Source organism: Denticeps clupeoides, chromosome 11 (assembly GCF_900700375.1).
Source record: "Denticeps clupeoides chromosome 11, fDenClu1.1, whole genome shotgun sequence".
In the NCBI taxonomy this organism is placed as follows: domain Eukaryota; kingdom Metazoa; phylum Chordata; class Actinopteri; order Clupeiformes; family Denticipitidae; genus Denticeps; species Denticeps clupeoides.
The window spans coordinates 19,795,135-19,939,313 of NC_041717.1; the positions used below are offsets into that span (position 1 = coordinate 19,795,135).

The 144,179-nt window shown below is 45.9% G+C and overlaps 1 protein-coding gene across 2 annotated transcripts; it reads left to right on the forward strand.

Annotated features, from left to right (window-relative positions):
* Positions 1-32,953: 32,953 nt before the first annotated feature.
* Positions 32,954-115,355, forward strand: efna5b (ephrin-A5b). 2 transcript variants are annotated; one of them, XM_028996805.1, is made up of 5 exons: positions 32,954-33,710; positions 99,644-99,936; positions 111,135-111,200; positions 111,509-111,589; positions 112,838-115,355. In XM_028996805.1, exons 1-5 carry the CDS (start codon positions 33,586-33,588, stop codon positions 112,960-112,962), a joined length of 690 nt encoding a protein of 229 aa, XP_028852638.1. In that variant the 5' UTR covers positions 32,954-33,585; the 3' UTR covers positions 112,963-115,355. The 2 variants fall into 2 exon arrangements, with proteins under 2 accessions (XP_028852638.1, XP_028852639.1); XM_028996806.1 differs by lacking the exon at positions 111,509-111,589.
* Positions 115,356-144,179: the final 28,824 nt, after the last annotated feature.

A 144,179-nucleotide genomic window follows, 5' to 3' on the forward strand; every position in this document is an offset into this window, starting at 1 on the left:
ATGATGCTATAAAGGAGATCAGCCTGTAATAAAACTGGCTGCACTTTAATATAACATTAATAACGGCCTTCATCACAGTCAAGTAAAGCCGGGAATGTTTAGCCGTTACACCCAGTATGGTGACTGATGAAAAAAATTACATTGGATATACTTACTTTTAAGATAATTACTCATTATGTCCATCATTTCCAGCACAAATTGGTGTATTGATGTGAGCGCTGGCTTCTCATGAATGAAGATGTGGAGATTTTTTTATGTGGAATAATGTGGACATCTGAGGATTTTATAAATGTTCTTTTAATGCTCTTCATCTTCTGGCTTTCTCTGTCTGTCTAGGCAGAATAAAGGTTTTTGTGATTTTTGTGTTTTTTGTGAGTTGTCAATAGAGTGAACCTGACCTTCAAGTTGGCTTTTCTTATATATAAAAAAAAAAACAACAACATACATGTATGTGTGTGTGTGTGTGTGTGTGTGTGTGTGTGTGTGTGTGTGTATATATATATATATATATATATATATATATATAGGGATCACTGTATAAAGTGCACAGTGCCTGTAGACATACAGTAACTTACAAATATGAGTATAGATGATAGGTCAGATTAACTCTTTGAAGTGTCAAGGTCAATTAAAAAAAGAGAGAGAGAGAGAGAGGGGGACACCCTGCCTCTTCCTCCATACTGTGAGATGATCCATAAAAACAGCGCCAGCGCGAAAAACATCTGGACACAAGAATAATACAGGGGAAAAATTCACCTCATTTAAGCCTAACAATTAACTGCACATACTTATTATAATTGTACATTTAAGGTGTGTAAAATATAATAATCTGTATATTCAGATAAATTAGGCCTCCTTCGAATTATGCATAAATAGGTAAAAAAAAAAAAAACACTTGTACCTTGAAGAAAATTAATTAACGGTTCTATTTGTTGGTCTGTATAACATTTCTTTCACCCAGAAACCCCCAGACAGCTCTCACACACCCTACTTCCTCATTCTGGAAGGCTGAAAGCTGCTCTCATCAACACATCACGTGCAGAAACACCGTAAACGCATCGAAACATTCTGTTTCAATAAATCTCAGTAAATCCAGGGGACGGCCTTGACTTGCAGTAGTGAACGAGCTTCGTGCTTAGTCCAGGTTTGAAAATAGTGCCCATCACTGTAGTCCAAATCCCATTTTGTCACAGGTTTTATGTAAACCGGCCGGGTGAAGATCTCATCTGGGTTCTTGTAGAGAGATGGAGGGTCCTGGCTCATCTGCTGAGCTGCCATCCTCCGTCCCCTTTGGACTTGTGTCCATCGCCGTTTCATCTCCTGCCAGAAAGGCTCACACAGCTTTACCGTACACATCCTCTCTTCCTTGCTAAATTCCTCACCGACAGGCTGCCACAGAACAGCTGGCATCATGTGACTGGCCGACGCTGCCAGTTTCACGCTGTTACTTCTATTTTCCTCTCTCCTTTTCTCGGTCACTAGCAGAGCTCCTCCTCCTGTCATTCCAGCTGCTGCTTCTGTATGAAGAGTGGCCTAGCGGTTGAGGAAGCGGCCCGTAATCAGAAGGTTACTGGTTCGAATCCCGATCAGACCAAGGTGCCACTGAGGCGCCACAGAGCAAAGCACCGTCCCCACACACTGCTCCCCGGGTGATGGTTAACTGCAGATAACACATTTTGCTGTGTGCACCGTGTGCTGTGCTGCAGTGTTTCGCAATGGCAGTCACTTTCACTCAATACTTTTTCTAGACCCTGAAAGTGAGACATCCCCCTTTCAGAAGAAAACCTTATCTTTCAATCAATATAGTAATTTACACTCATACGTATGCACTGAAGGTGTCAACAAGACCACATTCCCAGCTTCATGACGTCATGCGCCTCCAAACTGAATGCATTGTTATGCATTGTTCAATCAGTCTGGCTTATTTTGTGGGTTAAGCAGGCGAGAAACAGCATTGACCGACACCCAATGGTGTCCCATTTTTTAAAATGTATTTATTCATTTATTTATTTATTTTGAGAGCCCCATGTGGAGGATGTTAGCGCATAATTCATGTTCACCGAAGCCACTTCCCGTGTACTGCTCTTGCTTACCTTATTTCATGCCTTCAGGACCATTGGATTTTAGGGCGTTTTCTATTGCTTGTATTCCTCCCACCCGGTAAAGTCCACAAGAGTGTTTTGCGAGGCCTTTGAACAGAATTAAGTGAATTAGGTCTCAATATTAAATGACAACAGAGCTCATGTGTTCTTGGGATGAAAGAGATTAAAAGAAATTAAGCCTTAAGCCTCTATGTTAAGACAAACTGCGGCGGCCTCTGAATGTGAAAGAAACACCAAATGAAATGTTAACATTGCGTGAGCGGAACACGAGCCGGCTGCTTTATCTAACGCTCGGCCGGCTTTTGTAAATGAAATATTCCCCAGTGTGCTTTGCTGTTTCAAGGCTAAGAGTCTGTGTTCGAAATCATTCAACATGACGTCCCAAAGGTTCGCAAACTGTAAATGATTCCATTGCCGGGCCCCTCCAGATTCTCTATGTTGCAGACAGTTTGAGCATTTAGGAACTCTCATCTTTCGGCATTCTGCATTTGGCCAAGACCATCATGAAGCCAAGACGACCATGCGCAATCTTCATTATGATCGCAGTTTATCATCATATATCACGCAATATATTGACTTGCAGTCCAGGGGTTTTATGTCCGCCCATCCCCCGGTGTCTCAATGACAAAATAACTTCTGTCCGTGTGTCAGTATGTCAAGTTGAAGCGATTTGAGAGCGTGTGGAGATGGACAGAAGCACTGGTTTATTTACACGATATTTCATATTTTAATCATACAGTACAGGTCAAAAGTTTGGACACCTTCTCATTTAATGTGTTTTCTTTATCTTCATGACCATTTACGTTGGTAGATTCTCAAGAAGGCATCAAAACTATGAATGAACACATGTGTAGTTATGTACTTAACAAAAAGTGAAGACGTGGCCTCCACAGTCACCGGAGCTGGACGAACAAGACTGTTGGAGAAGCATTTCAGGTGAGGACCTCTTGAAGCTCATCGAGAGAATGCCAAGAGTGTGCAAAGCAGTAATCAGAGCAAAGAAACTAGAATATAAAACATGTTTTCACTTATTTCACCTACATAACTCCACGTGTGTTCATTCATAGTTTTGATGCCTTCAGTGAGAATCTACCAACGTAAACGGTAGAAAACACATTGAATGAGAAGGTGTGTCCAAACTTTTGGCCTGTACTGTACATGAACAAAACTCATCCATCTTTCTTCAGGGTAAAAGGAAGTTTGAATACAGACCGCTGTTTTAACAACCAGCGACAATGTGTCTACTGGTGGAATTTCAAACTTATCTTCAAAAGTCCACTCTTCATGCCGGTGGCAGTGATTAAACGCGAACTGGAAGTTCGTCGACGTTTGGGCCAAGCACAACATGCTAATATGCTGCGGTATTAGCCAGAGCAAATGTGTGAAGGGTGTGAGAGTTAGTCTCTCCGGAATCAAAATGTTTAATTCATTCACATCTGCTGCCCTGAAATCCTGGGTTTGGCTGAGATTTAGTGAAAGGGGAACAGACACGGTTGTTATTGTTCAAAGTTTCCATTTTTTAAAACAGAAGAGTGACCATTACATCAAAAATCGGCATGGTAACGAGAAACGCAGACATGACTTAAATAGGGACCACGACAGGAGGGGATGTGACTGCTGCGCTTCGTCTTGTTCGCATAATTTTAAAATTGAATGCCCCCCTCCCTCATTGACATAAAATATTTTCTTCCTTGCTTGCACCTTATCTCTTTATTCTTGATTTTGACGTGTTGCTGACACCTATAAACTGTGCCGCTATCAGTGTTGCCAGATAAAGCCCAATATCATCCAAAACCAAAACCACCAAAGCACTCAAAAAAGAAGGAACCAGGTGACTGGTGGGGTTGGAATGTACGTCACATGACTAACAGTGCAGTCGGCCTGCAGTGTGCCTTAGATCTACAAGGGCCCCGGCCCGACGTTCTCCCGGTGTTCCGTCGGCTCCGTCGCCTCCGAGAGGGAGGAATGAGGTCGTTGACGACACCCAGCACCCCCGGGCCTCTCCAGACCTCGGCGAGGGCCGCCGGCTAATGGAACGTGAGAGAGCATCTGCTTTTCCTCTCTCGCCCTCCGTCTCCACGTCGCACTCTCCTTCGCCCCACGGACCTCTTTATTCCCTTTCCCCGTCTTTCCCCAGACTCGCTAATTATTTCCCTCCCTGTTTGGCCACATATCTCCCTCGCTCTTGTCCGTCTCTCTCGTGCTTTGAAAGCAGAGGGCTGTTCTCTAGCAGGCGTCATCGTGCTCCTCTGTCAGAGCTCCAGAGATCCAGACTCCTGGCCTGCAGACGAGCACTTTGTTTACTGAACGCTTTCCCGCGACCTCGCCAATGTCACGAGGATGAGAAAAGGAGCCCAGGACACTTACACTGTAATAAACATTTATAGACAGCCACGTACAATAGCTATGTAGACGATATATAGTCGCCATAAAGCGCAGATATGAAGAAACGTACAGATCTTGTGACGTCCTGCTCAGCTTCGTCCACCAGGTCACCGTCACCTGCCTACTAATACACAAGTCCATATATAGCTCTCATTCACGTACCCACGTCAGAGCGCTGTTCCTCTGGACACTTTATTCGCTTCGGATTTCCTTCGGTTAAATAAATCTCCAGTTGCTTGCACTTGAGTGCTCGCCTTGCCCGCGTCCTCGTGGCGTTACAGTTATAAACTGTGTAAATGGTATATAGGATAATGCAGTTATAGGTGTATGAGGGAAAATGTACAACATTTACTAAAATGAATCTAGTGCATTTCTGTGTGACTGGAATGTGAAATAATGCTCATTTATTTATCAATGCAACGCTTTTTTACTTTTTTACAGTACATCATAGAAAATTAATAAACCAGCACAGTTGGTAGCAGGAACAAAATACTGTTCTACTGTGGGAAATATTGTGAGGAAAACTGAATTTTAATTGCTTTTTGAAGGGAAGTATAGCATGCATCATGTAGAAGTGAACTTTCCGGATATTAAAGGTCCTATTATATATATATAATTGTTTTTTTTTTTTGCTTTTTTTATATAAAAGAGACCAGCCGTTATTTCCTCTCGTTTAATCACGTTATTATTTTTATGCAGTATTTCTGTTCGCACAGATGATGTCACTTCATCAATATGCATTTGCACCATTAACTTGGTTTCAGGACACTTGTGGTGGGTTGGCAGGTGGCTGGGAACAAAAGACTTTCTTAACAAAAGAAAAGAAAAGTACTATAATTATAAACAAGTAATATTACACATGATTACTTCAAATAATGTTTCAAATAGCATTCTATACTCTTCTTCTTAACTTAAAATATTGTTGGAAATAATAAAAAAACATCATGCTGGTTGTAGTCAGATTTTGAACCATCATATCTCCTGAATGCATGAATCCTGAATTTGTCTTTACTTTACTCGTTTTATATAAATTACTTATCTGCATGTTTACAATTTTGCACCACGATTCCAGTGTCCGGTTGGTGAAATGTAGTAAGCTGAATAAATGAATATATAATACAAATTTAATTATGCATTGTGCTGCACCCTCATCCATCCAAAGTTGTTTATGGCACTTGTACAATGCGACTGTAAGATTCTTTTGGGTGAAATGTTAATTTTAGAGAGTTTTGATGAACTGCGACGAGAGATGGAGCAATTTTTATTTTCCCGGTTTTAAAATAATTCTAACCAGATAGAACCACGTATTATTTCAGGAGCCTGAATAGAACGCTGCAGAGGCTGGAACAACAACAAAATGAGTGAAAAGACACTTTTCTGGTTTCTGGCCACATTTTTAATACTTTGTGTCTCCTGTTGCACCATTGCTGTAAAAAGGAACTGGCCTGCAATCCCACAATGCCTCTGCACAACTTCACTCTGCTCCAGCGTTCTGCATTCAAGGGCGCGGCCTACAGAACACAATGACTAATCAGAGCGAAATGCGGCGGGCCGGCGTCGCCATTGTTCCGGCTACCGTGCTGCGCCGCTGCCCGCTGTGCAGAATGCCATTAGACGAGAAGCGAGCCGCCTTGAATAATGCACTGAAGGCAAAGCGGCGTTTTACTCCCGACTTCCCGCTCCTTAAGTACTGATTGAATTTCATCGGCCCCGGCGCGGCGAAATGAGGAGGCGCCCCCGCTCCGGGCCCGGTCCACGGCGAGAAGGTGATGACACCCTGCGTGGCTTCAGATGCCCTCTCAGCACGGGTCCTGTCTGGGGGCATTTTCCATCCTTAAATATTTAGCCTGCGGGAATAAATCAGTTTTACACATAATGACCAAATCGGCGCGGTTGATGTGCAGAATATGGACAAAGACAGGTGGGCATGATGGGAGGAATCCATGACGACGAGGCGAGCGGGTTCAAAGGTCACTGTGAAATGAGTTGTTTAGCATTCATTTAAACATAGAAGTGTGCATGTGTGACCTTTTCCATATTCATCCGAGTTTATTTGTGTGTTGGCAAACGAAAGGAGACTAAAAATTCCTTCTTCACGGGGTCTCCGATTCCAATCATGTCTGTTCTCCGTTGTTGTCCCTGGCTGGTGGAACAACCTACCCTCCTCCACACGACTAGCCGAGACTATCACCACTTTTAAGAAGAAGGTGAAAACCCTCTTATTCCAAAAATATTACAGACAAATTTAACACATACACATGCATACACATTTAACAAACAAATACAAAATGTATAAATACATTATAATTTTTCTTAGTCTAGCACCCAACACTCTCCGAGCATGTTCTTCAATGACAAGTCTAAGCCTTATCAGGGCTCTTAGTTTGTATACTTGATATTCTATAGAAATCGAACGAGAATTGCTGGTGTCTTCCCATTGTAAGTCGCTTTGGATAAAAGCGTCTGCCAAATAAAGTAAAGTAAAGTAAAGTAAAGTAAAGTGTGTTGTTTTGCTTTGTATTTTAGTAAAATGCTGCTCAGTGTGAGAGTGAGCAATACAGTAGCTCTGGGCCCAGATGCAGGTCCAGAAAAGGCACAAGACACGGGACAATGTCCGTAACACGTCTCTAAATATTACTAAATATTGGTCAACATGGGAAAATGTATATATATTTTTTATTATTTTGAAATATAATAGATTTTTTGCAAAAGTTGGAGTAGCAAAGACGATTAGAGGAATCCATGATGACAGGGCAGGCTACAGGGGACCTCAGGGGTTCAAAAGGTCACGGGTCAGGAGTGTCACTGCAGTCACACCTCCAAGATGCAAATATCTGTGTGTAAAATGGCGCTTTTGACAGCGATCTCATTTGGAGCCGTTAAGTGATAAGAACGTCAGCACTGCTCGGGTTCGAAGGATGATTTTCCGACACCGTTTTCTGGATAGACAGGAGCTTTCGGTACATATAATCCTTGTTTGTTGAACTTGTCACCGCTGAGTGTCACAGATCGGGGCGCCGCCTGCGTAAATAGCCACGAGCTTAAACTCACACAGGAAGCAGTTCTGATCGAACCTGCCATCCGATCATTTCTAATGCATCTGTTCCATGTACAATATTAGCTCAATTTAAACACTCGCCATGAGATTAGGCGCTAAGGGGCGTTTACGAATTCAAATTCAATTCAAATTCAATTTTTACGGTATGATATGCAGTGAAATGCTTTACAGGCTCTAGTGCGCCTGAATCGAACTCAACTTGGTTTCCCTCCTTCGTGCGGTTCGTTTCGTCCAGTGTGAACATCAAAACCACGAATCGAATCGCGAACTCCGGTGCGGCCCGCCTGGCGAGAGCGCATGCAACCCAACCAAAACAGGACCAGATGTCATCACATGACTTGGGAGCAGTGAATTGTGGGTAAAAGTCATTTCCAAAAAACAGCTAATTAGGGCCAACGCAAATGTACTACGGTTACGTAGTTATAAGGCTTTTTAGTTTGATTTTTACACTCGTTTTAGCATTTTTACATTAATAGACGATCATATTTTTCCTTCTTGAATCTGTCCCTGTTAGTGGGCTAATTAATGGACTTGCATAATTAACAACCCCAACAGTAATACCAGCGTAAACACTCCAACGGGGCTGCGTTCGTTTCCATCCGCTTCTCTTGGAAGTGTGTGTGTGTGTGTGTGTGTGTGTGTGTGTGTGTGTTTTTTTTAATTTTGATTATTTTGATGTGTCATTAGTGCGGAGGGTAGATTCCACTGCGACTTAATTAATGGCGCTGCCTCGGCTAATTAACGGAGTGGCCGGCGTGGGCCAGGTCTGAGGCCTCCTCTGATGTTCCGGAGAGCTCGATAAACAAACGCGCTTAGTTTTGCTGATGTAATTAATGACGGACAATTACTGGCGTTCCTATTAGAACAGTCCAGTCTGAGGCCTCGGCGTCCGCGCTCACGTCCATATTAATTTGGGAAGGAATGCGGCGCGAGCTTTTATTTCCGCCGGGGCGCCTGACTCCGCGTCCGTCACTCGTCCGCTCGCACCATTTAAAAGTTATTTATTACGGGTTAGTCCTCGTCTAACAGCTTATAATGCTTTCAGCGCGCGTGGCATGAAATCGATGGCGTCTAAATAAACTTTGTCGCTGGCGGAGTGCTAACAGCCCCGCCGCTCGGTCGAGAATCACTCACGCCGACGTTGAAACGCGTTTCAGTGCGAAACGGCGTCCGACGCGAACACGTCATTAATCACCCGCGAGTCCTGACGTTCATTTAAGATCTCAGGCGCGGTGAAAGCCTTTGATTTTGGGCCAGAGTAAGTGCAGAGTGCTGCGGTAAAAGCGACAGGGTTAACTTGCTTTGGACGGGAAGGCGCTCTCGCACTTACTAAAAAAGCAGGCCCGAACAATGCTGTCAGCGTTATCAGCAGATCTCGGGGGCTCTGGACACCGTGTGCTGCTTTTGAAGATAGAAGGCTAGAAGTTCACCAAATTAATGTTGTTATCTTGAACTTAACGTCTGGGGTATTTGGTTGGCCGGCGCTGGAGATCTGTTGGGTTTCATAGTGGAGTGTTAGCATCAGGTTCCCCGATGTCGGTCATTATGTGGAAGAAGGTAGCATGTCACTGACAGCAAAGTAAGTTTGAATCGTAATGCAGGATTAAATGGAATCGGAGCATAAAGAATCAATAACAGCGCGACCATTTGTCCCCTGGTTTTTTTATTTTTTAAATATTACAATGCAACTTTTTCTGATTTGATGATTTCCATCCATTATATCAGTTGAGTGTTGGAAGTTCAGAGCAGTGTTGCCAGATTGGGTAGAATAGTTTTTTTTCCTTTACAGGTAAAAAATGCTCTGGCCATCCTGGAGAAGAAAAATGACCCACAATTAAGATGAAAAACCAGAGAATACACTTTTAAAATGGCAACTCAGACAATTCTGAAGAAAATCTATATCATGCCTTGATATAACAAAAACCTTTAACAAATCTACTTCTGGGGGTTTAAAATTTTATCTTCTGTAATGAAAATATATTAATTTCTGTATATGACCAATCACCTGCAATGCCATCCATTCCTAATTCTTTAATAAGCCAAATCATGTTCATAGCATAAATATGAATAAATAATTCAACTTCTCTTTTACCAAATAACCATTTTTACAGTTTTGTCTGTGCTATGTTGCCATGTTTTTGTCACACAACTTAAATTCTGCACGTTGGGACTAGGAACCTTAGTCCGGACGGCAGAGTCATTTGGTTAGTTCTGTGCAGACGGCGTTAAACGTGGTTGAGATCCTCGAGGCAGAAAGCCGAATCGCACCATTTTTTAAGACGATGCTAATGGCTTCTGGCTGTTGCCAGGCCTCCTGCTGGTTTAAGCTGCTTTCCTCGCTGGTGCTTCACAGGAGGACGAGCTCCAGGAACCTGACAAATCAACTTTTTAATCCCACCCCTCTCCTCTCCACAACCGCCTCCAACCCCAAAACAAACCCCGTCAACTTTTTGTGTTTTCAGATGTGACCCGACTCTCATTAGGCTGACCTCCGATGATCACCTTGTGCGCCCCCATGAAAAATAAATTAGTCACCCACTTACAGACACAAATGCATTCGAGAGGTTAAGGTCAAGGTGAAGCACCCGGCGCTCTTGTGCTTTCATGGGCGAGATCTTCTCTGTTGTGAAGCATCTGGCAGCAGCTGTGGTTTGCGGACGTCTGGGGCTAAAGTGCAACCGTGCAGGGTTTTAATGAAAAGGGATGAAGGGCTTCTGCATTCCCCTGACCTCAGTCGTTACGGGATTATTAGTGATGTGAGAGACTGATGGACACATTGAGGGATATTTTCCTCGCACTGTGTAAGATGTGATGCATTGAGGACGTTCACAATTGTATATATATATATATATATATATAAAACCAGGAGAGAGGAAGTAAGATGAAGCAAAGTGATTGTCATTGTGATACACAGCAGCACAGCACACGGTGCACACAGTGAAATTTGTCCTCTGCATTTAACCCATCACCCTTGGAGAGCAGTGGGCATCCATGACTGGCGCCCGGGGAGCAGTGTGTGGGGACGGTGCTTTGCTCAGTGGCACCTCAGTGACTCCTTGGAAGATCGGGATTCGAACCAGCAACCCTCTGATTACAGGGCCGCTTCCTTAAGCCACCACAATGCAGTATGTCTGTCAATCATTACTATGGTCTCTGTTCACTTTAAAGTTAATCGTCAGGAATAATTACACACTGCTCTCCAAGATTCGTATATTATTAACATTTACAGCATTCATCAGACGCCCTTATCCAGAGCGACTTGTAATCAGTAGTTACAGGGACAGTCCCCCCCTGGAGACACTCAGGGTTAAGTGTCTTGCTCAGGGACACAATGGTAGTCAGTGGGGTTTGAACCTGGGACTTTGTGGTCTTCTGGTTCATAGGCGAGTGAGCTACTAACGCCCCCCTAAATATTTGTTGGTGTAACATTAGTTCTTATTTTAGCCCTTTGAAAGTCAAGCTCATTCATTTTCAGAAGCTTTTGCTCTCGCCATCAAGTTTATGTGCTTCTCCCCACACGATCCATCGGACTTGAATTAAAGCTGGAGGTGATTTAATGTGACCGTAAAAAGAACGTCGGCCCTTAAAACCTGGATTTCCGGCGTTCCAGCCTCCCGGCTCCACGCGAAGTGGTTCTGAGCCCAAGCAGCGGTCCGGGTGACAAGCTTGGTCAGCGCTGTGCTGAAATATTTAAGGCTCCAGGAGAAGTCTCAGCCGCACTGTTATACATTTACAACGTTCAGAACACCACAGCAATATTAAGGCCTCTTTACTGGGTGACAGACTTCAGACAGAAATGAGAGTTCTGGCGGAGTTTGGGAATTTCTCCTTCAGGACGAAACTCGCGCTGCCGGCAATATAACATGGCGAGGTCTACCGCATTACATTTACATTTACAGCATTTATCAGACACCCTTATGCAGAGTGACTTACAATTAGTAGTTACAGGGACAGTCCCCCCCTGGAGACACTCAGGGTTAAGAGTCTTGCTCAAGGACCCACTGTGTTACCCACTAGGCTCCTACCACCCCATAAAATCTGTAGCAGCCTCGACAAGTGAGTCAGGTTTCTTTTACTTACTTCCAAGTTTTAGCATCATCTGTTTCTACGCCATGTACCTGTATCAAAACATACAAGCGATAGACATTAATATGCACTGTGTACACAGAAATATGAGTTACGGATGCAAAATGTATGACACGATAATCAAGCCTTCTGTCATTAAGACAAGTGTCAAAGTTTAAGTGAGTGTTGTTGGGGATAAAAAAAATTGTACACCCAATGGTGATGGTGCAATGACTGAAATATGAACCAGAAGACCCAGGCTCGAATCCCACTTACTACCATTGTGTCCCTGAGCAAGACACTTAACCCTGAGTGTCTCCAGGGGGGGACTGTCCCTGTAACTACTGATTGTAAGTTTCATTGTTTTCTATTGGACCGTTAATGTAAATTAACTTTTTAATGAGCAGGATTACCGTCCCAATAAGGAAAATCGTACGAGACGGTCTTCACCTCTCATAGCTTCACCACGAGGCCGTGTTCATCTAAACATCTACTGAAGCTCCAAAACCGGCTTTCTGATACGCAGACATGACACCGAAACTCAGGCAAAGTTTACAAAACTGGTGTAAAGAAAGCGTAAAAAAGACCCAGTTTTCCCCCTTTAACCTTTCTAGAAGTTTTAAATGTGAAGCGACAATAAAATGTTGGAAATGTGTTAGATAAGTGTGGTGGTAGCCTAGCGGGTAACACACTCGCCTATAAACCAGAAGACCCAGGTTCAAACCCCACCTACTACCATCGTGTCCCTGAGCAAGACACTTAACCCTGAGTGTCTCCAGGGGGGACTGTCCCCGTAACTACTGACTGTAAGTCGCTCTGGATAAGGGCGTCTGGTAAATGCCGCATGTGTAAATGAAATGGTTCAGGCGTGAGCGTGTTGACGAGGTACAAGCTCATCAGTGGTTGAAGGATATTCTCGACTGCGCTGCTCCTATCTTGTCTGCAGACCTTATCTGGCGGCACGTTGCAGACGCCTGCATCATTCTCAGAGCCTTTGTTCCAATTAGGCTGTACAGCAACGCACGCCAGAATCCCGGTGGAATGAGCCGAAGGACCGAGGAGCCAGGAAGGACAAAGCCAGTCCGGGGCAGTAGTGTTTCTGCGGGAGGCTAATGCTATCAAACGCAATTGTCGACCAGTTGTGATTAATAAGATCCTAATCAGTCCGTCAGATAAAGGCCCTGCCTTATGAAGTTTAATACCAGAGCTGCCACCGCCTTATGAAGGAGGTGGGCGAGATGACAACAGCACTTGATGAATGGCCAAGAGCGTGATGTAATCTTCGTCTTTATTAGGACGATGAAAGCTCGGTGGCGTTCAAGTAGAAAAAAAAAATCAAAGAGTGACCACACGGGAACATGGAGGAACAGGCCGAGAGGGGACGGAAGAAAGAGGAGTGGCGTTCGATAAATGATCAGCAAATGGGCTGCAGATGGTTTACGTTGAGGACTACGCGACTTTGAAAGTTGTTGTATTGCTGTACAATTCACACTACACAATTCACGACTTGTGATTGCGTGACCCCACCAGTCATGTAGTACAAACCCCATTACGACCCAGACGTTCATCCCTGTCTGCCCTGTTGGGTCTACAAAAGATACATGAGAAGTAACACTGGAAATAACGGAACATTTAAAAAATGATGCTAAAAAGGGGGTGGTAGTAGCCACACTAGTGGTTAACACACTCGCATATGAACCAGAAAACCCAGATTCAAATCCCACTTACTACCATCATGTCCCTGAGCAAGACACTTATCCCTGAGTGTCTCCAGGGGGGACTGTCCCCGTAACTACTGATTGTAAGTCGCTCTGGATAAGGGGCGTCTGGTAAATACTGTAAATGTAATGTAAAAACACTGCCTGGACCTTCAACTGACCAAACAAATGTATGTTCACCAGTTTACTTGGTCTTTCGGTTCTGCATCGGACCATGCAGAAGTGACCAGAATTGGCCAGGATCAATTGAGATATTTTTCTGGTCATTTGTGGATGTTCTGTGAGGTCATCACGTCTGCGTAGCCTCTTCAATGTGCAGCTTAGCTGACTAATGACTGCTGTTAACCATGTAATTAAACACGATTAGGATGCTCATGCTATTTAAAATGTGCTATTATGAAAATGTGACTTTGTGAGATTATTTAACATTAATATGAGTCCCCCAGCCTGTCTATGGTCCTGCAGTGGCTCGAAATGGCGATAGGTGTAAAGATTTTTTGGTTATTTTGCTTCTACTTTCAGAGAGCAGAAGCTCAGATGGTCGGCTCTGTAATTTGTCCCCTTATGACGTCATAAGGGGAAAGGTTACCTCCCATTTCTCATGCTTTGCCCACTCAGAGAATTTCGACCAGGTGATTGGATGCAAAAAAATGACCACAAATTGGATCTTTTTAGTTCCGTTAAATCTGAAGAAACAGTGGGTTAATTTTTCTGGAAAAAACGGCTACACCACTTCCTGTTTGCGCCATTTATACGAATGCCCGCTCATCATCTATAGGCCTCTCTCCTCCTCATGTAAAGCTAGAGACACCGAAACAACTTACCGACTCAAATAGAAAACAGTGCCTAAAAGACAGAAAGGATTTTAGTGAAGTGGGTTTTTGTGGAGTTGGCATAATGTCGTTCATGCGGGGTTTAGTTAGGGTTAGATCAATGCATCAGTTGCTCCCTGATTCAACGACTTGTGAAGACTGGAAGAGTGATGGCGTGGCTGCGGCAATATTGACAGAAGTTAAAGTGAAAAACATAAAGAACGGATTAGAGAAAAGTCCCGTGATTGTGCCACGTCAGCTTCAATTAAAAAGATCAATTCCCGCGCTTGGTAAAGCGTTTCCTTCCCATGTGTTGCTCATTTGGACACCTCCTGCAACACGTGCAACATTGGCGTTTCAAGGAAGTCTATCGATTCATGTTCACATGACACGTTCCTGATGGCGCACGAGAGGACAGACTTTGAAAAAGCGAAACACAATCCTGAAATGCCTGAAATGGGGCCCGTTTAACGTCAACCGCAGGGGCACCATTTAAATCAGGCCTTTAACCACCGTACCGCCGTTCGTCTGACAACGTGGCGGAATTAGAGCTTTCCCCCTCCCCGGCGCGCTGCTCGGGCAATTCTTCCCGAGCGTCGCGAGACAGCCCGGCAATTTGGCTTAATCCGCATCGACTGGGCCTGGATGACCTCAGCCCAAACGGCCCGACTTGGGATTTTCCTGCAGACGGCCAACTTAAACAAGCCATTCCGCTTTTCTCTTCCTGTATTTACTCACTTTTTAAATGTGCAGGGGCCTGAAAGCAATCCCCCGGCGCTTCAGAAAGTTTGGCCTTTCAGCGGGTTTGCTTTCTGCAAAAGTTTAATTAGCTCGCCGCTCTTATCACTTGTTAATGAGTTAATCGTTTGGTTTTTGTTTTGTTTGGTTTTTGTTTTTTTTCCTGCTAAATTATGCATAAAGTCCCTGTGAACCTGTGGCTACGGAACGCCGGCACGCGCACGTGAATCATTAAGAGTTTTCCCAGCGCACCGAGAAATGAAGCGTTTGAGCGCCTTAATTAACGCGGCGAGCTTCGGAGCCGGGCTCTGGCGGAGTCTCATCGCCTCGCCCATCCTGGCTTCTGCACGGATAAGCCGGCGCGTGGACCATCTTCTCCGAACCCAGCGGCCCGTAGCTTCACTCTCACTCACTTTCAGCACTTGTGTAATGCGCACCATGAAGGTTTAAGACCACGGTGCTCCCCGCCATGCCACCATGTGGCCCAGACACATATTATCCTAGTTTGCAAATGGCCCATTCACTAGTTTACCAGTCCAGGGCCGTTGTAGGGTGGTAGCATCCTGGCGGGATAAGCAACTCGCCTATGAACTAGAAAACCAGAAAATCACAGGTTCAACCATCGTGTCCCAGAGAAAGACACTTAGCCCTGAGTGTCTCCAGGGGGACTGTCCCCGTCACTACTGATTGTAAGCACATCTGATAAATGCCATAAGTGTAAATTTAGGCGGACCCGCCTTGAAGTGGCCCTGCACCAATTAAAATGCTTGAATTAAGCCATCCATATTTCTTGATCCAATACTTTTTCTATGTAAAGAAATGTTTTAATGTTACTCAAGACTGAGATAAAATGCTAATGCATTCGTTGACATTTTAAGACAAACGTCAGTCTGTCCGACCCCCACCCATCCATATCGCCACACACAGCATCACTGTGGCCCATTAATGAGGCATTACTTCGACTCTAACCTTTCAACGTAGTTTGTAAACCTGCCACCATTGTGACCTTTGTTATACAGGCTCCCATGGTACTATTGTATTTTTTATCATTTTTTAAATAATTTTCCCCCCTTATTAATGTGAATAAATGGCATAATTACTTTTCGATAAAAATATGAAATCCAGACTGCTTCATTGATAAATTGACATGGATTAACATTTTTCAAAAAGAAATAAACAGACGTAAATATGTTTTTTTTTCTTCTTTGTACTCCTTTGCCCTTCCACAAATGACAAAACATGCTATGGCATTAAAAAAGATCATGCCAGACTTTGTAAAATGCATGGTGACATGAATGAGCTGGAAAGCATATCCCACATTTCAGTCAAATGTTGTCCAATTTAAACATCTTGATGCCACCATTTCTGTAGCACTTTGCGTTCGTTCACAGAATCGGGAGAATCTGTTGTGCAGACTTTCCGGACATGAACACCAAATCCCATCTGATTCCCTTTAGGTCACAAAAGAAATGTTGGCTGGGCTTCTGGCTGGTGGTCTTGCATTGTTTTACAGAAACCACAGTGTTTCAGCAGCGCAGCCTCCCCGTTGCCCTTTTATTAAAGTAAGACATGATGAATTGGTGAAACCAGCCATGGATCCTGAACTCCTAAACAAACTCCCTCCCCTCGGTCAGGACCATGAATATCTGGTGTATATCAATCCCCAGCATCTCTCACACGTAGAGAGGGATCTAAAGTATCCGTACTCAGTCCATATTGCATATTTCAAGGTAGAGTACGTTTATTAATCTGTGTTGATTTAAAAAAAAAAATGCTGAAAAATGCAGATAAATTCAATGAAATGTGGATAATCAAACAAACAATCAAATAAATTAATAAATACATGCTGTTTGCCTTGATGTTTTATTTGTGTTGGTAATGCAGATACACCAGCAATAAAAAAAAAAATAATAATAATAATACATTTTATTTATAGTGCCCTTTTCATCGCATGGCTAATGGCTGCAGGTCAAAAAGAGAAGACATTTCAAAAATAGAAAGGACAATATAAATAGAGAGATTTAATTACTTAAGGTTTGGTACTCAAGGTTGCGGCTGCCAGAGCCTATACTGGGACAATGGGCACACACACACACCTACGGTCAATTAAGAGTTGGAGTTTCATCTGGTGTACATGCCTTTGAATGGTGGTAGGAAACCGGAGGACCTGGAGGAAATCCATGCAACAGGGGAGAGCTGATAAACACAAAAAAAGGTAATTTTTAAAGTCTTAAAGTATTACACTTAATACTGAATACTGAATACAATTATTACAATGTGTTTAGTATTCAACATATTTTGCCTAAACACGAATGTTCTTAAGTGTTCTAAAGACATGTGTTTCTTGCTAGAAACTGGGTTTCTTTTGAAATTTCTTTTCTTAAAAGTTCATTCATATTCTGGCCTCCCACCATGTCATCGGCTCGTTTATCCTGCTGTATGTCCCTCTCACACAAGGTCTGGTGGAAAACAATTCTCTTTTTGTAATAAAAAGGAGAAATTTTGAAAGTTCTGTATTTAATTATAGTCTTGTATTTTACGGGTAACAAAGGCCTTTGACTATTTGTATTTATTTATTTACTATGTCTTCCTTTCTGTCATTTTCAGCAGGGTTTGCGTGGAAAGCCGGATCTCCAACCTTCAGACACAATTCCAGACCTTTGTCTAGAAGACACACAAATGCAGACGACTGGGTGCAACATAGAACCTCTAGTTCATCTATCCTGGCTCTACGTGCAGCAGGAGAAAACAGGCGGCCTTGGAGGAAGAACCTTAAGAATGTGCAGGAAGTCACTGTGTTTCGTTCAAATGCAAAAAATTCTTATTGATTTCTGCATCAAAATGGAAAGGAATAGAAACTGTTCTTTTTTGATTGATCAGTGGCGTTGCAGTAAAGTCCCATGTTCCTCAGTTTGGACTATCTGGACTATGAGAGATGGCCTAATTCAAACATCCGCTGGTGTGTTTTGGCCAAAGCCGTTGTTGTGCTACAAAACCTAAAGCCTGAGCGCTGATTTATTCTCCAAAATGTACTTCCAAAACAAGCATTCAAACAAAGAGCCGAACCCTCTGCGAAATACTAGAACGAGGGATGAGATGCATCGGCCAGGCCAAAGCACTTCTCAGAATATCTACACCATTTTGGCCTAAATACCATTACTAATCATTATAATAATAATGATTATTATTTCTGTTTAGTTGATATGTATCTTGGGGTAACTGTGTCCTCAGTCTGCGACCTCTGTCCTTTTTCCCCATGAAAGGGGTTAACCTCCCACTCGTGCTCAGAGGAGCGCCGCGTGCTCCGTGTATTGGAAAGCTGTCGGCACCTCCAGTGCTCATATATTTCCAGTAGCAGGTGGTCCCACGTCTGCAGGTTCCCTGCTTTATGCTTTGTTCAGGAGAGAGCATGTGACCGCATGAAGGACGTGGCGTTCGGGAATTTTTTTTATCTTTCTTTCTCACTCTGAATGGACACAAAATTGCATTTACATTTACAACATTTACCAGGCGCCCCTATCCAGAGCGACTTACATTCAGTAGTTTCAGGGACAGTCCCCCCCTGGAGCAACTTAGGGTTAAGTGTCTTGCTCAGGGACACAATGGTAGTAAGTGGGATTTGAACCTGGGTCTTCTGGGTCTTCTGGCTCATAGGCGAGTGTGTTACCCACTAGGCTACCAGCACCCTACCAACTCCTGCATCAATAAACATGTACATGCAGTGTAAACTATGGCTGCAATTAGTAAAAATTTTGTTTTTCCGTACATTAGCTTGAACTGCTTAACCCCCAGTAAACCTGACTGATTGGTCAACGTGTGGGTTTGGCAATTAATCATGATTTTTATTTTTAGCCAAATGTGTGATTAATTTGATATTTACCGATTGAAAGCCCTGTTGTATACACACACATAGGCCAATTGACCATAACATTAGCAATACTGAAATATGGGGGCAATTAGAGGACCTACTCAACGTTATATGTAGGTTATGGATCAACTACAATATAATACTGATTAGGTGACCAAATCAGCCATGACTGTAGAGGCATGGACTCAGCTAGAACCTCTGAAAGTGTCTGCTGTGGTATCTGGTACAAGCTGTCAGTAGTAGATACTTTAAGTGCAGTAAGTTCTGAGGTTTTCCTTTTATGGGCTTGTTTTTCCAGCACATACTATACTTGCTGGAATAGATTAAAAACTGGAGAATGTAGAGGACAAGTCGACACCTCAAACGTGTTCCTTCATTCTTCTAGAAGAGGGCAATGACATCAGAGAACACAGTTTCCAGGAAGGGGTGCACCTGGCCAGCAACAACGTTAATGTAGGTGGTACGGGCGTCTGATAAATGACGGAAATGTAAATGGTACGTGTCAAAGTAAAATCCATGTGGGTGGCAGGACTCAGGTTACGTAAACGTCTCAAGATGTAAAAGAAAAAACATGATTTGCCAGACCAGGCCAGCTTCTGGGGCAGTGGTGGCCTAGCGGTTAAGGAAGCTGAAGGATGCCGGTTCGAATCCCACTGAGCAAAGCACCGTCCCCACACACTGCTCCCCGGGCGCCTGTCATGGCTGCCCACTGCTCACTCAGGGTGATGGGATAAATGCAGAGGACAAATTTCACTGTCTGTACCGCGTGCTGTGCTGCTGTGTAGTGACAATCACTTCACTTTCATTGGTTAAAAGCAGAGGACACATTTCACCGTGTCACCGTGTGCTTTCACTTTTCACACTTCCATTGTTGTGTGGTCCAGTTCTGACGCTCACATTCCTGCTGAAGGCTTTTTTTGTGGTGGACATGGGTCAGCATGGGCAACAAAGCGCGTCTTGTCAGAGGTATAACCTTTTTTTTGCTCTTTAACTATAGTCCCCGTTCAGCACAAGCCCACCTGAACACTCCAAGGTTTCTTTCCTTGGACCACCGCAGATCAGGAGGCATCAAGTCCAAGGACTATCTATAATGAATATCATGATGGTCATAATGTTTTGGCTGATCAGCGCATTATGGATGTTCTGTGCCCAGTGTGCATAGGTGCTTAGAACATTTATTTTTTAACTTTGTATAGGATCATGAACATTATATGTAAATATCTGATAAAACATTTTTTGGTTTGTGAGCTTATCTCCCTGTAGTTCACCAGGAACTCCACACTGCAGAATGCGAGTGGGCCAATCAGCCCACCGCCAGGCCGGTATGGCTCGGCCCGGTCTTCAGAAGGAGGAGACGGGTCGCTTCGCGGCCGAGTTGGTTGGTAGAGCTTCACCCGCAGAGCTGGCAGGCTTTCATCCTGACAGAGGGATGTCAGGGACTAAAGAAACGGGCAGGAGCCTCACTGTGCCGGGAGCCAGATTCTCCGGGGGCGGGCAATTAGCACTTACTGCTTTCCACGGCGACCGTTTGTGCCGATCACTCTCTGCCAGCCCGCCGATGGGACACTTGAATTGTCTTATTTTTTTATTTTTTTAATCGCCAAAATTACACATTGCTTCAAAGATGGGGGAGAGAAACTGGGGGGTCGTGTCAAGAGCAAATAAAGCAAATTGTGGCCGACACCAGGAAAGGCTCTGACTTCGTAATTTGATATATCATTCACTCTATAGTTGCATTCCCATTAAACCTTCAAAAGGTGGCAAATTGAAATGCAAACTGAACTGGGCACCGCACTCACTCACACTCACACGCACCATCCACTCACACCTATGGCCAATTCAGAGTCATTAATTCACCCAGTGTACATGCATTTAGACGTTGGGGGGGAAACCGGAGGACCCGGAGGAAGCCCACACTAACACGGGGAGAGCATGCAAACTCCGCCCACACAGGGATCCGCCCACACAACTGGCAACCTTGGAAGTGTGAAGCCATGTCACAAACCCCAATTTAAAACCGACCATTAAAAACCAAGACAAACCAAATTCATTCTGGTCACGGCGTGATAAGGAATCAGTGAGCAATGAGACTTGCCGACCGTTTTTGCGGCGCCGTTTTACAGCTGCTCTGAAGCCCTGAACACATGTCTGCAGTGGCGTCCGACTGGCCGTATCACGGCCCCATCAGCGTATCTGCTAGATCTGTAATAACTTGCGGGGGCACGCCCACCGCACTCGCCCCGTCAGCACGTGTCACCGAAAATTCAATTAACAACCACGTAGCTGTGCACGCTTGAACAGAACCTCCTTCCTGGGGAGATTCGTTAGGTCCTTGCTTTTTAAATTTTTTTTTTACTGTCCACGTTGTTCACATGTGTGTCATACGTGTAAAGACGGTACAGTTCGCACCATGTGCGGTGGAGCAATGGTTACTGCTGCTGCGTCACTGTGAATTTTGGGGCCTGGGGTCTCTGTAGAGGTTCTCGCTGGAGATCAGGTTTCCTCCCAGGACAAATGGTCAACTGGTGATGCTTGTCTGTGTGTGTGTGTGTGTGTGTGTGTGTGTGTGTGTGTTTAGAAGTTATATTTTAGTTGGAACTTAATATCCTTGCACAGATATAACAATTATCAAATTTAAAAAGCTGATTTAAAAAAATTGCTAATATATAAAAATAAGAAAAAGAAAAACCTTTACATAAAAGTAGATGCACATTTATAAAGCATTTCTTTGAAATTGTGTTTCTGTGTGTGTTTTTGTATTTGTAGCATGGTTGGCACTAATTATGAATGTATAAATAATATATAGTATGAGTATATTAATATATAATACATTATATATTTATTAATATTTTACATATTTAAATGTATGTTAATAAAAAATAAAATGAATTGGGTTGGGTTAATGCTTGTTACATACACGGTGTAGTTATAAATATAGTTCTATTTGATTCTTTAAAAAGTGTGTGTGTGTGTGTGATGTTTGGTCTCCTATTCTTGGCCTGCAAGGTTCTTTCAGGCTCTTTTTAGATGCCTTGACATGGATGATGGATGGAAAATGGATATATGGATCTTCATTCTAGGCCACTGTCTGTACTGTATAGAAATCATTTCTTTGTGTGATCTAGACTGCATTGTGAAATGCTTTTGTTTCTGTGTTGTCTATATAAATATAATATGCAGTTCATATCTGCTTTGGATTTATATAAAGTCTGTGCTGGAACAACAGGACCTCTTTGTGCGCCGGGCTGTGGGTTCATATCCTGCTGTGCCGACTTGAGGCGTGGTGAGACACGAAGGACAAGACGTCCAGAGCTGGGGTCTCCAGTGCTGGTCTTCGGGGGTCCTGAAGGTGCTTCCTGACCATGCTAAACTCAGCTAATTAACTCTGGTTTTCAGACCAAGGCAGACGATTAACCCGCCCCTGGTTAATAAAGGAAATTCATTACACTGTCACATTATGCCTGACGCTGCTAACAACGTCTGTTTAATATGGATCCGGCAAACACATGCTGCAAAATATGAATAACAACGTACTGTTGCTCCGGGCAACAAACACAGGAACCAGGAACTGCAGGAAGTTAATTCAATATCGACAAAAATAACAAATGTTCCAAATCTGCATCTGTGTAATATCACGATATTCATCACTGACTCCTTGCCACTTCTTGCCGGTCGAGGTCAGAGTCAGAACAACTGGAACACGCTGTCCTGCTTCCGGAGGGGCAGACATTGTCATAATGTCCCATGCTGCCAGAGTGGAGAAATGACAGAAGGTAGGCAATTATGAGTCAGTGCACTGCTTAATAAAAACTAAAAAAAAGTGACATTATCATTTTTTTGTTGTTACTGAGTGGCGCTGATGAGAAACTCTTGAGGTACACATTTTTCGTATTTGAAAACCTTTTGTTATTTATATTTATGTAATTGCATGCTTTTTTTCCTGAATACAATTTCAAATAGCAGCCATTCTCATCAATGTATACAATATTTCTCTTATAAAGTGTATTTAGAAAAAAACATTTAAAAAAAAGACTCTATTCAATAGACTGTATGCAGTATGCACATGCAATCATACTCATGTTCGTCAAGTCAAATCATCTAACCAAACACAAGCTGCACAATCAAACATGACTGTGCAATAAAAAAAAATGCAAGAATTATTTCAGTATTCCCTTTATCCCACCACTATTTATTCTTTGTCAGTGTCTATGTGTGATTGCTGCTATTTATATTAATTTTATTTATCGTATGTCTCATATTTATATTTATATGTTTTGTGAAACTGAATTTCAATGAGGAACCTCCTTGGAAGATAAAAAAAAGTTCTATTACTTCCTTTATCATTAAAGTAAATGAAGACACCACATTCTGGGTAACGCCTCTGGCCGCCTCTCCACGCCGCCGCGGGCCACTGATGACGACGTAAGGGTGTCGGCATGGGCAGGGTGCAGGTGTTGGGTGTCGGCGCTGTTCCTTCGTTGGTGACCTGATGACATTGGGGTGTGCAACTTCTGTGCTTGTCATTGCACTGTCCCCATGTGTGTGCTTTTTCCCAACTCTCTGGCTTGTGGTCATTACTTTCCACACTCAGCCGAACTCCACAACAAGGCCTGGCAATGAAAGAATCTGCCGCGAGGAAGTCGGCTAGCGTGTGATGCCTGTGAGGGGGCAACTTTTTCATGTATTTATTTCCGCTTTAAATGAGGACTGGCGCATTGCGGAGCCATAAATCGAATTAGCAGCAACCCAAAAAATGCCAGACTCGTTTCAAAAGAGAGCGGCTTTTACACGTGTTAGTGCTGGGCATGCTTCACTTTGTCCCGGAAATATCATTTCTTTAAAGAAAGGAGCCGCCCGTCTGCATAATACTCATCCTATTGACTTCTGAGCCTCGGACGTTAGGTGCTATTCCTTTTTTCTCCCCTTTTTTGACGTTATTTAATTGTGAATGGGATTATTAATAGCCTCTGACAGTTTTATTAAGAGCCTGAGAAAAGACGAGCGCATTTGCATGCGGCCCCTCAGAAAAAAAACTCTTGTTGTGCTTTGATGGACGATGTGCGGCCTGAGCTCCTCTGCAGGCTTCGACACTTTATCACAGGATACAGTTGGGGAAGAATGAACTTGTATTAATTACGGATTAATCTTGTTTGAGGGGAGCTAACACGCCGTTTATTTGCACGCCATCGACTGGAGTCCTAATTAGTTGTCACGAGTCGAGCGGCAGAATATTTTCCCTGTAAACTAGAGACGGTTCTGTCGAGAAACAACGTCCGTTTAATATCTCCTTTCAAAGATGAGGCTCAGAAGGTAGCCATTTATTTGAGTAATTAGAGACCACAGAATGCAATTTACCTGTCTGGGGTTTTAACGCTGTGCCTGGAGACCAGAAGACCATTTATTCTGCTCTGTGATGTGGTCGGAGCTTCCACGTTACCTGCTCGGCTTCCTGTCACGGAAATACTAAAACGTGCTGGGTACTGGTGGTGTTCGTCACTACCAGTGACAGGGACGCGACCTACGACCGCTCATTGGTATTGCCTTCCTGTCGTATCATACTAGAACGTGATTGGTCAAACATTTCCATTCGATTATGTGCTTAATTTTAAAAATAATTGTGATACACGATGAAATTTGTCCTCTGCATTTAACCCACCACCCTTGGTGAGCAGTGGGCAGCCATGACAGGCGCCCGGGGAGCAGTGTGTGGGGACGGTACCTTCATCAAGGGCACCTCAGTGGCAGCTCGGCGGATCTGGATTCGAACCGGCAACCTTCTGATTACGGGGCCACTTCCTTGACCGCTAGGCCTCCACTGCCCTCTTAAACAACATTCTCTTATCAAGTCTGCTTAATTAAAAGGTCATACATCAACGTAATAGCTGGACGTCTGTCTTCGATGACAGTCAAACAATACAATTGTTGTCTCAAGACCAATCTTATTTAAAAAAAAATTGCCAAAAAATGTATTTGTTCGGAGTGGTTGTCATTACTTAAGAAGACAACTTCATCGTTTAGCAGTTCAATGTGTGATCAGTTGTCATTTTCTGACAACCACTTGAAGGCAACATAACTAGTTTTGTCTGCCGATCTGTGTAAATGTGGTTCAGGGCGTCCAGCTGCAGTTCCTCCCATTATCACGTCTGAAATAATACAGAAAAAGAGACATCACACCGTAACATGTAGAAATAAACCACTTTAATTGGGGCTGAATAGAAATTTGTCCTGAAGAAGACTTTGGATGCACTCTCGGCCCATCTGGGAGGCTAGTCTACACATAGAGAAGCCCGAAACGAGAGCGGTGCTCGTTGGCGCACTACTTTTACGGTTTCCAGCTGTTTTATAACACTGGGCCCATTTCCAGTCATCAGGCCCCTGAACTCACCTCCTTACCTCCTGCTCCGGGGCCGTGCCATTTCTTCGTCTATTTTTCTTGTTTTAATGGACTTGAAGAGCCCGACTTGTGCCTTCAAAGGATCCCTCAAAGCTCTTTACTGTAATTTCATCACCTATTAATCAGTGGAGGATACGCAGGCTGCTTAAGACTTTAATCTGAGGAATCGGGGTTCTTTTTTTTTTTTTTTTCGGGAACCATCTGCAGCGGTGTGACAACTGGCAGCCGCAGGACTCTCCGCATACCAGGAGCATATGGGGACGACCGAGGACGCCAACTTGTACGTGGAAAAGAGATAAAACATTTTTGAGTCAGATTCAGAGCTGCTTCATACTTGCAGACGGCTTGGGATCTTTCTCTCTTTTCTCTTTCTCTTTTTTTCCAGAGAGGGGCTGCTAATAGCTTCGTCCGGCCGGCACCCTTTCCATCACCATCAACGCTCAGCGCGGTCGCGGGCCAAAGGAAATACATCCAATTAGCTCATCGCATCGATTCCGGACTTACTCGGCCCAAGGTGTCTTTCCGGCGACACGAGGCTCACAAGTGACTGGGTCTGTAATGGCGTCAGGTTCGCGGATCCATTATCTGGTCTGGAGTTTCCCATTTTGACCGCTGTGTGGACCTTTTTTTTTTCTTTTATATTAATAATATAGTTTTTTTTTTGGGGGGGGGGGTCAGGTGTCTTCTTTATGGGTATGAAAATAAAACCAAATGTTTAACCAAATGTAACCAACGAGAACCAAACCAAATGTAATACAAGATGTGCTTATTTGTCTCCCTTGTATTGATTTAAAAGAAATACCTCAGGACATCCTAGAATAAAACATAAGGGGATGACTGCCTGAAACAGACTCCAAACGAAAAAAGAAAAAAAAAATTGGTCCCAACAGACGAGTGAATTTGCTGAGAAATTGGCAGTAGTGTCTCATGCGTTCGCCGACGCTTATATTTGATGAGACGACAGTGGCCTTGTGCTATTGGAGGCAACATCGATCACTGTCCACTGGAGTATTGCTGGGTCGCACTTATGCAAATCGCACAGAAGACTTTTGATTTTTGTAATGACAGCGTCTTCAGTGGGTGGAATAAAAACTGCTTCGTGCAAAGTTTTGCAGTCGCCGGCTGGGAAGTTCAGGACGCTGCCAAGTGCCCAAGGCCCAGAATATTTTCTGAATATTTCAAGAGACGCAACATATAAGCCTGCGTACCAGTGATCCCCAATATCACTCTTCCTGACACTCCAGAAAGGCTGGAGTAAGAAAGGCTGTCAGCAGGTCTACCTCCGATATTGACCAATTACATTTAGAGATTTATTCAAGGCATATTGTGTTTCTTTTACATTGTCATCATGTTGTGAATAATAAAAAATAGGTAGGATTAACTAAAAAGAATAATGTTCCCAAATGTTTTTGAAGCAGGTCTACACTCTATATTCAGTTTTCAATGGTAAGCGGTGGGAAACAGCGCCACAACCATCGCCAGTGGCCAAACGTCGTATTACATTTATTCTAATAAGAGTCACAGTGCAGGACAAATGGAAGAATTTAAGCGGGTTAGAACTGAACGCTGTCCGGCTCCCAGAAGGACTGTGATTTGGGCTCCAATGCTGTATGCTGGCAATAAGATGGCATTTTTCATAACACTCAATGCTTTTGGCTACACTTGTCTTTACTATACCTGGAATAAATGCTGTTTTTCCATATTGGCAATTTTGTGCCTTAGTCCTAGAGGCATATAATTTCTTGCCCTCGGGGTGACACAAAGCAGCAAATATATAGATGAAAGCAAGTAAGGAATTTCGCTGTTTTACATCATATTATTTTTATATAAATTGCATTGTGTTGTTTTAGAGACATCATTAATACAGGGAGTGCAGAATTATTAGGCAAATGAGTATTTTGTCCACATCATCCTCTTCATGCATGTTGTCTTACTCCAAGCTGTATAGGCTCGAAAGCCTACTACCAATTAAGCATATTAGGTGATGTGCATCTCTGTAATGAGAAGGGGTGTGGTCTAATGACATCAACACCCTATATCAGGTGTGCATAATTATTAGGCAACTTCCTTTCCTTTGGCAAAATGGGTCAAAAGAAGGACTTGACAGGCTCAGAAAAGTCAAAAATAGTGAGATATCTTGCAGAGGGATGCAGCACTCTTAAAATTGCAAAGCTTCTGAAGCGTAATCTTCGAACAATCAAGCGTTTCATTCAAAATAGTCAACAGGGTCGCTAGAAGTGTGTGGAAAAACAAAGGCGCAAAATAACTGGCCATGAACTGAGAAAAGTCAAGCGTGCAGCTGCCAAGATGCCATTTGCCACCAGTTTGGCCATATTTCAGAGCTGCAACATCACTGGAGTGCCCAAAAGCACAAGGTGTGCAATACTCGGAGACATGGCCAAGGTAAGAAAGGCTGAAAGATGACCACCACTGAACAAGACACACAAGCTGAAACGTCAAGACTGGGCCAAGAAATATCTCAAGACTGATTTTTCTAAGGTTTTATGGACTGATGAAATGAGAGTGAGTCTTGATGGGCCAGATGGATGGGCTCATGGCTGGATTGGTAAAGGGCAGAGAGCTCCAGTCCGACTCAGACGCCAGCAAGGTGGAGGTGGAGTACTGGTTTGGGCTGGTATCATCAAAGATGAGCTTGTGGGGCCTTTTCGGGTTGAGGATGGAGTCAAGCTCAACTCCCAGTCCTACTGCCAGTTTCTGGAAGACACCTTCTTCAAGCAGTGGTACAGGAAGAAGTCTGCATCCTTCAAGAAAAACATGATTTTCATGCAGGACAATGCTCCATCACACGCGTCCAAGTACTCCACATCGTGGCTGGCAAGAAAGGGTATAAAAGAAGAAAAACTAATGACATGGCCTCCTTGTTCACCTGATCTGAACCCCATTGAGAACCTGTGGTCCATCATCAAATGTGAGATTTACAAGGAGGGAAAACAGTACACCTCTCTGAACAGTGTCTGGGAGGCTGTGGTTGCTGCTGCACGCAATGTTGATGGTGAACAGATCAAAACACTGACAGAATTCATGGATGGCAGGCTTTTGAGTGTTCTTGCAAAGAAAGGTGGCTATATTGGTCACTGATTTGTTTTTGTTTTGTTTTTGAATGTCAGAAATGTATATTTGTGAATGTGGAGATGTTATATTGGTTTCACTGGTAAAAATAAATAATTGAAATGGGTATATATTTGTTTTTTGTTAAGTTGCCTAATAATCATGCACAGTAATAGTCACCTGCACACACAGATATCCCCCTAAAATAACTAAAAATAAAAACAAACTAAAAACTACTTCCAAAAACATTCAGCTTTGATATTAATGAGTTTTTGGGGTTCATTGAGAACATGGTTGTTGTTCAATAATAAAATTATTCCTCAAAAATACAACTTGCCTAATAATTCTGCACTCCCTGTACGCTTGACTCAGTGGGCGCCTCTGCAGCTCCGTTGTCATGTGACAGATTTAGGGAATCACCATTAGCCACTTTTTGGGAAGAAGTTAATACACGGTGGGATTGAGTTTCTATGCTGATTCGATCTATTTAACTTGTAATTGACTGCTGCTGCTAACTGAGCTGAATATCTGCAACAAAAAAAAGCCCAGCGCTGAATAAACTCAGCTCAGCTCTTATCCGGGAAATCAAACCCTCAGCGCCAGGGCCTCTGCAGCGTCTCGGGTGTAATTGATGAAAATATTTGAAAAGGGTTCTCCCGTCCTGTTTTCAGATTATTTTTCTATGCATTATGTATAATTTTTAAGCCTCTGCCCGGCTTTCAGCCCCTCGCCCTCACTACATAACGCTCTCCCCTCTTTTTGTACGGTGGGGTGGCTGGTGCAAAAAGAGCAGCAGCGGTGGCGCTGGGGACCATGGTGGCTGTGCAGGGCCCTGGGGACCAGGGGAGAGTGCACTTCACCGGAGCTCACTGCTGCTCGGTGGACCTTGCGCCGCGGCTCCACAAAGAGCCGGCCTAAAAACGGCGAAAGACCACGAGGAATAATGTGCGAGGCATTAGCCCTCCCGCCGCACATTTATACTCTCCCTAAAGGCGAGTGTTTTGCCTGGTCCGACTAACAGAGTATATTATTCTCAACGTTGAATGGTGTTAGTAGCCTAGTGGGTAACACACTCGCCTATGAACCAGAAGACCCGGGTTCAAACCCCACTTACTACCATCGTGTCCCTGAGCAAGACACTTAACCCTGAGTGTCTCCAGGGGGGGACTGTCCCTGTAACTACTGATTGTAAGTCGCTCTGGATAAGGGCGTCTGGTAAAAGCTGTAAATGCAAATGTAAAAAAGACAAATTAAGCCTCCTTACGACAAAAAAAAACTAATATATGGGACTAGAAATGTAATCAGGATACCCACCTAGTTTCTCATTGGCTGCATGTCAGAATCGGATGCTGCAGGGCTCAGTCGGCACCAGCAGGGTTCCACAGTTGCAAAGTGGGTGCAAATACGCCCCCCGACGTCCCCGTCCCCTTCCTGCGGCTGTCTGGGGGCCCCGCAGACCCACACATTTTCACAGTTAATTTATATTCATAGGCCGATAACAAGGGAATTGGCCAAGAGACGCGGAGCAATTAACTGTGGCCTGCATAAATAGCCGACTGACCACCGAGGTATACGAACAAATATCGCAGAAAATGACGTGTCTTTAAATGCATATGGCCTTTTCCCCCTCATACCAGACTGCAAGTTCTTGTTCTTTGCCAGAAGCACCTGTGGAGTGACATGAATGTCATCAAAGCCCAAAACCACTCAAGTGCACCACTTGAATTCGACTAAAATGTAGCATGCTGCCTGACCAAAAAAAAAAACAGTCTGGATAAGGTTTTACGGCAGCTTACCTTTCGCTTGTTGCATCTGGAGAAGCCTTTTTGTTCTTTTGATCTTTTGGAAAATTAAGTGAAATGTGATATTGTTAGGTCTATCAGAAGCATGACAGCTTTTCTTCGTAAAAAAAAAACCAAGTGTAACATCGCGGTAACCATACGTTACAAGAGCTGCAGGAAATCCATCACTGTAAATGTGATACAGCTGGGACCCAAAAAACAGTGTCACCTGTGGTCGCCCCCATCCCGTGTTGCCGTCCTATTTCTGTCCCCCTTCTGGACCGCTGCGATGGCAGCTCACAAATTACGCTGCTCCGGCTGAGGTAATGACAGGTTGCAAGTGGAACATTTCAAGATTCGATGACTGGTGGCCGAGCGCGGCTCCTTTTTTCACCTCCGCTTGAAAGGCCGGCTTGGGTGCGTCGGCGTGCTTTCGTTGCAGATGACCAAATCATCTGTCATATTTTTGTTAATGTACATGCATTCTTCTGCCAGATGAACGCACCACTGTACTTGGGGGAATGTGCGGTGTTGCACTGACACTGACTGTGTGGGCAATCGGGGTTAAACCTTGAATTCTCTCTCACTCTCTCACTCACTTTCCGTAGGCACCGAAGTCCGGAGCCCATCCTTGGACACACACTCATACACACACACCTACAGACATGCCAATGGATGGAGACCCCGCGCCAACCTAGGGCCTGGGGCAAACCCGCATTTACCCGCATTTTCAATCAGCCAAAATACACCCATGTTACACCTCTTCTTACCTCCCTCCACCGGCTCCTGGTAGCTGCTCGCATTGAGTTCAAATCCTTGATGCTGCCTACAGGGCTGTAAATGGAACTGCGCCCTCCTACATCAACACACTACTACCTAGCTACACTCCTGCACGCTCTCTCAGATCAGCAAACGAAAGGAGACTAAAAATTCCTTCTTCACGGGGTCTCCGATTCCAATCATGTCTGTTCTCCGTTGTTGTCCCCGGCTGGTGGAACAACCTGCCCTCCTCCACACGACTAGCCGAGACTATCACCACTTTTAAGAAGAAGGTGAAAACCCTCTTATTCCAAAAATATTACAGACAAATCTAACACTTACACACGCACATGCGTACACATTGCACAAACAAATACAAAATGTATAAATACATTATAATTTTTCTTCGTCTAGCACCTAACAATCTCTGAGCATGCTCTTCACTGACAAGTTTAAGCCTTATCAGGGCTCTTAGTTTGTAAACTCAATATTCTTTAGAAATTGAACGAGAATTGCTGGTGTCTTCCTCTTGTAAGTCGCTTTGGATAAAAGCGTCTGCTAAATAAAGTAAAGTAAAGTAAACCCACTGGTTCAAAAGCAGGGACTTTTTTTCACAATTTTGACCAAAACACACTTCTATATCGTCAGCAAAAAGTCCAACTTTATTATCTGTACAGGTAACAAGTGCTGCTTTGCCAGATTTGACCAGCAAATTCATGGTCTGTCTATTTACGGTTTCCTCAGTTCGTGGCTGAGGAAACATGAAGAGCCCACATTTCTCTTATCGTCCAGGAAGGCCGCAAGCAATTCAGCCGCTGTGGTTGGTAGTTACATTAATACTTACATTACGATTAGAACATTTATCAGGCGCCCTTATCCAGAGCGACTAGCAGTCAGTAGTTACAGGGACAGTCCCCCCCTGGAGACACTCCGGGTTAAGTGTCTTGCTCAGGGACACGATGGTAGTAAGTGGGGTTTGAACCTGGATCTTCTGGTTCATAGGCGAGTGTGTTACCCGCTAGGCTACTACCACCCTTACCCGCCGCAAAAATTGATTTCACTCTGCCTGAGGTGGGACAGGCGTTGAATCTCTCGTGGGATCCTCGAACGTTACAATATTAAATGTCTCTCCGTGTCGCCGCCTTTCCCGCGCTTCCGTTATTTTACCGATGGCAGTGGAAAAAGTAACTTAGCAGGGGCCCGCCACGCAACACACATTACAAGTTGTGTTCCTCGTTCACACCAGGCGCGAGATCCTCTTCGCTCCTGACATCACTTCTGACATCTACCCTCGGCTACCAACGCTCTAACGCTGCCTTTTTTTTGGTTTGCTTAGAAAATAATACAGCAAATGGGGGGTCTGATCGATTCGTGGGGACGTGCAGGGCAGACACGAGCCGGGATGGTATACGAGCCGGCGAGAATTTCAATAGATACAATAATGCAGCGAACAAAGCGCCTGTAGGGGTCGAACAAGCCGGCCCGAGCCGACCTGCAGGGAGCTCTTCTTCCAACTTGTTCCAATACAGCACACACAAATGTGCGTGTGAAAATGAGAACAGTTCTCTAAACACAGTAGCCATTTTGTTCAACATATGACCACATTTTTGAAAATATGGGTTAGTCCAGGTCCAGTTTTAAAATAATTAACATGTGTACCAGATTTGGTGTCACTTTTCTATTAAAATGAACTGACGTTAACTATTTTATAGATTTTTTTTGCTCTTCTGTATACGTGTTAACTTATCACATAATAAAATAAAAATATTTGACAGAAATTGTAGTACTGTCTTGTTTGAATGCAATTAAAATCTATCATTCTGTTTAGTGTGTTAATTGTTGATTACTATGAACAATTGATGGACATTATTGATATTGTCATGTTGTTGTTTGTCCAAAGTTTTGGGTTCAGTAATGAAAAAGGAAAAAAAATTATATAATTTTATTTACAACATACATATACAAATGCTGAATGTAACGCAGCCTTCTCACTGAAAATATGTTGTGTGTGTATGATACGTGTGTGTTACGCCAGGGATCTTTTCCGCTCGCCTACCTTCCCTGTAATTTAATTAGTTCAGGAAGTGGGCGGGGCTTCACGGCACCGCCGCCCCACCCACATTCGCCCGCCGACCAATAAGACGGCGCTGCGTTCGCCCCGGGCCCCGCCCACCGCTGCGTATCCAGCCGCCGGCCGCGCTTCGGTCTCGCCGCGACATTCCCGACAGCAGGACGGGAGCGGACGGTTCCGCGGCTCGCTGGCGCGCTTGTTCGGACGACGCGGGAACGCCGGGATCTACGCGTCCGGCCCCGGGTCTCCGAGAGTCCGCCCGTACCGACGCGGTGCCCCGCACGACGTCCCGGCGACATCGCGGCGACAGCGAGCGGCGGTGGCGCAGTGCTGAAGTTGGAGCGGGTGGAATAAAGAACACCGGACCTGGTGCTTTTGGGTTTTTTATTCCTCTTTTTTTTTTTTTTTTTTGGTTTTTATCCTCCGTTTTCACCTAAAAAAAAAATCCTGGACTTGTCACCTCGAGCGGGTGCCACCGTGTCACTTCTGGACATTCTGCTTTTATCCCAACACGTGGCGTTTAAACAAACGACCTTTTATTCTTCATATGAATAGATAGATAGATAGATCGATAGATATTTTTGGATAGATATATTTGCTGCTGGTCTGTCTGTGGGAGAGAACCCGGGCGCGTCACCGCCGGCGCGCTTGTTGCGTCTCCGGCGACCGACGCGTCTCCAGCGCTCCTGGACCGTTTTTGACCGGGCGATGTGAAGCGTCCGCGCCGCGGCCAGCGCACACCGATACGGGACCGGGAGAGACGCGATGCCGCAGGTGGGGATGCCGGCGCTGCTCGGCCTGCTGCTCTGGATGTGCGTCCGCGGACAGGAACCGGCCTCCAAGGCGACGGCCGACCGCTACGCCGTGTTCTGGAACCGGACCAACCCCAGGTCAGTCCCGTCCCGTCCAGTCCCGTCCCGCAAACTTTCTGGAGGAAAAAGCCAGAAGAACCAGAAATCAGAATTCGTTATCGTTGGAATATTCGGCGATTTGCTTCTGATAATAATAATTAAAAATGGGCACGTTCCCCTTTTCATAACGCGGCAGAAAACTTAAAAAAAAAAAAAACGTATTAATGAACCATTCTCGGTGCGTCGATAAAAGCAGATCTGGTCACGTCATCAAAATAAAAGTTTTTTTTTTTTTATTACTATGAAATAAATTAGCAGATATGACCTTGAACTTTAATATATATATATATACATACATATATATATATATGTATGTGTGTATGTATATATATATATATATATATATATATATATATATATATATATATATATATAAATATGTATATATATATAAATATGTATATATATATAGAGATAGATTTACACAAACGACTAGTGTTGCTGGTTTGTTGTATAATTAAATTAGCAGCAAGCAGTTAATAATATAATAAACGTGACTTGAATGGCATTTAAATTTCTTTTTTAATAAAAAAAAAACAGTTTGTGCCATTAGATTCGTTACCCTGTTAAATCATCATTAGAGGCTGATTTTGTCTGATTTAAAACTGTGGAGCGGTCCGGCGCCCGACTCGGCAGAAAGATTTCGATTTGGGAGTGGACGGTGTTTTTTTTTTTTCTCCCCAGCACTGCACAAAGTGGAGATTAATGCCATTTCTTGCGCTTAAAGACGCTATTTGCCTCGTTTCTGGGAAAGAAAAATCCATTCCACGTGTCGTGTGATCGCGTCGTCCCTGAATAAAGGACGTGAGCAGCAGAAGTCCCAGAAGCTTCTGGTGAACGTGACATTGGACGAGCGTCGGATGTAAGAAAGCCACTCTTTCCACGGGCTGCACCGTGGGCTGCGCTCGTCTTATTGGTCTAAGGCCTACAGGGCAGCACTAGGAAGTTAAAAATAAAACAGGCAGGCGGCGGAACGAATGACTTAAGTGGACAAATACGAGTTTGAAGTGGACAAATATGGCAATTTTTGGCCGGTGGGCATTGGTGGGGTATTTTTCTGTCCCGTAGCAGAAGCGGCTTCTTAATTAGAACCCTGGTTCTGTCCCGACACCCTGGTTCTGTCCCGACGTGGGGCGGGGGAAGCACACGGAGCTTCCAGATTAAACCGCGGTGGGCTTTTTAATTCTATTCGCTTGTCCACCGTCACCAGAAAGTCTATTTTTCGCAAGAGGCGCGTGTTTTTTTTGGGGGGATTTTTTTTTTTTTTAGAATATTTACATTTTTGGTGTCCCACTGACATTTTAAGCATGAATCTTGTAAGAAAAGGGGGAAGCGGAACGACTCTCGTGTCTTTAATGCACCCAGAGCACCCAGAAGCAAGGCCTCCGCGTCCGGAAGGGTTTTTGCAGGCCTTGCCGAGAGTCCGTGAGTAGTAAAACGAGGTACATGAAGATGATTTTTCGTGACCTGTGGAAGCCGTGCAGTGTGTGAACCGGTCGGCGGAGGGAGAGAGGAAGCGCAACCTGCCGGTTGGCACTTCGCCGCGTTGGGCAGACGCTCTTTGTGTCTGCTTTCTGTCTCGCCACCGGGCTCCGGTGGAAAAATGGCTTCCCTCGGCCCTCCGTCACGTCTCTCCCTCCCCGTCTGCGTGGGGATCGATCCTCTCTCGCCCTCTCTCTCTCACCGTCACTGTCTCCTTTTCTTTTTTTTATGTAAGAACCACAGAACCGAAGTCGGTTTGGTGAGTTTGGGCCGATCGGCCTTGTCGGAGTTAAAGGGAAGTAAAAGCGCCACACTTGCGGCTTTAATGAACGAAACGCACGACTGTTGGAGGGCCGCGTGCTCAGACCGCGGCTCGGTCTTTAGGCCGGTTTCAGGCGGGACCCCCAGACCGAACACAGAGCCCAGAGAGGTCAAGGGTCACCAGGTGTGGACAGTTGCGTTCTGCCTCCCCTGGGGGGGATCTGGAAGAGGAAGAGTGCGGTTCAAGGCCGCCGTTTCTCCTCCCCGATAATTCCATGTTAATTAGAACGGGCCGTCTTTCGTCTCCCGATCTTCGGTTGTGGGATTGTGTGCGTCGTGGTCACTTGTTTGGAACTAATAGCGGCCCGGCTCCGCGGCCGCTGTACCCCTCCGGTTCGGTCGGGGGCGATGTTCGACACCCACACGTGAGCGTTTCCTGCAACCCCAAACTGTCAATCACGTCCAGGCGCTTCTTTTCGACGGATTCCAGCACATTTGAAGCCGCAGCAACGTTTAGTACGCCTCAGATGTAGCCCGAGGTTCAACGGATCTGACTCCTTTTGTTGTTTATCGGTTTATATATTTCTATGCTTGTTTACGGCGTGTTCTTCATTTGGAGAAATATTCATAAGTATGCGGCACGCGGCGAATGACTTGACGTGAGCATCAGCATTGCTGCAAAGTTCTGACCTCCTTAAGAACACTCGCTTCGGCACAAACTTTCCGCAGATAAATCTGCCTGGGTTCTAGCAGCTGACACGTTCCATATTTATTTGTGCAGAGCGCGAGTGGAAAAATATGAAGACGGAAAAAAAAAATAACGTGATGAGGCGTTGCTCGACGTGGATTAAAGACAAATGACGTTTATGACGCAGCTGCACCTATTTGCATGTGAATACAGTAGTCATACTTCAGAAAGGGTTTTGTGCAAACGTCAGTGGTTTTATTGTGTCCTAACTAGAATTTTTTCGTAAATATTTGCATTGAAACTCAAGCTTAATATGTTTAATTTGTAGAATAAATGACTGTCCCATTTTTTTAATTTTGGTGGATGATTAAATGATAAAAAATTATATTCACACACTTTTACTATTGTTATTGTTGATTGTGAATAGTAAAATTATAATTGTTAAATATCGGGATTTTTTTCGTGTCTCTCCGTGTCTCTCGACCAGACAAACAAACAAGTGTCCAGTTGTTTCGGGGACGCGCTGTGGAGTCCTGGCACGGCAGGAGAAACACGCTGTAAATATTGACCAGGGGGCTCGCACCCTCTGTCCGACCCGCCGCCTCGGGCTACCGCTCGGGTCGGGCTGAAAGGCCGCCATTGTTCGGCCCTTCGTCCCGGTGCGGCTCTCCAAGGCCGCCCTTGAAAGTATGCATGTGTTTAGGGACGAGGGAGAGCGGGCGAGCAAGGGAAGGGGAGGGAGGCGGGGGACGAGTGGCGAGGGCTTATCCAGGGAGAGGGAGAGAGAGACTCCCCTGGAAGAGTGTCTGGAGTGGCCGGTGTCTTCCAGTGTCCCCCTCTCCCGGGCTCGTCTCACTTCCCCACTTCCCGCGATTTCACCATGCAGCCGTCTTCCGGCGGGATTTCGCGACACGGTGGGCCGCGGCGACGCGGCGACTTAATTTGGCTATCCCTCATCAAGGAGACGTCCCTGACAGTGTAATATGTCCAGGTCCCCACCGGAGCGTGCCGCGCCTGGCTGGAAGGACAGACACTTTTTGTTTCCTTTGAGAATATTTTAATTGGATTCGCTGGTTCGGTGTCTCGCAGACAACATTTAATTATATTTCGTTCGAGTGGCACGGCGCGTTAGCACGGGGCAAATGCAGAACCGAGGTCTTTGGCTGCTTTGTTGTTCGGTCCCCCCGTTTTGAACCTCGGCAAGAAAAATAATGGAATTGGAAAACGTGTTAAATGGGAAGTACCATCAGCAGTCCAGGAGTAGAGCCTGAAAACGTTTTATTTTCAAAATTCAAAGCCTAAGTGCTTCCATAGTTAAAATTCAGCCAACCCTTATTTATCGTGATTGAGATTGCGTCCGGATCCGACGTGGATGTGTAGTGTGAGGAATTCCACGTGGCTGGGGGAGTGAGTATTGTTTTCCCCTGTTTTCCCAGTAGAAGCTCTTTCCTTTCTGGCCACGAATATGCCGGTGCATCCAAACAAACCTTTAGCAGGTCTGCTCTTAACCCACTGCACCGCAGACTGACTGAATTTACTCGTGACATCAACTTCTGCATTTACCTTCTCTTCATGTTCCATGGGGCCACGCCCACACCTGAAAAACGTGGGCGAAATTTGAGATGCTCTTCACCAGCTTGTTCTACTGCCAAAAGGAAATCAAAACCAAATGACTTAACCCTGAACAAGCAGATGCAGCTCCAGAAAAGCGCTTGCGACAGTGCTTGTTACTCTGTAAACCAAACCAAATGTGCTTAAAAAAGTAAATCATCACACACTTTCATTTTAGCAATGCATCAAATACAGGCCTGCAGGGAGGTGTCGAAATTAATCGTAGAATCGATCCATGTGATGCAGACATGGACGATTCAGCATCGATGCAGAGCAGAACATAATCGACATTAAATCGTGGTGACGTTTCTGCGTGATTTTCTGGCGGCAGCATGTGAATGTGCTGCTGGGGCTCCCATCACGCTCTCTACTTATTATGCTTACACCACAATAAGTGCTCGTACATGAGACGGGGACACGTACCAAACGTTACAGATTTTATGTGATGCAAAATGGAGTAATAAAGGGACCGCAGGAGGTTGGACCGGTCTGCTCGGTTCCTCTGCTTGGTGGAGAGCTGATCTGCTAACTCCGCTCGCATTTAAAAGAGTTCTACTAGTATATCTGACTGTAACAAGGTGAGTGCGGACTGAACAGTGACAGTTTTTCTGCCCATTGCAGCAAATCAAATCGTCCACACAGACGTACAGATCATGTGACAATGTAGACAATTTATGGGACGCATTGCATTATCAAGGCATTGATAATCGTAAATCAAATGGAATCGTGAGTTCAGTGAAGGTTCACACCTCTAGTTGTCAGCCCTTGAAATAGGGGTTCAAATGGGTCAGAGAATGGTTATTTGGGTATATCCTGACAACACCTTTATACCAAGGATTCTTGGTAAAGTGTGGAAACTCATTCCCTTTGCGGAGCCTGGCCTGGTTTTGGGTCTAATAGCAAGGAGCCGCTGAAGAGCTTGAAGAGCCACTGGCTCATTGTTTGGTGACATGAAACCTCTCCCTCTGAAACAGCCTCTTCCTCCACGGCCCACTTCTCCTCTCTCCATAGAAACGGTGCGCTTCTCGCCGGGCATTCATATTAATCACTTTTCAAAGCTTAATGAGATAACCAAGACTTAAGAGGCGCCCCAGAGCGTCCTGGGCCCTTGGGATGAACACAGGTCACGGATGTAGGTGCCCCGGGGGGAAAGGAGTTTGGTTGGTTTGTTTTCTCTTCGTGTAGAACATTAGACAGTGAAGGCAGAAGGTTTCTAATTAGGATTTCCGGGGCTGTTGTAAAGGATGCAGAGGTGTGGACAGCATGTGGTTGTTGGGTTGTTTTTCGGAAATCTGGTTGTTTGGCTGGACTTAGAAGAGCATTCCCCCCTCACTCCTCAGACCTTAATCCCTAGACTGCCCACCAGACCGGGCCATAAAACGATGCCATCTGGGCCTCTCCCCCTCCTTGGTAATCGGGGATTACTGGTCCTTTAAATTTTGCAGTAATAAGGCCTGGGCTTCAAGAAGCCCTGCTGTGGTGTCCCAGGGTGCTTGAGCGGTCGATTGGTCAACTGGCGTGGTGTTGGGTCTGGACCGACGGCGCTTAATACAGACAGTCTGAGCCGCGGTTGTGTTGAGGGGTCGAGGGTAATGCAGAGGTGGTTTGTCCAAGCACACCTCAGCTCATTACCTGGACTTGCTGTCACTTCTTGTCCTCAAAGGCTGCCTGATTTTAAGCCCGATTCTGAGGTCACCAACCCAAGTTGATCGCGCGATCGTTGTGTGTGAACCTGCCCAGCTGCATCAGTCCATTTCCTGACCAATATCTGTTTCTTTTTTCTTTAGTGATAACCGCGTGCTCCTGATTTTGTGAACTAACCTTGTTTTGGAAGCCTGACAGACCCGAGTCTCAAGACCAGATCACAAGAAAGTTGTGCAGAATGAACTTAGCAAAAGGCGAGACTGAGACCAGGCTTGATGCTCAGTTACTCAAGTACTGCCACGTGAGGAGGCGCAATTTGTGCAGTTTAATACATAGATGTCTTTGACATGCCACAACTTTTAATTCTTCACATTTTTCTAACTAAACTGAAATTAAACTAAGATTCCGCTGTCAAGGTTGCAGTCAGTGGCCACACAAAGAGGCGAAATCAGAACAGCGGTCATTTGATATTAACCATCCCAAACTTTTTATGATGAAATGCAAGGACATTCCAACAGACTCATCCAATCTTTGCTACGTTTGCTTGTGATTCTTTACAAAGAGCTCCGCCACATGGTGAGCCAGTGAGGGTGTGGCCTCAGTGGAACCACAGATTCAGAAGCTGGCAGCGTGCACTGGGCATGCTGGGAGTGTGGAGTGGTTAGAGTGGGAGAATGGAGTGGTTGAACTGGGCGAGATGGAGATTGGATTTAATTAAAATTTATTTCAGGCTACTCTTCCGACCCTCCTGTTCCACAAAGGATTTATAGGCTTAATTAGGCCAGCGTTAGGAATCGTGGTGGATGGTGGTCCTACGGCAGAGCTCCGAACGTAGGCGCCGAGGTGTCAGCCAACATAGGCCCTTCTCCTTAGGCTTCACGCGCTGTTGGTCGGCTCCCTTAGGAACCCGTTCATCCGGTGGAAGTGAGCCCACTCCACTTCTAATATATCTCAATGGTGCCCTGTGCCATTCCAATTACACCACTGCAGCATTCACATTCCACACGGGATTTGATGGAAAGCATGCCAAAGTGCACAGGACAATTGATGGTGGAGAGCAATTTGTGGTTGAATACAGAATTCTGTATGATTATGAATTCTGAATTGTTCTATTGTTTGTGGTTGTGCATAGGACAAACACATGCAATACTGGGGCTCCATTCGAAATGGATTACATTACTTTAAAAAAAACACAGAAATGTGCCGTTATCCCGTAGCGGATGGATTCGCGTGAGATCGTGTCGCTACGAGCGTGCTCTCTAAATCCGGACGAGGCATATAAAATATTAAAACGATGTTTGGGATCTCACAGTCAGGCAGTGCTAGCGCCGGCGGTCCTTCGCACGCAACTTGCGGAAACGAGGTCAGGTTGGCCATGTTGGAAGTTACGAAGGTGAGGGTGAAGGATTGCACTAGTCAGCCTCCAAATGTTCATACACAAAATGCAAAGATTTTGTTTAATCAATTAATATCTTAGGACGAGTTGTAAATGTTAATTACTTAATAATTTTGTTAGCGAGCAATTAAAAGGTTAATCTGTGATTAGGGTGACATTATTCCTAACACTGGCCTAATTAAGCCTATAAATCCTTCGGGGCAGTGGTGGCCTAGCAGTTAAGGAAGCGGCCCCGTAATCAGAATGTTGCCGGTTCAAATCCCGATCCGCCAAGGTGCCACTGAGCAAAGCACCGTCCCCACACACTGCTCCCCAGGCGCCTGTCATGGCCGCCCACTGCTCACTCAGGGTGATGGGTTAAATGCAGAGGACAAATTTCACTGTGTGCACCGTGTGCTGTGCTGCTGGTGAGTACCATCCGGCTCGCAGTGGCATTCCGCCTGCCGCCATGCTACGCTTGGACCCCAAGCTTATCGCGTCGACGTTGGCCCCCCCTGAATAATTCAAGGTCATAATCGGCCTGTATGTCACTTCGCCCTGTGTTATTCTAGTGCATAATTGATAGTGCTCAGAAGTGGAAAAGTTAGAATAGCAGAAGTAATGCGACGCGAAAGCCCGGCGAAGCGTGAGCGGGGGCCCACTGGAGGATCGCGTGTTTCAGCCAGACGGGCTCTCCGGTGAGGCCAGCGGGAGGCGGTGGGGGCCTGTGACGGCATTCCGGGTAACAGGTTCGGACACTGAGCGGGGCCAGAATGTCACCTCCCTGTAGATTAAAAGAAACCGAACAGTGCCCACCTGGCGCCCCACACCGGCTAAAGTCCGAGGGTTAGTGGGGATTAGGAATTCCAAAGGACGAGGGTCTTGGACACATATACCCTTATAAATCATGTTTTAAGCGTAGAAATTGATCATAAGATTTTCTTAGTACAGAATGTTAGCAAAGAATGACGTGTTTTAGCTTGTTTGAAACGATTTTGTGTTGACCGCAAATCTTTCCCACTGGTCTGTCCTCTTTGTGTGAAGGAGGTCCCTGGATCTCAGGTTGAGTAGTAAAAGAGGCCTGAGGTGCACGCATACACCATTTTGGACAGCTCTGACCCTCGAGGAGGACATGCTAACTGCCGTGATTTCTTTTGTCCTGCCAAACAATGGCGCCGGGGGTTCGGTTTCGGTGATGTGAGGGGTTTGGCGAAACCCTACACTGTGTTCACAATTGGATTTTGTGGGAAGTTTCAGGCCTCCTTCTCGTGAAACCAACGCAGGCAAAAATTACGCACTTTGTCGGAGATTAGCGCGTACACACAGGCCAGGAGTAACTCCGACTCACGCTGGGTTAATCTCATTGTAGATAAGGCCGAGTCATTTGAGACTAAACTGTCGAGACCAGTGGGTCGGCTTTCATCAACTCGGATTCCTGGTGTACCGCTACGCTTTACAGGGCTTTTGAGAAAAAGGCACATTACAAATATTTGTGGAGTAAGCAAGGTCTGGTTTTTACGGACGGGCCGGAGTTGCACCCTTTAGAATAAGCACAATTTCCGCATGTTATGAAACGCATAAAGAAGGCACTCAGCGCAATTCCTGGTTTTAACTATGCATTTGCAGTATGTTTGAGGCACCACAATGTAGTCGTAAAGACTTCTGATGGAAACATTAGCTCCGATACATCCAGGAAACACATAAAGGGGATTTACGAGTGCACTTAGAGCCGGAGCACCTTCAGGGAACGTTCTGGAAAGACGTATATCGCCATTTCGCTAAACCTTCTTTACTAATCACACTCGTAAAACTGCATGGTGTCCATGTAGGCACATCTTCTGGAGATTTGTAGGTATCTGATGGTATCTGCCCTATTAGAAATCGATGTGCTATGGAACTATTGTGTTAAACTTGAACTTCCTTTAAATTAGCCCCTGATATTGCCATGCATATCAATTTTAGATTGTTTAATGTGGTTTTAATTAGATTGCATTGCTTGGTTCTGGACGAATATGCCCTGAAACACTGAGAAAGTTGTTCAGTTCGCTGGCAAAAACGACAAGACCTTCTGATTTATGTATTTATTTTGGTGCGCGGCAACGCTCTAAATTACCATCAACGTTGCTGTAAAGTACCTGGCGTTGTTGTCACACGGGGTAAAACAGTAAGGTCTTTGTTTGCACGGCGCGAGTGCATGTAAGGTCCCCGCGTGGCCCGGGGGCCCGGCGGTTTATTTATTTACCCCCCCGTCGCCGCAGGCAGGTATGGATTACTTCCCGGTGTCTCGATGGCGGCCAAACTCGAGAGCGTCTCCACTTCATCACCGCGGCCGGCGGTGGTTTTTCACCGCTCCGTGCATCGGAGGTCGGGCCCCCGGACGTAATCTGATAATTGTCCTCCCTCAGAAATGAGCCCAAGCTGTCATGTCATTAAGCAGATATAATAGTTAATTATGCGACTAGTAATTACACTCTTTAACAGTCAGATGTAATAAGGCAGCGTTTTTTTCGTGTGTATAATCGCTATGGCAGTGATTTCTTTTGTGCTTTTTACCGGGAAATGGGGGCTCAAGGTGAAAAGAAATGTTGTTAAACTGTTGTTTTGTCCTGAATTATATGTTAGGATTTATGTTTATGCCTCCTTTTTGCATTATATATAAATTTCAAGCCAATTTACTGCACAGGATTTTTAAAAAATGAACAGGCCAACAAAACTTTTTTGAATAAAAAAATGTAATTTAAATGTATACAATTTATCAGACGACTTTTAATTAGTAGTTACAGGGACAGTCCCCCACTCAGGCTTAAGTGTCTTGCTCAGGGACACAATGTAAGTGGGATTTATTTGAGTTATTTTTTTAAACTTGTTGTTTTCTTCGTCTTTAGGTCGAGCTATATCATGAGACACTACAGGTAGTTCAGGGTACAGCTCTAGCTATTACTACTTTTAAACATTGTTCATAAAAAAAATCATTAATTTTAATTAAATAATTTTTACATGTCATGCAAAATATAGAAAACCAAATTCACACAACATGGATTGTCCAATAAAGCGTTTCCCTCCTTTTGTTAATCTCTCTTGTTGTCTCTTAAAGCAGGAATTTGCTTGTTTTACGGGCCAGTAATGGTTTTATAAGCGACTGCTTTGCTCCAGATTCTGGATGTGCAGCCTGTGAAACGTTTACGGAGGGCTTCTGTTGGGTTCTGGCCCGTAAGCGCGAGGTCAAGTCGCAGTGGAAAATTATCCTGCCGCGGATTTAAAGCCCGCCTGCCTCTTTCCACCGTCCCAGTGGATGAACATAGAGGATTTATGTTCAGGTGTGGGGGGATTTCGTGTTTTGGATTTTTTTGTCCCAACTCTATGTATTTTACTTTGTTGAGAAGTGGTCTTGAACCAGCGCCAAATGAGTTAACTGTCATTCAACCTGACATTTGGGGCAGTGGTGGCCTAGCGGTTAAGGAAGCCGCCCCGTAAGAGCAAAGCACCGTCCCCACACACTGCTCCCCGGGCGCCTGTCATGGCTGCCCACTGCTCACTCGGGGTGATGGGTTAAATGCAGAGGACAAATTTCACTGTGTGCACCCTGTGCTGTGCTGCTGTGTATCACAAGTGACAATCACTTCACTTTAAATTTAAATTAAATTTGGTTTCAGGACTTAGGTCTGCCCGGCTTCATCGGTGGGCGGGGCATGGCTGCAGTTCGCTTTTTTTTCAACCGGAGTTCCGCCTAGATGGTCGCTGGCACGCGATCCGTCACATCTGATCACCAGACCCCGCCCCCCCGACCGCAGTCCACTTCAGGCCACTCTCTGCGAGCTGGCAGCCAACTGGCGGGAAGGGGTGGGGCTTGTAGCCCAAGGAGGAAGGGGGGTGTGTCACGGCGGGTCGTTGTTGATTCTGCAGGCCGCCCCGTCTCTGTTGTTTCCCGTCTAATTAAATGCAGTTAATGATATCAGAGCTTCTGGCACCCTGCCAGGCTATTATTATGTATGTATTTTTTTATTTATTTACTGCCATCTCCCCGGTAGTCGCTTTAATTCAGTCTGGCGTCCTACAGGCTAAATTTGATGCCGCAGAGTCCGAAGTGAACTTTTTCCAGACGTCTCCTGTCTTCCAGTGTCCATGAAATGTTTATTACTCTGACGAAGGGGGTAGAGTTAACGAAGGGTGTTCTGTAGCGCTCGTTTTTTTACGCATGCGAGGTGAGTGGATGGGTGGGACAGCATGTACATTTTATTTATTGTTTGTTCATGGCTTTTATAAAGAAATCCATCATTCATACTGTATACGTTATTGTAAACTCTCTCTTTCTCTCTCTCTCTCTCTCTCTCTCTCTCTCTCTCCCTCCGCCTCCTTCTCCTTTCTTCTGCAAACCGGTCTGTTCTCCCTGTTCCTTTGGGCCGTATTTCCAGGTCACTTAAAAGCAAGAAAGGAAAAATCAAACATGTGACATGAAAGCGGTTTTTGTCCATGTGAAACGCTCCATGGACAGGTCACGTAACGGGTCCTGCTACAACGGCTCATGACAAATCCAATTTCGTGAGACACCTTTTGTACGTTCTTTGAAAATTAAAATTAAAATTTTAAAAAAATTATTTACTCCAGTGTTCATTAAAAATCACCTTTAAGTGAATATTTTCCTCCATGTTGTGCGAACCTTAAATGCGCGCTTTAAGATAAGTTCTGTTCTGAAGTGACCTCCGCTTCCTTCTCTGATTGATTTTTTTTTTTAACTCTTTCTTTCTTCTTTAATCTCGCCTTGCCATTACCTGCTTCTTCTGAGTGACCAGTCAATACCGCATCTGCATTGTGTTTAAAGCGCTGGTAACACAGGCTATCGGCAGCGAGGGGGATTATAACCACGAATCTGTTTCTGATACGAGTTATGGACTGTAAGAGGCCGTATGTTGCGTATGCGTTTTCCACATCGCTCAAATGGGGCGTATGAGAATAAAAAAACTGGATCTGGCTTAATTTGCGATCAGTTTGTCTTGTGCTCACTTATTAATTAAGAGGAATAGATGTTGTACAAACGGTGGCCAAACTCTTGCAGGGTCTTGCGACGCCGTACAGTTGTGGGACCAAAGAGCACAGTTATTCGTTAACTAGACGCAACCAAATTATGATGCAACGATAGACTCAACCTCGAATTTGATTCAATGCACGATTTTAAGTCTATAGCACAAAAACATTTTTTTTAAACAGAAAAAGCTGCAAATGTATTATGATGCTACTACTTTGTATGCTACTATGATGAAATGTTTATTAATGCAAGAATATCGGATGCATGCCTTGCATGTGTAGCTGTATTCCAACATGGCGGTGGACGTGGGGCTTGACGAGGTCACAACTCTCTGATGCGGCCCTGCAGAACGGCTTCCCTCGCTGCCACGCCCATGTTTTGCACGTTTCGTGCGTGACAGCATTTCGTGCACTGCATGCATTGCTTTCTCCGTGGTGCCGTGAGTCGGGTGTCCGCCGTGTCCCATTCCTTCCGCCTCCTGTTGTTTTTTACTGAAACAGCAATTAATTTTTATCTTGACAGGTTTTAATCGTCACGCATTTATAGCGATTTTCGGCCAATTCATGGCGCATCGCTGCACCAAACTATACACGGATCTGTGGCAGTCGAGAACAAAAACCCCGGAGTTCATCAGGCCAGGCGTGTCTCTGCGGCTCGCCGAGTCCAAACCAAACAGCCAGGAAGGACTCCTGCTGATACCGGCAGCTGGCTGGGCTTCAAAAACCAGGCCAACCGCTGGACCCCATGAAGGCGGAAAACAAAGCGGCCTTGTGGACGCGTCACCTTACCAAAACAACGAAACGTTTCATACCGAATTCTTATTTGTTTTTTTTATGATGCCCTCCTGCCACGCCCCTGGAGCTCGGAAAGGCCCGTCAGATTAGAGACCATCCGCTGGGTGGCATGCACCCAGCTCCGGAAGCACCTCTCTCTTCCCCCGCCCTCCCATCCCTTGCTCCAGATTTCAGAGCTGTCATTAAGGAAGTGCCCCTTGTCCTACTGTGAGTAATTATCTGTGAAAGAGGAGGACATAACAGCTCCTCCCAGTTGGGGAGAGGCTGGCGAGTCTGTCCTCACTCTACCTCCCCACAGCTCTTCAAATCTCCATCCATCCATCCATCCATCCATCCATCCATCCATCCATCCATCTACCTATCTATCTATCGCCTCACATCTCCCCCCTGCCCTCGCACAAGGTCAGCCGTCAGTCGGGTACCATTTCACCCCCCCCCCCCCCCCCCCCCCCAAAAAAAAAATCCCGTGTCCCCATTTTTTTTCCCAATGCATGTGTATTATATTCTATTAAAAGACGTTCCCTTTTTGCCCAGAGGCAACTACCCAATTACCCGGCTTATTTTAGGTCCCGTCTCATGCATCAGCCCAGCCGCTTCTTTTCACCTGCGAGCCCTGAGCCACCGCGACTTATTAATATCAGCAGTCAGCGTCGTGCCAGACCACTTTGCATATTTTATTGGACATCTGTGTCGCCCGCTCACGTTCGACAGCGTGTGTTTGGGATGTGGAAGTTGGCAGCGCGGCTGTCCCAGGGCTGCCAGACTCGGGTCCGATCGCATGTGACTCCGCCCAGGGCCGGCAGCTTATCCCGAATCGTTTTATTAGTTTACATACATATGCAGTTGATCACTAGGCCAGACCAGAGAGAGTTATTACCAAAGAACGGGAAACGAGCTTGGAGACGGGTTCTTCAGCGGAAACACATTGAATTAAAAATGTGAAGTGGTTGTCACTATGAAACAGTGACACAATATATATACATATGAAAGTGATTGTGAAACACTGCAACACAACGAAATTTGTCCTCTGTATTTAACCATCGCCCTTGGTGAGCAGTGGGCAGCCATGACAGGCGCCAGGGAGCAGTGTGTGGGGACGGTGGCACCTCAGTGGCACCTTGGCGGGTCGGGATTCGAACCTGCAACCTTCTGGCTACGGGGCTGTTTACTTAACCGCTAGGCCACCGCTGGCCCAGGTAAATGCTCTACAAATTAACCAGCTCATCTGAAAATGTGCAGAGCAGGCAAACATAAAATGGGCAATTTTCAATTCCACTATACGTGTTATAAAGTAACAATAGCTGAAAAGGTCATTTAATTTAGTCATTTAGTCATTTATAGTTATTTCATAATTGTAATTTAGCTTCTTTCATTACTGTGGCTTGTAACCAACACGTGAGACATCATTAAACCGGCACTGGCTGTATTTTGAGCTAACATGCAGTTATATAAAATATAAAGCAACAATGTTCTAGAACGTTCTAGATATTTGAATATGATGTTAGATTGGCAGATTGTGCTGATATTAGCACCATTTAGTTACGTTGAGTTACGGCCAAGCTCATTGGTTCACTGCTTTCTTTTGAATGTGCTTTGGAACTGTCCATTTTCTGCCACTGTCTTTGTGACGAGAGTTAATTAAACTCTATTACAAGTGACGATGTGCGTCCTTCTTTCAGATGTGTAATTAGTTTAAGTCACATTCAGCCCGGGTCTGAGTGTGCACATCTGTGCTTTATTAATAATTTATTGCTATAAAAACAGCCTCGAGTGCTCGAGTGAGTAATGTTAGGGGGTGGCAGCGTCTGCGCTGAAGGTCAGATGCGTGACGTCACACGACCTCTTCATTTGGTGACGTTCTCTCCTTCTTCTTTGTCACTGGATGGTTTCATTTCAGTACGCGGACCTCATCCAGCCTAAGTGGCCTTTTCTACTCCGTCTGTGATGCTCTATGAATCATAGTCAGGTCATTTCTCACCGTTCTCCGCCGGCCAATCGAACGCTTCCTCGCCCCCTTGTGCCACACTGCGCGACCAATGGCCGGGAATTTTCTGGCATTCCACTGAGCCACCGGGAAAAAAAAAAAACAGGAACGAAAGCAATTGACCAAACGCAGCCACAACTGAGGTTTGTGCAAAGCTGTCGTCTCCGATACGAGATTTGAGAAGTTTACGTGGCGGTGGTGGCTTAGCAGTTGAAAGACTTGTCACTCGAAAATCCAAGGTGCCACTGATGTCCCCTTGGCCGAGGTACAGTCCCCGCACACTGCTGCCCACTGCTCACCAAGGGTGATGGGTCACATGCAGAGGACACGCGTCACTTGGAGAATTGCAGGACTGGCCGCGCTGCTCCGTCCTGCCGCCCGTCTTTCATAAGATAGAGAAGATTTCGTTTTAATTTTGATTTATTTCCCATTTACACAACACACTCTCACACACACACACACACACACACATTCAGTAATGAAGATGCAGTTTTTATTTCAGTCCAAAGCATCTCTGTGTGATGACAGAACAGAATAAAACGCATTAAGGCTCCTGTTTAGCGCTCCCGAGAACAATTTCCAGATGCAATTGGCTTAAGTCGTTATTCTGACATTTTTGACGGGAGAAATATTGTGTGCTTAATGGAGATTATAAAGCAGCGGCAGCCCTGCTGATGAAACAATCGATGAACATTTATCTGCGTCTGACATTGTGAACTCTTCAGGCGTGCTCTGGCAAAAAAAAACGAAAAAAAAAACGATGATGCTTAAATGAGGATAAACCAGAGCTAATCTCGATAAACTCCCTTCTAGCTGGTCCACCACTATGCACCATCCGACCTCTACAACTCATACATAATGCAGCAGCACGAATGATCTTCAACCAAGTTCTCCCACGCCGACCCCTCTGCTACGTTCCCTCCACTGGCTCCCAGTAGCTGCACGCATCAGGTTCAAAATACTGATGCTAGCCTACAAAGCCAAACATGGAGTAGCACCATCCTACCTCACAGCCCTTATTACACCTCGCACTGCACCTCGTATACTCCGAGCCTCCAGTACTGCTCGCCTGGTCCCTCCATCTCTGAAGGTAAAAGGAAGACATTCATCTAGACTCTTCTCCGTCTTGGCCCCTCGGTGGTGGATTGAACTTCCAGCTCAGTCACTGAGCACCTTCACACGGCAGCTCAACACCTTCCTCTTTAGAGAATATTTAGATGAACTTGAAACCTTCTTCTTGTCTGACTTCTGTATAGAAACTAGAACAGAGTGAATAAAAAGATTGTATTCATAGTTGGGGGTCCTAGTGAACAAGAACTGATTCTTCATCCATGGTGACATGGAAGCACGTTGTAAGTCGCTCTGGATGAGGGGCGTCTGCCAAATGCCATAAATGTAAACGGCTTAATGTTAGTCATAATTATTATAATTATAAACTCTAAATAATCCCACTGTGGAGTCTTATTACAAACTTTAAATATCACTCAGAATATGTTTCAAAGAGAACATGCATCTGATTTGCCTCCGTAAAACAATGGCATGCAATCCTTTCAGGGGTCGTGTCCACCGTCACCGTCACCTTCACTGTCCTCCAACAGAAGAGACGTGAAAATATTCATTGTACCTTGACAATCATATACAGAGATGGAGCAGCGGTCACAAACAATTCATAAGTATGTTTTAAGCAAAATAATAAATGCAAATATGCTAAATGTGACGATGAATGTAAACTAATCACCTCGTGGGGACGTGGGATTACGGAGATGGTGGATGTGCTCTTAGCCTTATTTTCACGCCCCCGCCACAGACAGGACTGCCGTACATCTGGTGCGGCGCTGCGTAATTGTGCGAGGCGTGCTCGGCCGGAAAGAGAGCGGCAAGTTGAAACGACGAAGGCCGCGGCTCTAAAAACGGACGAAAGCGCGGAGCGTCTTTCCCGCCATTCTGTCTAATTGGCAGGAGCGGGGAGGCTGTACGCGAGACGGGCCGCATTTAATGCGAGCGGCGCCTTTCCCATTAACGTCTCGGCTTGGAGAATCACCCTCTATTTTCAAGCAAATTGGACTATTTCAACTCCGCAATTATGGAAATGGCGGGGCGGGCGGGGCGCGGACTTTGAAGGCCACGACCCCATTTACTTTCCCTCTGAAGCCGCCTAGGGCCTGCAAACAAACGGCGTGATTTGGTCATTTATTTTGTTTTAATCGCTACGATTGCCGCGTTGTTTTGTGTGCTCTTCGTCTCCGTCCATCGAGCCTTCTCTTCTCCCCTCGGTCCCCGCTTGTCAACTTTCGGACTGACGTATGTCCATCGTCTTGTCCTCCGGCGACCCGTGCAGCAATTAGTTATTAAGGCGGTGAATCCGGAAACCCGGAGGAAATTACCGAAAATCCCCCGCGTTTAGCAGTCCCGAAAGGGCGCCGAGACAGCGGACCGGAAATGCTGCGCTGCTGCGCCGTAAAGTTTTACAACCCGAGAGAGATGGAAAAAAAAATAAATAAAAAAAGAAATCACCTTAAAGCTTTCCATCATCCTCAGGCCCCACGAGATCCTGTTCTCATGTAGCGGCGAGGCCAAAAAATGAAACACACTGACATTTACATTTCAGATTTACATTTACGGCATTTACCAGACGCCCTTATCCAGAGCAACTTACAGTCAGTAGTTACAGGGACAGTCCCCCCCCTGGAGACACTCAGGGTTAAGTGTCTTGCTCAGGGACACGATGGTAGTAAGTGGGGTTCGAACCTGGGGCAGTGGTGGCCTAGCGGTTAAGGAAGCGGCCCCGTAATCAGAAGGTCACCGGTTCGAATCCAGGTCCGCCGAGGTGCCACTGAGCAAAGCACCGTCCCCACACACTGCTCCCCGGGTGCCTGTCATGGCCGCCCTCTGCTCACTCAGGGTGATGGTTAAATGCAGAGGACAAATTTCACTGTGTGCACCATGTGCTGTTCTGCTGTGTATCACATGTGACGATCACTTCACTTTTACTTTGATGCCCGCCGGGCGTCAGGGGGACTTCGGAGGTGGTCCAATGGTGAAATGTGACGGTGCCGTTTGACGGCAACATGTGACGATAAAGAGGCGCTGCGAGCCTTGCGCTCGTTTAACAGTTCGACCTTCCCTTGTAAAGAAAAGTCCCGGTCCTGCTTTCAGGCCAATGAAAGTGTCGCGGCCGTAACTCAACGGCGACGTCCTCAACGCGACACCGTAAAACTGCTTTGAACACTCTTGGCATTCTCTCGATGAGCTTCAAGAGGTCGTCACCTGAAATGCTTCTCCAACAGTCTTGAAGGAGTTCCCAGAGGTGTTTAGCACTTGTTGGGGTCCAGCTCACCCCAAACCATCTGGACTGGGTTCAGGTCCGGTGACTGTGGAGGCCAGGTCTCCACTTTTTGTTAAGTACATAACTCCACATGTGTTCATTCATAGTTTTGATGCCTTCAGTGAGAATCTACCAACGTAAATGGTCATGGAAATAAAGAAAACACGTTGAATGAGAAGGTGTCCAAACTTTTGGCCTGTACTGTATATATCAACCAAAACTGGAAGAATGAGAATTATAATCGATGTTAGTAAATGGCAATCTATCGCACTGATCCCATAATGGTTATTAACGCTCACATGAAGTTATAGATGTTGATATAAAGCATATTTGATTTATTCCTCTTTTTCAGCAGATTCGACCATGACTGTGAAGACTTTCCTGAAGGTTAGTCAGGCGGGGTGTGTAAACCTGAGGGAGCTGAGCTTGGGGTCGGAGGTCACCGTGCGGCGCTGAGCCTCTGGCCTGTTGCCGTGTGACTGTCCGTGGCGGGCCGAGATCCGCAGTGAACCGCGGCGAGGGCGCCATTCCGGGGGCGCTGCGCTGTCGGGTCCCGCCCTCGACCAGAGATCCATGTGACTTTGCGCAGGCGAGAGCGTCGCTGAACGGGAACGACTTTCATTTACTTTGTGCCATCGTTCCCGACGTCCAGTCCGTTTGTGTTCTGATCTGCGGTCATAATGATGACAGACTGCAAAGTCACCGAGGGACCAGATGAGTGACGGCCTGCCGCCGTGGTTGGAGCCGAGCCCGTCTGAAAAGTCCCTCGTTCTAGAGCGAGAGCCCTTCCCGCGGCCAGCTAATTACGCCGCACACAAACGAACGACACAATTACCCAGAAGACACTGCAGCCTTTCAGCCGCTAATTGATTCGGTGCGCGTGCCAAAACAAGTTTCTGTCAAGCCAGCGTTTGGACGAGGCCTCAGAGTCCCCCTCCCTCTCCTGTCCAGCGGCGGGAGGGACGGCGCGGCTAATTGTCTGATGTTAAATGTGCAGCATCAATCATGGCTAATTATGACAGCGCTTTTACTGAGACTCGCGGGCCCGGCGGACACCGGAGACATTATCGGACGCGCGAGGGGACAGCGCAGGGCCGCACTTTAAATTGTGATTATTTATATATCGCAATTAAAATATCTCAATTATTGTCTAGTACAAGCCCAGAGCCTCCAAGTTTCACTCTTTCTCGTTTACTAATTTGTAATTCATGTGTTAACGTAGATAATGCTCATAATTGACGTTATTAATTACATGTTCAGACACAGGTCATTAGTCTATAGTATTCTAGTATGGAAAAAATATAGCTAATTAATTAAATGTTTTGGTGTTTATTTATTGGGCAGTGGTGGCCCAGCGGTTAAGGAAGCGGCCCCGTAATCAGAAGGTTGCCGGTTCAAATCCCGATCCGCCAAGGTGCCACTGAGGTTGCCCACTGTTCGCTCAGGGTGATGGGTTAAATGCAGAGGACAAATTTCACTGTGTGCACCGTGTGCTGTGCTGCTGTGTATCACATGTGACAATCACTTCACTTTAATAGTGAATAACACTTAATGCTAAAGTGACGGGGAAAAAGAGGGTGGGGAAGAGGCTCAGACGGGGTACGACTTTCGCACTCGTGCCACAGGTCAAAACAGAGCTGTGTGCATTCACTTCAATTCATTTCTTTTTTTTTATTGCGTTAATAACGGGGTTTTGAGAGCCGCTGCTTTTTGGCTTGTCCTAATCTAGCAGACAGAACGTGGCCTACAAGTCTGAGCATGAAGATGTTTCCATTTTGGAGTAGGAGAGCAGCAGAAGGTTTTCTGCCTGGGATCAATAATGAAGCCCGGTAATGACCGACCCTGCCTACATTTGGCCTAAAGAATACGTTAATGAACTCAGACATCTCGCCTGTTCCTACAGTCGACTTCAAATTTGTCATTACGGTTTTTTTCCCCCCGGCGGCTCGCTTTCATTTCTCTCTTCCTCTCCACTGTTTCCTCTCTCCAATAATCGTCCATTTAGTTAAATTCCTTCTCGGCGGACGATAATTGAGTTTGGGAGAGGGGAAAAAGTGCCGTGGAAGAAGTGCGGAGAAAGTACCGGGGCTAATAAATATCCGTTAAGCCGCCGGGCTGCGTTTGCCTGCATAAGCAAATTTGTCTGAATGCGTTAGGCTCCCAGTGTTCGCTGTGGCAGGGGCTGAGAAACAATTTGAGCCCCCCCCGCCAGGCCCGGCCTTGCCTAGCGCGGCACGTCACAACGCCGTCCGCGGTGCTCAGGTGAGGCGGGCTGCGGACCTGCTTGATATTCTGTGCGTGGCGCATCTACCGCGCCTTCTAAACGGACCACGCCCCACTCAATTTGCATCATTTGCCTCAGACAGTCCGCCAAAAGCAGCAAATGAATCAAAACGCTTTCTATTTTACTCGTGGTGGGTTTTTTACTGAAAAACAAGGACAAACTGGAGCTTTTTCATTAAATCTGTGTTTTTCCAACGGTCCGCTTCAGGATCGTAATGATTAATCAATGCATCTACTACAAATGGATTATATAATTGTTTTACGAAATTAGCTGATTATTTGGTACCGTCTACAAATGTATTATTAAATGTGTTTTTCACTATTTTGTAATTAATCTGACTATTGATGACTTGTCAGACTTTTTTTATCTGCTTAGAAGTTGTGTATAGCAAATTTTCATGAAAGAAGGAATATTACACTTTTTTTGTCAGTTGTAAGTTAATTTTAATCCAAATGTGAAATTTAATGTCTTCGTTGTCTTGCTATCAAAACCTCAAAGTTCTCTACCAGCTAAGTAATTCAAATAGTTGATTATTCAACAGTGAAAACAGTCATTTTTGCATTTCTTAGATTCTCTTCTATTGCTTCTATGTGGTGTCGTGTCATTCATGAACGGTTTGTTCGAAAGAACGAATCTTTAAAGAGATCATACTGAACTGAATCACTTCCTCAAGCGCTTCGTTCGTTTCTCAGTTGACCACTCTAAAACGTAATGAGAAGAGAGTGGGACTCTCGAAGGGAGATAGGGGTTCAAGACTCAAGATTTTAATGTGTCATGTGCATAGTTTTAGCAGTACAACACGCAGTGAAATACATCCTGAACCGCTATGTAAAATTGATTTATTTATAAAAATGTATAAAATAGAATAAAAGAAGAATAAGGCTAATAAGGCAAATTGACTTTTACAAACGTGTCTGTTAAAGGAACACAGACACAACACACAACACTCAGATCAGGAAGTCGGAGTCGCGGCCTCCTGAATGGTGAACGAATCTTTTGAACGATTCTTTTTAGTGAACTGACGATAAAGATTCAGTACTGCCGTGTGATGTAGTGCCGCGCCCATCACTACTTCTGTGTCTCAGCCTATATATAGCCCCCCTCTCTGTCCTCTAGGCCTTTTTGCTCTCTGTTCTTTGCTGTACAGAGTGCGTCAAAAAAAAAATAGCCGTCTAGGCCAAGGTTAAAGGTCGCGGCTGGGCTTGTACTGCCAGCTGCAGCTCCGCCGTGTTCCCATCATCGCATATTCAACAGGGATGAAAGTGAGAGGAAGAAAGGCGGCGAGAGGGAGAGAGAACAAACAAGGAAAATCTTGCATCACTCGCTTCTTTATGTCTTCTCCTCGTCTGTCCCCGGGTGCTGTAGAAGTGTGTTTTCCCTCCGTCTCTCGCTCCGTCTCTGTCTCCCCACCATGCCGTGCGCCCCACCGAGCTAATTGTGGGGAGAAAAGACCATTGTCCTTCCGTTTCCTGTACCCGCTGAATTAGCAGCAGTGTTTGGTGTCCAGTGTGCTGCTGTGGTGAGAAGGACAACCGAGGCTTTTGTCTGGCTGGGGTGAGGCGGGTTGGTCTCCTCGATAAAAAGTGCCTCCCGGGGCCCTGCAAACGTGATGGAGCACAGCGTCTTGGTCCCCGAGAAGGCCAACAGGACACATGGCTGCACGTGCGAGTGTGCGTTTCTACGTGCGTTGCTCCAGAGGAATGTAGTGTGCTTCAGATTGCTCGAGAGCGAGTAAGTGTGCTTTAGTAAGGACCGCATGTCCGTGACAGTGGGGACATTTTACTGTTCCTCACTACAAATCCGAAGGAAAAAATGCGAATGTTGCTAGCAGTATATGTACAATCTGTAAAATATTTATTGTTACAGGTTCTCGCAAAGATTATACATTTAAAAAAAAAAGTTGGGAAAAGCCTCAACTTCACGCCCATGTAGCTGTGGCATGAGGGGGAAGGGGGGTAAACGTACCTAATTTATTTATTTATTTATTTTTTTTTTTAACGTACCTCAGGTGCTGGTTGCAGCTGTTAGAAGTCTGTGCACATTTCGATATTCTAGGTCCTCACATAAGATAACAGTGTGTGTGTGTTTAATGTTGAACTAAGTGGAGTGTTCTAGAGGTCAGGACCTGTAAACCACACAGATGATCTTACTCACCTAGGGAAGGGACCATTACTACCTGTTATTACATTTGTGTGTGTGTGCAATTTGAATTAGTTTCACGTGGCTCTTTACCACCACACCGCTATATTTCGACTGTTGTTAATTTAGTATGTTAGCGTGAAAACCCGTAGCTTCAGCGGCCTCCTACATGTCATTACAATTTCACTGAAGCTACATGTAAGGAAGTCTATTTTCTGAATGCCGGGGTTCCGCATTCTGGACGCGCAGTTATGCACTTCTGCAGTTTTATGATGATGTCGACCCCGGTGTGCGCGACATTCCTGTTTCATCTGCGAATTCTCGACCTTGTGGCGCGGGAGCGGCGGTGAGGGCGGTGGCGAACTTGTGGATTATGGCGCTGTAAATGATAGGGTGGGCTAAATTAGGACATGTAATTTGGGTGTTGGGTAATTACACTGCATGCGGCGCGCAGCTACAGCCCGGCGGCCGAGATCCCGCCTTTTCCAGCCGGGGCTGCGCGCATTTCGGGGTAGACGGCCGTCACCGGTCGCCATATTTGCCGTTAAAGTTTTTAACCGATGGCATGTGTCTCGGAGTTTCTGAGAAGTAGAAATATGCCGATTGGCCGGGCTCATTTGCAGAGGCTGGAGGGGTCACGTGCCAGCTTCAGCCAGGTCGCCGTACGACGCTGTAGTAGACACCCCGAGGCGCAGTCGTACGCCCCGTGCCGTGCGGGTCACCGGCAGCAGCTGCGCGATTACGGCCCGTCGCATAATTAAAGACCGGCACTTCAACAGTCGGTCTTACTCAGAACGGGTCGAGGAGTGAAACACGGAACGCCTCGCTTCCATAGTCCCGAGTGGTTTTATGGGGGGGGGGGGTCCAGTGAGAGATTGTTTGGTAAGATGCCGAGTGTAGATCAGTAGACAGAAGCAGGAGTAGAAGGAGTTTGTCGGATTTAATTGTAGGACGTACGTTAGTACGGTGCAGTCGAGCACAGGTGGTGTTGGGCATGGTGTCATATTTTAATATGGCTCTCCATGACACAACATACGACACAATAGTACACGAGACAAATCACAATTAGGCTGGGGTAATAATTCACACTAAGCATTATTGCCCACCCTCATTATTACGTGTAAATGTAGTAGGGTGGTAGTAGCCTACTGGGTAACACACTCGCCTATAGACCAGAAGACCCAGGTTCAAACCCCACTTACTACCATCGTGTCCCTGAGCAGGACACTTAACCCTGAGTGTCTCCAGGGGGGGACTGTCCCTGTAACTACTGATTGTTAGTCGCTCTGGATAAGGGCGTCTGGTAAATGCTGTAGAATATAGTGGATGTTCATGAGTAAAATGGGAAAAAACAGTACTTGAAGGGTGTTGTTGAGGATACAATTTTGGGTAATTCAGCAGATATATTGTCCTTGTCCTTTTTCCTCCATCGGAAGGAATCCAGAAGGTTGAATTCAGTATGTCGGCTTTAACTCAGTCGGACGTTGCCGAGTGCCGTTCAGCGGGATGTAATTCGGTGTGGATGATGTTCAGTATGGTGCACCTCAGTATGGATGGTGCTCAGCAGGATGTAATTCTGTTACCTGATTGCACACATTGTACAGCATTGTGGCGCCTTTATTCATCCCAGAGCACTTCCTACAGCAGGCCCATTTCCTGCCTGATTTGCCATTTATCTTCACCAGTTCCATCTCAGGAGCAAATATTATCTCCATTGCTCCACTTCCGAGCGCTTGATATACAAAACCATCTGAGTGAATCTGAACAACCCGCAGAACCTGAAAAAGAGTTCTTTTGGAAATAATAATTTTTTTTTTCCTGGAGGAAAAGTTTTGCTTTGCGGATGTTGGCCCTAAAGTGTGGTGCGCGTTGCTAATGCAGTAATCAGACCCCGGCCATAAAGCAAACATCTCCGTAAAATGGCCGCCTCCATCGCCAGGCGTTCCCAACAGCGGTGCTTGCGGGCGGAATTCCTCTTCTTCCACCGATTTCAAGGTGTCCGGTGTAGGATCGTTCCAAATCCCAGTCCAAATCGCATTCCTCCCGAGACAACCCTGGCATGAAAGCAAGGTCACGCGGTGATGTTCAACCTCCAGGGACGTCGTTTGAATCTCATAATGAGGGAAAAAAACAGACAAGAAGAAGATCAAACAACGGAGAAAGTGAGAAGGACAGCATGGGTGGGGCGGCTGAGAAGATTACAGATCTTGTGGTCGTTGGACCGGGCCTGAGTGGACCGGCGCTGATTGCTCCACACTGTTGACTCAGTGGGTCTTATCGGGGGAATTTGGGATAAATAATCGGCCTGCTGTCTTCGCCCCCGCCCCCCTCGCCACGTCCTCCATGGTGACTCATTAAAACACACACATCTCCGGCCTGATTGGCCGGAGGTTCTCCAGCGCCGAGGGCGAAGTGGTGAAAGCTGGGAAGAAATGAGAAACGGAATGCTGAGATTCCTTCCCCCCCGGGCTGTCAGCGTCCGGGAGAACGGGCGAGCAGGAGAGGGAGAGAGAATCACTGTCATTTGGAGGTGGGAATGTAAGAAACACATTTTTGGAAGGCTGTGGTTTTCGAAGTCTCGCTCGGTGATTGTCTCGCGGCCTTCTCGGGGTAAATATTTGCAAATTCGACGGGAGCGAGACAGAGCCCGGACCTGGCCGTGATGTGATTCTGCACCAATCGCAAGATAAATCACCGGCTGACCTCTGCAGCGACTTGTTGCCAGACTGGGCCAGGCAGCTGGAGAAATGCTCTGAATAAATATCGAATTCTACCATTCCGCCACATCGGCCAAGCGGTAGTCATGTTTCCACGACTTTCACTTCTCTAATTGCACGTTTGAAATTGTGAATAATAGATGGAATACAGTTCAGTTTTCACGTTTTCTTATTGTACTCAGATCAGGCAGCCACATTCAGAGAATTTTTATACGGCCGCCAGAAAATCACCAAGCAATTATTGATTATGTTCTGCACTGACACAGAATCGTCCAGATTTGAATCGCGATGAATCTATCTATCCATCTATCTATCTATCCATCTGTTTATCTGTCTATCCATCCGTCCGTCCGTCCGTCTGTCTACCTGTCTGTCTGGACGTCCGTCCGTCCGTCCATCCACCCATCTATCTATCTATCTATCTATCCGTCCATCCATCCATCCATCCATCCATCCATCCATCGATCGCAGGTTCTGATTGAAGTGAGGTCTAGACTCGTGATTAATCGAGCTGCTCTGTTGCGGAGTTGCACTGCATTTCTTGGCGCCCCGTTGCCATTTTTCTTGACTTCTTTGTATGGGGTCAGCGGCAGATCTTGCTGTTTGTGTGTCCACCTGACCGGCCCGCACGTCTCAGGACAGGCTGGCCGTGCGCTGCGCCAGGTTCTGACCTTTCCAGGATTAATGGGATTTTTTCTCCTGCTATGCTCTTTCTTTTTCTCTCCTCTGCGGCCAGGCCTCACCTTCCAGGGGCTCGGCCAGCCTTTGAAGGCTGCCTTATTACTGTGTCTGTTGCTGCACACACACTTGGAGTGTGTGTGTGTGTGAGTGTGTGGTACATTTCTGTCTTTTTCTCTGTGTGCACCTTGTGACCCCTCTCTCTTACATCCACATCTGTTACAGTGAGAAAAATATCAACTAGCGCTACATCTTAAAAAGGAAAATAATTATAAAGAGCCCAAATTCGCTTTTTAAAAATGAACAGTTGTACAATTAACAGCTACCGAACATGCTACTTCACTTCCAGTCACCTGCCAGCACCTCCTCCAGCGAGGTCTAGCACCTCGAACGAGCCCGAATGCAGCGAACGCTCAGTCCGTCTTCGTGCGGGAATCTCGACCCCCTTTTTTAGGACTCTCTGTTGGCCGTCTGTCGCAGAAGATTCATCGCAGTGATAATGACTCGGCACCCCGGCCGAACCCGGTGGATTTTACATCCATCACTTCACCTCCAGCCAGATGTTCCCTGTGCCGACGTGGCAGCAGCTCCGCAATCTTCAGCCGAGATCTGGCAACGCGGGCCGGGCCGTTACGTTTCACCCCGACTGGCTGACCCAGGACTCCGGGGGCGCGGCTATCGGTGTAAATCTGCAAACTGACATGCTGTCGCGGGTTAAGGGGAAGCGATGCGAAAATGGAGCGTAAATGAGGCCCATAGAAACCGTCCGTCCATCCCTGGATTTTATTTCTTATCCACCGAGGGTGACAGGGAACCAGTGATGGCCGTTAACAGAAAGACCCATTCGTTGCCGAGCAACATCTCACCAGAAGACGGTAACATTTACGTCAAAAGTGCACGTAATTTTAATCTAAATTCTGCTGATTCCTCCCCTTCCGGCAACACGGAGGACTCAATCTTCACGTGTGTTTAAATGCAGAATAACCAATTGTGATTATGTGCTCATCTCTGGCAATTAAATACATTCACTGGAGAAACCTTGTCAGGGAACTATTAAAGAAAGAAATTTGTTCACCAATCGTAATTGCGGTAAAATGTTAAATCTTTTGCGATATTAATTTGAAGTCATATAGCCCAGCCATCAAGTGATGCAGATTATATTCAAATGGCGTTAATCATCCATACCGCGAAACCTTTCGGTCACTGTAGTAGCCTAGTGGGTAACACACTCGCCTATTAACCAGATGACCCGAGTTTGAATCCCACTTACTACCATTGTGTCCCTGAGCAAGACACTTAACCCTCCAGGGGGGGGACTGTCCCTGTAGCTACTGATTGTAAGTCGCTCTGGATAAGGACGTCTGGTAAATGCTGTAAATGTAAATGTCAAAAAGACGGCCAGCGGTGCGATTTACCGGACCGGCGCCTGTTACCTGGACTAAGGCCGCTTTTGACGGCCTTGACGGGTCGAGATTGGACGTTTGTGGGTGACGAGTTGATATAGAGCTGGAAGGGTTGTGTAATCGCCTCCTTCGGCCTCCTTTATTTGACAGCAGCTGGCAACGCTTACCGCGAAGCTCTTCCCAGAGGAACTTTTTTACCAAAAGCGCGCCTCCGCCGAGCATGTGCTTTTAATTGAGTCGTCTTTGTCATCTGTGATCTGTACATAAAACGGCCGAAGCGCGTCTTATCAGATGGTGGCGCCGCGGAGCCCCGCCTCCTCTGCGGGCATGAGCACAAAAGGCATTTGTGGACGACGCGTCTTCGCTCCAAATCCTGGATAATCTTCCGTGGATTAGTTCGGTCGCGAGCTTTGAAGACGATACCCGTCCCTTTTGTCTCTGGCCGAGCAGATCGAGCGGGCTGATCGGTGGAGTGCGGTTCTTCCTCTGGCGTCGGGGGACCCGTACGGCACATAACGAAATGGCGTCCTGCAGGCCGAGTCCCCGTTTCTTGCTTTTTTTTCCCTGCTTTTCTTTCCCCCCTTTGTTCTGACATGGAGGGGCGCCGCTGGGACGAAGGAAGCGGGTTGCAACGCGCGTCCGTCGTTAATCTTCGCCAACGGGTCCCCGGGCCCCGTGTTCCTCCCCCGAGGGCCGCGGCCGACCCCGCAGGAGGACGGTTTAGGGGTCCGTGGCGATAATCACTTAGCGGAGGGAGATTTACCGCCACGGCTGCCATTCTGGAGCGCGGCCCGGTCGGGCGGCCCGGTCGGGCGGCCCGGTCGGGGTAACGAGATGAAGGATGAGGAGCAACGAGGAAGAGCATCAATACCGCAGAGTGCTGTCCATTTGGGTAATGGACGTCGAATCATAGCGTCCCTCGCCCAGTTAAGTGGACGGGGTGAAAGTTGGATTCATTATCTAATACGTCCCGTGGCCTCCCTCCCTCTCCCCTTTTTTCCCGCCCTCGGTGTTTAAGTGGTTCGCAGTACAGTAGCAGCAATTTCGTCCAAATCGCCCGCCATCAAACTGGCCATAATAATCATGCTAATTACAAACCTCAAGTTCTTCATTAAACCAGGTTCTTTCCAGAATGATCTCTTTTTTTTTACATTTACATTTACATTTACAGCATTTATCAGACGCCCTTATCCAGAGCGACTTACAATCAGTAGTTACAGGGACAGTCCCCCCCTGGAGCAACTTAGGGTTAAGTGTCTTGCTCAGGGACACAATGGCAGTAAGTGGGATTCGAACCCGGGTCTTCTGGTTCATAGGCGAGTGTGTTACCCGCTAGGCTACTACCACCCTGACAATCATGGACATTTTATAAGGACATATTGATAAGGTCCCGGAATCTGCACCGTGGATTCGGACAAACTCTGGAAACGTCGTTGTGTTTATGGTGCCTTCAGGTTGAGCCTTGTGAAGACTTTAGAAAATGCTAAACAAAAATGCAAATAACTTACGTTACAACCTGTTTGGTGAAGAACCCTACTGAGTAATTAACTCAAACTCATTCGGGTGAACTCAATTTTTGGGGTGGACACGGAATAAGATACTCGGACGAATGCCAAATGAACCCCCCGGTGTCCTGAGCCGAATCGTGTGTGGCCGAACCTCACAACTCCGCTGAGACGGAGACAACCGTGGCAAATCCCCCCCATATCGTATTGTGTTTGGGGTCATGTGGCACGGCGTCCGGGGTGAATAAGGTGAACGAGGACCCCGATTCGGGCTGACCTTTGCTCCCCTCCAGTCTGGACCCCATTTTCATGATCCGACACATGGGTGCAGCAGGCGTGCTCTTTTTTAGGTCGGACATGACCCTCTTAATTACTCAGAGGTGTGTGTTTGGGGTGTAACATGTAATAAACCAGTCCGAATGCTATTATAGCAGCGTAACAGAGTTTGGTGTTCAGAATTCCACATTTCCCACCACTTCCACCACTTCAAATGAAATGGATGAACTTTTATTTTGTTGGAAAAATGTACTTTAAGACGTTAAGAAAGGGCCCTCGGTGTTATAAACCAAGGGGTTGCTCTGTGAAGTTGATCACACGGATGGGGGATGGGCAGACAGGTGTGTGAGTGTGTGTGTGAGTGTGTGTGTGTGTATGTTGAACACGATAGCGACTCGTAACCTGAACTGCGCTGTGTCCTCCTCTCATCCTCTCCTCTGTCCCCTTTGTTCCATCTCTCTTTCATTCGTCCCGTCCCAATAAATGGCGGCCACGTTCAGGCGTGAAGGACCCCAGTACCTTCGTATACTCCGAGCCTCCAGTACTGCTCGCCTGGTCCCTCCATCTCTGAAGGTAAAAGGAAGACGCTCATCTAGACTCTTCTCCGTCTCGGCCCCTCGGTGGTGGAATGAACTTCCAGCATAGTCACTGAGCACCTTCACACGGCAGCTCGAGACCTTCCTCTTTAGAGAATATTTAGATGAACTTGTAACCTTCTTCTTGTCTGACTTCTGTATAGAAACTAGAACAGAGTGAATAAAAAGATTGTATTCATAGTTGGGGGTCCTAGTGAACCAGAACTGACCACTTCATCCATGGTGACATGGAAGCACGTTGTAAGTCGCTCTGCCAAATGCCTTAAATGTAAATGTAAGTCATGTGTGTGTGCATAAGTTCTAATAGATGTGTGGTTGTCTCTTGGTACCACATTAAGACTGTGCCATTGAAGCCTTAGTCTGGTAAGTGGATCATGATACACACACACACACACACACACACACACTCAGATGCTCAGGCCTGTATCATGTAACACTTCGTACCAGCGACTAGTCAAAGAATTTGTCCGGTTTCTCATCTGCCGTATCGGGTTCCGCGCTCGACGCTCGAACACACTTTGTCCGCGTCCCGGGGAGACAGCGCGGACAAAGGAGCCGCAGCACCCCTTGCCTGGTGTCCGTCCCCCAGCCCCCCTCCGGATCCATTTCTCCGCCCGGCCCCGCCCGCCCACCAGTCAGCCCTCTCGCAGCGTCCTGACAGGCCGAACACAGAGGGCCCTCTCACGGGGCCGTCATGTTAACAGGTGTCCTCTCTGTTTTCCGAGAGCCAGGCCTTGTCCTCTTGTCTCCTCGTGCAACCCTAGCCGCCCGGGCTGAGCGGAGAGAAAGGCGCTCCCGTTGACGGCGTAACGTTAGATCCTCCGACTCCATCCCAGCGTGGGGAGCCCGTATTCCAGCGACCCCCCGGCAGGGAATGTCCTGCCTTCGTTTTCTCTTGCTTGGGGACAGTGAACACGCTCACCCTGAAAAAGACATTCCAGGTTCAAAAATGCACATGTTTGTGGGTGACAGGCAGGTATCGGCCCGAATATAAAATCTTGCTTAATTAGTCCTACAGTACTAAACGACTAGTAGTTTCCATCCACAATCGTCCACTTCGTCCTCTAGAGCTAAGCTGTGCAGCTTTTTATTAACTTCAGGTTCGAATTGCATTCAGATGCTGCATATTCTTAAAATTCTGCATATGGAAATTTGCATCATGCACTCTAATGCACCATTATTACTATATATACATTTTTTTTTAAGTGAAGTGACTGTCATTGTGATACACAGCAGCACAGCACACGGTGCACACAGTAAAATGTGTCCTCTGCATTTAACCATCAGGACTTGTCCTCTTGTCTCCCGGTGCAACCCTAGCCGCCCGCACCATTACTCCACTTACCATCGATGTAATGTTGTCTCTTCTTTACCTAAAGTACCTCCAGTTGTTTCATGTAGTTTTTATGTAGTTATGTTTGGTGTAATTCTATATTAGTCTTTTGTAGAGTTTGTACAGTTGTGTGCTGTTGTATGATTATGTATGTAGTGTATATATATATATTGGTTGGTTTTGTTTTCAGTATAGTCTTGTATGGTCTTGTCTCCCTTGGATGGAAATTATTGCACGGCCTGCAGCCGTACCTGTACCTTTCGGAAAGGGAATCCCGTGTGGCGCTCACGGAATACGGGATCATGTGTCGTAAGATCATCTAATTATCGATAATTATGATATGTTGATGAATTGGATAAAGGCCGAACTCAGGCCTCAGTTCGTGTTCTGCTTCCTGTGAACATGGCGCCGGCGCAGGCGGAGGAGCCTGACGGATGGCCGCCCTGAGGGCATCTCGCGCGCGTTTAGATAAAAACTCGCCCGTCTCCCTGCAAAAGTCCCGCTCTGACACCAGCCATCCATCCACCCACCGGTGAGCAGGAGAGAGGACGGGGGCGGGGCCTGACTGCTGATGAGTGGGCGGCGGCTCTGGTTCGTGGGGGTGGACAGCAGGCCATACCTCACCACGAGCCATTAGGAAGGAAGAACGATCAATCCTCTTCTTCTTTTACAAAGTACGGATAAGGTGGAGCTGGAGGGGGGCTGATGTTTTATTCGGCTCTCGATTGCCCCGGAGCCACTGCAACACCGCCATTAAGAAACCATTAGCATCTGGCGGTGGGCCGGGCCGGTCGGATGTAAGAAAAAAAAAAAAAAAACGCTCACAAATATAGAGCGAGGAAGGTTTCGTGTGTTGAATGTTGTAGAGTGTCCGGATTTCGAGCTCGGGCATGACCCCCCAACAATGGACGGTTCTCTGTGCTGCGATCAGGGAAGCGCTTTCGCTGCCTGAAGTCCAACACAGAGAGAATGAGGAGGAGCTTCTTCCCACAGGCTGTCCGAGCTCTCAACAACAACACTGCATAGAACTCCATTACACTCCAGCACTTTCACTTTCAATCACTCTGGACTCCTTGCACAAAACCACTTTGCACAAAACCTCTGCTCTTTTACTCTTTTTTTATTTTATTATTTTTTTTATCTTTATATAGACTTTCAATCATTTGCACACCTTCCTGTTACACATATTTTATGTTAAAGACATAAAAGTGTAATACTTGGATATGTTTGCAATATTTGCATATTGGTTCATTGTATACTTGCAACATTTGCAATACTGTGGTCTGTAGCAGTTGCAAAAAGCATTTCACTGCATATCATACCGTGTATGACTGTGTATTTGACAAATAAAATTAGAATTTGAATTCAAAAGGCACGAAGCCAGAACTGATCCACCTCTGTACCACCCGATCGCCTACGTATGCCCCTTGGCCGGTATCTGGTCCTCTGTTCCGCTTTTTAACGTCACCCCTGCTGAAGGTCACGTTTTCATGTGCTGATGGTGGATTTGGTTCGAGTCTTCACGCAATGAGTTAATCACAGTGAATTCCACTGAATTCAGCTGACTCCAGAGGAGTCAACAATGCACGGCTGCATTAACGGTGATCATTTATATATATATGTGAAATATGAAATATTTTAGATTAATTGCAGTGATTAGCACGTTGATTTTCTGTTCCTTCACAGTTTTATTAATAGTATTAATATGACGTGTGAGCAGTTGTGTATGTTCTCCAGGGCAGAGACTGGATGCAGGCAGGAGGGTGAAAGCACTCCTTAAAGGCGCTTTTATTCCAAGCCCGGGTCTTCTCCAGAGCCACTAATTAGTCTGTCGGCATTTACCTTCCTCTCAAAGTCCAACAGGATTATGAATCGTGGAAAATCCCTCGCCACTTAATAAAATCCCGTGGGATCCGTTTAAAAAAAAAAGAACCTGACCAAATCTTATTGGATTTCGAAGGGGATTGATGTTTTATTTTTTTTCTGCCGTCATTTGACATTCGGGAATCTGTTCGGATCTGCCGAGGTGGAAAGAAACGGGAAGCAAAACAAGCTCAGCCCTCCTGTGTCCATTGTGGATCATCGTTTGGCGCCTCTTAGTGACAAGCTGCCATGGCGGAGCCACGGGCGCGATCCAGCCAGCGGCGAGCCGGGCTGGTGACGTGCGCGTCACTCATTGACATGAGCGCTTGTCTTTTCTGCATCTTCTTTTTGGCCTTGTTTTCCCTTTCAACTGCAGCAATGGGTCAGATGGACCGACATGCTCATTTATAAACGGCCTGAATGGCTAGCCGGGGCCGCGCAGAGCGTCTCTTAGCAACGGGCCGCAGAATTCTCCGGAGGAGCCTCTCTCTGCTCCTGGTTATTGGCTCGTTGTATTCGCCTGAATGGAGCATTTTCGGGGGCCGAGGGCGGCGGTTCTGAAGTGGGGGCGGCCGTACGGCCGTTTAATAAACTCCAGCAGACTGGGCCCTTTGTCGGACCTTGTCGGGCAGGATATGGGCGTGGGCTTGTTCGAGGGATTGACTGTCAGTGGCGTTATACGGTGTTACAGGAGCCAAACTCTGAATTGCAGCGGGCACAAAACTGCAAAAGGTAACAGTTACACATATTATCCAGGTCAAAGGTCATAGCAACCAATGGTAGGGAGTGGCGTTCAAGCCTGCAACTTTGTAGTCACCTGGCACATACCACCTCTGTCGTCTGTTCTGCTCAATTACATATTCATTATTTAACCAGAATAATCAATTGGGAACTGTTCACCAATGCATTCACATTTATTACAGTCAGTAGTTTACATTTACATTTACAGTGTAAATGTGTTAAGTGTCTTGCTCAGGTAGTAAGTGGGATTTGAACCTGGGTCTTCTGGTTCATAGGCGAGTGTCTAACCCACTAGGCCACTACCACCCTACAGTAGTGACAGGGACAGTCCCCCTGGAGCAACTCAGGGTTAAGTGTCTTGCTCAACAAGATTTTTTTTTGCTAAAAATGTAAAATTCAAAAGGCCCAACCTGGCAACACCATGCGCCCTGTCTCCTCCATCCTGCTCTGTGTACCTCTGCTTTCTTTGCTCATAAAAACACTTTTTCTCTCCACCACCAGCAGACATTACACCTCTGCACCCAAAGCAACCATGCTGAGAGATTATCAGCGTTTTTTTTTTATTATTCAAAAATGGCCAAACTCATGAACTTGCATATGAAGTGCTTTCAAAATGTCCTGTAGAGTGGCAATTTCAGAACTATTTTAGCCTTTAAAATCCGATAGCGATGTAGACGAAGAGGTGATTGCTTTTGAAGTGAGTTCTGGGATGATGAGGATGATGATTGTGTTTTTTGGAGTGAAATGCTGGCCCGCCGACTTCGGATTCTGTAGAGGTGCTACGTTAAAGAGGATGAGATTATTAGTCCCAAGATGGTATCTGTAGTTGCTTAACTGTGAGAAAACTGATATAACATGATGGTAACAAGGCAATGATTGCTTCGCAAATGCCAGTGTAGCAGTGGAGCCTGCTTCCTGCCAGAGAGAGAGTCTGAAATATGTTTGAGAAGTGTTCATAAAAGTAACATATCGCTATAAAGTGAAAAATAAAACTTGTGCTTTTCTTGGTTCCGAATTAGAGAGCCCCAACTTGGTCTTTAACTTTGCAGCATGTAATTTAAAAGAGAGATTTACAGCCGGTACAAAATGAAACCTTCTTGTTGTGGACCGTGAGGAGCACCAACCTGAGGCGAAGATTTGTCTACGGCTTTTGTAATGGCGCGTGTGAGCGTAGAGCTACCTGTTCCAGATAAACCTGACACAGAAAAGTGAAGGAACTGGGACGCTCGTGGGCCTCCATCACTTTATTGAAGGAGTTTAGGGTTTACAGTGAAGCTCCTCTGGGTTTGGAAGGAGGGCAGTGTTGTCCCGTGAAGATCTCAGAGGTTCATGGCGAGATTCGTGATGTTTCAGAACACTAACCAGAGGTGAAAATGTGGCCCATGAAATGTTCAATGCTCAATGCTACAGGGTGGGGCACCAGATGCCTGCGATGTGGCCAGAATTTTATTTCTGATGAAGGAACAGCGTTTGTTTTATTATAACCAACTGCATTTTTCTTCTTGTGTTACGACAATAAGGCGGAACAGGGAAATGAGCGTGCGTAGGTAGAAATGATAAGGGCGAATTTGAATGCTCTGAATCATGACAGCATGTCTGTTTTTAAAGTGTGAACAGGAGATCTCATTACATTACATAGTCAACGATCAATTCTAATTGTGTTGCCAGATAGGGCAGTTTTTGAAGTTGATATTTTGAGGGGAAAATCCAAATCTCATTTCTCAAGAATGTTAAAGTAGTTTTTTTTTTATGTTTCTGTTCCTGAAACATTACAGCGTGAACATTATCTAACAGTTTAAATAAACTTCACACACACATGCTGAATTCATCTTGTATCTGTTCATATGAAACAAATGATGGTATTTAGATTGGGCTCTGCCTCTTGTAGATGCAAATACAGATTCACATTCGGGGTTGTCTAGCGGATGCATAATAGGAAATATACACACATATACACAACTCAGCCTAGGAAGGCCGCCTCCCTGTCCGTTTGCTCTTATCTGGGGGTCAGCTGATGGCTGATAGAGTCTGTCTGAGGCAGACACACACACACACACACATACGCACAGCTCCACCGCCAAGCCTCCGACTCAGGTCATTACTCACATCTTTCTCGGTGTGTGCGTGCGTGTGTGTGTGTGTGCCTACACACACAAATTAACATTCCAGATTTCAGATTTTGTTGACGCTTAGGCAAACATAATTTTTCTTCCTCGTCTGTGTTTTTTAAACATGTCGCCTTAAAATAATTCATTAAAACAATTAGATCGTGTGTAAACACACACACACACACACACACACATACACACACTTGCGGGCTCAGTAATGATCACATGATGAATGACATGATTGTCTATCTGAGCCTCTTGAAAACCTGCTGGCAGTTTACAGCAGTCTCCCAGTCCTGCTGGTGTGTGTGTGTGTGTGTGTGTGTGTGTGTGTGTGTGTGTGTGTGTGTGAACATACTTCACTGATGATGCCACACTGTACCAGAGAGCAAATAAACAGCAGTCCTCAACAAAACCAACAAAGGCCGCTTTACAGCAGATGCTGGTTTCCATCTCCTCCCCGCTTCAGGACATTTTCTCTAGCAGACGGTTAAAACAGCCTGCAGCCCGCCCACCCACCCACACACACACACACACACACACACACACACACACACACTGCAGCAACACGACTGGGGGGAAAGCGTCACCTACTGCCCCGGTGCATCCAACATGAGCTTGTTTTTCATCTTTTTCTGTCTCTGTCTCCATCACACCTGTTCAGCATGACAGGTCCTCAATGCAGCTGTCAGAGTCTGCCTGCAAGACAACGTGCACATAAACACACACATACACACACACACATGCATTTGCGACGGGACTTATAAGTCTGATCTAAGATTCAATTTTGTTTTCATCCTGGAATGCAATATCGTGTTATGGTCATGCATTTTGCATAACCATAAAAAAAGTGATGGCATGTTCATTGGAATATCATTTTTTTTTTGGAAATACCATGGGTTGTAATTCTGCTTGCAATGTATATATCAATTTGCATTAATGTAATTATAAATACTATTTATTTACTTTTTGGCAAACCATTTATTAATTACAAATTTGCATATACATTTTTGTATACTTTCTGTCTCTCTTATAGTTTTTTTTTCTTACCGCTCCATCTGCCAGCCTCCCCCTCGGCATTGGGCCTGATGACGGTACGAACCTCCTGCTTACCCCAAAACACCAAGGCACTTGTCACAGGATGTTTCTTGATCTCTGAACAGTGCTCGCATTCATCACGAAGATTAGCTCCAATTTGGCAAAAATTTGAGAGCGGGCGTCTGAGTGACGTTCCAGACGTTCGTCTCCAGGTGTAACGCTGACAAATTGCCATTTTTTTTGTTTTCACGGTTTTGCTCCTGTCCTGCAGCGACACGTCTAATTGTTGCGGTCGGCTCCAGACCCGATGACAGGTGAATGAAAAATGTACAGAATGCAACCTGTCGCTGCCGGTGCATCCTGATACGTGCAGAACATGGAAAGACGTAACTCACGTTGCATTTACGACATTTAGCCGTATGTGATCTTTTTACTTGTACGGCTAGGCTTAAAACCAACAACTGTTGTTCAACAGAGACTATACACTAAGTTGGATCCTCTGAGAATGTGTACAGAGCTTTTTATTGGATTTTGTGTATATACAGTACAGGCCAAAAGTTTGGACACCTTCTCATTCAATGTGTTTTCTTTATTTTCATGACCATTTACGTTGGTAGATTCTCACTGAAGGCATCAAAACTATGAATGAACACATGTGGAGTTCTGTACTTAACAAAAAAAGGTGGAATAACATGTTTTATATTCTAGTTTCTTTGCTCTGGTTACTGCTTTACACACTCTTGGCATTCTCTCGATGAGCTTCAAGAGGTCGTCACCTGAAATGCTTTTCCAACAGTCTTGAAGGAGTTCCCAGAGGTGTTTAGCACTTGTTGGTCCAGCTCACCCCAAACCATCTGGATTGGGTTCAGGTCCGGTGACAGTGGAGGCCAGGTCTCCACTTTTTGTTAAGTACATAACTCCACATGTGTTCATTCAGTTTTGATGCCTTCAGTGAGAATCTACCAACGTAAATGGTCATGAAAAGAAAGAAAATAAGAAGGTGTCCAAACTTTTGGCCTGTACTGTATGTGTGTGGTTTAGTGATTTAAAGGGATTTAAAGCTGCAGTAAGCGTGGACCTGGGACCCACAGCGCTTCCAACCAGGTCTGGATTTTTTGGGTGTGGTTCAATTGGTCTTCACCCATTTGAGACCTTTTTATGCTGCACATCTTATTGAACATGTTTGAACACTTGTTAAATGTTCCTATGCTGGAATATCTTCTTTCAAATGACCATTATTCAACGTTTAAAACACGTTTTGCTCTGTCTCATTCAGAACAAACAATATAGATATTTTTACTGACTGTGTGAAACACTGTGCCTGAACAGAATGAGTGGCAGTGTGGGAGTGATGTTCAGGAAAGAATAGATGAGATGGAAGTGAAGCGAGAAGGAGGCTGAACGACTGTCCCAGCAGGCTTTGTTCCGCGTTTGCTGTGCTACTTGATGGGACAGGAGATTCCTCCTTGATAACCTGCTTCAGGCACTCAGATACTCTGTTTCCCTCAGAACCAAACCAAATTCTGCAAATCTTCTGCAGCAGAGCCTTGTCTCCAAGCATACGCTAGGACTACGTAGATCACAAAAGATCTAAACACAGACACGGTATATTTAGGAAATGCATTGTGTTGAAATGAACTTACTTTTAATCATTCAGACTTCAGCTGAACTTTTGTGGCTCTTGTATAGTCAGATAATTTGGTCTCATGACAACAGTTTGTGGTGCTTCCTTATTCATTCCTTTCATCTAATTACCATTTTTGAAGACTAATAAAAAGACACATAGCACATTTTTTTGTTTAAGCTGTGAATTTATTCCTATTGGTCTATCGACAAGCTTGAACGTTGTAGATGATGTGATACATGATACACGTTATTAAGTTATTGTTGGTGTAGCTTAATTGTAGCTACGTCCACCGTTCTGGTGCAATCGCAGCAGCCGGCCTGGAGGAAATGAAACGAACTGTGTCGGGACTCACCGATGGCGTACGACTTTGTTCCTGGCGTAAGCCCTGGAAGATTAAAGAGCAGCATCAAGCTGATTAAACGCGGTAAACTAATTAGCCCCGCGTTTTGTTTTCCCGGGGATCATGGGACGAGTGGCGCCAGCAGCGGCGCGTGAAATTCAGCCCGCCTGGCTGCGCTTTTCAATTTATTCCTCCGGCGCGGCCGCAGAAATCGGCTCAGAGGAGAAGGGGAGAGAAGGGCTGGCGGGACGGCTGAGCAAATTGCGATTATGAAGGGTGCGATGGGCAGGAACGGGCGCCGGGACGAGGGAACACGTCTCGGAATGTGTGACAGTTTTCATGGCCGCTCCAATGGGGGCATTCATTTTGACGGGGTGACGCATTTCCGCCTGTGACTGCTTTATGTCGCATAATCCTTAGGTCCCCAAGTTTTGCTGAATGTCCCGCTCTTACTGGTATCACTGGCGTGGATATATTTTTGGTTTGTGGCATTGACGTAGGGTCAAAGTTGGATATATTGCATCACACAGCTCAACTCCCTGATCACAACGATTTCATTTTCCACGTCTGAATCCGCGACTGCTCATTTCTGCCGGCACTTGAGCCACCCTCCTCCGCAGATACGATTGGCCCCTGGCCCTCGCTGACAGCCCACCTCGGTCGGACTTGCTGTTCATTTGTTAAGTCACTTAATGAAAGCATTCCGCTTGAATAATGCATGGGGACCTGGAGCACTCTGGCTCCGCTCCGACACAGGGGGTCTATTCTGCGCTGGCGGGGCCCTTGGGGACGTGTTTGTTTAGATGAAGTGCCACCCAGGTAGCCGGCGTTCGCTGGCCGCGGAACGTACGCGCTCTCTGGGGTGAACACTTGAGCCACGCCGACAAAACAAACAAACATAAAGAACCTGCTAACGTCCAGGGAGGGAGAAGGCGCGGCAGAAAAACGTAAATGGTGCTTCAGGGATTTCTTGTTATTGGTTTTTTTTACTGTTCATCTCTTCTGGCGTGGCTAAACATTCCAATTTAAGGGCAGAATCAATGTTTCAGCATTGAAGCCTACTTTCCGCTCCTCTCCGAACTTCGAAGGTACAGTACAGGCCAAAAGTTTGGATATACCCTCTCGTTCAACGGGTTTTCTTCATTTTCATGACCATTTACGTTGGTAGATTCTCACTGAAGGCATCAAAACTATGAATGAACAAAAGTGGAGACCTGGCCTCCACAGTCACCGGACCTGAACCCAATCCAGATGGTTTGGGGTGAGCTGGACCAACAAGTGCTAAACACCTCTGGGAACTCCTTCAAGACTGTTGGAGAAGCATTTCAGGTGACGACCTCTTGAAGCTCATCGAGAGAATGCCAAGAGTGTGCAAAGCAGTAATCAGAGCAAAGAAACTAGAATATAAAACATGTTTTCACTTATTTCACCTTTTTTTGTTAAGTACATAACTCCACGTGTTCATTCATAGTTTTGATGCCTTCAGTGAGAATCGTAAATGGTCACAAAAATAAAGAAAACACGTTGAATGAGAAGGTGTGTCCAAACTTTTGGCCCGTACTGTAGTCTTTAAGCAGGGCCAGATATAATTTTCTCTAATGAACGCTAATCATGGCCAAAAACATGGCCCAGGCATTCAGTTTCATCTACTGTCCTGGGGTCAGATGAATGATGAATAAAAGTAACTGAGAGCATTTTTTTTTTATTCTTCTTCATTACAGCAGAAATCGTACAGGTGTTATTATGGAGCACATGCTTCCTCGTCCTGCCCCCCCATGTGGGTAATTAAGCGGCATGTTAATTATGCTTTAACCATCTTGATGGTAATGATCATAATAGGCTAGTAGCACCAGTCAAGCTGTCATGGTGCTTTAACGGGATGTAACGGCGTTCCTCAGACCACTCCACCCGCCGCCTGCATGTCCTTCAGCGCTTCTCCTGGATGCAGACGCATTCACTCTTCACTCTGCCTGATAATCAACAGCCGCTGACTGAGTTACCAGCTTGGCCCTCCAATCTGAAGCCTCCTTCTTTTTGTGGCCTTGGGGAATAAAACTGGTTTATTTGGAAGTGGGAGGTCAGAACTTAGGCCATTTCCTATTCCTGTCATCGTACAAGATTCCAAATCATTTTTGTTGTACATTTTAAAGCGTTGCGGATCCAGTCAGTTACCGAATGGGATTTAATGATAGTCAGGAAACAGAAACATAACCATTAGCAGTGTGAGCGGCCATCTTGGTATGACGTAGGCTCGACTTAAGAGTTAAGAAGAATTAAGAACAATGCACCGTGTTCTCGTGTTCACGGGGGACGTGCACAAACTTTGAAGCCTGGAAAAAAATTACCGCGGCCAATCGAATGGCGTCCAGTTACCAATGAGCTCCCCGCGGCTCGTGGAGCGCAGCCTATAACCAGCGATGGCGCGCTGTTCTAATAACTGCTGCTGCATTTGAATCGGGCCTGTCGAAAGATCCATCGTCGCGCCATCGGAATGCCGTGGAACGGCGGGCCGGGAGGGGGGAGCTTCCGCGGCAGCCGGAAATAGAAAATCTTTAAGAAATGCAGAGACGAGGAATTAAAGGAGTCTGGGGGGGGAGGCGGCCTGCCCAGCCAGTGTAACGTAACCCCGGCTCTTTGTGTGGTAATTGGCTCTCGGGAGACCCGGGCTGCCGATGTGTAATTGCAGCCCACCAGAGCTCCTTACAGTTATTAGAAGGGATGAACAAATTAGGACCCCGGCAATTTTCTTCATAATCACCCCCCCCCGCCGCCCTTCCTCCTCCTTCCCTGGCACTTTCTGCTGCTTTGGCCTTTTACCGATGTTTAGATTGAATTATTTTCTTTGCGCCGTGTCCGCCGTTATAAATATTAATGAGTCCCCGGGCACCGGCAGCCTTTAATTTTATAGAGTTTTGTGTTCCATTAAGCTGATGTGGTCAGCGGCCGAGTCGCGCGGGGCTCCCAGAATTCCTCCCCAAAGACTCCCGTCCCCCAAGAGAAAGACGCCGTTGTTTATTTGGGCCGCCATCGAAAGTCGCTGAGACCTTCCTTCTTTTTTTTTGTTGTTTTTTTTGTCTAAGAGACGAAATACAGTCAGAAGGACTTCTCCCCGTTTTTTTTTTTAATTGCGGCACGGAGCCGGCCGGTGGGAATTGGGCTGCGAGTCAAGAAGAACAAAAGAATTCCTGCATAATGTCATTTTTTTCCCCTCTTTCCTGCGGGTCTTGGGATCGTGCTGTTGTACTTTCGGTAAATGGGGTAAAGCAGCAAGTCTAATTCCGGCCGTGTTATTGACTGTTGCGGTCCTGAAGGGTGTAAGTTGGTCCAAATCGTAGCCGAGGAGTTCGTTTTGAAAAATTCGGGCGGAGAACCACTGTTGAATGTAAAAATCCTGATCCGCTCCTACCAACCCACAAAAAGCGAGAGCTTTTTCCAGTTTCTTTTGTACAATGTCACCTTGGGTAGCATGCATAATGAAACATGATGCCAAAAAATAAAATAAATCCAACAAGTGTCTACGCAATGACTCTTATTCTTTCCTCGCTGCCCTATAAAATCTAGATTTTTACATCGGATCAGAATATAATCAAAACGACGATGTCCCCTTTCCATCCTGTTTCAAGGTCTTACGAGTTCCCATCTAGACGCAGGATTTGGCTCATATTGTAGGGGGAGGAAAGCAAAAATAAAAATTTTAATAATGAGAAAAATATTGAGCTCATGACCAATCTCGATTTGCTGTACAGCTGCTTCTACACGAAATGGCTCATTTTGCCATTTTCTCGTGGGCTGCTGGATGTCCTACATGAGAGTGCCGGTGGACTCTTATCTCAGTTTTTCTTCAGTGGTTTATTCTTTTGTTGTTTATTCCCTGGACGGTTCTAAGCCTGAATGCCACCGACACCTTGTTTTGAGAGCCATGGAACACACACACACACACACACACACACACTGATAAATCAATGGGAAAGCAGCGGTGCTGAGAGCTGTAATAGGGATCAGGTGACCCCGCCCCCCACACACCCAGCTGGCCACCGATGGTCTGCGCTGCATCTAGACACGGGGACAGGCCGCGATGTTCACCGTCCGTCTGTCTACCTGTTACGTTCTGCTCTGAACGGGATGATACATGGTCACGTTTCGACCAGTGTTGCTAAGCGAGACGATTAATCATCCGCGGGGACCTGTCAAGGTCACTCAAAACGAAGTCGTTGTTTTTAAAGTGGAATACAGAGGACCGGCGAAGGTCTGGGACGGTTGGAAGGCGGTCAGGAACCTGAGGGCAATGTCGTTATTAGGTGGTAGTAGCCTAGTGGGTAACACACTTGCCTATGAACCAGAAGACCCAGGTTCAAATCCCACTTACTACCATTATGTCCCTGAGCAGGAAACTTTACCCTGAGTGTCTCCAGGGTGGGACTGTCCCTGTAACTACTGATTGTAAGTCGCTCTGGATAAGGGCGTCTGGTAAATGCTGTAAATGTAAATGTAAATGTATAAACCTCCGCCTGGTTCATCCGACGTGATATTAAACTGCTTCTGGTGTGGGCAAAGCAATAGTGGAATGCCGCAGCACAGGACACGGTGGCACAACAAAAATGTCCGCGCTTAGTTTTGTTCTGTAAATTTCTGTCCTGAGAGCGTGCGAACGCAGAATACGTGGAATACACTGTTCCTTGCGTTGTGGAGGTGAAGCAGGCATGGGAACAAATATCCGGGACCAAAAAAAAATACCAGTTCTACCAGCATGAAGCCGGTTGCTGGTTTGTGGATCTGGGCGCATTTACATTTACATTTACGGCATTTATCAGACACCCTTATCCAGAGTGACTTACAATCAGTATTTACAGGGACAGTCCCCCCCTGGAGCAACTTAGGGTTAAGTGTCTTGCTCAGGGACACAATGGTAGTAAGCGGGATTTGAACCTGGGTCCACAAATACTGGTTCATAGGCTAGTGTGCAAGGCTATTACCACCCAACAATCACAAGCAGTATTTCTCAATGGGCTTTACAGCCTCTAAAAAATGACACTTCAACAACTCGGGAGAATTTGTATCTGATCTGGCCTTGCATCCACGTTTCAGGGGACCCAGAACGGTTATTTTCTGCGTATTCGTGTGGACGGCAAAAAGCTGAAGTTTTTGCCCAACCTGCGACCTGACCTATAACCCCCAAACGCGTCATACATGCAACAATGGGGGGTAACACGTCGGACTACAAGAAATCCTCCCTACGGTGCACATTTCTAATGAAACGGAGGACAGGCAGACGGCAGACATGGAGAGCGGGGAGTTACAGCGCCACTTACAGGTGTGGAGGGGCATTGCGTCGCCGTGTGGACGACAAGCTTTCAGATAACTGTATGGACGCAAGGTTTTTAGAAAGGACAACTGGTAAGACTAAGACACCCTCTGGACACCCAAAACACCTCCCTAGACAAACATGAGCTTGCAATTTGTGACAAACAACTCGATACGGTGCAAAATTTGGGGGGGCGAGAGTTGCAGTCCGAACCAGGCATGAGAATCGGAGATGTGCGTTCTAGGGTTGCAGAAAGCTCTGGCTGGGGTGGCGGGTAGAACGGCCCCGAGGGCCACATCATCTTTTAGTCTGTCATACATCTGTCCGGGCAGTGGGTGAGTGGCAGCGGCTCCGCGTGTGGCCCTCGCCGTGGACACATTCCGCCGACCGGCGGGCCGGCAGCAGCGTTCGAGGGCCTTTAGGCTTTAACGTGAAGGGTGTGGAGTGATTTGGGGCGGTGGAGGAACGCAGAACCTCGCTGACAATGGGTCAGGGTGTTCTCACATGCAGCCCCCCTGGCTTCCGTTCAGCAGGTGTCAAAGTGTGTTGGTGGCGGCTTTGCTTTCCGCTTTCATCAGCGCTGGCGTCAATCCCACAAGAAGCAACAGGAACATCAGACGGAGTCTGACAGGAAGTGAGCGGAGAGACGCCGCTCCGGCCCTTCAGGCGACTGCGGATATAATATAGAGCCGTGTCGCCCATCTCACACACACACACACACACACACACACACACACACACACACACACACTTACAATCAGGGCTCTACCAGCAGCTGTATGTACAGCAACTGTTTTAGTGTGTTTACAGAAAGAGGGGACGAGGGGGAGGCTTTTTCAAAAAGCGCCCATTTATTTACCCATAATGCCAACAGATGCTAGAAATGAGAACAGAGCGAGGAAGCGGCGGACGAGAGCGTCGGCGCGAGCTGATCTGAGGTCAGTGCCACGGGGCTTTGTGAGGCCAGATCACACAGCGACTGGGAACGGTGTAGGTGCTAGACTTGAACGCCGAAGCTGTGTGTGAACGTGTACGTGTTTTTTCGCTGTGTGATCTTGTTGTAAGAATCATAACTTCTTAAATCAACGTTTGGTTGCCGCTCACGTCCGCATTGGTTCAGCATTCAGCACGTGTGAGTGTGCGGTGAACACAATAACGTTAATTGATTTTAACACGTTAAATATTTTACATTTTTCAGCATGATTGATGCCTTCACTCCACCCTACACATATTTCATATTTTATGTTAAAAACATAAAAGTGTAATATTTGGTTATGTTTGCAATATTTGCATATTGGTTCATTGAATAGTTGCAATATTGAGGTCTGTAGCAGTCGCTAAAGCATTTCACCGCATATCACACCGTGTATGACTGTGTACATGACAAATAAAATTTGAATTTCATGTTCTCAAGACACGTCTAACAAAAGTAAAGTGACTAGTTGATGAGCCAACGATCCATACACACAAATTCATCAATTATGAAGTTAGGGCCGAGGTATGCACCATGGTATTTTTGGAGTGACCAATGAATGAATGAATTGTCCTGTGACAGTAAAAAAAATACCCTTCCGTCTGCTGGTGTTCAACGCGGGGACATTTGTCTTATGATGTTTCCTGGTTTTCACCGGTGTCTTCCTGTATAATGTCTGTTTGCCGTCCGGTTGTTTGGTGATGTGTCCCCTGTCGTGTTCACCGCGTAATAAGTCCCCTGTCTCGTGACGTTGTGTGTGTGGGTCCCCCATGGAAGCCGTCGGCGCAGGACAGCCACCACCCCCCTTCCATGGCCTGTTTTGGGGGGAGGGTACTGTCAGGATCCGGTACGGAAGGAGCTACTCCTGGTGTTTGCAGTTCATGTCTCCTGCTTGTTTTCTCCTGCATCTGCCCGTATGAAGCCGCCCTGTTTCGTTCTGTTCGCCGCCGGGTCGTTGTCGGTACCGTTTCCCGCACGTATTCGCCCTCCTCCCTCGCCATGTCCGACTACCACCACAAATACTCCTGCAATAAGGCTTCGATTGCCGCTAAACTAATTCCGTATTCCGTACACATACGCTCCTGTGAACGCGTGCTGGGGAATATTTCACACTAAAAACGGTGGCGTTTCCGTATTAATAACGTGTTTGTGGTGTGCTGTCCTGGTTGTGAGGCGGTGATGGGAGTTTACGGGTCGGGTGACACTCGCGCTCCTGACTCGTGTTTACTGGTGTCCCCATAAAGATGCTGGAGGGGTGACATCACTCCGTGCGGCAGGTGCGGCGCGAACCCGACCCGCGTGTCACCCCGAGCTGATTTAATAAACGCGCGTCGTTGGCGGCCATTTTTCTGACTCAACGTCAACACCCAACTGTCACAGTAAAGCGCGTCCTGTTTTGGCAATATGGCGCAGTAACGGGTTTTTCCGGCCGTTCGGGTGTTTGTGTGTGCGTACGCGTTTCATTAACGTGGGACCGACACCTCCTCATCGCGGCATCAGTAATTACGCAGCTATTCATGAAATCACCCGCAAGAATCCGACTCATCTTAACATCCATTCACTGCTCACTGTTCTACCCGCATACATACAAACTCAATGCATGATCAATGTTCTTACACTGAATAACACATTCAGTTCTGACTTCCCCTGGTTCTACTTTTAATGGCCTAAAAACACACAATCAAAATGTACAGGGTCGAAGTGCCCAGGTGCACACCTCTCTTATTTCCTTCAATATTTAAGGAATTCATTTGATTTGGGTTCCAGTTTAGAGCTATTTGCTAAATGACCATTGTGACGGTTGTGGTGTTATGAACATGATGGTGACGTCAGATGGCCTGCAGTTTACTCTGTCCATGCCGTGGTGGGGACCGAGTTAACCCCAACCCAACCCTCACCGCCTCAGAGACGTCGCCTCATCTTTTCCCTCAGAAATCTCAGAATCTGTAGGTACAAAGAGGTCTGTGTTGATCCCGCTGGGGCCTGTCTGGAGGATCAGACCGTAGGTGTGTATGTCTGTGTCCTGCTGCCGGTCAGTTTTATCACCCGTGATCAGTGATGCGGAATCGGGCTCAGTATCTCACTCTCTGTCTGTCACCTCATAACAGCGCCATCTAAACAGAGCCATCTGATGGCCTAGCACGGACACGCAGACCACGCCCTCGCTGTATCACAGGGCGCATACGACGAGCTCTGGGCTTGTCACCCATCTTTCAGTGAATACCAGTGAATAGCGAATCCTGGCCACAGTCTTGTTGTTTGATCTCTAAACATATGGGTTCATCGTCTATGACAAATAAGTGAAAAATAAGCTAATTTGACGGTTCCATTACTAAGTGTATAAATCCTCATAACCCCCACGTCATCATTCACCAGTGACTACGTTCAGCAATTTTGGTAGCCACTGCCCTGGTGCATGGAATAAATTAAACCTGTCGTGAATACATCATGTGAAGAGCTGCTGCCTGCCATGTGGCTGCATTACGAGCAGCTGGCCCCGTAATCAGAAGGTTGCCGGTTCGAATCCCGATCGGCCAAGGTGCCACCGAGCAAAGCACCGTCCCCACACACTGCGTCATGGCTGCCCCCTGCTCACCAATGGTGATGATTAAATGCAGAGGACAAATTTAACTGTGTGCGCCGTGTGCTGTGCTGCTGTGTATCACAATAACAATCACTTCACTTAGGATATCTCATGATGCTCCGTGTTTGAAAAAACGCAGAGCCACAGCAGCGTATTCGCCACGCACATCAGTATCGTAACGCTGAACAAATATTGTTCTGGAACTGTGGTTGCATGTGGCTCCGGAGCTCAGCAAATAGACGTATCTCGTCTGAACGCAGAGTGACTTGCCGGCGCCTCGGCGTTTTTAAAGGTCGTGTACACAGCAAAAGTGTAAAAAAAAAAATGGAACGGAACATTTCACCTCAACGACTCGCCGCACGGCTCACACGCCCTCGTCCTGCAGGCGTTTGATTCACATTTAGGAGAGTCTCCAGGGGCCCTGAACCACATTTACCATTTACCGCGGACTTCAGCTGAGATCGAATTTGGGCCATATATTCCTGTGTGGATTGAGTAATACGATCATATTTAACTATAAGGAATTTCAGGGGGTTTTATTACCTGAAGTCCAGAAATGATGTCCATGTTTGTGTGTGTGTGTGTGTGGGTGCAAGCTAGATGTGTTTGTGTTGTAAAGGTGGGATCTGGTGTCTGACAGAGGGGCTCGTGGGTAAATCTCAATCATCGCTTTCAGCCTCTTAGCCCCACTCAGATACGATTCATTTAGGAGAGTGGCTTCCCTGCGACACACACACACACACACACACACATGGTTTATGTCTTTTTGAGGACTAAGGGCAGTGTTTCTCAACCTGGACATCCTGACCTATACAGTTGCAGGTCTTCACTTCATCATCATCCAGCGTTGCAGGACCTGGATTTTCATGAACGCATGAAATTATGCAGTATTGTCAAATAGCATAAATATGTTCTAAATATGAATTTGCTTTAGCTTCATACTTTTGTAAGTATGCATGCTTCCTGCTGTGTCTGTCTTTGTCTTTCTTCATATCGTCCCCAGGGAGATATAAACACAACATTAATGTAAATGTAAGTTGTGTAAACCATTAACTTAATCTCACTTGCCCAAGATTAATTCAGAAGTGGCCGAGGTGCCACTTATGTTCTCCCTGAGCACCTGTCATGGCTGCCCACAGCTCACCAAGGGGATGGGTTAAATGCAGAGGACACATTTCATTGTGTCACCGTGTGCTGCAGTGTTTCGCAGTGGCCATCACTTCACTTCACTGTCTTGTGAGGACAATTTGGTATGTGCACGCACACACACACAGCCGTACGTCCCCAGTCTCTCTCTCTCTGATGTCACAGTGCTCTGCATTCTCCTTTTATCTGTTTAAAACAGGCTGACTGAGCCCTAAAGCAAACGATCATCTTCAGCTTTTCCGGGCGTCTCCCGGCTTTTCGGCTCCCCGACTTTAACTGAACTCGGCACAACGTCGCGGCTAAAGCCCTTTTCACATCCTGGAGAGAAAACGGCAACAAAACGCCCCGCCCCTCCCATCCAGCCTCATTCATTCACACAGCCAAACCAATTACTGCAGAGCAATTAGAGCCTCGCCTGAGTGTGTCCCATAAAAAAAAAAAAAAAAATTCTCTCCCTCTTTTTTTTTTTTTAATTCCATGCTATTCAAATGCACACTCACACACACACACACAAAGACACACAACAAAACATGCACATTATGTCCCCACCATGCAGCTTTCTTCGAGTTAGAGGTCGAGATGCCTGGGCGTTGGGGTGGGGCAGGGCCAGGGAGACAGACCCCCAGCGTTTCACAGGGTCTTCACTGCTTAACAGGCCCACATGAGTTTAATGGGCCTGGCCGCATGTCCTTCAGGTGATGGGCTTTCACTGGAGGAGGATAAATCAGCCCCGTTACAGTCTTGGGTTTTATGTGGGGTGTAAGTGCACAGGCGTTATTCTATAAAGGAGCCTTCGCATGTATACTGCGTTTGTACGGTCACGTCCCCATCTAGGGCAAGGACATGGACAGTTACAGGGAAAAGAATGTCTGACAAACCTGTTTATTCTTATGTTGAGGTGATATACCATACAAGACCAGCACCAACACACAGCAAAAAAAAAATAATAATAATAATAATTCTACACGCTACCTATCTGCTCCTGTTGCAGAACAATAGAAATGGACCCGTTAAAAAGAAAACCCCAGCAGCCAATCAGTGCAACCGGGGTGGAGCCATTAATCTAGTGGGCCCGCCCCCTCTCACACCTGGAATTGAGCACAGACAGACAAATGGCACATACACATTCTTTTTTTTTTCCTTCTCTCCTTATTTCTGACACTTAGTTCCCTTTTGATGCAACGTCAGCAAATTGATCCGTGAGGAGTATCATGTCTGTGCTCACAAGGCCATTTCTACATTAATATAGTCACAAACATTTCATTTCTGAACCTTTTTTTCTCTTTGACATAGTCATATTAATATTGTGTGCCTCTTCTGTGCATAAAGCAACGTTTATTGCAAGGAAGGTCTTATAATATGTGTAATATGTATTTCCATTTATGCCTGGAGGGTTTAAAAAAGAAAACGTAAAAAAGAAATAAAAATTTAATCACGATGGAATTTCAGAGAAACAAAATTGATTTCACGGGGCACTAACCATAAGATCAGAAAGGGCTCACGATGCAGACACCGGTCGGTGCTAACCTCGGCACCCGATCGTTATCCCATCGGTCAGATTTCGCACCCGGCCCAGGGCCTGGAGCTGAGATGACCGCAGTGCATTCTGGGAGCGAATGAAGAGCGAATGTGAAAGCGGGAACGGAGAAAGGTGGATTCGAGTCCAATTTAAGGCCGACAGACCGTGACTTGAGGGAGATATGGGAGGATATTGCTTATAATCTGTGGCACTAAATCAAAAGAGCGCCGGAGCCGATAAGTGACATTTGCTGGCAGACGGCTCTTCTTTCTCGCCGTGATATTTCTTTGGCCATTTTATTGAAGTGTAAATGGGCTGCGAAACGCTAATCCTGCGCTAACGCCATTTCATGTCCGCGGATTAATGGTGTTATTCAGATGCCGGGCTTGCCGATGCCCCGCTCTGTAGGTGTCCTTGTTTAATTGAATTCCGCCGGATGGGGGTCATCTCGGAGTTCATCCGCTCAGAAGAATCGTACGTTGAAAGACCAGCGTCTCGTGTTTCTCCCCTCTCCCCGCTCGTAATCACCTTGAAAGGACGTACCACGGCCACCTGACCGCCTTGTTGTGCTCCTCCATACTGTTGTCTGGGGGGGATAGTGGTGGCCAAGCGGTTAAGGGAGCAGCCCCGTAATCAGAAGGTTGCCGGTTCGAATCCCGTCCCCACACACTGCTCCCCGGGCGCCTGTCATGGCTGCCCACTGCTCACCAAGAGTGATGGGTTAAATGCAGAGAACAAATTTCACTGTGTGCACCGTGTGCTGTGCTAATGTGTATCAGAATGACATTCACTTCACTTTAAAAAAGTGTATACTGCCATATATATATATATATATATATATATATATATATACTTTTTTATTTATTGTGTGTCTGTGGCAGTGAGTTAGAGGCTGTTTTTGTTGAATATGGGTCGGGCGGGGCTTTCATAAATCAGGCGGTGATTGGACGCGTCGGACCTGAGCCGGAACACCTGTATTCGCGCTCCGCGCTCGTAACTCATCCGATGTTGAGTTGACCCCGGCGCCCCACCCCCCTGCTTTCCGGCAGCTGACAGACACAGACGTCAGAGCGAACGGGTTCACCGGGGTCCGCCCCCCCTGCTGTTCTTTAACTAGCTGGCTTAGAGCGTTGCGCGTTAAGCTTTCGACACAGCCCCCCCCCCAAACCCTCGCCACGTCCCCTGAGCAGAGCCGGCTGGTGTTCGGTACGAGCGATGTGTTGGGGTGAGGACAGGCCGGCCGTGACGGGAGGTGGAAAGTGTAGCCAGCAGCTGCTGAGGTGTCTGGAAGCCGGGCAGGTGCCCGTCGGTCCGTCAGAGCTGCTATTTTTAGAGCCAAACTTGTCCGGTCCCCAGGTCTTCGGCGTCACCCCTGACTTTGCCGTGTCCTTGTCCGCTTGAAGGACGAGCCAATCGTCTTTGTTCTCCTGCACGTGCTCTTAATGGTGCCCATCAGTTGACCTTTCAAAGTTTTTAGTTGGCCTCCATCCGCCACATGGTGAGAAGGAGGGTGCTCCAAATCCAAGCACCAGTTCAAATTATGCCCGACTTGACCTGACCTGAAGACCTATTTTACTCCACAAATTGATTTCTTTGGGATCCTCTCTTGTGCCTGAAATAGGCCAATTGGACAGATAACAAGATCCATCAGAACGAAATTTCACGTTCTTAGAGGAGGGAGTTTATTCGTGGGTGTGGGTTTCCTTTCCTCCCACGATGGGGTCAGGTGACTAGCTGAAAAAAAACAACTGCCCTGGGCACCCCAACTTCCAGTTCCCACCCACAGCCCCCCGTGTATCCCTAAGCAAAGGTCATGCAGACCGGTTTTGGATCTTATGGTCTTTGCCGTTTGTTGGGCTCCTTGGGCTCTCAGCCTCCTCTCCACCCCCGATTGACATTGACAGGCTGTCGGTGGGGGACGACCCCGAGGGTCACGCGAACCCTTCATTTAGACGCGGTCGAATTAGAAGCATGTGGAGGAGGAATTAGGGGTCGCAGTCGCAGGTCCCGCCCCCCCGCCACTCAAACACCAGCCGACAAGGCGAGGATTTATCCCCGACCGGTTCCAGCTGCTTTAGGGCTCTTCAGGGGACACGTGAGGGGAGCGCGTCCAACCGCCACCGGCCCTGTTCCGATGTCCCAACGTGTGCTAAATCCATCGCCTTTTACCTTCATTTGAAAACGCAGTCGGCTGAGGGCTTGTCCTAAATGTCATCGTGAAAAATCGAGAGTCAAACCAACGCTGAACCTTCTGATTCCAAAAAAAGCCCCCGACTCCCCGGCGCAGAAGCCTGCAGACTGTAAGGAAGTAAACCTGCCCCCCGCCCCGTTTTCTGAGAACCCGCTGTAGAGGCCTGCAGAGTGGGCGGCCTGCTCCGGCCTCGGTCTGTCCCAGGGAAGATTAGCATTTTAGTAAATGTCTGTCAGCGTTGTTTCCTCTGCTCTAATTAACCATCAGTTAGTAGGGAAGCCGGCCGCTTATGTGACCGCGGGTAATGATCCCTGCTGTTTTCCGATCATGTACGTAAATGCATACATCTCTAATACTTGTGCCGTTTTATGTCATTTCTTTACAGTTAGACGGTAAATTGTTAGATCATCGACTGAACAAAATCTCATAGAACCAGGAAACGATTAATTGTAATTCATCAGGATTCCTTTGGGATTCACATGATTTGTTCAAAAGATTTGTTATGACCTCCGAGTTAGATGACCAGCTGAACCAAGTCTCATGACTGATAACCACCAGTGTGGATTTTAATCGGTTCTTTAGTTAAATTTGTTTAGTTTTTTCTTGCACATTATTATAGTTGTTTTATATTGACTATGATTTAGTCGTTTGTAATTGTTTGGCCCATGTTAATGCATTCATTTCATTTTTAATGCATATTGGTCATAATTCTAGTTGCAGAAACACACAGAAAGGACATATTCTCTGTCGGGCTTAATGGCAACTGGGCGGGTTCATTTAGCTCTCTGTTTGGTTTGTAGTGCTGTTGGTGTTCGCTGTTAAAGGATTGTTTCGGTCCGTTTTATGATCAAGGTAAAAATAAAATCCCACTACTCCATCCATGACCAACATTACTGCATGCATGTGATTCATGTATTAGGCATGCTGGCACAGAAAGTCTTGTGTGTCATAATGATGGTCACACATCATTATATACAAAAAATGTATATACAGTACAGGCCAACGTGTTTTCTTTATTTTCACGACCATTTACGTTGGTAGATTCTCACTGAAGGCATCAAAACTATGAATGAACACATGTGGAGTTATGTACTTAACCAAAAAAGGTGAAATAAGTGAAAACATGTTTTATATTCTAGTTTCTTTGCTCTGATTACTTTGCTCTGTGCTTTGCACACTCTTGGCATTCTCTTGATATAACCAACTGTATATAACCAAGTATATATACAGTTATATATCCAGTACATAACTGTATATAACCAATTTGTTGTATATTTTAGGCCCTTGGAAGTCCAATACCACTCATGTGTTTGTTTCACAAGAAAAAACTTGATGATACCACTAGATAACATATTTAGCCCTTGCGTAAGACACGCTAATGTGTTTCTGCATGCATTACATTTTTGCCACGATTGCGTAACTTTGAAATAAACACAGTTAAAACGCAGCCATAACGCTGTGTAAACATTGCATAATGCTGATGTTGTGACGCTGGAGATTTGAAGGTGATGAATTCAGCGGCTGCTGAATTACAGGAGTAGAGGGTGAATGCGGGACTGGCGAGCGCAGGTGCGCAGCTAGTTACACCCGGGGGCAGATTATTCCCCACACAGCCCTCCCTCCGTCTCGCCGCCTGCCGCTTTCAGCACTCTGCACGCTGGGAAGAGCGAGGGAACCCGGACTGCAGCTGGATCTGGGCAACGCAAGTTACACACTAACATCATTTTAACCCGAAAAGAAGCTACGTTATTCAGTAACTACAGTTTTACGTTGGTAGATTCTCACTGAAGGCATCAAAACTATGAATGAACACATGTGGAGTTTTGTACTTAACAAAAAAAGGTGAAATAAGTGAAAATATTCTATTTTATATTCTAGTTTCTTTGCTCTGATTACTGCTTTACACACTCTTGGCATTCTCTCGATGAGTTTCAAGAGGTCGTCACCTGAAATGCTTCTCCAACAGTCTTGAAGGAGTTCCCAGAGGTGTTTAGCACTTGTTGGTCCAGCTCACCCCAAACCATCTGGACTGGGTTCAGGTCCGGTGACTGTGGAGACCAGGTCTCCACTTTTTGTTAAGTCCATAACTCCACATGTGTTCATTCATAGTTTTGATGTCTTCAGTGAGAATCTACCAACGTAAATGGTCATGAAAGTAAAGAAAACACGTTGAATGAGAAGGTGTCCAAACTTTTGGCCTGTACTGTATATCAGTCTGGTACACATACTTCCATGCGGCTTTGTTGTACTTTGTACTTTTTGACCCCACGGTGACCCATTCAGATCACACAGCGTCCCCGCTGACTGTTTGTAATGACCTGCCGTCTGAGGCGAGGCTTTTCTCTGCTTGTGGACCGGTCTGCACCTCTCGACTGATGTGCACAAGTGACCCGTGGTCTGACGGACCGGGTTCGTTGGGTTCTTATCAGCACTGCTGCTGACAGTGACCTGCTGCCATGGCAACCTGTACCACAGGCCGCAAGAAAGTATATTTCTTTCTTTCTTATTCATGTAATTACTGCTGCCCGAAAGGTCCAACTCACAAGCATACAATGTGTGTTTCATATTAACAGCTCTGTGTGTGTGTGTGTGTGTGTGTGTGTGTGTGTGTGCACATACCTGCTGATACTGGCACTTCTTCAGACCTCTGTGTGCTCCCTCCCGCTTTGTTCTCCATCCCTTCCTTTCTCTTCCTCCCTACTCGTTTCTTGGCCTGTCTGTTGGCTTGATCTTGATGATTTAATGTATCAGGATTTATTGCCATACCGTAAGATGATATACTGCCAGAACAACCGTACCGTACAAGGAGGACTCCGCTGTGTGCATACAGATGTATTCAACTTTGAAGCAGTCTTTCTATATCCAGATAACTAAATAGAAAACTTTCTTTTCTTCCTCTCTTATGCACATGCATGAATACATTTACTTACGTAAAACTCCTTCTCCTACAGACACACACACACACACACACTCCTGGCAGCTCTGCCCTGATGTCATTAGGTGCTATAGGCCGCCTGCAGTGGCAGCTTAACATCCTACACACGAACAGATCTTGGTCTGAGTCTCTTTCTCCACATTTACTTCTGCTCTTTCGGCTCATTAGAGCACCGTCCATGCCTGCGTGCACACACACACACACACACACACACACACACACACACACAGTCACGGGTTTATTATAAGTGAGGGAAATGAATGTTTGATGCAATGTGTGGGATGTCTGGAACAACCTGTTATACCACCGAGGGTTTTAATCTACCTAGCAGTGTGACACACACGTACAGTCATATACACCCTTACCGATCCCGTTTTTATGTGTTTATGTAATATGACAGATTGTAACAGATAAGAGGGAACGGGAAGGGTTTCTTCCAGGATGATACTCCCTGGAACTAATATGCACCGTGCAACATTCTTTATTGTACAAATGTTCTTTGTGAAAATGAAAATTAATGCGCTTGTGAACTCCTGCAACTCACCTGCAGTTGGAACATTGGAAGCACAGGGACACACAACATGACTTCAATGTTCTGACATTAATCACACATAAAAATCACATTATAAGCGTTTTGGCAAACCGTACCCATTTGTGAGTTTGCCTAGTTGTCTACCATGTGTGTTTGCTGATGGTAAATTTTCTAGCCACACTGCCAGGGTCTCTCCTGAATATGTCCAATTTTCATGTAGAGTAAGTGTTTATGTGTGTTTTAGCTGGAAATGTTCTCAAATTTTTCCCTGGTTTTGGGCCCACTGCCCATCATAAAAACATAAAAAAAAAACATAAAAAACACACAATAACTATATAAACACACAAAGAAATCTGTTCATTTACATTTACATTTATGGCATTTATCAGACGCTCTTATCCAGAGCGACTTACAATCAGTAGTTACAGGGACAGTCCCCCCCTGGAGCAACTTAGGGTTAAGTGTCTTGCTCAGGGACACAATGGTAGTAAGTGGGATTTGAGCCTGTGACTCTGTAGTCTTCTGGTTCATAGGCAAGTGTGTTACCCACTAGGCTACTACCATCCCTCTACCATCTGTGGATTTCTTGAACAAGAACGAACGGACTGTGGTTTAAAACAGCCTTCGTTCCCCATCTTTTAGAGCATCTGACCAACCAAGGGCCTCACAGAGGTCGGACGGGGGCGGAGCGAAGCTTATCAGTCAGCAGTGCAGGTTGTACAGCCGTCCGAAGAGTGATAATTAAATGGCGTGTCGAGGGGGGGGGGCGGAATAATATGACCTCCATCTGGCGGCCATATTGCCGGGAATGTGTTTGAAGGCCGGTGTGTTAATTTACTCTCGCCCTGGGGACGGTGTGGGGGGGGTAATTATCTGTGTGGGGCCCAGAAAACATGCGCCCTGTGAGCGGGAGGGACTCGATGGGGGCGGGCGGCGGTTCGCGTCCGCAGATGTTCCTCATCGGCGGACCCCAACCTCGGGCGGCAGGTGCACAGCAGGTTTGATTAGGCGCGTGACGAAGGAAGAGTCCCGTGGCGCGCCCCAGCGCAAGAGCGAGGGCGGCCGATGAAACGATGCGTCCGCGCCGCGCGGTGTTACAGGAGACGGCTGCCCCGCCCCCGCCCCCGTCCCCCCACGTTTGACTAGAACCACTGACAACCAGCGGGTATGAAGGAGTCCGTGTGAATTACGGACGGTCACTTAACCCTGCAGTAGAGCTGTTAATCTGGGCCCGGTGAACATCGTCAGGCGATGCGTTTTAATTATCGCGAGAGAGACGTGAAAATGGAAAGGAAGGCTGGCCTCTGGATATGATGTTTTAAAACCGAATATTTCCTTTCCCTCTTCCCGGGCTCAGGCCAGGTCGGCCTTAACTTTTTAGGCCTCTCAAGCTGCAGGACGATGATTGGCCACTGATGCTTCCTCATTTGTGGGTGGTAGTAGCCTAGTGGGTAACACACTCGCCTATGAACCAGAAGACCCGGGTTCAAACCCCTGAGTGTCTCCGGGGGGGGACTGTCCCTGTAACTACTGATGGTAAGTCACTCTGGATAAGGGCGTCTGGTAAATACCGTAAATGTAAATCCTGCCAACCAGATTCATGGAAATAGTCAATTTAGGACCAGAAGACCCAGGTTCAAACCCCACTTACTGCCATTGTGTCCCTGAGCAAGACACTTAAGCCTGAGTGTCTCCAGGGGGGGGACTGTCCCTGTAACTACTGATGGCAAATCGCTCTGGATAAGGGCGTCTGGTAAATGCCATAAATGCCGTAAATGGAAATTTCGGTCAGATTCTTGTGACCTCAGGTAACCTTCAGTTCGTGGATGTTAAACCCCGAAGGAAGCGCTGAGACCGGTGCTTGTCGCGTCTGCTATAAATGATCACACGGCGCTGAGAGCAACGAAGAGTAAATTCCGGAGGCGCCGCATTTACCGCGCGCGCCATAAATCAGGCCTAACTCTCCTGCTATTGCCAGGCATCCATTTAAATGCATACAAGGATGCTTAATGTACGACGCCTGCGCCGCTCACCTTCACATAACTAAACTTTTTGCCTCACAAAGTTTGCAACCTTGAACTGTCTGGTAGGAAGACTAGGCTGGTGAAAACGGTGATTCGGGCATAAAGGGGTCTCATTGCAGGCAGGCATGTTACCAGGCAGAAACATGGTTATAAAAAAAATAGTGGATAGTGAGTGACTGAAAGATCAAATATGCACACAGTGACACGGTGAAACGTGTCCACTGTCACCCTTGGTGAGCAGTGGGCAGCCATGACAGGCGCCCGGGGGAGCCGTGTGTGGGGACGGAGCAACTTGGTGTCTCTGGATTCGAACCGACAACCTTCTGATTGCGGGAGCCGCTTCCTTAACCGCTACTGCACCGCCAACATTATGAAATAACTCAAAACCATCTTCGTTGGTTTTGTAAAAGCTTGTTCTTCCATCGGCTTATCAGATGGCATCGTCACTAAGCAACATTGCCGAAACAAATGAGGTGAATCAGGCAGAATGTGCGGAAGTGGAATCTGCTGTCCCTGTCAGCCAATCACGATTCAAGGCGGCTCGGGAATAAGCGGCCAGTTCGGATCTAGACACAGTCCTTTTGCGGAATATTTGTTAATGTTGCGTTGTTACTCTGCCTATTCTCAGTCTTTTGTCCTGTGCATTGATGGCTCTGCCAGAAGAAGCCCAGGCCGTGCACAACAAAACACAACTGATGGCCTCCATTGTTTTCCACCGATGAAAACGGATGCTTCCCAGACACTTTCGGCGGCCTTTTATTTTTCTCTTTCAAGCCCGCCTGTTCGCAGCTGCCGCCATTTGGACAAAATCAGCTCCTCGGCCGCATGCAATAAGATAGCGGAGATTGGCGAAAGCCAGCGGACCGGTGACTGATGGTCAGCGTGTAGCAGACAAATCCCAAAGCTGATGTGGGGAGGGGGCTGGTAACACACCAGTCGCCTGGCCCCAATCTTTCTCGCGCCGAGCCAAGGGGGACCGGCCATTCCGCTGGGCCGTGCTACTCCCATGTCGCATGGGGCAGACTCAGCCAAAGCAGCTTTTCCAAAACTTAAAAGGGAAAAGTTTGCGCACGTTAAAGTGTTTGTGTGCTTCGAAATGTACAGTTTGTGCCGGGAGTGAAAGCATCACGGATACCGGATGTGGGCCAGAATCAGCATTTTTCCAACGGCGAAGGTTTGGTGGGGATGCCAGGGACCAGTTCAGTTTTAGGTCTTTTCTGGCCCTAACCCCTTGCCACTCCAGTAAACTCCCGACTGTCTCGATCATCTCGCCGTATGAATGCAACGCACTCGCATGGTGCAGCCGACACCGAGGCTGAAATATACCCCGAAACGAGGGGACGAGCACCGGAAGTTCTTCTGCCGCTTGGAACATGCCAGCAATCTGCTCTGGCAACCGGGTGCTGGCGTGAAGAAATGAGCGGGTGGAGATTCATGTCCGCGCCGCCGGCGTTTGAACGTTGAGCCCACTTTTATTTGTGCTCTGTGTCATGGCTGCTTATCCCTCGGAATGGCTGTTCCCGGGGAGCCGTAAAATATGAACCGGGCGAGGACGAGGGGCCAGTTTACGTTGGGAAGGTCCATTTTTCCTTCTGGAGAAATAAACCTCACTTCGGAACCCGTCGCTCTTTTCCGCGAGTGAAAGGTAGCTTGTTGACGTTTAATCCGCGGCAAAACGTGAACTCCCTCCGACCGGGGTTAAGTTGCACATCTGGGAGAGTGGCCGGTTCGCCAGCATTTAGCCGAGTTAGCGTTGCTTTCCCAAATTGCAGCTGTGCGCTCGTGGCCTTGCAGAGTGCCGGAGAGTTCCGGCGCGCTCCACTGTCGGATGCTGTACTCGCGGCGCTGTATTCGCCGCGACAATGCGCCACCCTCACAGAGCCTTCCTGCACCCTATTATCTGGCAAAGAGGCTTTTGTTGTTTGGTTCCAAGCCCTTTTGACCCTCACCTCCCTTCTTAAAAGCCTCTCAGACTGGCGAGAGAAGAGAAGAGGTGTTTTATGTGCACTGGGACTTTTGTTGGCCACTTGTTTTTCCCCTTCTGTGGTTGAGAGTGTTTGGACGTGACAGCCCCGGTCCAAACAAGTATGGATGCGATGAAAAGAACCTTCGCTCATTCCTCTTGGTTGCCAGATGCTGTTGCGTTTTAAAACGCTTCTGAATAAGTAGTTTGTGACTGATGTGTTTGTGGTTGCTTTAGCTGATTTACTAATGGGTGGTAGTAGCCCAGCGGGTAACACACTCGCCTACGAACCAGAAGACCCAGGTTCAAATCCCACTTACTACCATCATGTCCCTGAGCAAAACACTTAATCCTAAATTGCTCCAGGGGGGGACTGTCCCTGTAACTACTGATTGTAAGTCGCTCTGGATAAGGGCTTCTGATAAATGCTGTAAATGTAAATGTAAACTACCAGTGTCTAGGTGTCAATTTTAAGTGTCTTTTGGGATACCGAAGGGATGGGCACCATTCTTCTCAAAGAGGTTTGATTACATTGGCTAATGTTTTCTGTATTGTAAAGGTCACCTATTATGATTTTTTATATCTGTCCTAGTGGTCCCCTAATACTGTATTCTGAAATTCAGCTGTGGTGCAGAAATACAGCCACTTTGATCCAGTACCCAGGATGCGCCTGTATCCCAGTGTCTGTAGCTTTAAACAAGGAGGACAGCAGCCTATAGGAGTGCATGGGCGTTCACGGAAATGACATCATCAACGCATCCCGTCTGCTTTATTTAATACATAAAATCCACTGGTTCTCGCGTTTTTTACATCCAATCGCAGAGCAACTGCAATGCTTCGCACGTTTTCAAGCCATGACGGCTGGTGGAGTTAGCTATATCAGCGAGTTGGGGCTCTGCCGTGCGCCCCCTGCTGGCGGCAGGGCGGGAACCGTGACACAGGCGCAGTGTAAAACAAGTCTGGGATCAAAACGCATCGAGTTACAGCCATGACCTGCGTGGGGACAGCATCGCGCGTTACTGCCGACAGCTGGTTCTCATATTGAGGCGGTCGCAGGTGGCGAGTTGGGGGACCGGTAGCGCTACAGGAAGGGGACTGCTGGGGGGGGACTTCCCCCTCAAGGCTTCCTTCATGGTGAAGAGGCCCAGTTCTATGTGCACTAGCTCTATATCATCAAAACGGTGTTGGAGACTCTCATTAAAGTACGGGGCAGAAGGTAATCAGAAGGTTGCTGGTTCGAATCCCGAGCCGCCAAGGTGCCAGTGAGGTCCCCTGGATCAAAGCACCGGTCCCCACACAGTGAAGTATAAAGTTAAATTGGGTGCCAAGAGCTCTAGTGTCCAGATCCTGTTCCGTCGTTTGTAAAATTGGAAGAAGTTTGCCGATGCTACAGTCCGTCTCTATTACACGCTAGACGCTGAGAGAAATAAGAGTGATGAGAGGAGGCCAGAAGGCCAGCGAGTTTGAGTAATCTAAGGTGTCACTTCAATAAAGTTATGAGCCGTACGTGAGACTGAAGTGACTCCGGAGCTCCTTTTATAATCTGATGTAACCCCCCTGTCTGCCTTGCGAGAGCATTATGGCTTAAGACATTAAAGGCCCATTCGAGTATTGATTTTCTAATATCTCAGGAGAGCCAGATATTCGAGGAGGAATGGCTGTGTAATCTCATGGGAGGCGGGAATCTAAAGAGGGAGAGAGAGAAGCGGAGACCTGAGCGAGACCTTTAAACACTTAACCCCGGTAATGATCCACAGCCATAGAAGGTGAGCTGAGGAGGTTCGGCCCGAGATTCCCTTCATCTCAAAGTCACGGAATGAACAAATTATCTCAACATTTATATATATATAACAGTTATATATCTCAATATTCACATATGTGCATGTTAACATAGGTAAGGTGTGCAGGATGTAGATGCTCTGCAAAGGTCATGTAGCCCCTTCCACATCATTCCTTAATTAAAAAATGCAGTTGAATACAAGTTTAAACTTAGAATATTATAGAGGAATTGTACTGTTGTACTAATTATTATTAACAATGATAATATTAAGACATTCGTTAAATATGAATAAAAGCCAATACAGGCATTTAAAAGTCATAAATATAATGCTGCTTTTTAGAAGAGCGTAGATAGCCACTTCGTCTTGAAGACATATTCATATTGGAACATATTCGTTCAGACACTCTTAAATATATAAACCTTGTCCCTTTTGTGCGAAATAACGTTTAGTTCTATTCGTTGATGTCATGTGGCCATGGCTAAACACTCATAGCAGCACCTCTGTGACTCGCTTTGTGTAACACTGTGAAAGAAAAAAATGAGCTGGACTGTGCTTTGCAAACCCCAAAACCAAAGTCATTACCTGCAAGGAAGAGGAGGGGTGCAGGGTGTTCATGTGGATCAGCGTCCGGCCGTATCACCATCCCCACACTCTCCTTTCACAAAGCGTACACAGGATTAGCTCGCCAGTCATCCGTGCAGAAGCGGTTTGCTGAGTGATAAACAGCCCAGCGGCCCGGCTCTGGGTGGAATTCGGAACGGCGTTGGGGCGTCAGACAGAAGGCAAGGCTGCGAGCGGAGAAAGCTTAGCAGAAGCCGAGTCTCCCGGAATGAATAAGAAACAAGCACACCTGCCGGGAACGCCTCCGTGTGGGAATTTCAGCTGCTAAACACCTCGCGGAGACGAAAATGGTAGCCTGACAGGTCACTCACACTTACACAAACATACAGACATAGCGGGGACCATATGTCCTAACAAGACATATTTTCCTCCTTTTATAATACATATATTACATAGTTACTACCCAAGGTCCTCACAAAGCTTACAAGCACTTCTTCATCTTTACCTGCTGCTCCAGGATCAGCTCTCACACTCCTTTATAAACCTACGCCAAAGTAGACACAGACTTGTAAACTGACCCCAGGCCTGTAGCTACAGCTGAAATGTGTTTCCAATATGTCAGACACTGTGAGTGTGTGTGTGTGTGTGTGTTTATGTCCATCACTATTTTCAGAGGGTGGGTGGAGGAGGGAGAGGCCGTGGGCTCTAATGGTGCTCAGCAATCTTGTCTATTTTTATCTTTTAGTTTTAAAACGCCTCCCACGCCTGGATGTTTCCATTACTCCTCTCCATCGGTCCTGCTCTTCTCTCTGTCGCCTCGCTCTCTCTTTCTCTCTCTGTGTGTGATGGGACCTTGTTAGGAGACAGCAGTACTCTCTGTGTAATTGCGATGGAAATGGGCCAATCAGAGAGCAGCGTGGCAGGTCTCCGTAGTTCACTGATGCTCTGACAGCAGGGAGGGCAGTGTGTCTGTGTGTGTGTGTGTGTGTGTGTGTGTGTGTGTGTGTGCATCTTGGAGTACGCGTGTGTTTTAGAAGATCGTCTGGGCTCATAATCACCCGGTGATAAATGTTCCACACGCCAGGGGTGGCCACCTTGCCTGATTGCAGAGTGTGAGGTCTTCTAGAATCTTCTCGCGGTTCTGGCCCTGCCAACCCTCCCATTATCCCAGCAGCTGTGACTTAGCGAAGACGTGCAATTATCGTCATTTGACAATTAGCCCACCCTCCACTGCTGGCTTTTAAACACCCCTACACCGTTAGCTCAGCATCAGAAGCTGGTCTGGCGTTGGGTAGCGGGGAGCGGGGTTAAGGGCCCTCAGCGGGCCGGTGAGATCCAGAGAGGGAGTGGCATTTTTTTCAGGATCTTCTGGTTTGCAACGCTAAGAGTTTCCTCGTTCTAATCAAATTTCAAAATGCATTCACAGGACGTGAGGAGGGAATATTTAGAGAAAATCTAGAAGAAAAACTGTCATATTGTCTGAGTAGAACCCATTTCAGATGCCATCCACTAAAAGCTTTGGAGGAATTAGAACATGTTCACATACTTCAGCAGTGAAGCCAAGTATTATTTACTGCCTTTGTTCCTGCAATTGATTCATTGGCTGATTTATTGGTCCCATTCCACTGTGACGAGTCCAGTTGTTGTCAGTCAGTCATGTTATTTGGGTGTGTTAGGCCGTCTTTTAGAGTTCAGTTGTACTTAAGGAGTGAAGTCTTTAAAGCGAAAGTGATTTTTATGCTTCAGCACAGCACATCGTGACACAATGAAATGTGTCCTCTGCTTTTAACCATCACCCTTGGTGAGCAGTGGGCAGCCATGACGGGTGCCCGGGGAGCAGTGTGTGGGGACGGTGCCTTGATCAAGGGGACCTCAAGGATTTGAACCCGCAACCATCCGATTGTCCAGGGAGGATTGTTTTTTCTTTTTAGCTCCGGGTACGTGACCTGGTGTAAGAGTGAACGGAGGCAAACTGTCATCCCTGATTACCGACTCAGATCTGCCCTGGGCTGCGGGTGGACGTCTCAATCGCAGAGCCAACTCCTCCCTTTCTCCTCTATCCAAACTCTTTATTTCCTGTATCCTGTCTTTTTCTGACCGCCTCTCTCTCTCTCTCTATCTATCTATCTCTCTCGCTCTGTTGTGCTGCCAGACCGCTGATGGGGGTTTGGAGGTAATGGAGTTTCCCCAGCAGGCCGCAGTCGGAGGTGTTCTGCTGGGCCGCTCTAGTCCCATAATGAACTGGCTGCAGTTTTGAGGGAGAGACGGCCCAACCCCGATTAACACGGAATTACACCCGGGCTCAGGCCGAGCCAATCAGGGACGTCTTAATATCAAGATAGAGAGGTAAAATGTCTGCCTGGTTTCAGCTTCAACTTCATATCAAGTCATTTCTCAAACAAGGTAATATGTTGAAAAAAAGGGTTGTTGTCCCTCTCGTCTCATTCCTGCACAAGGTCGGCTGTGTCCAGCGGTGTGTGGGGACGGGCTCCATTAACATATGCGACCGCACGGCTGCGATTTATAAAGTGCTTTTTTTCCATGATCGTGTTCTCCCCGGAGTTCTGTTGCTGTCGGGCGAAAGTAATATATGGATTCTTCCCTGGCGTCAGAGATGTAGCATCTGGCAACCTGTGCCGATCAGCCGAAAACCGCTTATTTACTGAATACTGACATTCATTTCCGGAATGCCAGACGATGAATCCCGCGTCCCCGTGCAGGCACACCAATCAGCCACTGCTTTAATACGAGGGAAAATAATTAGCACAAATTAGAAATGTCAGAGATTTGCCCGCTTCGGAAACGCGCCTTGCAGCTGCCGTCCTGCCAGGCTCCTCAAGCCTCTGAGTCGAACAAGATTATTTAATTGGCACTTTATAAATAAGTAATACGCTCCATTTCAGCATTTCTCTTACATGAAGTAAGTCAAAATCCTGTTTTTGTCTTTTTTGTCACTGTATAATGCAATAGCGGTGATGGAATCGGTGGCATCCTAGCAAGATCAATACTTTATATTAGAGGTGTGAAATATTGTCAAGTTATTAAAACCAACACAATTTCCAATTGAAAGAGTATAGAAACTTGTTTCATTGCAAAATAAATACCAATAGGCAGCAGTTTTGGTTACTATGATGCGTCATAATCGTAGACTCAGGAGATTGATTTAAAGTGCTGCATGTTTGGCTTGGTAGCAAATCTATATTTACTTGTACATTTACAGCATTTACCAGACGCCCTTATCCAGAGCGACTAACAATCAGTAGTTACAGGGACAGTCCCCCCCTGGAGACACTCGGGGTTAAGTGTCTTGCTCAGGGACACGATGGTAGTTAGTGGGATTTGAACCTGGGTCTTCTGGTCCATAGGCGAGTGTGTTACCCACTAGGCTACTACACATATATATATGAGACATTGTTCTTTTCGTGTCCCCTCCCCGAAAAGGATATCATTCAGCCTTCACCATGGATCCTGTCATTTTAAACATAACGTAGGAAAAAATTAAAATGTTTGGGTGTAAAAATGGTTGAAAAAAGTTGAAATTTTTGACGTCCAACTTCCTGTTGCAGGTTCCAACGAGGCGACTTCCACATAGACGTCTGCATCAACGACTACCTGGACGTGTACTGCCCGCACTACGAGGACTCTGTGCCGGAGGAGCGCACCGAGCGCTACGTCCTCTACATGGTCAACTACGACGGCTACAGCACGTGCGACCACACGGCCAAGGGCTTCAAGCGGTGGGAGTGCAACCGGCCGCACTCCCCCAACGGGCCGCTCAAGTTCTCGGAGAAGTTCCAGCTCTTCACCCCCTTCTCGCTGGGCTTCGAGTTCCGGCCGGGCAGGGAGTACTACTACATCTGTGAGTGGTTTTAGTTTTTTTTTTTCTAAACGCTGAGGAAGTGGAAGTGACAGGGACTCGGCCGTGGCGGGAGCAGGGTGGGCCCGGCGCGTGAGTTCCGGGCTGATCGGGTAATTACAGGGTCCCGGGGAAATCTGGACAGCATGTTCTGCCTCTGTCTAACTGGAGAGACGCGATACCCCTGCCTATTATCAGCGCTTCGCTTAAAGCAGAGCAGATGTGGCTGTGAATGACTGATGCACCGACCAAACATCTCATAATTAAAGAGATTCGTACCAAGAACCAACCAGCCGGTGATCGTGCTGCTTCTTCCCCTCCAGTGCGGTTCTGATGAGCCCAGCATGATTTGCTAATGATTAACCTTTACACTGGAGCGTCGGCGTGGTATTCAGACCTCGGAACGCTGGGAGCTGAGAGTGTTTGTGACTTTGGCGTGGGAGGAAAAAAAAAAATGCCATACGGTTTTGGCAAATGTCAATGAGAATCATCATTCCAAGCGGAATGTGATGCGGACGCGTAAACGCACACCAAAGGGCACCTCTGTAGGCAATTTCCCCAACTTAGGGGGACTTTAAGTGCAAAACGTTTGGCCCACATTGACCAATCAAACCATTCATAGTTCATCATGTCCCATGGACCGTACTTTGAAGACCAGGGGACACTGAAGGCATGTAAACTCTGTTAGAAATCACATCATTTTACGAATGACAGTCTCACTTTTTTTTTATTATTATTATTAATGGTTTCTTCAGTACTTCTTGATAGTTAAGTTGCTGGAGGGGGCTGAGAAATATTCTTATATACAGAAGGAGTTGGTAGCAGCCTAGTGGGTAACACACTCACCTATGAACCAGAACCTATGAACCACTTACTACCATTGTGTCCCTGAGCAAGACCCTTAAAGTGAAGTGACTGTCACATGTGATACACAACAGCACAGCACACGGTGCACACAGTGAAATTTGTCCTCTGCATTTAACCCATCACCCTGAGTGAGCAGTGGGCAGCCATGACAGGTGCCCGGGGAGCAGTGTGTGGGGACGGTGCTTTGCTCAGTGGCACCTTGTCGGATCGGGATTCGAACCAGCAACCTTCTGATTACTGGGCCACTTCCTTAACCGCTAGGCCACCACTGCCCCTCCCACTTAACCCCGAGTGTCTCTAGGGGGGGGACTGTCCCTGTAACTACTGATTGTAAGTTTCATTGTTTGCTATTGGACCGTTAATGTAAATGATTTAAAGACTTTTTAATGAGCAGGATTACCGTCCCAATAAGGAAAGTCGTACGAGACGGTCTTCACCTCTCATAGCTTCACCACGAGGCCGTGTTCATCTAAACATCTACTGAAGCCCCAAAACCGGCTTTCTGATACGCAGACATGACACCGAAACTCAGGCAAAGTTTACAAAACTGGTGTAAAGTTTTAAATGTGAAGGGACAATTAAAGGCTGGAAATGTATTAGATAAGTGTGGTAGTAGCCTAGCGGGTAACACGCTCGCCTATAAACCAGAAGACCCAGGTTCAAATACTACCATTGTGTGAAAGACACTTAACCCTGAGTGTCTCCGGGGGGACTGTCCCTGTAACTACTGACTGTAAGTTGCTCTGGATAAGGGCGCCTGGTAAATGCTGTAAATGTAAAATGTAAATGAGTTGGCCTGTTTTTGATGAACCTGTGCTATCATGTCAGCTCGGTTTGGTGGGAATCGTTGAATTCTTGTTTTTGCCTCAACGCCCTGTGATAGTTCCCCTCGTCTCTGTGTGCGTGTTTTTGTGGATTCCTCAGCAAGGATGACTCACAATGGGCGCTCAGCGGGGGCTGTGGCGGGCCGATCGCCGGAGTTCCCGATGCGAACGTCGGCAGCCTCCGAGCGTGTACAGAGCGAAGGCGTGTTTACGCGGCGCTTCACACGGCGGCTGGGTGACACTTTCATTGGAGGAGCTGAAATGTCCTTTCTCTTCACTTTCTGCCATCAACAGGCTGATGTGTTACACACTGACAGAACCTTGGAAGACGTTGTGGCATTTTTAACTCCTCGAGTTTCCAGAATACAGTACACAGTTGCCACATTCCTTGCAGGAAAAAAGGAAGCGAACCACAGCGAAAACGTGTATGATATATGAAGTACTTTATTATCAATAGACATAGCGAACTGAATAAAAACTCTTCAGTTATACACTCCATTTACACGAAAGCCGTCAGGAAACGTTCACTGACTGGCAATTATCTTTGAACTCTTTTTACCCGAATCGAAACCTCCCACCCGTACGTTTCTTGCCCAGAGAAACCATTCTGATTGGATAAGACATGCAAGGTCTAACCCAATTGCTAGCTCCTTAGACCCCAACGAATCAACCATTTGCGTATTCGTAGAAAATGTGGTCAATACGGGACAAACTGCACTCATATACAACGATTCTGTATTTCAAGGATTTTATGGCAGCGCTAGTTATGGCTTCAGGTAATGTCTCGGAAGACATTATGAAATGAGTCAATCGTTGACATGAAATGAGTCAATTGTTGAGCTACTGATCACAATGTGAGAATTAAAATACAAAGTTCTAGAGGCACAATTACTAGGGAATAACTTTAATAAAAATCTCACTGTGGAGGTGAAGAAGTCACAAATGTTAGTAATTTCAGGGCCAGCGGTGGCCTAGCAGTTAAGGAAGTGCTTGATAGCTACAGAGGCCCATGAAATCTGTGAAATTAGGCAAGTTCAAACTAGATGCTCAAAACAGTTTACCAGTTGGATGATAGAATTAGTCAGGAATTATAGACACCTATATGATGTTTCAAATTCCTGCACGTTTGCCATGATTATTGTTGTCAGAATGCTGTGGCGCTGCCCCCTAGTGGATATGCTGCTTAACAAATGCAAATGATTGATAGAAACCCCCCACCTGTGACGGTTAAATAGCCTGAGATGTACAAGAGCATAAATGAGATTTAAAATCATGTCAGCGACTGCTCTCAAGCTTCTGTGAATGATTTCGGGATTCCATGACTTTGTCCATCTGTAAGCAATTTTGTTAACGTAACAGCTCTGTTATCCAACTGTTCTCTGAGCAGCAATACAGTATTAAGGTGCAGTGGTGGCCTAGCGGTTAAGGGAGCGGCCCCGTAATCAGAAGGTTGCCGGTTCAAATCCCAAACCGGCAAGGTGCCACTGAGCAAAGCACCGTCCCAAAGCAGAGGACACATTTCGTTGGGTCACTGTGTGCTGTGCTGCAGTGTATCACTTCACTTTCATATTGTTGTACATCTGTAGGGCGATTCTCAGGAAAATGAATTCACAATGTAAAAGTTTTAAATCGTACAATGTTCTCACAGTGTAAATTTTTTATCAAAGAATTTCAATAAAATTCAAAGCAAATTATTATCATAACCCAGACATTCAAAGTTCAGTTTATATATGTGATATTGAATAGTGCATCAGGCTTAATTAAAATATTCATACAATGCACCACATTTTAACTCTTAGTACTGGCTTAGTACTGCCTAAACTTAACAGCACTTGTGTAGCATTTAGACCAGTAACATTTTCGTCCTGTGCATGACACCATCTTGGTCTTTTTCGTTGCATATATTGGTTTTGCATAAACATAATTTTTTTGAAGTGATGCACAGTTTTGACACCCATTATACACTGAAATATTTGGTGCAATAGTTTTGTCTGAATGCTTATAGAGTGGAAGTTGGTTCTAACAAGTGAAAGTAGTTTTCTGTGTCCTGTGCATGACATAGCAAGTTTTCAAACTTGCTTGTACGGCTCTTGTCATATATTTGTATTGATCTCCACGGTAGTACGACTAGTAGTACTACACACGTCACGCTTGTTTATAATTCTGACCACTAGTTATGGGGATAAAGAAACTTTAAAAATGTCCTCTTGCATCTTGCTTGTAGGAGCTCATTCATAAGTTTACAGAGTTGGGAGAGACCAACCACCAGTTCTTCTAGAACATCTCTACATATCAACATGAATATTATTGCCACTGTCAGGGGAAAGTGATACATGTGACACCACAGCACAGCATCCAGTGCACACAGTGAAATGTGTCCTCTGCATTGTCATGATCCGGTCCGGAAGGGGTTACACGTATCACGTTTGTCCTGTGTAATGTTTCCTGATCGGCGTCACCTGTGTTTGATGTATAAAGCTGCCCTATTTGTGTCTGTTCACCGTCGGGTCTTTGTTGTGTTATATGTTCACAAGTTACCAGATGTCTCCCCTGTCCTGTTTTGTGACGTCGTGCGAATGCGTCCTTCTGATTACGGGTCCACTTCTTTTCCCACTAGGCCACTACTAGCGGGTACTTTTAATTATTAAATAATTATTATTATTTGTGGGTTTTACTCTTTTAGACAGTTCCTTCCTGAACAGTTTCAGCGTTAGTGTTGGGAAGATGAACACCCTTTCATTTACAGCAGTGTGCAGTAGTGAATTACAGTTTTTGTTACAGCTGCGTATAAGTATAAGAAAGGAATATATTGATAAAAATCTGTTTGTGTGCCGAACTATAAATATAATTTTCCAAGTTTAAAGGGACACAGATACAAACACAGTGCACATGGTATTACTGCATGTAGCAAATAAAGGATGGAAACCTGCGTTTGTAGATAATGAATAATATCATTGATATAAAATGTGCTATTTTCTGTCGGTTGCGGTAAAAAAAGACCGGATGTGAGGACGAGCGTACGGGCCAGCGGGTTCAGCGAAGCGACTACACCATCAGACTGATGAAGTGGTCGGAGGAGTGGAAGGCGTAGGCCGGCTGCCACTCACTCTGAGAATGGGGGGAGGGTAGTCGGCCAGAAGTGGTCACAGAGCAACGGGCCAAAGTGGAGCCATCATTTGTCTTATGTATTTTTAGACTTATTCATGCACTGGCTGTTTGGCCGTTTTCTTTTTTGGCTGAAGGAGAAGATAAAAAATTACAGCTCACTGGAAAACTTGCAAAGCTGCTTATTCTTGTGAGAGTGAGAGAAATTGTCTCCACAAGGTGAAATGCATAGTTACAAATACAAAAATGGTGTGCAACATGTACTCTATGTTGCTTGTTTATTATTTATTTCATGTTTTTGCACATTATACTTTATATATGAGGGTGTGTGTGTGTGTGTGTGTGTGTAAAATTGCTGTGCATCTATGTGCACGTGGGCATTAGAAGATGATGCACTAGAAGCAAAATGTGTGAGAATAGGTCAAAGGTCATCCCGGTCTGACTGATGCAATGGGCCGGAGAACCTGGTGTCCCTGGTATGAAAGCACATCACGGAAATCATTTAGCGTTCCTGCGTGACAGCAATGAGAAATTGATGATGCGCAGACGCTCTCGCGCATTGCAAAGTCGCACGGATCCGGCACGAGACGTGCGTGAAAAGGACATGCATCATGGGAAAGTGGCAGAATATGTTAAGTGGGAGAGAGTGCCACGTGAGTTATTGGAGGAGCTGTCGTCATGGTCATCGCGGCGTCTTAAGTGTCGCCGCGCATTGATCGCCGATCGAGTGCCGTGTTGCCATGGCGAGGGTCCCCGTGTCCCGAGCGCGTGGCCATGTGCCTTCAGTCATTACTTCAGCTAGACGGCCGCATAACTCAGAGTCCCCGGCGCGCTCGCTTCGGTCTCTGCGCTCAACGTGCCCAGCAAAATGAACGTTAAGTATGACAAAGCCGTCCGTCCCCCCGTCCTGATAGATGGAACCGCTTATTTCTGTCTGGCTTCTGCCTCGTATCCATGACGAAATGTTCGATAGTCATGTACTAGGGCCAGTGGTGGCCTAGCGGTTAAGGAAGCGGCCCCGTAATCAGAACGTTGCCGGTTCGAATCCCGATCCGCCAAGGTGCCACTGAGGTGCCACTGAGCAAAAGCACCGTCCCCACACACTGCTCCCCGGGCGCCTGTCATGGCTGCCCACTGCTCACTCAGTGTGATGGCATGGGACAAACTTCACTGTGTCCACCGTGTGCTTTTTAGTTTTTTTTATCTTTGTTCTTATATTAACCTGTAAATATCGAGATAAAGTCTTAGTAATATTTTAATATGATTTTTACTCTTTTTTTTTTTTTTTAAATCAGCTGTAAATATGGTACATTGATAATATTATTTATGCCTCGCTGATTTATTGCATGTGCACAATAATATATTTTCTGTTTACTTATTTCATTTTTTGAATGTGAAGTAAATATGTTTATGTATAGATGTCATGATCCGGTCCGGCAGGGGCTACTCCGGGTCCGGAGTTCGGATGTGCAATGTTTGCCGATCGTGTTCACCTGTGTATGAGTGTATAAAGCTGCCCTGTTCGTGTCTGTTCGCCGTTGGATCGACGTTTGGTGATGTTTCCCCCGTCCTGTCTACTATGTATTAAACCCCTGTCTTATGACGTCGTGCGTGTGCGTCCTCCTTCCTCGCCATGTCCAGTAGGATATTTGCAAGGCAGGAGGTAATTGCTGGAATTTGACTTTTGAAACAGAACCATGCTTTTTCCGTGGAACATGGCGTTCCTCAAGTCCACCAGAAGCACAGAGAAGAACATTCTGGTGGGGAAGTTGGATTCGTGTTCTCTCTGCGTTGTCACCCAGAACCGGAAGATGCAGCTCCGGTTCTCGTCCCGCCAGGGTTGCTTGGCCGATGCTGCATGTCAGCCCCCTCCTCCAGCGCAACTTCCCACAAGCCACAGCGGCCTGGCAGAGTCGCGGCGCGGATAATTCAGCCAAGGCGGAGACGGCAGCGTTTATTAGAGGCCTGGCGAGCGCGGCGCGGAGGCTCGGTATGCGCGGCGCGTTCGCGGGCCAGTTTCATTTAACCCGTCCTCCCCACGCAAATGAACTGGGATCAAAAGGCCCCAAGTGGCCAGATTAGAAGCAGCTGCGGCCCAATGAGCCTCGCGGGGTCACCGTCTCGCAGCTCGCGGAATACTGATGCCCCGGTGCGTGCGTGCGTGCGTCTGATAAATGCTGTAAATGTAAATGTAAATGTAATGTAAATGTGTGGTCCAGACGTGCAGAACACACACAGACGTTGCGAGACGCCGGATTCACACACATGGTCTGGTCGAACCCATCGTTTCAAAATCAAAGGCTTCATAGGACACCACAACACTTCCATAACCCCGAGTGGAAATGAATGGGAAAAATCTGTAATGTGAACGAGTTTATGGCGGGCAGACTGACTGTAATTCGCTCTGGATAAGGGCGCCTGATAAATGCTGTAAATGTATTTTCATGACCATTTACGTTGGTAGATTGTCACTGAAGGCATCAAAACTATGAATGAACACATGTGGAGTTATGTACTTAACAAAAAGTGGAGACCCGTCCTCCACAGTCACCGGACCTGAACCCCATCCAGATGGTTTGGGGTGAGCTGGACCAACAAGTGCTAAACACCTCTGGGAACTCCTTCAAGACTGTTGGAGAAGCATTTCAGGTGACGACCTCTTGAAGCTCATCGAGAGAATACCAAGAGTGTTCAAAGCAGTAATCAGAGCAAAGAAACTAGAATATAAATCATGTTTTCAGTTATTTCACCTTTTTTTGTTAAGTACATAACTCCACATGTGTTCATTCATAGTTTTGAGGCCTTCAGTGAGAATCTACCAACGTAAATGGTCATGAAAATAAAGAAAACATGTTGAATGAGAAGGTGCTGTACGTTAATGATGCTTTTGCTGATATGTTGCTAGGCAACCCTGAGCTTTTAATGTGTTATGACGTTTAATATTTATTATCGCGTTATGTGACATGTTGAGTGTTGCGCTGCCCTTATCAGCTCTGGGTGGCGTTACATGGTTTCAGAAAATCAGAAATAAGCAACCCATTTCCCAATATCCACATTCAATAACCTTCACACTGGGGACCATATCATCTGTTTATATCTGTTGGGAAAATAGGATTTGGCCTGGTCTCACATAGCCCACTGCTGCATGGGGACGATTGTGAGGCACCAGCAGAAGACATGCTGCTTATTTCCTCATCAGTGTGACATTTCATAACCATGAATTCCCGATCGCCCACGTCCAAAGCACTGGTGTGCATCGCACCCAAAATCCTGACATCACACGCTAACACAAGCAGTCATGAAATCAAGGTTAACTCTGCACCGTAACCCCACAGTAATCAGTTCACCTGCGTTATTCAGGTATTCATGCAGTAACCACATCCAATAAAGTCACGTAACCGGTGTCTATGTGGCAGCAGTGTTATAAATGGAGAATGATTTATTATGTAACAAGCCTAAACTCAGTATCCAGATAACATGCAGACTACATATCAATCATTTTCTCTCTGTTTACATGTATTATTAGTTTATTCCATTTCTATTTGACTGCATTACTTTTATTCGGTTTTATAGTCTGTATCGGTTGTAAGCTGCCTCGCATAAAACTGAGCAACAGAAGGATGTATACCCGTTCCGGCGTTCCCATGCTGCTCCACCCTGATCCGGTGTCACGCGGCGAAGGTATAAACACTGTAATGCAGGCGACGCTGCTGACACTACAGTGTGTGTGTGTGTGTGTGTGTGTCACCCACTGACGCGCCATTATGTACATGTTCATACTTTCCAACAGTCCACACAACGTTGTCGCTCATCAAGGTCATTAAGGGGTCGTACTGCATGACTGAAATTTGATGGGTCCCCGCCCCGCGCCCAGTGTCACCCAGGGCTCCGGCAGCCACGCCCCTGGTTTCGAAGAAGCGGTTATGGGCAGTGGCTGTTGTTGCATGGTTATCAATGTAGGTCATCACAGAGAAAACAAATGTGTGTGTGTGTGTGTGTGTGGGAGTCGAGTCTCTCTCTCTCGCTTGCCTCGATCGCATCCATTGGGATATTCTGATTTACGTGAAGTAAATGCACGTTTTTGGGCGCGAGCCCTTGAATGCAGGGGATGAAGACGAAGGTGACGCCGTTGGGCGGTGTTCGACGCGTTTGTTTTTCGGGGAAGAGCCACCATCGTTTGCTCTTCTTCTGATTATCACATCCGCCTACGGGGCTGAATGTTAAACACACAACGGGAAAAAATGTACTCTCGTACAGTGACACAAGGAACATTTAAAAAAAAAAAAAGATGTTTTTATTTCATGTATCTTTCATATTTTACTAAAAGGTTCCATTTTAACACCAGTTCATTGTTGATCAGTATTTATTCTTAAAACGGAGGATCAGGGGCTCTTCACTGAATGTGAAGATGAAGATGTACTGTTATTGTGTTATTATGTTGGACCCACACACTCTGCTATTTGGATAGGATTTGTTTTTCAGTTAAAAATCACAACAGCCGTGACCACATAATACATTTATATCTTCAGCAGAGCATATCTTATGCATTCTGATCCTGGTTCGAGAGTTCACCGTTCAAAATGTCCGGTTTTTGACTGAAAACAGTTGTTTGGTGCATTAAAATAAAAAGCCATCCAATGGGTGAAAACTCCTTGTTGTGGCTGGAAATGTTAATGATGGAATATTTGCACATAGAGAAGAACTTTATCAGCACTAATTAACATTCCAGTGGAATACTGTGTTCGTTAACTCAAGTCTGGCACTTAAAAGCTCCGTTGATTATTAGAACTGTTTTAGTAGAACTGGAACCTGTTGCAGTCCTTAAAGAAGCGATAAAACTCTAAATGGCACTAGCAGTATGTGGTTTTGACTACACCACGCCTATTTACTATCATTCTGGCTTGGAAAGCTAAAATCTGGTTTTTATTTTGCATTCAGGCCGCTTCTTTAATGTAACATTTCTAAATGAATGGAGCTCGTGCTGGAGAAATGGTAAAGAAAGATCGGCGGTATAGGAGGGGAAAGGCAGGTGGTTGATCGTGGTCACCCCAAGATGGTGATGTAATTGTAATATTATTGCTAGATAATGCCCATCACACCGTGAATCGTCTGCTGGTACTCGTACTGTTCTGATTGGTCAGATTTGATTGACAGGTGTTTTTTTTTTCACCGGGTACCACTGCCTCTGACCCTGCGTCCGTATAGCAGTGCGCCGTATGATATGTCATCCGTGCCGAATGCAGCCCCCTTCCACTGGTCACACACTGCGGTGTAGGTGACTTTCAAGCTGTTGTCTATGGAGTTTGTGTGTGTGTGTGTGTGTGTGTGTGTGTGTGTGTAAGTGGGCATCTCATATGTGCGCAGACACTGGGTCCAAAGACACCGTAATTGGAAAGACACAGTGGAGCTGAGGGTGACGGGTCAACAGCGGTACGGAGGGTGACCGCAAGACAAAGCAGGTTCAGAAATCCAGCCGCTCCGCTCAGTTCGGTGTTTATCGTCGTGGACAGGTCCCCGCAGTCGCCGGCCCGGTCTGAACGCACCACGTCCGCCTACAGCTGGTGGCCTGCCCCCGAAACTGGGATTTAAAGCCCTTGCTCCTGTACCCAAAAACCTGTAGGTAACGGGGCCATAATTGGCACGTAGCCCGCAAACGATGCCGCGGCGATATCCTGCCAGTCGCCTGCAGACGCACCTTTCGGTTGCGCAGGACAGAGGCGATTTCCTCTTTGGGACCTCAGACTCCTGCAGTGGGCAAAGACTTGAGGGCAAAGACTTGAGCTAATTACGGTACTGTTCCTCCAGATGGTGGCGGCGATAAACCCTGGTCCTGATCACAGATTCTCAACTCTTGGTGTCTCAACTGGACATCCAGCAAGATATTCCCTCATGTGGAGTTGCCGGTCCAGAACCATGGATGGGATCTGGGAACTGATGATCATATCATATATTGGGCTTTTATGTCTATATGACCAAAAAAATGCCAGGATGACCCGCAAATGTTGCTTCGTTGTGGAAGGTGGGAAGCCAGGCGCAGAGACAAACAAACATATAGGAATCTACATTGGGGAACCACTAAAATCATGTGACGTGGACTCTGACCACACCCTGTGACCACACACCCCATGTACTCTAATACCACGCTCACAAACAGATGACAGATGAATACGACCAGACCCGGAACACCGGTGCTGGCACTCCTTTGAAGGCGGGAACACGGTTGTAGGGGAAGGGGCGTGGCCTGCATTCAGTGCCCCGGGGACCGGCAATCGTGCCCAGCTTACTGATCGTTACCCATAAACTGCAATGTTATAATCCACTTTCAACTTTTTCTCATCCTCGGCTTTTCATCTGTAATGTTGAATGCCTACTAAATGGTTTCCTGTTGTGTTTTTTCCTCTGCAGCCTCGACCGTCGCCGAGAACGGGAAGAAGACCTGCCTAAAGCTCAAAGTCTTTGTCAGACCATCAAGTAAGTCTCAAAGTTTCCGCAAGCGTCTCACTCGACAAAGAGCATGTCGTACTAAAGCAGCAGGCCCTCACTTCCGAATTGCCTGGAGCGATGGAGCATTTCTTCATACCATTTTTTTTTCCAATGGTGTGGTAATGGCAGCCGCTAATGCTAACTGTGTCTCATGTGTTTTAAAAGATGGAGCTCATCTTTGGGGTGTCATGCTGCTTGTAGCGGGACCTCCGAGGGTCGGGGAGGGGGCTTACAGGGGCTTACGAGTGTGATGCTAACATCCTTGGCTTTAACATTCTCTGTGTTTTCTGTTATAGACAGCTGTGTGAAAACCATAGGTGTTCACGATCGCGTTTTCGATGTTAACGTCAAAGTAGACAATTCATTAGAACCAAGAGGTTAGTATGACCTGGATATTTTTCCTTTTTATTTTTTCCTTAAACAACTGTCTTTGTCACCCATCCATTCCTTTCCTGGCTTTCCAGTCCCCTCCCAGCATGATGAAATGCCTCCTGATTGGTGCTAGTGCAATGCTCATCGCTGATTGGCTGCCAGTGGTGAATGGCGATTGCATGTCGGGGTGTACGATTCCCAAAAATCTCCCAATCCAATTCCAAATTGATTCACATGGTTGCAAATGCATGTTCAGACGGTGTTGCCAGGTTAAGTGGTGTTTAAGTAAACCTTAGATGATAAATGTTTGTGGAGAATATATATATTGAGGCTTTTCAGCTCATTTTAGTATATTATACAAGTAACAGTTTAGTACTGAGCTAATCATGTCAGTTTTATGTATAGGTGGGTGACTTTTTGATCGTGTGGAATAAAAATTGCCATGTATCTGGCAATGCTGCAGCAGGTACCTGTCATTGTTAAGTTGAAATAAAACTAAAGCGAGGAATACGAATCCTTTTTTGGAATGTCTGAATTACCAGACACCCCTGATTGCATGTCTAGCTCTTCATTCTCACATAGGCTCCATTCTAACACTCAAACCCAGTTCACGCAGTGATGCGTCATCATGCAGTGATTTAAATTAAGCCTTTTTTGGATTTACCTGTAATTACCTGCAGTTTACTCTGAAGTGTTAAGTGAACACATGTTGTCCCATGTCTTTTCCGTACTTGTGCATTACAACAACAACAACAACATTTATTTCTTATAGAGCCCAAAATCACATACAGTATGTCTCAATGGGCTTTGACAGGCCCTACAGTTGACACCCCCCACACTTGACCCTTAGCCTGCGCATTATTGTTATTAATACGCCGTTCCGCATTTTACTTTCTCTCTTTTGCACCTCAAAGGAAACGCATACATCCAGCGAACAGAGAGCAAATAGAAAGTAGAAACTCAGTTGCCGAGCCGCATTTGCCCGTGTTCGCAGTATCAGCTGCTGGCTGCATCTCGCCTGCTGATGATGTGTTAGACTGCCTGTTGCATGCCGACCCCACCCCTGCCACCTCAACCCCCTATTTCTCTGTCTTGTTGAGCTCTGTCCCACCTGTCTGCGTGTCCCCAGTCCGATCTGCATGCCTCCTGGCGACATTGCTCCGACCCCACAGCCAAATGAAGCACTGTTTACCCGCCATATCCATCCAGGCAGATATTAATATGTTGCGTTTTGTCTATTTTTCTGCTTCCAGACGACACATCTCACGAGGCGGAACCGTCACGTAGTGACGCCACGAACGTTGCCGGCGACACCCGGGCGGCCTCGCCGCTCCTGCCCACCCTGCTTCTGTGCCTCTCGGTGCTCCTCACATTATAGCGCCCCCTACCGCTGGCAAGAGGGGCGGGCACTTGATCCCTGAGAGGAGGACTGGCCTGAAGAGGAGGCTTGAGGGTGTGGGGCAGGAGGAATACTGTTTTTTTTTTTGGTTTGTTTGTTCGATTAGCGCAGTCTCTTTTTTTATTCATTCGGAACACGTCTTTCGCAGTCTGCGGCTGACCACGGCGACGGGCAAAAGCGAACGACACAAACCCGATCCAGCGGTCAACGCCAGAGCACGTTCGACATCCAGAGTCCGTCTGTCGGTCGAACCGAGTCCGGGGTCGACGGGTTATTTAGGTGAGATGCAAATTCAGCCCTTTGGTGCTGAGGGATCCATCGCACAGCGCGTGGAGCAGCTGGCGTACGTCGGTACGGCTCTCACGGCTGCGAGTTCTGCGTCCCACCGCGTCCCTACAAAAGCCTCTTTAGGAGACGTGTTTCATGGTTTTATAAAAGCAAAGCTGCCACAGGTCTAGCGCCACTGCTGGCTGGCTACAGTACTTGTTTCTTCAAGCTCCGGCCCATCCTTTTACTTTTTGGAATTTCTAGATTTCATTATTATGCCCCTTTTCCATGGTGCTAAATAAGATGTAGTTCACGGGTGGTGTTTGCTAATGTAACATCAAGTGTATCTTCAGGCCCCCAAGAGAACAGAGAGAAAGGAACCCTGCAGCACTGCTCGGCGTTTGTGGCACTTAAGGTTCCACAGAACATGTGTCCCCGCCCCTTTATTGAAGTGGCGCAGTTGTAGCGCGGCTAATGTCCTCGGTTAATCCGAGTAAACCAGCCCGATCGATCGAGACAGACAGAACTTATTTCTGTTTGATGGGACGGACTGTGTCAGGAGACCCCCCCCCGCCTTCCGGAACAACCCCACCCAGCTGATGAGGGGTGTGGCTTACAGCGCCAATGGAACCCAGAGCTCTTAACAGAACGCAGTGTGGACTTTCAATTTAAAAAAAAAAGCGACAATGAATAATAAAGAGTGCGGGAAAACACAGATAATCGAATCCATTTTTGCCTTATGACTCCTCTGTAGGCCTGTCTCCGTCGTCCGCCACGCTTTTCAGCCGTTGCCTTCGATTATCCAGTCCAGGTGTCCAGGAGGAGTCGTGCTGTTTCTGCTCTTATTCCACCATTCTTTTCTTTTTTAATCTGTCGGGAGGGCGAGGATAACAATGCTATTACAGCAGAATAGCGGCTTGGCACATAGGACAATGGGGGGCTCGCCGTCCAGCGATTGTTTCAGCGCCCCTGGCTCCGTGTCGTTTTTTCCTCATGCTGTCCAGACGTTACCCTCACGCTTTATACACGCTCGGAACCTGGGAAGCGTTTCGGTGGATACTGTGTATCCTGACGTAGTCGACAATATAACATGTAGTGTTAGATTAGTAAATGTTTTTGTACCTTTATGGAGGACGACAAAAAAAAAACAAAAAAAAAAAACACTTCATTGTAAAATTATTATTGTTATTATTATTATTGATATGATGCTATTATTGTAATGGCTCCTAGTAGGCCTACTGTTATTAGCAAAAACCTCTTGTTGTAAATACTGTTTGATATTAAAGTATTAATTTGATTCTTATGTATTTTCTAAAAAAAAAAAAAAAAAAATTAAGAAAACACAAACAGTAGAATCCAGAATGTTTTCGGGAGTTTGCACTCATACACACACACGCACACACACACACACACACACACACAACGATCTTTAATTGCCTTGTTCAGCTGTTGGGAACTCATGGCCACTAGTGGACTGATCAGCCTGTGGCGTCCCCATCCGCCACCCATCCGTCATTCACCGCAGCCGTCATTCGCAGGGCAGGAGGACGGGGACCCCCGCTGCCGGAGGGGGGTCTGGGGACTGGGGACAGACAGTCGGGCTTTAAACCGGAGGATCGGGAACATTTCATATGCGGCATGTGCATGTACTTCAGAACAAAGAACACGTCTTTTCCACACAAAAAAAAAGAGAAAACCAGAGAATGCTTTGTTTGGTTCTTTTTTTATTTTTGTTGGATTTTTTATTTTTTATTTTTTCCCCTCTGTGAATGTTGGATTTTGCCCGCTCATCTCCATGTTCCACTGTGGTGTTGAGACAGACATTACTCAAACCTGGACACACACACACATACTGAGGTTCTTTTTGCCCATTTATGTCTTTGTATTGCTGTGACTGTATGTTTGTGTGTGTGTGTGTGTGTGTGTGTGTACGAACAAATCAGACCTGACAGCTGTAGTGCGGCATACATACTTATCCACTAGTCGCACTTCCATTAAGTTTTTGCAAAACTGCGTTGGAAACCCTTTTATTTCACATTTACAATAAATAAATTTTTTTGATGTTTGATTAAAAGTATGCGTGGGTGGACGTCCACCAACCAGAAGTCCCTTGAACGTGTGTTTTATTTAACACACACACACACACACTGTCTCCCGTTGTCTACTTTGCCTCCATCAACATTACTGCGCCCATCTGCGTTCTTTTCCTTTATCTCCACTGTATAAACGCAGAAAGTGAGAACCCGTCTGTATTTGTATATACACGTGTCTGAGCAACTATGACTAACGACAATAATAATAATAATAATAAAAGAAAAGAAAAAGAAATGTGTCTTGTACTTTGCTATTTTCATCCACTGGTTCGGTGAGGGGAAGGACACGCGCCTGAGGAGACGTTAAAACGGAAGCAGCGGTGAGCTGAGTGATTCCGTGGGACGGAATGGCTTCATTAACGAATGGAACAGCTTATAAGCAATTCCATAATTAGCGAGTAGCTGATAATCGACAGGAAGGTCGGTGTACCCTGCACCGGCCCCGTCATTATTGTGCCGCGCTCCTGTAATTTATCCGACTGCCTCGGATGCCGGGGAGGGTGGCCCTGCTGCGAGCCACGCCCGGCGGCCCGGTGCCACCAGCTCGCCTGCACGACCGATGGCCGTGATTGACGCTTCGTTTCAGAGTTTAATTAATGACAGAGTCGAGGAGATGCCCTCAATAAGGCACCCTCTTACAGGGGGGGGGGATTCGTGTGTTCTGATGGGACTGTAGGATTCAACAGGCAGCTTAAGACCTTCCTGTTTAGAGAATACTTTGACTAACTTACAACTAGTCGGACTTGGTAAGAAAAACTTAAATTATTGCATTCATGGCTTGAGCCCAAGTGAACCAGAACTGATTACTTCATTAATGGTAAATGTAGATTTATATCAGGGTTAAGTGTCTTGCTGAGGGACACAATGGTAGTAGACGTAACCCGTGACTCTGTGTTTTTCTGGTATATAATCGACTGTCTTGCCCACTAGGCCACTACCACTCTACAGAACATGACCTTTAATGATGTGGCATGATTGACAGCTGTCTTCATTCTGGATGATCCTGACAGTACGTCACACCCGCAGGTGTAGCGGGATTCCGTACGTGCTCAAGATGGAAAAACAGGCTGAAGAGCGTATTCTGATTGGCTCACAATGACCTGATTTACAAAACATTCAAGAAAATTATTGTTTAAATGCAATAAAAACCGGACTTATGTATTTCCTCAACTATACAAACACCCCCGAGAAGAGCGACTCCTGCATGTAGATGTTCCACTGAACTGTACTAGGCGCTCTGCTCACGTTCCTTCTGGACTTGGAAGCGTTAGCTGCCATTAGGGACAATGTACATTTGCACAATAAGGAAATTATTTCCTGAACTGGAAAACAAGTCCATTTCTCCCCAGTGCATGTATACCGGGACCTGGTACAGTAATGCGGAGCTTCACTAATACGCGCGACCCGGGTTGCGGCTGATTAACATGACTCGGACTCGGCTCAAGTCCCAAATTCTGAATGGTCTTTACAGGTCAAAGGTCGGGAAAAAAATCTTTTCGTTAAAATGAGGAAACTCCGAAAGGAATTCCAGGCTGTTCCCCGTCCAAGTTCAGATGATGGACTCGTGCCTGCAGCATGTTTTGAATACATATTTGGCCGGACACCACGAGAAGATAAGACACCGTAAAACAGGCAGCGCCAGCAGAAAGCCACCAATCAGAGGATGACCTCGGGAAGTGCATTTGGCCCTCGGTGTGGGAAACGCAGGTCTGGACAGCAGTCCAGACATTGAGCCGAGATAAGGGAAGAAGACAGGTTCAGCTTTTCTTGGCCCAACAGTAGACCAATATGTATTAAATAAACTTTTTTTTTAAAAGCGCAAATATTTTTACGTACAAGCATTATTGGCTCCGGCCGAACGAGTATTCATTACGTCCCTCACATAATATTTTAAAATTATGCTAAATTACAGCGATCACCAGAAATATGCACATTTCCATATGTTGAAAGGGAGGAAAATGAAGTTGAAAGCTCGAATAGGAATATTGAAAAATGCACCACGTCTTATCGCCTTCAGCTCCGCTCTCCTGGAGGAATATGAGCTCAAACCAGCAGCGAGATTAGATCTGCCGTGCTTTCCTTGTTCTTTTTTAAACGCCCCTCCCCAGAAACATCAGCTGTTGGCCTGATGTGAAACAAATGTACAACCTCAGATAGCGTCTGCCGCTGATGTGAACAGATGCCGTCTCCCCCTTTCCTTTGCTTCTAATGCAGAAAAGCCATCCCATTGCCCCCAGGGGGCATCTAGGAGAGAAGGGTGACATGTTAAAGTGCAGCAAAGAATTGATTCGTCCCCATACAACGGATCCTAGCAATTTGATAATGGTCAGTAATGATAGAAAAGCTGCATACCTCATCCAGTTCACCAAAGTAGGAGGCAAAAGTGTCTCCTCGACTACAGTTACTCGTGGTTACACAGTTGGATGCTCATTAAGAGCTCGTGCACGACATGGCAACCGCAGGATAGTACGGCGCGAAAGGCCCCGTCTGGGCAGTTTGCCTTGGAGCGGCGAAGCCCAGACACAGCGAGTCATTTCCCTTTGAATATTTACTCCAGTCGGAAGGATGGAGGGAGGCTCTTACTGCCAGTTGTTAGAAGGTGAAGCCAGCAAGAGCGAACCGCAAGACTCCACTGAAGATCGTTCATAATGTCAATAAAGAGATCATCACACCGTAAAGAAATGTTACGCATTTTGCAACGAACAATTAAGGTGAGTGACAGGGAGTCTTCTTTATTTTTTAATAAAACACCCTGTAGACAGTAAAGATTTGTACTATTTCCTAATAAATGTGACCAAATGCGCCCAAAAATGCTGCGAACCACGCACATGTACGAACTCTTCTTGTTAACACCAGTCAATAATGAGGAGTCGGTTGTTATGGCAAATAAACGCCTGGGCCATTACTGGAATTATTAATTTTTATACGTTAGCCATCAGACGCAGAGGATGACACCGAATGGCTGTGTGTACCACAGGAAGTGGATTAGCTCCTCTGAGGCACCATTAGGGCCGACGAAGCTGATGACATAAATTCAGACGAGCGCCATAAACAGATCTCCAGGGCGCAAGTCGTAAATTTGATTCTAATGGTTTTGTCATTCTGCTAAAACAATAACTTCCACAAGCTCTTATTTATTCCTTTCATTTGACCTGTGATTTATTCTTTTAATATTTTGATGCCGCAAAATAGTCCAACTCTTTCCTATAATGAGGTGTGTCATGAAATATTGGCCCAATTCATTTTCCTTTTCAGATTTAATTTGTTTATTTTATAATCCAATCCATCAGCCTGGTAGTGGATTGAATGAGGGCTGTGCTGTGGAGCAGAGTGGCAGGAATGTTTTACAGTTGATTTCCTCGGAAATAAATGCCACTTGAATAATTTATGCAGCTTTCATAACTCTCTCTCTTTTTTTTATCTCCCCCTGCTTAATTTAATTATTAAAGACGTTTCTGCTGTCATCATATATATTCGCATCAGTCCCCTGCCTATCGTTTAAAATCACCCTTTCGGGAAATGGGGGATCAGATGAATTATCCATCCTGCTGTCCGTTACCTCACATTTCACACCAGATAAGGAGGCGGAAGAGTCCCTCCGCCATGAGGTTAGCGGTTAGCAGTACAGTTGTACTTCCAGAGGGGATTCGTTCATCGAGGATTCTGGAGCTTTGGAAAAAGACATCAACTTCCTGCTGGTATCCGTCTCGTGTCGTCTTCCGCATGTCAAAAAAGGTTAGTTCACAAAGACATTGCGACATAAATGTCGTTGATCTCTGACATGTTCTCTTACTGAGACTTGGAAATTGTCATGGCGTCGTACCCGCCTATTCACCCGTTCACGCTGATGGAACCATCGCTAGCACCTTTCAGCTGCAACTGCAAATACAAAAATATAAAACACAGTCAAGCATTAACAAAGTCAGATGAAGATTTAGAAAAATACGTGCATTGCAAATGCATTGCAATTATTCAGCAGCAGTGAAGAGTTTGTTTGTAGCTCGGGCCATCTCACTGGTTTAATCTACTCAGCATCCCAACTGGCATCAAACCTGCACAAGCGAAACGCCAGATTCTGAGAATGCAACAGCAGGGATTGATGCAGATTTGTGTTAGTTAGCATAGACTTTTGGAAAATGGAACAATGAGGGAATAGAGCCTGAATAGTGAGTACATTTATTTCATCATTGCGTTGGTCCATATGAAATGGGATTTTTCATATACAGTACGGGCCAAAAGTCTGGACACCTTCTCATTCAACGTGTTTTCTTTATTTTCATGACCATTTACGTTGGTAGATTCTCACTGAAGGCATCAAAACTATGAATGAACACATGTGGAGTTATGTACTTAACAAAAAGTGGAGACCTGGCCTCCACAGTCACCGGACCTGAACCCAATCCAGATGGTTTGGGGTGAGCTGGACCAACAAGTACTAAACACCTCTGGGAACTCCTTCAAGACTGTTGGAGAAGCATTTCAGGTGACGACCTCTTGAAGCTCATCAATAGAATGCCAAGAGTGTGCAAAGCAGGAATGAGAGCAAAGAAACATGTTTTCAGTTATTTCACCTTTTTTTGTTAAGTCCGTAACTCCACATGTGTTCATTCATAGTTTTGATGCATTCAGTGAGAATCTACCAACGTAAATGGTCATGAAAATAAAGAAAACACATTGAATGAGAAGGTGTGTCCAGACTTTTGGCCTGTACTGTACCTGTAAACATGTAAGTCAACTAAACTCGCAGTAGATGCGATCTGATCCCAATACATTACTACAGATACTGATACCCATTGCAATTATCGCATCAAGTTTTTAAAAAGCAAAAGACATTTTTTGATTTCCCTGTAGCTACCCTGTAAATCGAGCTATGCCGTCACTTTGGATTTCAAGTCCATGAATCTCCATGCCAACGGAAGTGACTCCAATATTGTTCAATTGATTCAAAATTCCTAAAACTCTGCCTCCAAAGGTATTCCCCACCCAAATTCATTCTGGACGTCGGCGTGTAACAACACAGGTGCATCAGGGAAATTGGACCCGGGGCCCCGCGGTCACCTCAGCCATGGCCCACGTACGCCGGGCTCTGCTGCTCCGTCACTCGTCGGCCGCCTGATTACCTCAATCAGGTGTGCAGCCGCCGGGATCTGTGTTCGCGCCGGCGCTCGGCCCGCTCGGGAGAGCGTGCGGGTAAACAAAGCCGGCTTTCATGAACACCTAATGGACCCGCCTGATCAAGTTCTGGAGCGAATAAACCAAGGCCGGTGCAGTAAACACATTACGGCCGACGCCCCCGGGGAGCTGGCGGTGCCTAGTATCGAAGGTAGCAGCGTGGCGGCAAACGAATGCAGTGCGCCGAAACGCGGCCTCGGAGGAGCACTTCCTCCTCATACGTGACCATTTACCCTCCTGCCATCTTTACTACGGCTATTACGGTTAACAAATGTGTCCGTCACCGTTCAGAGTAGGACAGGAAGGCAGGCCGTGTCAGAAACATTCCCAGAGTCCATTCCCAAACAAAACCATAAATATGGTAAATGACCTTCCCCTCAAATTCCATTAGCTTTGGGGCCAAGGACACCGAAAATGAGATTAGCTCACCTGAAATATGGCCCCGGCTCTGTTCTTACTCACCGCAAAAACGTTCGGCGCAGGATCTGAGCTCTAATCCAAAATAAAAGCTCAACAGTAAAGGGCCAGAATGCACCGCTAAGCCCCGCTAACTCGTCCGGTCGCGTGGGCCTGCATTTTAAAGGGCCGGCGAGCTTACGGAGATTAGCGACCACTCTCATCCCAGACCTTCTCCAAAGCGTACCCTAACTTCTCGCCCTGACTCTGGGTTTATCTCTGTTCTCGCGAACACACCCAACCACTTTTCAGCTTTTTATAACGCTTTATACAGTGCGGCGCTAACGTCTTTGCTCCCTGCTCGTTTTTAGCCAGCGGATGCTATAACGCCGCACCAATGCCATAAACCCTGTAAGACCTCGCTCCAGGATGACTCCAGTCAGGACTGGCTTCCACTAACCATCCGTTGAAGGAGAAAATGAAGCGAGTTCAGGTCCAGCATTTTAAACTCTTCACGAGCAAAACGTCAAATCAATATGAAGACAAAATGTAAGAAAAGTCTCTTAAATTGTATAATTGTGTGAAATAGAGTTAATCGTGCGGTTTTAAGTTCGGTTTCTGATGACTACGGTGTTTCAATTAATCAAAATTTGAATATGATTATGATTTTGTCTTCCGATAGTTACAAGCATGGAGGTAAAATGCTGCATTGGCAATGGTACCCTATGTGTCGTGTGTCACCGATCCTGCTCACGTAATATATATTTATGAAACTGTTTATTTCCACTTCCCTTCAGCTGTGAAGTTTGAAAAGCTGGTCAAAATGCATAATGATGAAGCTGTTAGTTTGATTTAAATTTTGGCCAAAGTAACAGTGATTATTGGTTTTGGTCAAATTGGGCATCCCTACTGGTGCTTTATTAAAATTAATTGAGTACTTATAATTGCCCTGAAAATACCCCATAAACAGTAAACACTGGTCGTCATGTGCTGTTATTCTGTTAGTATTTAATTCAGTACTTACGCACTAATAAAGTGATAAAGCTCATTTATGACAAAAAGCAGCTCCAGTGATAGTAAAACGACGGCAGAGAACTATGGCCGCCCCATGTGCATCTGATTTGTAGTCTGTGCGGAAAAATGCGGCCTGTTGCAACCGCCGAAATGTTGACAAGACCATAAAAAGTGATCAATACCGAAGTGCATTTCATCGTGTCTGTCTGTACAGCAGATTTGGCTGGGAAACCTCGGGGGGGCAATGCCGCTTTTTTTTTTTTTTTTTTTTTTACGGCCGACTTCAAACCCGGACGTCTGCGGCGCGGGCCGTGCCGGCACGTTTTATTGTGCCCCATTAGGCGCAGGGCGCGGTGCATCCAGTGAGGCCCGGGGGTTGCGCTGGGAATTTTCCCTTGAGCGTTTCGGCATGTGTCCCCCCCCCCCAAGATGGCCATAGCGTTCGCGTGGGGCCCTAATGAGAAGCAGCACCCCGATCCACCAGCGATTACGGCGAAGTAAGAACTTTGTGTGGGCCCTCACCAAGTACTCGGGAATAATTGGCCATAAAATCTGCTTTTTATTGAACGAGTTTTGCGATCTGTTGAGTTGGTATCGACTCTCTCCTGGAAATAAATGGGAACGTTTTTCACTTCCTTCTGGTCCGTGACTTGAAGCGAGGTGGGCAGTAATCATTTAGCCTGCTAATAACTCTCATTAGGCCGGGGTGGGTCCGTATCTCCAAACGCTCCTGATCTTCATTCACCGAAAGATCATTAATCGAGTAATGAGCCTTTAGGAGGGCTGGTTCCAGGCACCTCCATTCTTTGTTTTCCAGATAATGATCCCATCTACGAGTGCTTATTTCTCAAAAGCCCGTGATAACCAGAGGGATCAGTTGCCTGTTGGTTTCTCTGACAGCTCCTCCCAGGAACTGCAGCCCTTTCTGTCAGAAGCTTGAGAGGGTAGAAAAGAAACCTGTGAGTCTTCCAGATTCTCTGGGCCGCGGGGAACGATGGAGCGTGCAGTTCGGAGGTGAGCGATCCGGGCAGCTGAGGCTTGTCCATCTGTCACTCCTCATCTCGACTCACATCTCGGGACTCTGGGTGGATCACGTATCAGATTCGGAAGCCCTGGTGGCACACCCATCACTCAGTTTCACTCACGTCTGCGTGTGGAAAAGACCTGAAGCTACAGGAATATAAAGTCAAAAAATAAGACTTGGCTTTTGCTTTATATACGTTAACATCATGTAATCTACACATGGACCCAGACCCATCCAGCTTCATGTCCTGATGAGTAGCAGAACTTTCCAGATCGCTGTATCAGTATGTTCCAAGGCTGCAGGCATCGTTCTACTTTTTTTTCGAAAAGGTACCACGAGAAGGATCAAGATGGACGTGACTTCTAGAGCTTGACTTTTGAACATCTGTTGATGTAGATCGAATGAAATACAAATTTCCTTGATGCTACTGTGGTTATCCACGTATGGTCCAAATGTTCATTGCACATGACTGGCATTGCCAGTGCATTATAGAGTTTTAATAGACACGTTATTACATTTACATTTACAGCATTTATCAGACGCTCTTATCCAGAGCGACTTACAATCAGTAGTTACAGGGGACAGTCCCCCCTGGAGCAACTTAGGGTTAAGTGTCTTGTTCAGGGACACAGTGGTAGTAAGTGGGATTTGAACCCGGGTCTTCTGGTTCATAGACAAGTGTGTTACCCACTAGGCTACTACCACCCGGTTATTAATATGTTGCATGTTCTATAACTGGCAGTATTTAAACATAATGGCTTAAACTAGCCTTAGTAACAGCCAGTTGTGATGTTGAGAAATAGCACTCACCTATGCACTTTCCATAAAAACTGTCCTGTTACTGTCACAGGACACTGGACACAGGGTGGGGACATGTCACAGCATTCCTCTGGATTGTGGGAGGAAACCAGAGAACCCAGAGGAAACCCATGACAACTTAGGGAGAGCATGTAAACTTACACAGACAACGCGTCCACGTAATCAGAAGGTTGCCGGTTCGAATCCTGATCCACCAAGATCCACTGTCCCCACACACTGCTCCCCGGGCGCCTGTCATGGCTGCCAACTGCTCACCAAGGGTGATGGTTAAAAGCAGAAGACAAATTTCACCGTGTCACCGTGTGCTGTTACCGTGTGCCACTTCACTTTCACTTTTTCATACCCTTAAAGGCTGAGTGTTCTAATGAAGTGGATTTATTTTTGTTTAACCCTGCTACATGGGTGTTAGTGTGTAAATGAATATAACAACAGAACAAGTAATCGTTCCAATTACTTCTGAAGGTCAAGATGGAAGAGCAACATGGACCATACTCCACAGCTGAATAAATGGTCTGAGGGTGGCTACTCCGCACTTTAACTCCATCTGCACATTATGGTGCTTTTGGCTGAAACTGGCCCAAAACATGCAGGGAAACTATTAGAAGGCATTTTTTTTTTAAGATGAGACCATGTTCTGGTCGGGTTCTGGCCCATCTGTTCAAAGCCCGTGTGCACCACAGCTGGATGGGAGAGCTTTTATGCAGATGCGGCCCAAAGGTTCCTATTTCCAAGGCTTCCAATGGCTTCTTTTGAAGATTCTTTTCATGCTTGAAGTTTTTTTTTCCTTTCCAGCACTCACGACCATGGATTGATGACCACGATGATTTCTAGTCTGAACTGCAACCACTCGGGTGGTGTAAAAGGTGAGCAGCAGACGTATTACGGACACGTTACGTCAGAAAAGAACTCCGAAAGTGGAATGAAAACTGGGGCATTCCTGCATTTTATATCAACCAGTTATGGTCGGCAATTCATTTCCAGAACTCCCAGAATGCTCCCCTTCATGCTGTTGTTGTCTGTTGAGCTGTTGTCATGGCAGAAACGTGTCTTTAATCACGGAATTTGATGACCTTGATATAAATCTGAAGTCCACGGATCTCAGATTCGGCACGAATCATGGGGGTAACATGGGGGAGGTGCTTTTTTTTTGGAGGGTGTGTGTGTGTGTGTTTGTGTGTGTGTGTGGGGGGGCTGTGTTAGGCATTGCAGTCCATAAAATTACAATTAAGGTCACAGGAATTTGGTAAAAAAGGGGGAATTCGCTTTCTCTGGTGTTTCATTCCCAGGAAAAAGTGCACTGCGTCCCCACTTCGTCCATCTTTTCCCAGAAGCCCCCGGTTAGATTTTTTTCCGCGTTTAGTGGGAGAGAGAGCTGGTTAGCAGATCATTAGCCGCTCTCTCATTTGCAGCACTGCCAGCTGCAACATTAGACCCGGACCAGCTAATGAATGTCACCGCGCTTCCCGAAAACCAGCCTCTGAACATTCGGAGCCAGACGGGAGAGACGTATGCTGGCGGCACGGCTAAAACGTGCATTAAAAATTAATTATGTATACTTTAAAAAAGTATAATTAAACACAAATAGAAAGAAAATCTGGAATTTATATCCGAGGAGGGAAATTCGTGCAAAGCAAGACCGGCTATTGTTTTTATTATTCGGGCCTTCATTTCATTAAGATTTCACCATCTTGTCCCAGAAAAACACCCCGACAAAAGCTAGAAAGTCTGTTCCGCAGCACTGCTTTCCTCTCTCCGCTCGTCGTGCTCGGCAGTAGAACATCGGCCCTCGCGCCGTAATTCCAAACATTTGCTCGGCATATCCAGTTACGGTCGCAGGGATTGCACGATCCAGGCGTCTCCTGCGACCAGCACCGTTTCCATTACGCCCCACCTGAGGCCGTGTCTGAGTAGCGCGCCGAGCACAAGGTGAGGGCGCCGCGCTCCTCCGTGTGCCGCATGCGGTTTAGAAGGGGCCATTAACCGTAATGAACACCATATTTCAGCAATTAGGACGTCCTGCTCGGTCGCTGCGGAACATGCCATGGATGGCAGGGCACATTTAAGAGCTTTAAAACTATAACCACATGTTGCTGTGAACTGTGGGTATTTTAATGAGCGCACGTATTTATTTCTTTTGGGATGTGAATACAGTGCATGGAGCACACCAATCTGAAAGGTGGGGCTAAATGGCATTGCAGTTGGCCAATCAGAATCGCTGGTGTGTGAAAAGATGAATACAACTTTGTATGTTTCCCAGCAACAGTCTCTCTAGATATTCCCTAAGTTTCAGGGAACGCCAAGAGGATATTGTGGGGACGCTGGAAAACTTTTTCCATACATCTTGGGGGAATATGGAGGCCTGTTACAATATTCCCAATTACTATGGCTACTGTTTTTTAATAATGTGGTCAATGTGGTTAGTTGCTTATGTGAAACACAAACTCAACATTCATGAAAAGCAACATGAATTCCACTCAACACTACACTCAAAAACATTGAGCCTCCAACACACCACCCACACATTCCCAACGTACCCCAATACAATAAGACATTATGGGGAACATCTTTGAAGTTGATGGAGTGTTATTAACATTCAGAACAGGAAGCCGAACTAGGAATATGTCACGATCCGGTCCGAAAGGGGGGTTACTCAGGTCCGGTTCAGGATCCGGACCAGAGTTTCATTGTTGTCCTGTGTAATGTTCCCTAATCGTTCTCACCTGTGTTAATTGTATAAAGCTGCCCTGTTCGTTTCTGTCCGCTGTCAGGTCTTTGAAGTTATGTTCTATGTTCACCAGTGTCTTCGTCTCGGATGTCTCCCCTGTCCTGTGATTCACCAATTAAACCCCTGTTCCGTGATGTCAGGTGAAAGCGTCCTTCATTCTTCGTTCCTCGTCACTCCTCGTCCTCCTCTATGTTCACCCGCCGCGTCATTCCCGCATGGACGTGACAGAAAGACCTGACCCACATTTGGACGCCACCTGACGCAGCCCCGCTGAGATCGGAGGAGCCGCGACTCGCCGGGAGGACGCCGCCAGCTTCCTTGTCCCTGGCCTTCCATGGCTTCATGTTCAGCAGGGTCCCGACCCCTGCCTCTCAGTCCCGTGTCTGGCGGCGTTGAAGGTGAGGAGCGGCCATTCAGCGGGGCGAGCCGGAGACTGACAGGGAGCGGCGGACGCATGCGGACGGCGGACGAGGTGCCGGTACCACACTGGCCCGAAGCCGTCTGCGCTGGACATCCGCCGCTCGTCCATCTGGAATACCGGACCATTCGTTCATTCAGTCATTTATCATTCTGCTCTGTTCATCTCATCTTTTCCGGTTTTCGAATCGATTCCATTCGATTCCTCCTGTCCACTCGGACCATTTAAGACTGTGTTTGGACTATCCTTCCTCCTTCATGGACTGCTTCGTCTGGCCCGCCAGGCGTCGTGCCATAGGAGGGGGGATTCTGTCACGATCCGGTCCGAAAGGGGGGTTACTCAGGTCCGGTTCAGGATCCGGACCAGAGTTTCATTGTTGTCCTGTGTAATGTTCCCTAATCGTTCTCACCTGTGTTAATTGTATAAAGCTGCCCTGTTCGTTTCTGTCCGCTGTCAGGTCTTTGAAGTTATGTTCTATGTTCACCAGTGTCTTCGTCTCGGATGTCTCCCCTGTCCTGTGATTCACCAATTAAACCCCTGTTCCGTGATGTCAGGTGAAAGCGTCCTTCATTCTTCGTTCCTCGTCACTCCTCGTCCTCCTCTATGTTCACCCGCCGCGTCATTCCCGCATGGACGTGACAGAATAAGCTTGTATTATTAGTACATGGGGTATTAATGATTCTTTTTTAAGATTATAACCATCCCCTGCAAGGACAATACATAAAAAAAACGTCCTCCTGCCTCACCACACCGTGACATGAATAGACCCAAGAACGCAGAAATTACATTTCACAGTTCCAGCGCTACACACGCAAGGAGAGCCTGCAGCAATGTCACACAATCTCACCACAGTTCGGGGAGGATTTCACCTTCGTTAGACGCGTAAAAGCAAACATCTGCAGCCCTGAGCCTTCTGAGCACAGCAAGAACTGAACCTGCAGTGCTATCGTGCGCCATCAGAACGGAGAATGCTCGGGGTAGAACAAGGCTGCCGGCATTTCTATAATGTGTTAATAATGCCATTGCGAAGGCTGTAATTTATTACTATAAATGGCTGCGACTGCAGACATTCAAATGTACAAAATATCACACATAATTTATTATCTCACGCTGCTGTATGAAGCGTCAAGCTTCTCGCTGAAAGTTTTATTTCTTGTGTGACATTTATTTCCGCAGCCCTGATTGTGAGAGTATTATAAAATATATTATTTACGAAATATTTTTGTGCCCATGATGTACAGTGGGGCAAAAAAGTATTTAGTCAGCCACCAATTGTGCAAGTTCTACCACTTAAAAAGATGAGAGAGGCCTTTTTCAGAAGAAGTTATGGGTCTGTGAGAGTCAGAAATCTTGCTTGTTTGTTAGTGACCAAATACTAATTTTCCACCATAATTTGCAAATAAATTATTTAAAAATATTCTGGATTTTTTTTCTCATTTTGTCTCTCATAGTTGAGGTATACATATGATGAACGTTACAGGCCTCTCTCGTCTTTTTAAGTGGGAGAACTTGGACAATTGGTGGCTGACTAAATACTTTTTTGGCCCACTGTATGTTATTGTAGTTGAATGTAAGGACGGTAGTAGCCTAAATTAACCGAATGACCCTAAAAACCACAGGCTGTCTCTGTGCAACACACTTAATTTTTTGTCAATAAAGCAAAAGTGTTAATTCTGCACAGGATATACAAAGTAATGTTAATAAAGCATTTAAATGGTCTTTGTTAATGTGGCCCTCCAGAAGCCCAGCCTTAATTAAATCTGACATGTGGCTCTGAGGTCAGCACTGACCGAGCTCCCAGACAAAAAGCTGGAGGCAGAAGGTTACAGACTAGCTGTCTGCTTTTACATCATTAAACCTCTGAGCACTAAACCAGACCTGAAAGTAACCAGTTCTCAGATTTTCCAATATTGAGGTGAAATTCGGAGAACCGCTTACTTTTCTTTTTTTTGAATGTTCATGGCTGCATTGTTCTCTATCGTCATTATCAAGAGCCGCTTGATCAGATGCTCATTAATATGAGTGAATGATGAGAAAGTGTTCAGCATGAACCTTCAGGTCTGTTCCGGAGAGAAGCAAAAAGCTTCTGACTTGGAGAGACGCAAATCTTCAACTTTTTGCCTTATTTGCTATTTTTTGGTTTATTACATAACCTCACGTGTGTTATGTCATAGTCCCGTGTCTCTAGTTTTGTTCTCTAAAGTAGGTCTACGAGTAAGTTTGTTCAACTTTTGACCAGTAGTGTATATACTGTATATTTTATATTTCACTTTTTTAAACCGAGGGATACTGGATCTCCACTGTAGTTCCCCAGTTCAACTGTTCACCTGCACGGCATAACATTTCACAGTTTCGTCCTGATTTAAACGGTCAGGGCTCTCAGCAAAGGCACGTTATTCTAGTCTTTAATAGCGCCCATGGTCAAATAATCTGCTATTTCAAGGATTGGGGGAAAGGGGGGGATTTTGGCTCGGGAACCCGGGCATTAAGCTTGAAATCAGCTTTCTATTGGACTCCCTTATATTCCACGTGGCTTTGAACTTAATGGGTTCTGTAGGTGGACTTTGGGTAATGAGTGGAGAGGGGAAAAAGTTGATTGATTACAGTGGATGTCTTGAGTTTCAAAATAGAAAAACTTTAGCGTTCAGGTCATAGGAACAAAAGTAAATTGTATTAATCATAAAACGAATTTACGACACACTGACGTGTGTACAACGCTGCATACTCATAATTTGGGTTCTAAGCATAGCTCTGCGGGCAGCATTTTTTAAGCAGTTCATTATTTCACTGTTGCTACCTCACTGCAACACAGAAATGCTTTTCAGCCAAGCAGCTAATTAGCAGGTATTAATGTCGCATTTATTATGCATGTTTCTGTTATTTTGGTTCTTTTGAATATTCATGCATGCTATTTACAGCCACACAAAATTAATAAACATAAAGAGAAACAGTAGTATTGTGCTGTACTGGTTCTTGCTGGGCCTCAGTTTCTTTGCATAATCCTCACCTGCTGTAAGCAGATGGGTGGCATTTAAGTCACGTACAAACTAGTAGGAGACAGATGTTCTGTTGATTTTACGCCTGATCGGGGGGCCGTAAAAAATGATCCAGTCGGATCTTGACCACCGGCTCGTCGATGTAAAACGTGGCTTCTATGCATAAATCTTGAGTACTATGTTCTAAACGTAGAAGAGGTAGTGTGTGTGTCTGATTTAATCCAAAGGGGAAAGAGTGTTAAGCTATTGCAGAGTCTGGCAGTGAGGGACCCGAATGCTTCAGTACTTTTTTCCGGATGGCAGGAGGGTGAAGAGTGCATGTGAGGGGTGTGTTGAGTCCTACACAATGCGGGTGGCTTTCCTGATGCAGCGTGTGTTGTAAAGGAGAGTTATGGAGGGAAGAGTGTCTCCGATTATCTTCTCAGCTGTCCACACTATGTAGGGACTTGCGGTCCGATGCGATGCAGTTCCCAAACCAGACAGTGATGCAGCTGGTCAGAATGCTCTCAATGGTCCCTCTTGTCGTAGAAGGTGAAATCGTATCTAATGAACACAGCATTTTCATCTACATTTCATTTTAATGAAACCAAGACAACAACCTGCTTTTGTGATGTTGAGAGAACTGTAAATGCCATTTCGAGAACAAAACTTGTGATAAACTTTTGTCTTTTTGAGACCCTGCGATGACAATAACAGTTTTCCCACATGTGCCCTTTATTAGGTGTAATTAGGACTCTTATTTAAGTTGTGGCTTTGGTCACTCTCCTGTCATGTGCCACGTTGGTGGCCGTGGTGCACTGCCGTGGGGCAGTGGTGGCCTAGCGGGGGCAGTGGTGGCCTAGCGGTTAAGGAAGCTGCCCCGTAATCAGAAGGTTGCTGGTTCGAATCCCGATCCGCCAAGGTGCCACTGAGGTGCCACTGAGCAAAGTACCATCCCCACACACTGCTCCCTGGACTTCTGTGTAAAGATTTTTTTTTTTTTGTTAATACAGTAATATACTTTAATATGAAATACAGTAATTTACAAGTAATATTTTTTTACTTTGTCTTGATCAAATTTTTATTTAAAAGTTGTATCACTGCTTAAGCTTGTATTGAGCTTAGAATATCAGTGCTGACTGGGAAACAACTTACAACTTTCTGTGTTTAACCCAGGCAAAAAGTGGTACATCTAAATTGTGTTTTGGACCAGTCTGATGTGCACTGGCAGCTGATGGTGTGGATTTTTGGTCACCAGATTGGTCTGTCGTAGTCATGGTGAGGGTCCTGCCAGAACCCAACGGTACCCAAGACTGCCTGATGCCACCCAATCTGTTGGTCTCATAGGGTGTCCATTTGCACGACAATCGACCAGTCAGCGTCCTACACTCCTGGAATCACCACACGAGGTGATGTATTCAGAGATTGATGATGATGTGGATGAAAGATATTGAAAGTGTTATAAATTTAGTTACACGTTAACATTATATAAAAAATTCTTGACAATATTTTTAATGATAGTGGTGTAGCAGGAATCATGGCAGTGGTATTTGTGTCAGCCAATCAGCACTCAGATGCAAATCCCTGTGAAATGAATGTTGGAATAACAGAAAAAAAAATATTACGGTGATTTAATTAAATTGTGACATGACAAGGAAGGTCTTCTGGAGAAAAATGTCTGATGCTCCAGACATTTTAGCGTTGTTACAGATTTAGTAAAAAAAGGTTGTGACTGTATGATTTTACAGTAAAATGAGTCCTGAAGTCTCCTGGTTGTGGTTATTATCAGAATCAGAATCAGAATCGTATTTATTGGCCAAGTAAGTGCAAGCACATACAAGGAATTTGATTCCGGTAGATGGTGTCTCTCAATTCAATGTAGGAAAAAACAAAACAAAAACAACAACAATGTGCAAGGATGTGGTGTTATTGTCCAAGTTGTGGATTGTTTGTGATTTATAAATAACTATATATACTTTTTATGAATAAATAGGCAAAAAACAATATAATCTTAATTAAATCGATCCATTATAATTCATGTTAAATGTTCATTTGTGTATTGAAAAGAGTTTGTCAGTAGTCAATGTTTAGTATACGTAACCACTGACAGGTTACACTGTTTCAAAATATTCCTTACATTAGTTACACCACTATTACATTTAAATAGGCTCATTGTAACAACTGACAGTTCCAAAGTAATCTTAACAACAATTTGTTCTGTACTGTTGGAGAAGCACAAAAGAACCTTTCACAGTCTGGAAATGAATGGCAACTCAACGCAGAACATGCATTTCATTCCCTGTCAAGCACAGAATTCCACATCCTAACAGTGTTTTTAGCAGGACACGAGTGTCATGCACAAATGCTACTACAGGAAAACATCATTTAGTACCACTGAGGAATACAATACAATATGAAACTAGATGGAACTGTGCCCAAAACAGCAGATTGCACAGCAAGGGTGTACAAAAGACTTGAAAATTACACCGAAAAGCCAGATTGCACCATGACTGGCCTAAATAATGAACATCAAATAAAATTAATGTCTGGTCATTCAGCCTGCTGTCGAAAGTGCTGGTACTTGCTCATATTGGCAAACATCTTTCATGTTTGAACTTTTGAATTGAATGACCACAATTTGCATCTGAAGTTACAATAGTCCATTCATGGCCAATAGTTTGGGTTGGGTAATTTTACATTGATTTTCATTAAATGTAAATTCAGGAAATTTGTACTTCAGTGGAACTAATATGGAAGAAAATAGGGGAAAAACTCTCAATATGTTATTTTTTACCTGCATGTCGTTTTTTTTAGGTATCACTGTAGTCCCACAATGAGGCAGTACTAAAGCTCAATATTACGAGGCGATATTAAATATTAATCTATCTAGCTCACTTGATAATTTGCTTTCACAAATTTTGATGCATGAATAACACATTGATTTGAGTTATAATCATAATTATTTATAATCATTTGTTACTTGTTCAAAATGAAAATGTAAAAACGTATGTTTCTCTTGGATTGGAGAAATAAAAAAAGAAAATGCAGTTTTAATTAGAAAATCACTGTTGACTGTGGTGTATCAAGTGCAAACTACTATTTAATATTAGTTTTTAGAAAACGAAAAGTTTTTTGCTCTGTTGCTGCTGTGTTTTGCACTGATCCTGCCCAATCCTGTAATTAGCTCTAACTCCTGGCTGGAGAATTGTACTAATTAGCGAATGTGAGCTATTGGAACAGAACATGGGGCTGACTGAGCACTACATTCTGGCTCTGATTACCATAAACAGGAGCAGACCCTGAATTATGGTTCCAAACAGCAAGCGGAAAGGCCTGACCACCCCTGCAAAGTTCACTGGAGACCCTGACGAGGCTTCTCACTGTCAATTATTAATTGTACACATGGGGTTATGGCATGTTCTGTATCAACATCTCCGTTTACAGCTGACTTTCAATGCTGGGAATCCAGGCGTGGACGTATAAACACATCCATTTTCCTCCTGTGGGCTTATGTTCTCTGACACGAGTTTCCCAGGTGTAATCTGAGGTGCTTCTGTAGCACCATGATGGATCGGATTCCAGGCAGGAAGTCTCTCAGATGAAGCCAGGAGCTGTGGAGATGAACTCCAACCAGCCGTGTGTCCTCTGTGGTTGACCCGTGGGCCAGAACTCTCCCTCAAGAAAATCATTTATTTTAACGTTCAAGGTCTGTCGAGCCTTGGTGACGTCTTGTAGTCTGCAGAGATTATCAAGTAAATCTCTGTTCATTCATAACCAGAGTAAGATGATACCGACTCCACATCAATCTTCTGCTCTTAACCCCGTCCCAGCGCTGCAGGCAAGGAAAACCAACGCTCTGATCTAAGAATGGCAAAACAGTAATAATGCAAACATTATTTTTCATATTTAATTAGGCTGTCAATTGATTAACAACGCAGAACTTCACTGAAGGCACTTCCTGTTCACTTTGAATGGGATGACACCCTGAGCACCGCCGAGCTGAATTGTGGGTCCCAGCTTGCGGCTGAAACTTGAAATATGTTGAACTTTTCAGAAGGTGAGCAAGTGCAAGCACCAAGCGGCAAGCGCTGACGTGCCAAGTACACGTAGAGCTGTGCGACACGGCCTAGGAATAACACCGCAATATTTTTAAGCCATGTCACGATGCACAATATACATCTCGATATATATCACACTATATTTCACAATATAAGATTGCAGGTCCATGCAGGTTTCATGTGTTATTGAACACCCCAAATTTATCTCCATGCTGTGGCCTTCCCCTCATTAACAAGAAGTATCACCAGGGTGCCAAAAGGTGCCACGATGGGAAAGTATTGTTGGGGCTGGACGGCCGCTGTAGTCTTGTATCGGGGGTTTCTGTGATTGGTCTGTGGCATACTTTTTGGGAGCCAAATGTATAAAGGAGGTGTTCAGACCCTCAGGTTTTTATTTTTTGGTACCATTGGTTCCATTTTACGCACAACAGTTCCATGTAACTGCAGTCTAGTAATCTACCCGTCTTAATAAATTAGAAACTGTTCGTTCCTCTACCGTCTATTGTGCCGTGCCTCTGTATGTCCAAGTATTATCCGATGGAGTCAGATTTACAAGGTCAACGCAATCTCTGATGTGTAGTTTTCTGTTCCTATTTTACAGAATCACTACACAGAAGGCGATTAAAATGTGACCGATACAAGTTAACATGGGAACATAACCAGCAGGTAACTCCTTGTCGGCCTGTCAATGGCATGGCGGGTCCTGCTTCATTTAACATGACCACAAAGCCTAGAACTTAAGAACACTGTTGTCAGCAGGTTGGCAGCTCTGGGACTTGCCGACTGAATGAGGAAATCACGGCACGGCGCTCTGAAACCCATTGTTTCCAGTGAGCGATCTTTCACTGTGCCCAGCTAAGTGGGCAGTGGCACACGGCGCTCCACTAGATGGGGCAGTGGTGTCCTATAGGGGGCAAGGACAGCGGACTCGTGATCGGAATCCCAGAACCGCCGAGGTGCCACTGAGCAAACCACTGAGCGTCCCCACACACTGCTCCCCGGGCGCCTGCCATGGCCGCCCACTGCTCACCAAGGGTGTCGGTTAAATGCAGAAGTCACGTTTCGCTGTGTCACCGCGCGCTGTGCTGCAGTGTCTCACAGTGACAATCGCTTCACTGTCACTGGATCTGCGGATATCGTGGCCAAGGTTGAAATCTGTCACAGATTGCTGCAAGACCACAAGAAGCAAGGCATTAAAGTGGGTTCTCTAACCGAGATGGAGGAGATGGAGCCGTATCATCTTACCGCGACACCGCGAGGAATAACGCACATGCGGCAGGAGAGTTCTCTGGATGGGCGGAGGAGCGAGAGGGTTCTTCTACATTTAAACCAAACTGCAATGATATTGTTGCTGAAATTGATCATGTGAACGCAGTTTTTTCTGGAAGCTTCTGGCAATGCATGTCCGTGACAAGAAAAACAGCTGAAAGGTGCCCCGACCAATCACAGAGGACCTTTCTCCAAAACCTTCAGATGAGAAAATGCAAAAGAGGGAAAGTCCCGGGAACCCAGGATCTGTCCCTGCCGCCGTAGACTCGTTAATGGGAGTCGGTGAGCTTCTTTCGGGAAAGCAAATGCGAGTTCTGAGGAGCGTTCACCTCGTTCTTCTGTTCCCGTGAGGAGAGTTTTTCAGCGAAAACTCAGGCGCATTACAAATCAGCCAGTTTCTTTCAAATGCAAATGTTTTATTTTTTTGTTCACGCTCCTTCCTTTCTTTCTTGCTGAAGTATAATTTAATAAATAATTCCTGACGAACATTACGAAGTGCCATTGTACTGACGGCAATTAGAAAATGGTCCTTGTACCCCTCATAACCCACAGTGTAATTGTCTTTGAATTGATAATATGGGTTTAATTGGCATGAAACTGCAGTGGCACAATTACATTTTCCTGTCATATTTTGAACATAATGTCAACGAGGCACCGTGCCGGGAGAAATTCTGGGAACTTCTTCCCGAATGTGTGATAAGAGAAGAGAAGAGAAGCTATTGATATGGCGGGACTTTGAGAACTCTCAGCCGTAAATAATTCCCACAAATCTCCGTTTGATAACGTGATTTATGTCCTTTTTTCATTTTGATGAAATAAGCGAGCAAAGCTTCACGACCATGCGGTGCGCAATTAGTTTCAACCCATTTACTGCACAGATGCAGTATGGCTATAAAATGCAGCGTTGCTGCACAGGGATTCCACTCATGAACGTTTCATCCAACACTGACATCGGTAATTGAATCTGGAAATTTTCAGTGTGGAGTGAAACGATATTTGTGTATGTTGTGCAGATGTATTTTTTTTTGGAAGAAATTATTATGTTAGAAGGGCATTAAATGGAAGGGCATTAAATGATTAAATGGACCCTACGTCAGAACCGCCACCCCTTGCCTTTATCACAGCAGGGTCACAGGTTCGCTGATGTTGTGTTTGTAAAACACCGGAAAGTGCTCGTTTTTTTAAGTATTTCTAACGGTAATAGTGACTACACAATTCTACACGGTCGGCAGGGGTGGCCTAGCGGTTAAGGAAGCGGCCCCGTAATCAGAAGGTTGCCGGTTCGAATCCCGATCCGCCAAGGTGCCACTGAGCAAAGCACCGTCCCCACACACTGCTCCCCGGGCGCCTGTCATGGCTGCCCCCTGCATCACTCAGGGTGATGGGTTAAATGCAGAGGACAAATTTCACTGTGTGCACTCAAGCTGTCCGCACTTAAACTTAGGCAGCATCCTCAGCGTACGAATGTCGCGCCGCTGGCCTGGGGGGGGCCAACATGTGCCTGTCTGTCAGAGGCCGTGTCTGGTCCCGGCCTCTGGAACAGTGCGGAGCCGCAGCTGGCTGCTGCCGGGGCTGCGCTCCAGCACAGCGGCGCATTACAACTGTCATTCAAGCCGCAGAAAATATGACGTCGGCGCCCTAATGATTTGCAGGCCGCGCGGGGAGACGCTCGCCATCAATCAGCGAGACGCGTTCCCCCATCTCCATTGTGACGGCCGTACGCGCTCTTAGATTTACTGCCGCCGCGGGTCTTTTTGTGTTTTAACATGTCAACTGAAGCCTCTGAAAGGATCCTTTTTGTCCCGTCCTGTCTCGGACTGGTCGGAGGGCCTCCACTCCGTCCATTTGACCGATGCATCCTCATCAGGTGAAGTGTAAACATTTTTTCCATGATATGCTGACCCATCCATCTACAGTAAAGTACAGTTATTACTGTAGGGTGGTAGTAGCCTAGTGGGTAACACACTCACCTACGAACCAGAAGACCCAGGTTCAAATCCCTACCATTGTGTCCCTGAGCAGGACACTTAACCCTGAGTGTCTCCAGGGGGACTGTCCCTGTAACTACTGATTGTAAGTCGCTCTGGATAAGGGCGTCTGGTAAATGCTGTAAATGTACATTTAACTCGACACAGACAAAACATTCTCGGTGAATGCAACCTAATAAATACAGGCAGGCACGTGACGTCGTTCGCTTTGTTAAACGTACGAAAAATTCCAAAGACCTGAAACGGTTTTGCGGGATTTTATGGATTTCATGATTCTACATTGTTAGGGAATTATGATTTAATATTTACATATTTAGAGGGTTCTGGTCCTTATGACCAATCAGGGTTTTTAGTTTGGCTCTAATTGTATCTTTTTTGCTTATATTTAATAAATTAGTCAACAAAATAATAAGTAAACAATTTGATGTATAAAATATCATATGAAAACTGTGGTGTTGTGAATGCAAGAATTCCGATTGGCCACAGAGGTGTTCCAAATCCTTGAGTTTTTAGGACCCTGTCTGATACCCAAATTTAATGAGAGCAGCTTCCTGGACCTCAGAGTCTTCTGCATGATACGTTCAACGTGCGCTCAGAACAGCAGACGCTGCCCAGGTGGAATAATGCATCTCCCATCGCCGCCGGGGAGCGATGTTATCAAGTGCAATATCACTCACGGCTCATTCCGTCTGAAGTGCGGGCGCGCTGCAATCAGCCAACCAGAGCGCGGCTCCTTGATTACGCCATTGGGCACAGGCAACACAAGTATAATGAAATATTGCCTAGCAACAAATTAATCCAACCTTCCAAACTCTGCTCCTCTTATCACCATGATGCATCATGTCATTGCCGACGGAATCATGAACGGACATTATTTTGTATTTGTTTACGATGGATTTGTGAGGAGAGTCGTCTGCTCTGATTTGAATTTGTGGGTGGTGGTTGTGCTCTTGGGGTCGGCGTGTTACTCCCCTCCCCTTACTCCCCATGTAAACATGCTGAGGGAGCTCCAACGGGCGTAACTGACATCACGGTGGTCCGTGGCCGTGGTTTGGTGTGGCCAGACGAGTTCAGCATAACTCATTAAAGTGAAGTGATACACAGCAGCACAGTGAAATTCGTCCTCTGCCTTTAACCCATCACCCTGAGTGAGCAGTGGGCAGCCATGACAGGCGCCAGTGTGTGGGGATGGTGCTTTGCTCAGTGGCGGATCGGGATTCGAACCGGCAACCTTCTGATTATGGGGCCGCTTCCTTAACCTCTAGGCCACCACTAGGTCACGTTATATAAGCCTGGAACAAGGTAAATCTGATTCATGGCCTTTCAGCAAATGAAAAGCAGTACAGCTACTGTAGAAGCTGCTCTAAACCCTTTATCCAGAGCACCTATAATCAGTAGTTACAGGGACAGTCCCCCCCTGGAGACACTCAGGGTTAAGTGTCTTGCTCAGGGACACGAGGGTAGTAAGTGGGGTTTGTGGTCTCCTGGTGGTGTCTTAACCACTGGGCTACTACCACTCCCATGTTATTAGTTTTAGGGCCGTCAAATTAGACATATTAATAATTGCAATTAAGTATTTGACTGCACGTTCACACTTATTCCTCGCGTCAGTCCTTGAGGGTTCTTTAACGAATAGAGCCAACTGATTGGCCAACGCGTTCGGGAAAATTTGCATAGAAATCTGCTGACGGTTGAGGCTGGTGCAGCTTCTGACAGTCGGACTGAGCACCTGGGACATTTTTAGAGAAGGGAGATCATGGATTTCGACCAGAATATTCCAGCGTCCGACCACGAACGGGATGTGTTGTTTAGTTCACGAATCACACCTGTGTTTACCCCATTATGTCGATTCACCCTACCTGGCCTTCTCTGCTGTTTACATCGGCCCACTTCATACTGTATATGTCTACGGGGTGCAACCTGCATCCGAACGTCTCGTACTTATTCGCCTACCGATTTGACCTTTTATGGCATCTTTATTCATCTTTATTTATGCATTCTTGCACTGGGCGAGAACAAATTTTCTACTCGCGGTCGCATCCGTCTACCGTTGCATTCATCCATTCAGTGCAGGCGACAGCCAGGCGAGAGGAATGTACAAATCATTTGTTTTTTGTGTATCTGCTCCCGAGTTACAGGTACACAGATATTATTCATTTGGACATGCTGTGTACGCGCATTCATGCAATTGTACAGAGACAAGCTGTCACGTGGCAACGTATTCATTGGCTTAAGGTTAACGGCACATTCCAAAAAAAAAAAAAAAAGTGTTGATATTTGCCCAATGAAAGTCGACCTAGGTGGTGACCAGGGTTGAATCAGCACACATCATTCATCTGTCAGCGGCATGGGGCAGGAAGGAACAGACACAAGCGCACGACCCACAAACACGGGGACTTCTTAGTAAATAAATCGGGGTCAGCGGCCGTCGCGCAGTGAGAAACATGATTGGCACTAATTTAACTCCTTACTGGCTGTATTAGTGGAAGGGTGTTAGTAGCCTAGTGGGTAACACACTCGCCTATGAACCAGAAGACCCAGGTTCAAATCCCACCTACTACCATCGTGTCCCTGAGCAAGACACTTAACCCTGAGTGTCTCCAGGGGGGGGACTGTCCCTGTAACTACTGATTGTAAATGCTGTAAATTAGTTTCTTGACTAATTTGATAGCCGGCCTGTATGGTCAACACATCACGTTGTCGTTGTGGTCTCCATGGACAGTAAAACCCTTGTCCATGTTTAGTAATCAGTATTTTATATGATATATTGCGCAGCCTGTTGTGTTTGAATAAGATATAGATCATGCACTGGCAATAGACTGGCACAGGCATTTTTTGGCACTATTTTGGACCATTTCACCTTTCTGCATTTTTCCACTCCACTTCTGTAACATGTTAAACGTAACGTAAGTGTATCCACACATAGGATACCTTCCTTTGAATTTTGTGGTATGTATGTGTGTGGATGCCATGTGTATGTAGGTTGTCTATATAGCTACTTGACACTTAATTTAATACGGGATAAAAAGGGGTAAAAGAGAAATGACCGTTCTAGGATGGGAGAGGACAAGGGTATACACAAAAGGGGCGCACAGAGTTGGGAACTCTTGAACACAAGATAAGCGCAGAGAAGCTGGTGTGTAGGATGAGCTACAGAAGAGTGGCAATGCTTTTCATGAAGTCAAGTTTCCTATGATGTCATAATGCATTCGTGAGGCACGCATGATGATTTAAAGCCACGCCCATCAATAGGTTTTGCCTTTCTTTCTTGCTTAATGTAATTGTTTGAGTAAATTAAAAAAGGATGCTGTTAATCTTACATTAGCCAACAAGCCACTTGCTTGTTTGAAAATTTGCCCTAATCACCCTAATTTTACTGACTGTAATATGCATTTTTAGTGGTTTTTGATTTTTAATAAAAACCTTAGATACATGTACATTTATTCGTCACAGATATTTAATATAGTTTTTCTATGAATTGAAAGTTAGATGCCAAACAGACAGTCAGAGCACGAGTCCAGATTCTCGGTTTGTGAAACCGTACATTGAGAGGAAAAACCTCGAGACCGAGACCAAACGATTCTGTGTTTTCATGTGGAAGTGGCGATGCAATGATGGCGACCTGCACGTCCGCCAGCTCGCGTGGAACAGGTTTTATGGTGACGGTGCGCTCTACTCTAATTAATTTGGCCGTGCTTTATAAGCTTTGATCTTTTGGCACATCCCCTTCATTCGTTCGGTGGGAAAACGGGAACAATGATGTAAAATGTGATTCATGCCGGTGCGTTTGCATAATTAATAGTCCGACCGAGGAGAAACAGAATGTGAGATGTTCCCCCTCGCCTGGCCTGGATTCGCCAGCTCATGTCTGGAGGCGAATGAGGAAAGTTTGCTTGACACTTTGATTGCGGATGACAGCTCCGAGTTCGATTTCCTGCCAGAAATAACTGAACCAAATGTTGTCGTGTAAACACAGACCTTCCGAAAGGTCTGGCTGCAGATCCGCCGGCCCGGTTGGCAGGAGCGGCTCTGCCCGCTTGCACTCCACCTCGTCCGTAGCGGCAGCGGCCGTGCGTTGCATTATGGATAAAGAGGAGTAATAAATATTGAGAGTCGAAAGCAAGGCCCGCCGCCTTGGAAGGCCTGTGGCTTAAGCGAATGGGACAGGCCGGTGAAGAGGAAATGCAGAGATGACAAGCGGTCGGGCATCTGAAACGCGAGACGCTGGGCTACGGGGTGATCGATGGTGAACAGAGACCGTCCATTAACAGTGCGCGGCCTGCGGTTCGACCTGTGTAATGAAAGAAAACGTCTCCTGTTGTCCTCCTTACCGTATTCATCACATGGGTGACTTTTATCAGACTTTTTACAGATCGGAAATAAATTCATTATGTTTTGTCCCAGTGCTCACTCAACGTTATTGTAGAAATCATGACCTCAACATTCTGCTTTTTTTTTTTTTTTTAAACATGTCAAACATGAAATGCTGTATATTTTGCATGTTACATTTTATTTCACCATTAAAAGAGTTCTATGTTTAATGTTAAATTCCATTCCTAATGCCCCAGCATTAGACAGGCTAGAACCTGACTCACCCATTGGGTTATTTCACACAGTGTTTTGGTATTTTGTACTGAACACAGTAACTTATAAATAATGTTATTTACTCGTTTCTTTCAGTCCCCGGTTGCAGTATTTACAGTAATCCACAGTAATAATGTGACTTTAAAAGGCCATGCTGGTTATGAATGTGCGTTACTGAGCGCTGTGTTATTATCACGGCCGGAGAGAGACCTGCTCCCTCCCTCCCTCTCTCTGAACTCATTAATAACACTTTTACATGGTGACCCAGGGTGAACTTCAACCACCGATTGGCTCCTAAACTGTCACCGATTTCAAACGGCACATAAATGAACTGCAAATTGCCTGTCAGATACAGGGCCTGCTGTCAAAAATGCGTATAAAAAAGTGCCACGAAATGACACCCCCCTCCTCCCTGTTACATATAGGTCATGTTAATATTGTGACATCATTACAGAGGATGTGACATGAATGCCAGAGAGGAACCAGCAAGAGCTGTTGGAACAATGAGGGGTTTTCGGGGGTTTGTTAAAAAATACAAATGTCATGTAATTGTTTTGAACTAAAATATTTGTTATAATCTGTTTGAAGTTGTGAAATATCGTGTTCTATTCTGGGCTTCCAGATGGATTTGTTTTTCTTTATTCCTGTGCACTGCATATTCAGTTATATACATGCATTTTAACAGCACACCTCTCCCCTGCATCCACCTCTCATGACCCCGGAGGCTGTTGACCATCTGCTTCAGCCTTTCACCATCCCGACACTAAATTATTATAATGATTATGACGACTAACTAAACACGTGTGTCTCTGTGTAACAGAGCTATGGTCTGTTACCTGTAACAAGGCTCTGAACAGCCATGTAATGGTAACGTGTGTTACTGATGTTAGTTCTTGTTCTAACCAGGTTGTTTAGTTGTAGTAAAGGATGGTGGGAGTTTTCAAATGTTTCCCGGGTGCTGGGGCAGGGAATAAACCAAGGTGGCGTTTTTTTTTTTTTTACGTTTTTTTTTTTACATATTTTTTCAGATGCCGTTATTCAGAGCGACTAACAAACAGTAGTTACAGGGACAGTTTCCCCCTCCTGGAGACACTCAGGGTTAAGTGTCTTGCTCAGGGACACGATGGTAGTAAGTGGGGTTTGAACCTGGGTCTTCTGGTTCATAAGCGAGTGTGTTACCTACTAGGCCTCTACCACCCATTGTTGTGGTAGAAAGGGTTATAGATGTAAAAGATGTAAAGATTTTAAATGATTTATAAATCAATGATTGTGCAATTCAAATGTTTAAAAATGCTAATTAGTTAATTATTTGATTTGTGCACAATATTATTTATTATAAACTGTTTTAATGTTGGTGTAAACATAATTCATTTTTGGTTTGTCTGATTAATGGGTGGGTACAGGTCTATAAAGTTTTTAGTAAGGGGAATGAAACAGAAAGAAGAATGAGAGAGAGGAGTTTTATTTAAGAGGTTGACATTTTTAAAACTGTATTTAAACTGTATAAAAAATATTTGATATATAATTTAACAAATGGTGTCTGCCTCCAATTGCCATCCATTTTGTGCCATCTTCCCTGCCACCTGCCTCAGCTATACTGCACAGGGAGATCTTCAGGTCTCCTTTACACTCTGACTAATTACATCCTGTTCCGTTTCTACAATAATATTTTCTCTGATCTCATACGTTCAGCACTCACTTTCAAGTCCGCAGTGTGATTCACATTCCTAGTCAGCGTTCTAATTCATAGTTGGTGTAACTGGGATTTCTAGTCAGTGTTCTACATCATAGTTGGTGTAACTCGTATTTCTAGTCAGTGTTCTACCCTGAATTTACCCTGAATGTCCTTTGTCTTGCTTTTGTTCTGTTTCAATAAAAACCCACTCCTCACATCTTCCTGGATCTCAGTCCACCCACAGATTACCGTGTTTGTGTGGTTATAATATGTATATGATATATTTCTGTAAATAAGATCCCAATTTGGAAATTTTCACTTAGGAATGTACTCGCTTTTGTTGAAAGCTGTTTAGATATTAATGGCTGAGTTTTTAGTTATTTTAAGGGGACAGCAAATTTTTAAGCTGTACACTGAATACTTTACAGTACATCAAAGTGTCATATCATCAGTGTTGTCCCAAGGAAAGATATCAAAAAGCATTTACAAAAATGTGAAGGCCACAGTCTTACTGGTTGCTCCAAGTTACGACTTTGTTCTCATTATTTCCCACTTGTTAAACCTGTTTAGCGGGCACTTATCTGTTGAAAATAGTCGAATGGGACTATTTACCTTTAATCACACGCTTTCTGTAATTTCCCCATTGCTGCCATGCCACATTAAGTAAAATCGAGGAGGTCGGAGTCTAATCGGGTCATACTTTATAATATCATTACATG

What these genes read in the sequence shown, in the direction of transcription:
- efna5b (XM_028996805.1), top strand. Translation starts at nt 33,586, where the DNA reads ATGCCGCAGGTGGGGATGCCGGCGCTGCTCGGCCTGCTGCTCTGGATG. An exon ending in CAGGGAGTACTACTACATCT is followed by an intron (nt 99,937 to 111,134) that starts GTGAGTGGTTTT and finishes TTTCCTCTGCAG; the next exon opens with CCTCGACCGTCGCCGAGAAC. An exon ending in AGTCTTTGTCAGACCATCAA is followed by an intron (nt 111,201 to 111,508) that starts GTAAGTCTCAAA and finishes TTTCTGTTATAG; the next exon opens with ACAGCTGTGTGAAAACCATA.